Source organism: Ylistrum balloti, unplaced genomic scaffold, assembly GCF_031769215.1.
Source record: "Ylistrum balloti isolate Yb309-2 unplaced genomic scaffold, AGI_CSIRO_Ybal_v1 Utg369958, whole genome shotgun sequence".
NCBI classification, from domain to species: domain Eukaryota; kingdom Metazoa; phylum Mollusca; class Bivalvia; order Pectinida; family Pectinidae; genus Ylistrum; species Ylistrum balloti.
Genome location: NW_026782057.1, coordinates 111777 through 255955, shown reverse-complemented (window position 1 = coordinate 255955; position 144179 = coordinate 111777). Strand labels below are relative to the sequence as shown.

The 144179-nt window shown below is 34.9% G+C and overlaps 7 protein-coding genes across 7 annotated transcripts; 4 read left to right on the top strand and 3 right to left on the bottom strand.

Moving 5' to 3' along the window:
• Window positions 1-16120: 16120 nt before the first annotated feature.
• Window positions 16121-19992, top strand: LOC132547489 (adenosine kinase-like). Its single transcript, XM_060211244.1, has 2 exons — window positions 16121-16435; window positions 17924-19992. The coding sequence occupies exons 1-2, from the start codon at window positions 16223-16225 to the stop codon at window positions 18959-18961; spliced, it is 1251 nt and encodes a 416-aa protein (XP_060067227.1). The 5' UTR covers window positions 16121-16222; the 3' UTR covers window positions 18962-19992.
• A 2977-nt stretch (window positions 19993-22969) lies between these two features.
• LOC132547506 (NBAS subunit of NRZ tethering complex-like) lies at window positions 22970-73725 on the bottom strand. Its single transcript, XM_060211262.1, has 58 exons — window positions 73689-73725; window positions 71117-71180; window positions 70428-70470; window positions 68692-68772; window positions 68240-68287; window positions 67586-67763; window positions 66677-66765; window positions 66096-66387; window positions 65403-65471; window positions 64859-64987; window positions 64171-64234; window positions 63685-63734; window positions 62396-62539; window positions 61037-61206; window positions 60344-60413; window positions 59736-59861; window positions 58939-59090; window positions 58116-58253; window positions 57202-57280; window positions 55593-55697; window positions 54809-54873; window positions 53781-53852; window positions 52699-52773; window positions 52254-52328; window positions 51488-51617; window positions 50935-51069; window positions 50325-50498; window positions 49858-49931; window positions 49249-49317; window positions 47417-47479; window positions 46686-46749; window positions 45993-46051; window positions 45692-45794; window positions 44895-45240; window positions 44538-44617; window positions 43825-43920; window positions 43107-43228; window positions 42768-42855; window positions 42260-42580; window positions 41553-41676; window positions 40920-40996; window positions 40141-40441; window positions 39560-39626; window positions 38966-39076; window positions 38118-38362; window positions 37667-37785; window positions 37073-37162; window positions 35183-35296; window positions 34657-34748; window positions 34343-34505; window positions 33489-33631; window positions 33083-33172; window positions 32009-32117; window positions 31691-31777; window positions 31308-31450; window positions 26459-26585; window positions 26009-26137; window positions 22970-25670 (listed from the first exon to the last, which is right to left on the bottom strand). The coding sequence occupies exons 2-58, from the start codon at window positions 71145-71147 to the stop codon at window positions 25389-25391; spliced, it is 6882 nt and encodes a 2293-aa protein (XP_060067245.1). The 5' UTR covers window positions 71148-71180; window positions 73689-73725; the 3' UTR covers window positions 22970-25388.
• Window positions 73726-74410: 685 nt separating this feature from the next.
• Window positions 74411-78058, top strand: LOC132547522 (phosphopantothenoylcysteine decarboxylase-like). The gene is made up of 5 exons (XM_060211276.1): window positions 74411-74719; window positions 74899-74994; window positions 75915-76043; window positions 76162-76330; window positions 77391-78058. Exons 1-5 carry the CDS (start codon window positions 74537-74539, stop codon window positions 77468-77470), a joined length of 657 nt encoding a protein of 218 aa, XP_060067259.1. The 5' UTR covers window positions 74411-74536; the 3' UTR covers window positions 77471-78058.
• Window positions 78059-80249: 2191 nt separating this feature from the next.
• LOC132547521 (dynein axonemal assembly factor 4-like) lies at window positions 80250-88237 on the top strand. The gene is made up of 11 exons (XM_060211275.1): window positions 80250-80468; window positions 81328-81478; window positions 81764-81897; window positions 82242-82352; window positions 83082-83169; window positions 84365-84498; window positions 84775-84875; window positions 85608-85688; window positions 86428-86500; window positions 86888-86993; window positions 87306-88237. Exons 1-11 carry the CDS (start codon window positions 80346-80348, stop codon window positions 87410-87412), a joined length of 1209 nt encoding a protein of 402 aa, XP_060067258.1. The 5' UTR covers window positions 80250-80345; the 3' UTR covers window positions 87413-88237.
• Window positions 88238-89422: 1185 nt separating this feature from the next.
• LOC132547505 (peptidylglycine alpha-hydroxylating monooxygenase-like) lies at window positions 89423-98994 on the bottom strand. The gene is made up of 12 exons (XM_060211261.1): window positions 98827-98994; window positions 98071-98125; window positions 97326-97413; window positions 94394-94503; window positions 94027-94104; window positions 92533-92581; window positions 92256-92320; window positions 91920-92003; window positions 91160-91236; window positions 90696-90749; window positions 90162-90211; window positions 89423-89669 (listed from the first exon to the last, which is right to left on the bottom strand). Exons 1-12 carry the CDS (start codon window positions 98992-98994, stop codon window positions 89423-89425), a joined length of 1125 nt encoding a protein of 374 aa, XP_060067244.1.
• A 10203-nt stretch (window positions 98995-109197) lies between these two features.
• Window positions 109198-127679, top strand: LOC132547503 (G2/mitotic-specific cyclin-B1-like). The gene is made up of 5 exons (XM_060211260.1): window positions 109198-109600; window positions 116993-117270; window positions 119958-120143; window positions 123543-123745; window positions 127397-127679. The coding sequence occupies exons 1-5, from the start codon at window positions 109198-109200 to the stop codon at window positions 127677-127679; spliced, it is 1353 nt and encodes a 450-aa protein (XP_060067243.1).
• A 5853-nt stretch (window positions 127680-133532) lies between these two features.
• Window positions 133533-142962, bottom strand: LOC132547502 (uncharacterized). The gene is made up of 5 exons (XM_060211259.1): window positions 142642-142962; window positions 139336-139426; window positions 138796-138972; window positions 135413-135577; window positions 133533-133741 (listed from the first exon to the last, which is right to left on the bottom strand). The coding sequence occupies exons 1-5, from the start codon at window positions 142957-142959 to the stop codon at window positions 133533-133535; spliced, it is 960 nt and encodes a 319-aa protein (XP_060067242.1). The 5' UTR covers window positions 142960-142962.
• Window positions 142963-144179: the final 1217 nt, after the last annotated feature.

Sequence of the window (144179 nt, the reverse complement as noted above, 5' to 3'; positions counted from 1 at the left end):
GGAGGGAAAGACATTACCAGACGACTGGACAGAAGGAGTCATTGTAAAGATCCCAAAGAAAGGTGCGCGCAACAACTGCAACAACTGGCGTGGAATTACTTTACTATCGGTTCCAAGCAATATACTGGCCAAGATAATATCCAGCGATTAACATAGTTGACCAGAAACTGAGAAGAGAGCAGGCATTATTCCGGAAGGGAAAGGGATGTACAGACCAGATATTCGCCTTGCGTAACATCATTGAGCAGCGCACAGAATGACAGAGACGGCTATACCTCAACTTTGTAGACTTTGAGAAGGCATTTGACAGTGTGCATCGGATAAGTTTATGGCGCATCCTTCGAGCGTATGGGATACCACAGCAGATTGTTGACATCATCAAAAGCTTCTATAACAACTTCACATGCAGAGTAGGCAACAGTGAAGCCAACTTTGAAGTGAAGACTGGAGTTAGACAAGGCTGTGCATTGTCAGCAATGCTCTTCAACTTGACTACCGACTGGGTAATGAGACATAAATCTGAAGACCAGTCGAGAGGCATCAGATGGACCCTCCTCTCAACGCTGGAAGACCTAGATTTTGCTGATGATCTAGCTTTGGTCTCCCATACACATCAACACATGCAGAAGAAGACAACTCGACTCAGCACATATGTACAGCAAGTCGGCCTGAAGATCAGTCAGAAGAAGACCGAAGTAATGCTGCTGAATGTTACCAATCCTACACCAGTACAAGTGGATGGAACGGACTTGCCAACTACGGAAGAGTTCACATACCTGGGTAGTACTGTAAGGAATGACGGAGGAGCTCGTAGTGACATTAGGAACCGTCTTAACAAGGCCAGAAACACCTTCAGAATGCTCAACACTGTGTGGAAGTCCTCTCAATACAGTAACAAGACCAAACTGAGGATCTATCAGAGCTGCGTAATGTCCACTCTACTGTACGGCTCTGATTGCTGGAGGATGACAGAAACCGACATGAACAAGCTGTCGGTGTTCCACACTAAAAATCTCAGGAGCATTCTGAGAATCTTTTGGCCTAACACTATCTCAAACCAACAGCTGCTAGCCCGATGTAGTCAAGACAACATGGAAACTATCATCATGCGAAGGCGATGGAGATGGATAGGACATGTCATGAGGAAAGATCAGGACATCACCCGCACAGCCCTTCACTGGACACCAGAGGGGAAGCGCAAAAGAGGCAGACCAAGAAACAGCTGGCGCCGAACTGTAGAAACAGAGCTCAAGACTTGGGGTACCATCCAGAGGCTGACCCAGAACTGGCAGACGTGGCGACGTAGCCGCCCTACATGCCACACGGCATAACGGGCATGAGTGAGTGATACACATGTTTCGTCCTTTTAGGACTCATACGTGATGCGTCCATAGCAAATAAATAAATAAATAAATAAAAGTCAGCAAAACAAGCCAGACCAGAATCAGTCTGACACAGTGTTATAACAGTCAGCCCAGAGTCAGTCTGACACATAGTTATAAAAGTCCGGCCAGAATCAGTCTGACATAGTGTTATAACAGTCAGACTAGAATCAGTCTGACACAGTGTTATAACAGTCAGACCAGAATCAGTCTGACACAGTGTTATAAAAGTCCGGTCAGAATCAGTCTGACACAGTGTTTTAAAAGTCAGACCAATATCAGTTTGACACAGTGTTATAACAGTCAGACCAGAATCAGTCTGACATAGTGTTATAAAAGTCCGGCCAGAATCAGTCTGACATACTGTTATAAAAGTCAGACCAGAGTCAGTCTAACACAGTGTTATAACAGTCAGGCCAGAATCAGTCTGACACAGTGTTATAAAAGTCAGACCAGAATCAGTCTGAACACAGTGTTATAACAGTCAGACCAGAATCAGTCTGACACAGTGTTATAAAAGTCCTGCCAGAATCAGTCTGACACAGTATTATAACAGTCAGACCAGAATCAGTCTGACACAGTGTTATAAAAGTCAGACCAGAATCAGTCTGACACAGTGTTATAAAAGTCCTGCCAGAATCAGTCTGACACAGTATTATAAAGGTCAGACCAGAATCAGTCTGACACAGTATTATAAAAGTCAGACCAGAATCAGTCTGACACAGTGTTATAAAAGTCCTGCCAGAATCAGTCTGACACAGTGTTATAAAAGTCAGACCAGAAACAGTCTGACACATAGTTATAAAAGTCAGGTCAGAGTCAGTTTGACACAGTGTTATAAAAGTCCGATTATTATACTCGATAACGCACTATAAAAGTCATATTATTGCCCCCTGTCTCGTTATCATAAGCCGAGTAATTTATCATCTGTACAGCAAACAATTCTTGTGTTAGAAATCAATACCACGACGAAAGATAACAGCCACTCTATTTCGACCGATTAATTATTATTTTAAAGTTTTTCCAAAAGAATTCTGAATTGAATACTTTTAAAAAAACGAATGACATCTGATGGTGTTTATTGAAAAGACATGTACCGGTTCTATGTACGGGATGTAAGACAATTTTATTATTTTATAAGGTCTAGTAAATCATATCCATTTGCAGTTTCGTCATAATCTGATGTACAAACACGAACTACTTTAAACGTGATTCGCTGGAGAACTTTCATAAGGATGACGTCATCGGCATACATACTGACCCTGACGATCGATTATGTATTTGCGTAATAAGAAATACTATTTCAAATCAACTCAATTTTGTATGGTTCGTTAAGTTATTTATTAAACGAATGTTGTCCGTGTGTGTCATCAATATGCTTTCTCTTTTGTAATTAAACAAACTTGGCCCTTTTTTTTTCTCTCTCTCTCTCTGTGAATTTGATTATGTCTCAGTGGATATCGGCGGAGATAAGTTAAATACATTGTGTATGTGTTTGGATGTAAGGGTCTAAAGTTTGGTACAAACTCAATTACAATGAAGCGTTTCTGATATGGACGTTTAAATATCACGTTCGTTACCTGAAAGGCTAAGATTGCACTGTTTAATGACGAACTTCTCTGCTGGGGTGGAAAATGTCAAATATGTTTAGGGAGTGGTTCTATCGCCCCCAAAACGGCCTGGTTCTTGGATAAAACAACCTAACCCGTGTTGGAACACCCGTAAGCCCAACACCAGACATTCTGGCAAACGAAAGGACTTGTAAGTGTTGAGAGCTTCGTTGGTACCACATTGATTAGTAGTGTTAAGAATGTGTTATTTGGCCCTTGTTATTTGATACAATGCAGTTTCCGGCAAAACAGGTCGTTCTCTTTTCAGTTTTTTGAAAAAAAAGTCAGCAGGAAAAAACATCGACATGCCAACAGAATCTTACTTCAATCTCAAAATCGAATTTACGGGTTAAACCATGAACGAGAGGAAGTTGTATTTTTCCAAGTTTACTATCATCTAACACTGTTTTGCACGATGGATTTTGAAATAACGTTTACAAAATTGACGATAACGTATCGACATGTTCTAAAAATTTTATTTGAACTTAAAATTAGCGAAATGATGGGTTGAATATATACCATTCGCATATTCAATATTGTTACCAGCTTCACGAGAAGACCGGCAATTAGAGTTAAAAAGAAAACCTTCAAACAATATGTCCTTCGTCCGTGGTGGTTTTAGTGAGGCCATTTTATATTACTCATGTATGTATCACGTGTTTGCTGGTGAAAGGATAACATATATAGATGATCATTGTAAATTTAATCAGAAAGTACAAAAACAACTAGAAAATATCGTCATGTCAATAACATTCTAATTCAAACCAAAATACGATTAAATAAAATGCAAAATATGAATAATGGAAAGATTTAAACTGGGATTTTATCTAAAAACAAAATAAGAACATTTTTTCCGGAAGTATAACGTCTTCTGGATCAGCTACCACAACATGGTACTTCCTGTCGGCCGTTATTTTGTGTCCTTTACTATGTCTTTGTATTTTGTGCGAAGTGAAAACGGTGAATATTTTTCTCTGTTTATGTTGTCTGCAAATGTGAAAATAACCCGTTTGGAAGTCTTGATCAATCACAGAAATACGACATTGCTATCGTTTGTAATAGGTTTACGGATAATGACGAATAATGACGGATGGTGATCAATATGATTAAACCAAAGTAGGCGAATATTTCGCACCGAGTAAATTTGATAGATATAACGATGACCCTCTTTAAACACATATAGCACTTGTCCAGCAGATAATATTTTCACTTAAAAAAAGATGTTTTATTATCGAGGCATGCGTAAAATGATATACACACGCACCTGACGTCTTTCTAAAATTATCAGATATTTGAAAATAATTATGGGTCTAGTGCACCAACCTATCCATAATTTTTATATTTCTTACCATCATTTTGGATGTTTCTGTCCACTCCTAGGCCTTAGCATCACTAATGAAATAGATGTATATGGTGCAGTTAATTAATTGTTTGGCACTGGTATATCAAACTTGGTATTAAAAGGTGGTGTTCACATGTGCGTCTGCCATTCGAAATATGCCTTAAGGTAGAGCGGACCAGAGAACTAGGCCCAGCGTATATAGATGGTATAGTATTTGTTACTACATATTACTTAATTTATCTATATCATATCGAAAATAGTTATTAGAAAACACCAAAATCGATAACACAATATTTAGTCAATTAGTGTATGCTACCATTCAAGATCAGTTGAAATTCCTCATTCCCATTTTCAGCAGTTCTTGTCTTGTCAATTAAATTACAAAAGAAAAGATTGTTCATCCCCTTTGATATCAAGTGAAGATCTTTTAAAAGTTATTTACGACCTGGTAATAAAATGCTATAGTCACCATGACCTACTTCTCGTGTATATTGGTAGATACTTAGTATTTTGAAATCAATTTTGTTTATTTTTTATGTTCTGTGACGTTTAAAATCGATCAAGAACGGTTACAAAAAATCAGAAAGTTTTGTCAATTGTTTATCATATGGAAGCTAGGCTCCTTTTTCAGCACCCTTCACATCACTGGTATCGCGGCCATAGTTTATGCCCTGTCATGCTTATCTGCGAAAACTGTCAGGGGGTCATAATTTATATTCGTTCATTACCACGTGACTTGCAAGTAAAGAACAAGAATTGATTATGTACCATGGTGATATATGGGTGGGACATGTGTTGTATGAAGTAGTGGCAGCAAATGTTAGACAAGTATTTGTAGAGCCTATATACTTACTTGTACAAATATTTACTTTGAACCAACAAACGACGATATAAGACTTAAATTGTCTCTGTATTTAATGGTCTTGAATTATAGGACTAGTGCAAGTCCCAATTGAGATTTTGACATTTCCTTCCATCATTTTAGCTTTCCCAATGTCACCTCTAAGATTTGAAACATTAGGTCCTTAACATCATCGACGAGTCGTAGAAGGTGGAAACAGCGGTATCATGTACTTTATTTCATAATTTGGGACTATTTGTAATTCACTTGTATATGTCTGAGTATGTGTCTGTGTATGTGTCTGTGTATGAGTATGTGTCTGTGTATGTCTCTGTGTCTGTGTATGTGTACATGTCTCTGTCTGTGTAAGTGTATGTGTATGGTATGTGTATGTGTCTGTGTCTGTGTCTGTATGTCTCTGTGTCTGTGTATGTGTATTTGTCTGTGTCTGTGTATGGTATGTGTATGGTATGTGTCTGTGTATGTGATGGGTATGGTATGTGTCTGTGTATACATATGTGTCTGTGTATGTGTCTGTGTTAGGTATATGTCTGTGTATGTGTCTGTGTCTGTGTATGTGTCTGTGTATGTGTCTGTGTATGTGTATGTCTCTGTGTCTGTGTATGTGATGGGTATGGTATGTGTCTGTGTATACATATGTGTCTGTGTATGTGTCTGTGTTAGGTATATGTCTGTGTCTGTGTATGTGTCTGTGTATGTGTCTGTGTATGTGTCTGTGTCTATGGTATGTTTCTGTGTATGTGTCTGTGTATGTGTCTGTGTATGGTATGTGTCTGTGTATGGTATGTGTATGTGTCTGTGTATGTGTCTGTGTCTGTATGTGTCTGTGTATGTGTCTGTGTATGTCTCTGTGTCTTTGTATGTGTCTGTGTATGTGTCTGTGTATGTGTCTGTGTATGTCTCTGTGTCTGTGTATGTGTCTGTGTATGTGTATGTCTCTGTGTCTGTGTATGTGTCTGTGTATGTGTCTGTGTCTGTGTATGTGTCTGTGTATGTGTATGTCTCTGTGTCTGTGTATGTCTCTGTGTCTGTGTATGTGTCTGTGTCTATGGTATGTTTCTGTGTATGTCTCTGTGTCTGTATGTGTCTGTGTCTATGGTATGTTTCTGTGTATGTCTCTGTGTCTGTGTATGTGTCTGTGTCTATGGTATGTTTCTGTGTATGTCTCTGTGTCTGTGTATGTGTATGTGTATGTGTCTGTGTATGTGTCTGTGTCTATGGTATGTTTCTGTGTATGTGTCTGTGTATGGTATGTGTATGTGTCTGTGTATGTGTCTGTGTCTCTGTATGTGTCTGTGTATGGTATGTGTATGTGTCGGTGTATGTGTATGTGTCTGATATGTGTATGTGTATGTCTGATATGTGTATGTGTATGTATCTGTGTCTGATATGTGTATGTGTATGTGTCTGATATGTGAATATGTATGTGTATGTGTCTGTGTATGTATATGATATGTGTCTGTGTCTGTGTATGTGTATGTGTCTGTGTACATGTCTGTGTCTATGTATAGAATGTGTATGTGTATGTGTCTGTGTATGTGTATGTGTCTGTGTCTGATGTGTGTATGTGTATGTGTCTGATATGTGTATGTGTATGTGTCTGTGTTTGATATGTGTATGTGTCTGTGTATGTATATGATAAGTGTATGTGTCTGTGTCTGTGTCTGTGTATGTGTATGTGTCTGTGTCTGATATGTGTATATGTCTGTGTCTATGTATGGAATGTGTATGTGTATGTGTCTGTGTATGTGTCTGTGTCTGATATGTGTATGTGTATGTGTCTGATATGTGTATGTGTATGTATCTGTGTCTGATATGTGTATGTGTCTGTGTATGTATATGATATGTGTATGTGTCTGTGTATGTGTATGTGTATGTGTCTGTGTCTGTGTCTGATTTGTGTATGTATATGTGTCTGTGTCTGTGTTTGTGTATGTATATGATATGTGTATGTGTCTGTGTATGTGTATGTGTTTGTAGCTTTAGGCCATTGAACAGTGTCGGTTACCGTTAGTAACCAATGCTACATCTTTTGTATAATAAATCGCTTGATGTCGGTCAAATGTTTATCAGCATTTTATCAATGACCTAAGAATGTTACAACTCTTGACCCACTAACCCGCTTTAGTAGTATTAGATAAAAGTGTTGACATAGAAAGCTTGGCGGATTACAAGTGGAAATTTTTAGGAAGCTACAGTGTAATAAACCATTAGTACAAGCTGAGAGTCCGTCCACACGTACGGTCTCAAGCGAAACACTCTTTAAGCTGGTTGTCAAGAAACAACATTCCTGGTTCCTAAACAAACGGGATGGTTTGTCGACCATGTTTACACTTAAATCTTAAAGGAGCGTTTCAACCTTCTCCAGAAAACAACAATGTCAACAGTATCACAAAGAGAAGATAGCTTAACATAAGGCTCTAGACATCTTAATCCCGTCCCATTTCGCTAGTTAGTCCCGTCAATCGGCCAAGCTACAGTAAGAATCATTAGCATTCTGCGCCAAACGTTCGCCAGAGCAGCAATTCTACAGGGCTATGGAAGAATCCTAAATCTAGGTGAATTTTAGGATAAAAATATAATAAAATGAATTATCTACTCAAAAACCCAGGTAAAGAGTACTTTGAGAATGAGACCATGTGTTCCAGAATAGTAAGTATTTTCTGATTCATCAACGACTCCCGCCAGGTAAATGTTTGTCAAGCGTAATAAGTTATGTCACGTTCCCAAATGAACATAAAGTAAACCTTAACGAATAAACAAGCAAACTAAAGAACATCAAACACGTCCAGCTTCATATCACACAAAGAATTAGAAGATGAGATCATTATGACGGCTGTAAACCTTATTCTACAATCATTATTAACCTGCATCTTTCAAATCCCTGTGCTGTGAGTTTAATACAGACCTACAGCTTACTGTTGTACAATTCTATACATTGTTATACATATATGTATTTCACGAAGATTTCATATTGTATAGAACATCTTATTCAATAGATTGTGAATGTAAGTTTGTAGAATGCGACGCAAAAACAAGAGAAATTCGATTCACGTCTACAGTGGATTTAAGTCTGTTTTCTTCAATGTGATATTGAAATATGTCTCGACAAAATTATTCTTAACACTCAATAGCGATAAAATGGGTAGGATGTGAGCACAAGAGAAAATTGATACGGGGATAAGAAGAATATGACCAAGTGCTCCGGAAAGGAAAGCGTCTTTCGCTACTTGAAGGATGTTCGCCGTAAATGTAGGTCAGAACAATTAAAGTAATATCACACTATTATGTATAACCAAATAGCGACGGAACTGTCTGGCATAATAACGGGCATTCAAACTCTCTAAATTGCTTACGTTTACAGACAAAGCGTTCAATAAATCCATGATGTTCTACAAACGCTTTTGAGAAGAATTAATCGTGCTTGAGGAAACACCCTTCGTAGTTTCCGGTTTTCAGAAAAACAAACTAGGCAGGCTTGCTTTAGCATTACCATAATTTACATTGTCGGTTAATGATTGCCTAGTTCATGATATTGACAATGCCGGAAACTCCTTTCCATACCATGTGTCTTTTATGCTCCATGCCCTTCGTGAAGAAGTTTTTCAATAACGCTGCACGTGCGAGTATATAGGCGACCTTCGTAGAGACTTGGCCCGATTGTGTTCAGTTCAGTATTCTCCAACATTACATTACATTCCTTAATAGTATATTCACAAACTTTGATAAAGTCTATTTTTTCGATTTTGAATTATTTTTACATATATACTAATTGCATCAGTTAGATGTATAGAAAACATGAATGGGACATTGACAAAGATGTATATGATATTGTAAAATAGTATACACGTGTATTTATATCTAATAATGTGAAGGACTATTTTACATAAACCCGACTCGATTTTATCAGATCTGCACCATCACGTCAGAATAGGAAACTAGATGTACAAACCTGTATACATTCTACTTCCCCGCAACAACCATGTAACATACCAACGACCAAAGATGACAAAATTCTACCTAAGCCCATTTTTCTTGGAGATCCAGGACAACAACAAAATCCGCACACCAACACGAAGTAGGACAACTGAGACTCTGAATAAAACGTTACTGTAACATTGATATCAGCGAACTGAAGGATCGTTTGGAGACTGGTATAGTTAATGTACCCAGCATTTCATCTTAACACATTTAGAGTGACATTGTGATAACTGTTTATTTTGATGTTGTGATTGAATTTTGTAAACAGATTTAATAAGGACTACACACTATCAGTATCTAATACCAGTGGTGTTGATGAAACAAACTTCTTTACTCATATCGAAATGAAAATACATAATTACAAATGAAACAGAACTTGATCTCCAAAGTTAAAGAAAACCAATCCTAATAATTGTGACAGATAAGTTTTCTGTGAAAGCCGGATCACCACTTGAAATTTGTAACGATTACAATGCAGACAGCAACTCTCTGTGGTTTGTCTGTCGTTTCTAAGCGGTAATATCCGGTACACATGAACGTGCAACTTTTCTACTTCCTTGACGTAAAATTCAATTAATTATTGACAAAAAACTTATCACAGTAAATTTTGTTGAGTCAGTAGAGAGTTAAGTACCTAACGAACCTGTTGAAATACCAGACAGACATTCCACGGGAGATAATAACTTCAGTCAAATCGAATCTGGCTTTCGTGATTCTTCAACAAAGTTTTTTTGATAATCGTCACAAGTACTTATAAATCTTCTGTCGAATAAGATGTAGCCCGTACGAACTACCTTTTGAAGAAATGTCCAACTGATAACTGTTTTAAGAAATGTTTTTACAGATATTTATAAAAACTAAAAGTTTAAAGGATTTTACGATACAAATGCAATGAAGGAAAAGACTTCCACGTAATCTATTCTTACTAATGATAAATACACATAACACTTAATATGGGCACTGGCAATTATATACAATCATTTTTCATGGACAGAGAAGTAATAAAGAGGACTATTATCACTACCATGACACTATTATGTACGAATTACTCATGCCTCTAAAACCTTGTATACCAATAAAAACGATGTTTCGTTCGAAAATATTTTCGCATTAGAGACATTTTTCAATCAACGCCAGAACTTCCGGTATTTTATCAGCAGTTATCGTTTAGTAACCACGCACAAACGACATTTTGTTACATCCCTTTATAAAAAAGTATGACACTTTAAATGATTTATAAAATTGAGAAGTAAGTGCAGTATATGCTCCATAGAACTGTAGCTGTATCACAAATCACAAAATAATTCGAGGTTTTTCTCGTAAATACAATTCCATGTCTTACATTTGGAGAAAAGTATGGTCCGTGTCATAACATTTGTAGGACTGTACGGTAGACAACATAACATCTGTAGGACTGTACGGTAGACAACATAACATCTGTAGGACTGTACGGTAGACAACATAACATCTGTAGGACTGTACGGTAGACAACATAACATTTGTAGGACTGTACGGTAGACAACATAACATCTGTAGGACTGTACGCTAGACAACATAACATCTGTAGGACTGTACGGTAGACAACATAACATCTGTAGGACTGTACGGTAGACAACATAACATTTGTAGGACTGTACGCTAGACAACATAACATCTGTAGGACTGTACGGTAGACAACATAACATTTGTAGGACTGTACGCTAGACAACATAACATCTGTAGGACTGTACGGTAGACAACATAACATTTGTAGGACTGTACGGTAGACTGTACGGTAGACAACATAACATTTGTAGGACTGTACGGTAGACAACATAACATTTGTAGGACTGTACGCTAGACAACATAACATTTGTAGGACTGTACGCTAGACAACATAACATTTGTAGGACTGTACGCTAGACAACATAACATCTGTAGGACTGTACGGTAGACAACATAACATTTGTAGGACTGTACGCTAGACAACATAACATTTGTAGGACTGTACGCTAGACAACATAACATCTGTAGGACTGTACGGTAGACAACATAACATTTGTAGGACTGTACGGTAGACAACATAACATTTGTAGGACTGTACGCTAGACAACATAACATTTGTAGGACTGTACGCTAGACAACATAACATTTGTAGGACTGTACGCTAGACAATATAACATCTGTAGGACTGTACGGTAGACAACATCTGTAGGACTGTACGGTAGACAACATAACATTTGTAGGACTGTACGCTAGACAATATAACATCTGTAGGACTGTACGGTAGACAACATAACATTTGTAGGACTGTACGGTAGACAACATAACATTTGTAGGACTGTACGCTAGACAACATAACATTTGTAGGACTGTACGCTAGACAACATAACATCTGTAGGACTGTACGGTAGACAACATAACATTTGTAGGACTGTACGCTAGACAACATAACATCTGTAGGACTGTACGGTAGACAACATAACATTTGTAGGACTGTACGCTAGACAATATAACATCTGTAGGACTGTACGGTAGACAACATAACATTTGTAGGACTGTACGGTAGACAACATAACATTTGTAGGACTGTACGCTAGACAACATAACATATGTAGGACTGTACGCTAGACAACATAACATATGTAGGATTGTACGATAGACAACATAACATTTGTAGGACTGTACGCTAGACAACATAACATATGTAGGACTGTACGGTAGACAACATATCATTTGTAGGACTGTACGACAACATAACATTTGTAGGACTGTACGACAACATAACATTTATAGGACTGTATACTTGACAACATATCATTTGTAGGACTGTACGACAACATAACATTTGTAGGACTGTACGACAACATAACATTTATAGGACTGTATACTTGACAACATAACATTTGTAGGACTGTACGCTAGACAACATAACATTGATAGGACTGTAAGGTAGACAACATAACATTTATAGGACTGTTCGCTAGAAAACATGACATTTGTAGGACTGTACGCTAGACAACATAACATTTATAGGACTGTACGACAACATAACATATGTAGGATTGTACGCTAGACAGCATAACATTTATAGGACTGTACGCTAGACAACATAACATTTTAGGACTGTACGCTAGACAACATAACATTTTTAGGACTGTACGCTAGACAACATAACATTTACAGGACTGTACGCTAGACAACAAAACTTTTGTAAGAAATTCGAATGTCTTTTGAAGAAACGAATTAGGGTTCTATTTTACTTGTAAGGAAATGGATTGTTTTGTATGAAAATGAATATGACTCTCGTCCTATGTCGTATCAAATTGATTTAACTCGTCTTATACGATACTAACCTAAAAAACTGTATCCATGTAGTCAGCATGACATGGTCACTCAAGCCGGATCCTCCGTATATCTTCTATACACGGCATTACTATTTTTTATTTTTCGTACAGAAATATTATTTATTCATAAATGTAAACTACATTTCCGCTGAAAAGCATGAGTTATGCAAACATCTACAGATACACATACCTGATATGAACCAGTTATCTGTAAGCTACCATCTCAGTATATTAGCGACACTGATTTTTACATGTTTTATATTAAAAAAACACATCTATATCACAGACATATGCAAATCGCTGCCAGCATGTATATGATAACCGTTGATAAAATTCCATTTTATTGATTCTCTAATTAACTCGGAGTGCGGTTACCTTCCTGACAGATAACTCGTTCGGGCTATCATCACAGCTGTGACGAACAGTCGTTCCGTGGGTCTTGAAGAAGCATTCCTGTAGGGTCAAAAATTAACATTGGTGTAGGAAAAATAGTCCAAGGCCAAGCGTGTAAGGGAGTGTGTTTCGGGCAGCAGATTTCTGTATATAGTTTGTAGGCCCTATCTGACACATCGTTTATTTGGAAGCTAAAGCTATGAGTAAATTAAGGAGTCATTTGCCTCACAACCGTCCTTAAATAACCACATTGTCGACAGGACGTCAGAAGTCATAAAACTATCTTATAATAACATTAAAGTGTAGATCTTAACTTGGACTTTCTGTTTGTTCTTCAATGATTTCAATAAAAAATAAATCACGAGAAATTTAGATAATTCCATTACTAGGTACCTAATAAGGTTATATTCTAATTAAATTAACACTAAAATGTTTTAATCAAATTATATTATGTAAATTATGTTAGTATAAGATAAAAAAAATGCAATTTTGCATCTAATTCGTCTTTCAAATATCTCTGATAATATTTTGGTCGCACTTTTGCCCCCTCCACAGCAGATGCTGCATTGTCTTCGATTCCAGCAACAGTTGGCACAATTTTGTCAATAGAACGGCACAACAATTCTGGGTTTCTAACTAAGTATACAACGAATCATGATATCGCCGAAAGTCCTGTCGACATTCGTCTGATGAAACGTCACACACTTATTTTCCAACCGGTTGTACTACAAATCTATTCAGTATATAGTTTCCAACTTGAATAAAGAAGATTATTTCGTGAAATCTTCATCGTGTTATCCGTTCTCGCTAGTTCTGGGACAACCAACCCTATTTCATACAACTTGTTGATTTTTGTTCCTTGAACCATCAATACAATATCTCTGAATTGATTGTTGTGGTCTTAAATATAAATTTAAACTTCATTTGGTTTGGAAGAAAACTGCGAAAGCCTAGAAATGTCAAATTTCGCAGGAAAAAATATAAAATCGCGTTATTACGACTTTTGAAAGGCGTTATTACGCTATTATTCGCGTAATAACGCGACTTCATATTTATTACCTTCAAAATTTTACCATTCTAAGCTTTCGTAGAAACAGCATTATTCTTATTATTGTTCAATAATCCCTAGCGCTTGACTAGTAGTTTGGTATCTATCACGAGTGCGAAGTCAACTTAAAGATATTCTGATGTGAATCATGCAGGTAAAATACACTTTTCATTTGTTACTCTATATTACGTTTACCTTTGTGAAGGACTGGTCTATTGTGTGTTCTGTTTTCATTGTTTCAAGTCAGGAAAAAGTGTACTAGTTTTAATGGCGGTGAAAAAAAGTAGCATTTGCAATTTCATACTTCTCTATATTTACTGGTAAAAACGTAATTAAATTAAGTTTATCGACAGTATATGCTCTCTACACAAGACTCAACACAACTCTGAGATCACTATTTTTTGCTGATAAAGGCGGATCTCATCTAATTCTATTTCGATAATCCCAATCTTTAATTTCTTCGACTTCAAAATTTAGGCCTTTAGCATCACTGACGAGTACTTGAAGGGCGAAAAAACTGCCTCTACAGAATGTGCTATTTACTTGTGTTTCTTTTGAACAGTCTTTCGGAGGAGTGTTTGAAGTTATGACGACAACAAGGACAATGCCCTCCTTCCAGGTTTCAACTTGGAACATTTTCTGTGGGAGGGTCTTCCTTGTTTCCTTGTCTTTTTGGACTTTAACATATCAAATCATATCATTAACTTCAATACATTACAAACTTACAAACGTATGAAGGGGAGTAACTCTTTGACAACACGCTACCAAAAAGGCCTTAAAACCGATCAAGAGGCACATTAGGCCTGTATCATTCACATGACCTCCCGTCTGGTCACATGTCCTTAAGTAGTCTTTGGGAGTGATATTATCTAAAAATGAAAGAATAAATAAATAAAGAAGGAAGATATATAGACGTTAAATTAATTTAAGCTTGGGGAGGAATATTTTTTTTAGTTTTATGCTAGTACAAGTCGATCAGCAAACAGATGATCATGACAGTTCGCAATTTGGTTTTCTTTAGTCATACCCCCCATACCCCCCCCCCCCCCCCCCCCCACACACACACACACCCAAATCCACCCACACAACACACCCACTGTACTTTTTCAGAGTCTCCGTGTTAACCTCTCTTTTGTTCAAATTTTGCCATAATTTCATTGAATTTGAGAATAAGTTTCTGTTAAAATGTCGACATTATTCGGATACACGTGTACTACGGTTTTAACTGTAGTTTCACGTATAACTACTTTGATATACAAAGTCGCGTTTGGAGAAAATCTTATTGAACTACGTTTAAAATATGCATTTCAATATATTTCTTTAAAATCAACTCAGAAACAAGAACTATTTGCAAACAGCATCGCGCCCCCATTTTTGAACGATTCTAATGCGAATACTGACAAATTTCCAAAATTGCATTCTGCGACAAAATGTTACATATGACTGAAAAAAAAAGACTTAACAACTTGATTGCATGGCTGCATTAGGTTTTCAAATTTATCTGCAAAATATGATACCATTGATTCCAATAAATGTTATCAGTAAATGAATTCATGCAAGCAAATGATACCGACCATCATTGCATTGATGTCATCAGGGACTTAGAATCCGTGATGTCATTAATTCAAATTATTGATCTCAGTAATTTCGGATATCTATACGTATTTATTATTAATATCGTGTATTCGAGTCAGTAGATTTCGAGATATCATAATTAATACAAAACGATGACCCACTCAGAATTTGATTTCTCCACCAATGTTTGAGGTTCGTTATATCTGACGAGAAACGTTTACAAGCGCCGTGTCGCAGATTCGCCGATGCATAGGCTGAGACCCCTTAGGATTCTGTCAGATATACATTATTTTATTACAATTCATTAAATATCGTAACTGTACAAAATGTAGACTTATTTAATCTAGTTTTAAATTCTTAAGTTATAATCAATGACTTCGATCTTAACCAAGTCCATTGTGGCTTAGCTTACCGTGTGTGATGCTTGCAGAACGGCGGGTATATTTATAAGGGGTACTGTTTTTGTACACACCGCACACACGCATTCCTGGCATATCTGTTATTTGTCTGTAACTTGCATTTACCTATAGCGAAAACAATTGCAATTACTTTTCATACACAAATTTTATGCTTCAACTGGGAAATCGGTATGTGAACGAGTTTATAAGATAAGTCATGTTTGAAAATTTTCGGAGTTTTGCAGGCCTTCCATAGTTCGCCGGTGTGACCCCAAATTTTGGCTCAACATCCCGACATATAAGGCATGGCTGTGGCAGGTTTGACTAGTCGACTGGTGTGGACTTGTGTAAAGTTGGGATGCCGAAGGCGAACTAAACCTATCTTGATAGCATCTGTTTACTTATGTAATCAACGCCAGAGATACAGTAGTCTTCTCACGTCTCAACACGATTTAGTCGTACGTCCAATCAACCTGCAGTCTCGACAGAAACAAGGTATCCGATCAATTGTGCGAAAGGTGCGTATAACTAAATGCCGAACTGTCAAAACTTTGCTGGCAATTACGTTTTCATTTGTTACACCGGGCCCATTACATTCAATGATATCATTTTACTTATGACGTTCACCTGGTCAAAAGCATCCCGACAAGGAGGTTTTGAACCGTGGCGCTCCGTTGTCCGTCCATTCATCCGGTCAAGTCAGGAAATGTGGGCGTTAGCCAAGTGCTTACACATGTGAATTCATTCTCAGATTTCCACTAGATTTAGCCTCATGTTATCACCCATGGGGCAGCATAGAGTTGGTACATTAAATTTATAGATGAAACCTAATAAATATGAACAATGTATATAAATTGACAAAATATTGATGTATGAATATATACCATTATTGGCTCCTATTAGATAGAACATATTTGTAGTCAGCATTGTTAGCTTAGCCATTACATAGACCTGAAACGTAGGCCTAAATAGTATCCTAATTGATCAAAATTATGTAGTTGTATGTGGAATAATAGGAAAAGGCAAAAATATTGATTTAATAAAGGAATTAGATTTTACTTGTTAAATAATTAATGGTATAGTCAGCCAAAGTTTTAGTAGTTTGAAAGATAGACACCAGTGTAATGGACATCTCACCATTTGCTTTACATATATATAGCCAAAAAAGTCCAGTTTTTTGAATGGGGTAAATTCTGAACAATAGTTAATAAAAGTACCACAAGTGGGAACACAATATGCCCTTCACAACAACGTAAATGTAATGATATTGAGTGTAGTCAGTAACCTCTATATAAAGGGAAATATCCCATTGCAACTACATGTGTGCAGTTATCTTTAAGGATGCTATTTCATATTCCAATGTGAATCTCAGGAATGTTTTACTTGGCACTCAGCTTTAGTTACATGGTATAACTCTATAAATACACATTTATGTGAGGAACCCATATGATATCTTTGCTTCTGGTATCATTATGCTAAAGTGGAATGGAATATAATAAAGAATTGAACATGTTTTGCATATTTATACGATGCCTATATTTGGATATAAGAGGGGGCATTACTCTGAAAGTACAAGGTCACAAGAAAAACCCATTATAAGTGTCAAATCCCTTTGCTTCTTTTATCACCATAACAAATTTGAAAAGAATTAAACAGAGAATTTAAAAGTTCTTGCCTTTTCTACACCGAACAAACATTAAACAATAAAAGGGGCATAACTCCAGAAAATTCTGTGACACAAACACTTTCAAGCTATTTAGGTATAGAATATTTGGAACAAGTTTCATGAAATCAGTATATGGTATAAAGGTAAGAGAGTGCTATTATGGAAAGTTAACAGATGGACAGTACAGGGTGCACCATAATAAGACCAGTCATTGATGGGAATATAAAATTGAGTCGTATAAATTTGCTAACATAATAGTACTATTCACACTGTGACCAAAGATATAGATTAATCTATTTTGAGTTAGTCATATTTTTTACTGTTCTGTGTGTTCTTTCAGATGTCGTCTGATGGCTGTGCTGAGGATGTATTGTTAGGGATAGGCAACCCTCTTCTGGATATTACAGTTGAGGCCGACCAGGGTCTGCTAAACAAGTACAAATTGCTAGCCAACAATGCCATTATCGCTGAACCACAACACATGCCCCTCTTCGATGACCTAGTAAAAAATTATAAGCCAATTTATTTAGCTGGGGGTGCAACACAAAATACCATTCGTGTGGCACAGTGGTTACTGCAGGTGCCTAATGCCACAACTTTTTTTGGAGGAGTAGGTGATGATGTATTTAAGGATATTTTAGCAAAGAAAGCTGAAGAGGTTGGTGTGAGTGTTCAGTATGAAGTTCATTCGGAGAAAGCAACTGGTAAATGTGCAGCAGTGATCACCGGAGAAGACAGATCCCTCATAACCGACCTGGGAGCAGCCGAGTTATTTACTGCAGATTTTCTCAAAGAGAAAGACAATTGGAAATTAGTGGAGAAAGCACAAATGTACTACATTGGAGGATTCATAGTTCCAGTCAGTTCAGAAGCTGTTTTGGCTGTAGCTAAACATGCAGCTGAAAATGGGAAAACGGTTGTAATGAATCTTCATGCTACTTTCCTATGTAAATACTTTGCTGACCCAGAACTGAACTTGATGCAATATGTTGATGTACTGTTTGGTAATTCTGATGAAGCTGCAGAATTTGCCAAGTGTCAAGGATTTGAATCTTCCGACTTGAAAGACATTGCAAAGTTAACAGCAAATCTACCCAAAGTAAACAAAAACAAACAGCGTACAATTATATTTACTCAGGGAAAGGAGGCAACTGTAACCTACCATAATGGGGAGGTAACTGTGTTTCCGGTTGTACCTGCAGAACGTAGCCTTATTAAAGACACTAATGGTTGTGGCGATGCATTTGTGGGAGGGTTTCTATCCCAATTAGTTATGAACAAACCTCTGGAGGAATGCATGCGATGTGGTGCGTATGCTGCTAAAGTTGTAATTCAGCATTTTGGTTGTAATTATCCTGCAAAACCAGATTTCCATTAATTACTATTTTTATAAGAGATTATGCTAAGTGCAGTGTTGTGTATGTGACTACATGTATACCTCATTTACTTGAATTATCTGACTTTATAAAGTATCATTAGTGTCTCAATTTAATATTTAGTATTTCAATTTTTTTTTTCCTTAATTTTAATTAATTACTACCACATTGATTAAACTAAAATATTACTAAAACTAATCTCCCAATTTCCCTCTTATATATATATAACATATATATGCACATGTTTTTGCCTTTTATTTATATTTCCCATGTTTTATAAGATAGACTTGTAGAGTACAACATACTCAACATTGGCAGCTGTAATTATTGTAAAATTCCTCATTAAAGTTTTGGATTTTCAGTTTCTCGTGATTGGATGGAATTGAGTGAAACCAGTTTTTTTCAAATGATTTGGGACAAAGCCTTATCACTTCATTACAAAAAGGAAATTTTTGATAGTAAATTGCAAATTTTAGGAATTCGACCCAAATATGAAACAATTTCAGGTGGGAATGGGACCCATTATTGGCACCAAAACTAAGGTTTTAGAACAACAAGTAGATTGTGAAGCTTCTAAGGATTCTTTATATTGTACAGAGGTTTATAGTAAAGAGCACATAGTGAGGTGACAGTTTATCATTAGTCATGGTCTAAAGGAAGCTTGCTTTTTTTGCATCTTTGATACACTATTTTTATACCCTGCTCAGGAGTGATCACGGACAAGGACACACTCATTAATACTCATTATTTTGATATATTTTCATACTTCAGTATGGTTTGTAAAATACTAGTCACAACCTCTTGACTCCAAGGTAATTTCTGTTTAGTTCAGGATTAATGGAATCTCTAGATCAAAAGGCTAGCAACAATTCATTGAACATGTCTGATTTATAATGGGCATTTTTGTTATTTTAATACTCGGCTTAGCTGAATTTGGTAGCGGAATTCAATTATATTGTAGTTGTAGCTGTATATCATAAAGATTTCAAGCTTGTTACATTTATTTAAATAAATTAAACAATTCTGACTGAAACATTGTTTGTTACTACATATACATTCAGCTGATTTTTTAACTTCAATATTTTTTTTTTGTTCCATGCATGTTGCGGTTAAACATTGACTCATTCCTATCTTCATGCAATGAGAACAGGCATTGCGATACTCACACTACTGAACTGCTGAATACATGTCACTAACATGAAAGGAGGAATTCTTCATTTTCATGAAAACACATTGAAGCTATTCAAGAAAAAAAACATCCACTTGACCCCAGGACTCCAGTCACTGTTATCCATGGTAGGGTTTCCAGTCTATTACTTTAAATCTAATTTGATGGTACTTTTAAACGGAATCAAAGTCCTGGAGTGGGAAAGATGTTTACTGGAATAACTCGCCTAACTAACCTGTTGTCAGTGTGAAAACACCCCATAACATAGTGTATTTTGTTTTGTTTTGTAACTTCACGGTATCATAGGCATTCGGAAGTCACCAAAGAAGCAGATGAAAGTGAGAATATTGTCAGTGAACACTTTGTGTCAATCTAATAAAGTGTAATTTTCAAAAGTGATAGAAAAAATATCAAAATCATCTTATAAACAAAATCTTACATTCATTTTTTTCTTACATGGGGGTCATGAGACTTGTCACAAATTTTTAGGTCACTGGAGACAAAGTCCCATGATGACCTATTGCAATACCCTTCAGGGAACTCCAGCTTTTCTCCACAAATAACCATAGCTGTTAAAAAGACGTAAAACAACGATAAACATTAACTTTGGTTCAAACAGGAAATATAAATAAACTTGCTGACTAGATTTATATCACTATATAGGTTTAATACCAAAACAAAGAAAGATTTCACAGAAGTGAAAGTGTTGCCCATTTGACTGTTAGCTTAGATCTACAGTGTCAATTAAGACAGGTGTACGTATCAATTAAAGAAATATCCAGTGGTGGCCATATTTCACATTCCACTGAGTTAAAATCAAACTTAAACAGGAAAGTGATGCTATACTATTTCACATCCCACTAAGTTAAACAGGAAAGTGATGCTTTACTAGAGTGTTTGGAAGATCAAGGTATCTTAGTTCTATGTTGAATGTTTAAAAACACTTAAGGTAACAAAGGGTGCAGCTTTCATCATCGGACATATATTCTGTGAAAAATGAGAGAAATATCTAATTCAGTTGAAAAAGATTATGCAGAAAAGAACCAAGTTATCAGTTTTAGTTTGATGTGCTAAAGGAACATTGTTCTGTTCTCCCAGTCAACACCTGACACTTGCACTTGCTAAACAATATCACCTTCTCCCTACCACAAACAACACCTGGGACCTTGATCTTTTTTCTCTCTACCTGCTCTTGCTAGGCATCTGGAATGTCTTGACATTACCTTTAACTGTTTAAAGGAAGTCTATTCTCTATTTGAGTGTGGTGCTGTAAGTCAAGTGTATTTACCAGGGTGTACTATAGATATTTTATTTTTGTGGATTTTTTATTTTTGAGATCCATCTCTCTTGGTTCTGTTCCATAAATATTTCCATTGTAACTTTTTAAGATTTAAAACGACTGACTGATAAAACATTTTCACAACAATTCCTGTTCATTGTCCTTGATGAGAGTACTGTGTAGAGGCAGTCAGGTCTGGCTGAGGTAATGATTGTATGGTAAGAATGCAGGGAAATACCAAGGACAAATGATATAATGCCATGTGTTACAGACTAACGCTACTGATAGATGACTTCACCAGTCTAACTGAACACTACTGGAAAGAGTTATGCTTACATTGCAGTTTCTACCAATATAATGGCTGTCTGTGGTTTAAAATATCCTACAAAGTGGATATGCAACATATCTAAAGCTGTGGAGAAGCGAAATAAAAGTAAATGACTAACCTACAACAGACTTGTATTCAAGAAACATTGTACACCTTAACAATGTGTACAGATTAAGCTGACAAAACATCCCACCACAAGGGCACTAGGCCTTATAAACATTAAAACAGCACAGAACTATATACACCTTTCTATGCAAGAGGCCCAATGGTCCTGTATCACACATTTGTTATGTAGCATTTTTTAAGACTAGCCCAATATACAGAAATCATTTGAAGATAGTAACTGATGGTTATCACCACATAAATAACAATCTATGATTAACAATATGAGCAATTTCTTACAAAAAGTGAAAACGTTTTGCACTCAATGACCCTTTATGGCCTTGCTCCTGAATCCTCTTGTTGGTGGTGAGCTCTTTGTTGAGAGTAGAAACTGTTTCTTACCTCTAGCTGATGATATTTATGATATCTCATCAGCATTCCCTGAAGAAAAGTTGAAACTAATTGTTTTTATAAACAGTATTCAGTTCAAGACTAAAGCTGTCTTTCATATTTACAGGAAATTCCAGAGGAATCCGTACCTACCATACTTTGGTGGATTCATTTCCTTTTTTCCTTTTTCAATCAGTCCCACATTCAAATGTGCATGACTAGGGACTATGGGGAAACCCTCATGAAATTTGATAATCTTCTCAAGAAATACTTAAAACAAACCACTGTAAATGTACATACATTATGTATTTTGTGGTAACCTAATTTTTGTCTTTATCCCACTGAAAGTATTTTATGGTGCTAAAAGTCACTTCAGGAAAATTTTCATGTATGAAAATTACCACTGATTTGCAATTTCTTCATTGCATGAAAAGAACATAAAGTGATCAATTTTCATGTGCTAAAATTTGATTGCAATGTATTAAGTATGTTTGCAGTATACATGGCAAAATTCAAGATGGCCATGTGTAAGCCATTTTGTCAGACCGGTCCGAAAATAGACCATGCACACTACGAGACAATTTGGAATCAACAAATGAAATATGAGAATAATCCGTCCACAACTTTTCAAGAAATAGTGAAAAACAAGAATTGTGCAAGTACAGGTAAACAGACCACAGACGAAGGGTAATTTGAATATCCCACCATCTGATGACAGTGGGAAAAAAACTAACAAAACATCATCAATCTTTCACAGATAAATTTAATTGAGCAATAACCGTTTAAATTGAACTGTTTATTGGTTATAAATACAGATCTAATAAATACATAACCTCACTTTAATCTGAATTAAGGACTGTAATGAACAATTACAACTTTATCCTATGTGTGTAATACTGGGACTTGGCCAGAATACTCAACCAAAGGTTCATCACTTTATTACATATATATACACCAATGGTTGGGAATATGTGCCAAGTCCCCTGTGGTGTGTAAGGCAACACACATAAAGAAAAATAAAAAGTCTTGAGGAAATACCAGACAACAGTTCAGCATACTTTATCATAGTACACGGTACAGTTCACTAAAGCATCACAGGGCTCTCGATCTGCCAGATTTGGGGCCGATATTAAGCCCCATTCCCAATCCAAAATAGTATCTTTTTTCCCAATTTAGACCCGAAGTTTTCCCAATTCAAAGGGCCCCGGGCCCAGGCCCCAGTCCCAAAATGGGGTGTGAGAGCCCTGCATCATGTGTAGGTCAAATTTAGCATCTGCAGCTTGTAACCTATAGACCAACATAAGGGGTGCTTCAATGATATATATATAAATAAGCATATTCTGATGACGGATTGTATCGTTTCATTTGCATGAAGTCATTCAAGCATGGACTCATTTCTAAAACAACGTACATTTAGAGGTGTAATTCAGGTTATTTTTTCTCTGCAAATCTGATCTATTCAGTTTTTTAATGTATGGTGATTTGAAAATTGCATAAAACAATCCTCATCCTGTACAGTTAGACATTTGGGTCATCTCTGTTTTTATATTGGTCACCAACTTAGTTGTGTGGTCTAGAAAATAATGAAAGGGTTGCCATAGTAAGAAGCACTTCAAGAATATATAATGTAGAAAATTCTCCACTAACAGTAAGTACAGAGATTGTCCCACTATCATAATGTCTCTCCATTGCTGCATACATTGTATCTGATAACAAACTGAAGACAATAGACATTGGTAACATAGCATTTTGAGGACTGACTATAGTTTATACACTTTCTAGCACAGGCTTTATCTACATAGAGATGATGTCAGACCAGGATACAGTTAAAGTATTATTAAATACTTTCTCACTAGCAGTGTTCTTTAAATATAAATACTGTACATATACATCACTGGTCATAAAAATAAAATATTAGAGAGACACCATGCGGCAACAATACAAGATGGCGGGCAGAGGTGAAAACCACCAAGATACTGTAAGAACTCTTAAAACTATCAATTTTCATCACATTAAAATTTTGTGGTTTTCCAGAAAAACAATTTTTCTTTGACATTTGACTTCATGAATAAATAGCAATCCACTGTATTTGTATTCCTAACTGTTATTATTTCGCTGTTACATGTATGTGAATTAGTTGATAAAGATTACCCATGAAATCAATAAAAATGAAATTCCCATGGAAATTGAATATTTTACGGAACACATCGAAAAATAAGGACAACATGTGTTACTGTTTGTTTACATAAAACATATGTTAAAGCAGGAGAAAGGTTTTAGAGAGAGACCTAATATCTTGTGCTTTGCTCCTGATAAATAACATTTACTGTCTTGTGTCTGAAAAAAAAATTGTCAGTAGTATCAATAAGGGAGGTAATTTAAAGTATTGCAATATCATATTACTGTGGTTAGGTGCTGTAACAAAGGCAATAAAGAGAGATATTATCACATATAAGACATCATTCTAATTTCTTTGGAGCACCATAGATATCACCCAGTAGCTCAGAAAACTGCCTCTGATCTGTTGGTAGTGTTATATATAGTACAGTCCATCGACTCCGTGTCCTGTCTCATCATACTATGATTTCATCATAAAATATGTAACATGATTCTAATACACAAAATGGCAACAGTAACTAAGCTGAAACTGTTTTTGAGATATACTATTGCATTCATTTTAATCATAATCACATTTATATATTATTATCATCATTTACATTCTTAACGACCAATCAACACATGTTTTATATAATAAATGTGTTTGACAAAAAACCAGAAGCTAGTAAAGTTAACGAAAATTCTGGAGGTAGAATCTAATCATGAAACCATGTCCTGATCTAAGTAGTTGAAAGACATTTATCCAATACCTATCTGAAGGTGAAAAAAAAAGAAAAAAAAAAGAAAAAATAGAAAAATGTTGCAGTTGATATTATGCTAAAAAAATAATGATAAAGCTCAAAAGCACTCCGTTCATTATGAGATGAACATTTTTTCAGTTCTTGTAATTAGAGATAAAATCAGTACCTGCAGGTATTACAAGTACAGCCATTTAAAAAAAGAATGTAATAGCACAAAGGTATTACTATACTGATATTCAAGAGAATATTGGCAATAATTTATCACCTTATGTTTCCCTATATGTATTTCTAATGCTTTGTAATGTTACAACCATTTCTTAAGAGTCTGTAATGATGCACTGAAAGTTTGGAGGAGCGGGTGTGATGTCCGACTCCTCATCAGTAGAGACCCAGCCTCTGCTTCAAATCCTTCCTCCTGTAGTTTCCTACACACAACCTTGACTGAGAGATAGTCACATGATTCACTATGAGTGTCCTGATTGGCCAGAATATAGTCTGTGATTGCTGGATATACGTGGGTAAGCACAACTTTATTGACTAGATCATTGCGCACAATTAGGTCAAGGAGTTCATCGTCTGCCACAACCTGGAAAATGATTAAGAATACTTGTCGACTGAAATATGAAGAGTTAATGTACGGTGATTTTTATCTTTAACTTTTAACTTTAATAAAATATCTGGCCACAAAAAGCTTTCCTTACTTAAAATTGTGCATAGAGAATTTTTTTTATTTAAGCTTTTCCATAATTTACTTCATGCTGTTCTCTGTTAGTTAAATTTTCTTGAATTAAGAAAGATTCATGAAACTGGGGTCTGATGGAAAACCCAGTTGGTTGTGTGTTACCCATAAAAGCTGGAGTCAATTGGCCAAACATTTCTCGAAACAAAGACAAAATATAAACATGAAAAATATAAAACTAATACCTGAGGCTGTGATGCAAGGTGTTGAATGGCCGAATCCATTAGGTTCTCATATCCACCAATCAGAACACATCTTACTGCTTCCATGTGATTTGACGTAGAAACCAGACTACCGTAAATATGCTGTATAGACTGAAAGTAGGTGTACAGTGGCAGATTGTTAGTGTTTTCTGTAGGGTATGGTATTTCTATAGTGATAAAAACACTTTAACTTATGTAAACTATTTTGTAATTTTGTAAGACAACATTTTTTTTTATAAAGCCATGAAGCAAAAATGATGTATTTCCCAAGAAACTGATGATTCTTTTCTCTGTTTATTACTTACTAAGTTATACCACAGTTATTTCTACAATATCAAAATGAAATGATTTAATGAGATCTTACTGAATTGAATCAGTTTAAAGCCAATTTAAAGCAGAGAAGTTACTATGAGTGACTTTACCAATACATACCTCCTCGCTGAGTGGACATATGGACAGGACTTCCTTCAGACAGGGACATACAAGCTTACAATTAGTCTGGTCACTCTTCTGGACCATCATATCAATGACTTTTACCCAGGGGTTCTCCGAAGCCACCCTTCAAAAAACAATTATGTTTCGCTTTCACATATAAACCAAAAATCTTTCTACAATAAAACCTATAAAGATTTGTGGATGTTTAGAAAACAATTAATAAACAAGTTATCCCAGAGGAATCTTGGCACCAACCATTTTTTAATCTCTGTATGCTCTTTGAACATTTGAACACTCCTTTGCAGAAATAGCAATGATAATCATTACCTGCCAAATTCAATCCTATATCCTGTACAGTATGGTAGCCCAGTCCTATACCCTGTACAATATGGTAGCCCAGTCCTATACCCTGTACAATATGGTACCACAGTCCTATACCCTGTACAATATGGTAGCCCAGTCCTATACCCTGTACAATATGGTACCACAGTCCTATACCCTGTACAATATGGTAGCCCAGTCCTATACCCTGTACAATATGGTAGCCCAGTCCTATACCCTGTACAATATGGTACCACAGTCCTATACCCTGTACAATATGGTACCACAGTCCTATACCCTGTACAATATGGTAGCCCAGTCCTATACCCTGTACAATATGGTAGCCCAGTCCTATACCCTGTACAGTATGGTAGCCCAGTCCTATACCCTGTACAGTATGGTAGCCCAGTCCTATACCCTGTACAATATGGTAGCCCAGTCCTATACCCTGTACAATATGGTACCACAGTCCTATACCCTGTACAATATGGTAGCCCAGTCCTATACCCTGTACAATATGGTAGCCCAGTCCTATACCCTGTACAATATGGTACCACAGTCCTATACCCTGTACAATATGGTACCACAGTCCTATACCCTGTACAATATGGTAGCCCAGTCCTAATCCCTGTACAATATGGTAGCCCAGTCCTATACCCTGTACAGTATGGTAGCCCAGTCCTATACCCTGTACAGTATGGTAGCCCAGTCCTATACCCTGTACAATATGGTAGCCCAGTCCTATACCCTGTACAATATGGTAGCCCAGTCCTATACCCTGTACAATATGGTACCACAGTCCTATACCCTGCACAATATGGTACCACAGTCCTATACCCTGTACAATATGCTAGCCCAGTCCTATACCCTGTACAATATGGTACCACAGTACTATACCCTGTACAATATGGTACCACAGTCCTATACCCTGTACAATATGCTAGCCCAGTCCTATACCCTGTACAATATGGTAGCCTAGTCCTATACCCTGTACAATATGGTAGCCCAGTCCTATACCCTGTACAATATGGTACCACAGTCCTATACCCTGTACAATATGGTAGCCCAGTCCTATACCCTGTACAATATGGTAGCCCAGTCCTATACCCTGTACAATATGGTACCACAGTCCTATACCCTGTACAATATGGTACCACAGTCCTATACCCTGTACAATATGCTAGCCCAGTCCTATACCCTGTACAATATGCTAGCCCAGTCCTATACCCTGTACAGTATGGTAGCCCAGTCCTATACCCTGTACAGTATGGTAGCCCAGTCCTATACCCTGTACAATATGGTAGCCCAGTCCTATACCCTGTACAATATGGTACCACAGTCCTATACCCTGTACAATATGGTAGCCCAGTCCTATACCCTGTACAATATGGTACCACAGTCCTATACCCTGTACAATATGCTAGCCCAGTCCTATACCCTGTACAATATGGTAGCCCAGTCCTATACCCTGTACAATATGGTACCACAGTCCTATACCCTGTACAATATGGTACCACAGTCCTATACCCTGTACAATATGGTACCACAGTCCTATACCCTGTACAATATGGTAGCCCAGTCCTATACCCTGTACAATATGGTACCACAGTCCTATACCCGGTACAATATGGTACCACAGTCCTATACCCTGTACAATATGGTAGCCCAGTCCTATACCCTGTACAATATGGTAGCCCAGTCCTATACCCTGTACAATATGGTACCACAGTCCTATACCCTGTACAATATGGTACCACAGTCCTATACCCTGTACAATATGGTAGCCCAGTCCTATACCCTGTACAATATGCTAGCCCAGTCCTATACCCTGTACAATATGGTAGCCCAGTCCTATACCCTGTACAATATGGTACCACAGTCCTATACCCTGTACAATATGGTACCACAGTCCTATACCCTGTACAATATGGTACCACAGTCCTATACCCTGTACAATATGGTAGCCCAGTCCTATACCCTGTACAATATGGTAGCCCAGTCCTATACCCTGTACAGTATGGTAGCCCAGTCCTATACCCTGTACAGTATGGTAGCCCAGTCCTATACCCTGTACAATATGGTAGCCCAGTCCTATACCCTGTACAATATGGTAGCCCAGTCCTATACCCTGTACAATATGGTACCACAGTCCTATACCCTGTACAATATGGTACCACAGTCCTATACCCTGTACAATATGCTAGCCCAGTCCTATACCCTGTACAGTATGGTACCACAGTCCTATACCCTGTACAATATGGTACCACAGTCCTATACCCTGTACAATATGCTAGCCCAGTCCTATACCCTGTACAATATGCTAGCCCAGTCCTATACCCTGTACAATATGCTAGCCCAGTCCTATACCCTGTACAGTATGGTAGCCCAGTCCTATACCCTGTACAGTATGGTAGCCCAGTCCTATACCCTGTACAATATGGTAGCCCAGTCCTATACCCTGTACAATATGGTACCACAGTCCTATACCCTGTACAATATGGTAGCCCAGTCCTATACCCTGTACAATATGGTACCACAGTCCTATACCCTGTACAATATGCTAGCCCAGTCCTATACCCTGTACAATATGGTAGCCCAGTCCTATACCCTGTACAATATGGTACCACAGTCCTATACCCTGTACAATATGGTACCACAGTCCTATACCCTGTACAATATGGTACCACAGTCCTATACCCTGTACAATATGGTAGCCCAGTCCTATACCCTGTACAATATGGTACCACAGTCCTATACCCGGTACAATATGGTACCACAGTCCTATACCCTGTACAATATGGTAGCCCAGTCCTATACCCTGTACAATATGGTAGCCCAGTCCTATACCCTGTACAATATGGTACCACAGTCCTATACCCTGTACAATATGGTACCACAGTCCTATACCCTGTACAATATGGTAGCCCAGTCCTATACCCTGTACAATATGGTACCACCGTCCTATACCCTGTACAATATGGTAGCCCAGTCCTATACCCTGTACAGTATGCTAGCCCAGTCCTCTATCCTGTACAATATGGTAGGATGGTTTGATACAAAGTAAAATAAGCTTACATTAATTATGTTAAATAAATTTTCTAAGCAACATAGACCTCGATAGCAATGAACAGATGTTTCATTTTAACAACTGAAAGTCTTCCCTCCAAAAACCAGTGTTTTGACAGGAAGAATGCAAAAAACCAGAAAATAATTAGGAAAAAACTGTATATGCACTCCCTTGTGCTTGACATTGTATGAAGTTTTAAACAAGTTTGTCATCCCTAATTCAATTAAGTGATTATCTGGAAAACAAATTGAAACACTGACATGTCAGAAAGGACCTGGCTTTGTGTCTGGCCTTCAATGGTAAATTTAACCATTCTAGTTACATTGTCAGTATAAACATGAAAAAAACCAGTGACCACTGGTGTTATTTTGACAAACTTTGCTTTCTGTATCTTTGATGCAAGTCCATAAAAGTGGTGATACGGTAAATGTCTATATAGCAAGTGATCTTCACAGTCTTCACAGCTGACCTTTTGACCTCTAACTCAATCCCATCCTTTATATTTTCTAATGATAGTAGACTGCATATAATATATGATGATTAAAGTCTGCTTTTAGTAACAGTGAGATTCGTAGCTAATCTTTCGATCCTAAACCCAATTCCACTCTGTATGACCTCATAAGTTAACATTGTATAAAGTTTCAACCAAATCCATCAATCATTTCTGAAGTTATCATATGAAATCCAAACTTTGACAAAAAATATCTATTTTCAGCAACAGTGACCTTGTAGTTGACCTTTTGACCCCAAATTCAATCCCACTCTGTATTATCTCATAATCTAAAATAAGATGAAGTTTCATTTCAATCTATCCAACTCTTCTCAAGTTATTGTCTGGAAACGTAACATCCAGACAGACTGACAGATTAAGGGGTGAATAGATGAACAGACAAGAGGCAAACACTTAAGTCCCCTAAGGTTTCATCAGCCAGCGACTAATAAGATAGCATGGTCCTATATTTAGTACAATATGGTAGCACAGTCCTATACCCTGTACAATATGGTAGCACAGACCTATACCCAATAAGATAAGGTAGCAAGGCCCTATACAAAGTAAAATGTGGTACATTTTTAGAATGGTCCTATCATTTGTGTGTTACCATCATAACCTCTATTTTCTTACATGCAATCATGTAACTTTATTCCCAGGCTTTGATGTATGGACTACATGTATAGCAGAGCAGAATTTTGAACTAAAACTTTATTTTCAGTGAATATTGATTGTCACCTAGCATGATATTATCCTTGTGAGCCCAGAACACCATTTCCAAAATTTCCAAAATTTATATAAAGAATACAAAAAATATGGAGGATTCCCAAAAAATATGGAGTTGGCTGAAAATGGTGTTCCTTATATGATTCAAGTAATTTTAACGATTTCTGCTTTAGCGTTATAATGACTTTCATTCGGAGGTGGAGCGAAAAATTAAAAAAAGTGTGATCATAGACAAAACATACCTGGAGTTTGATGCCGTCAGTGGTGGCCAGAGGTGGAGAAGTTTATATAAAGCTTGTGTCTGTTCAAATGTTGTTGTCATTGACAAAAGACGTGTAAAGAGCGAAAACCTGGCCTGGTCTGTATTGATATCAGCCTCCTGAACCTGTAAACGATCGACTAATCTATTACAGCCATTACACAAGATCAGCCCAAGTGACACTGATAGTGAATAGTACAAAGACATTGAAAGAGTCCTTTGGCTTTAATACTTTAAACATGATTAAGAGAGAGTAGGAATATTAATGTTACAAAGAGTCAGTAGTGTATTTCTGTAGCTTAATCACTAAAATTTGATCCTGGCATAAATTGTTGAAAAGGAATAAATTTTACAGGGTGTTCATACCGTGATGGCTTGCCAGGCTTTGTTGATCACAGCCTCAGACCTGTACAGGACTAGTAATACCATGTCTTCAGCTGACAGGTTAAAACTCTGAAAATAAAATTATCTTTGTTAACATGATATCAATAATAGTTTGAGGATATTTCCATTTGGTACTTCTACTGCAAAGTTTCAGGTTCACCTAATGTCAGCACACTGACAGTGATTGATTTCACAGGTAGATATCGATACATATGCTACTTTTTCAAAAAGAATTAGTTTTTTATCTGTGCTGAACAAATTAATGCTGACATATTTTATCCTTTAAAATTGATTATTTACCTTTTCTAAAATGTGCAGGATGTCAAGACGGGGTTTCACTGCTACCATATCATCAGAACAAAATGGCCTCACCAAGGTCATCACATCCTCTGTTGTCACACAGTGTCCCCTACAATACAGCAAGATACACAATCTGACCATCATATCTTATACCTTCTCAAAGGTTATCATCCTACATCAGACAACATAACATATAAATGATATAAAACAAAGATGGTATCCAGAAAGTCTATTGTTATACCAGGCAACAATCATATATATAGCTCTTTTTTTCTAGGTGGAAATTTAGGGGTATTTGAGACACATAGTGACAGCCAACAATATCAAATGAACAGAGAATCTGGCAGTGGTGCCACAGAATAATTTCTATCAATGCAAGTAAGTTTCAAGAGTAATGAAATATCTTTGCAACTGATGCATCTGATCCTTTGTGTCATTTTTTGTGTTTTTATACATAAAGTTTCTTTGAACTTTAAATTAAGCTATCAAATGTCCATCAACAAGCCCAGTAGCATGCAAGCATTCTAATGTCTAGGAATTTCAATGTAAATCAATATTGTTAATCTCGAATTGCTGACGACTAAATGTCATGACCATTTATGCAATACAATAAATCTACAGACCACCATCGAAGTATACTACTCTCAGACCCTTGGATACACTGAATCAGAGGAACTTGTTTAAATGTATATAATCCCACTGACTTTTCAATTGAGTCAGGGTCATTCAATCGTAAACACAATATAACTTTCATTGCTGAATTCCAAAGGGCGACTAACCAAATAATGTCTTCAAACCTCAAGGTAGACATTTCAAGATTTTAACACATTTGACCCACATGACCTTGAAAAAAAAGGGTCAAGGTCATTCATTTAAACAAACTTTCCTTCATTCTAACCTACTACTAATAAACTACAATGACCATCATATTAGAAGATGTCACCAATGTGTAATTTAGAGTCCTGTTCATATGAGAAGACATCACTGAAGTGTAATTCAGAGCTACCTATCCTTTCTGATCATGTGATCATCCTATCAAAAGGCATTATTAATGTGTAATTCAGAGTTACCTACCCTTTTTGCTCGTGTGAGAAGACATTGTTTACTATTCTCTGAAAAGAGGTCAGACTTTCCTCCACACAATCTGGACTGGAGCTTTCATCACTATAAATACATTTAAAACTTTACCATTGCCTTTTCATATATTGAATGAAATGAATCAGCTGTTCTTCTACTACAATTACATAGAAAACACATTTTACAAGTAGAGTAGTGTTTTTACATTAATAGTAAGGCTGCATTCAATTGATCGAGCAAGACCAAAATTTTGTCAGCTTTATCATATTTTTTTCTTTTTTCCTTGTTCTCCAGTGAAGTTAAAATTGTGAATATCAAACAGATGTAAAAGTTTACATTTCTATAAAAAAAATTATATTAATTCTAAAGATAAATATGTCCTGCATTCATTAGTTGTATTTACCTGAGTTGAGAAATGATCATGTTGAGCGACTGCTGGATTGCTGTTAAAGATTTCCATGATAGTGTGGGAAATGTCAGCAACAGATTGTCAATTTCTTCTACACCTAAACCTTCACAAGTCATCTTTATAAAGATTTCTTCTATCTGTAATTATATCAAATGAAATATATATTGTTTTAATCTTTTTATTAAAATTGTAAAAATCTAATCTTGTTATCAACATGATATGGGGTACAAATTAATAACATGTTATTAATGATTAAAATTTTCTTTGAGATTTTGACAAATAAGAATTGATGAAGATTTTCTGCGTGAACTTTTCCGTTCTCAATCACATTAAGAATAATAAATTTGTGTTTCACTAATGTGTATATTTTTTGTTAAATCTTTCTGGATATTCTGAATATGACAAGCCTCTTTTAGAATCAATGCTAAATAAAATTTATTTAGAATGAAATATTTTTGTCATATTATCACATCTTGATTGTTGATATTATCAGTCTACTGATAAATACCTGCTGGAATATTTACTACAGGAAAAATGACTGACACTATTTTAGTAAATACTTCAGGACTTGCAGTTTGTTAGACATGTAATGCTCCATCATTATATTAACACAGTAAATGTGAAATATTCACATTTACATCTACAGCCTTATAGCAAAATTAAGTACATACTGCAAAATCATATATTTTTGAGATGCTCAAATTTCATAGTTTTCCAAAGATATTCATTTTATTTGGCAGTTGACTTTGTGGATAAATCTGTACCAACAAACTCAATGAAAATATATTCTCCACAAAAATTAATGATTTCACAGTAAACTAAACAAGATGGATACTAGAGTTACCTACCTTGCTAGTCTGTCCCTTGCTCATGTCTAGTTCTAAAATGTACTGATGGAGGTTGTCAGCCTCAGAGTCTGCTAGGTTCTGTACTGTTGGGTGCTGAATCACTGTCAGATGTGACTGGTAATTCTTTAATACCGACGCTGCCTCTTCCCAATTCATCTGGTCACTTAATAGGAAATAAATATCATCTTTAACCAAAATCCTAAAAAATATGTTTCTTGTTTCTATACTTTCATTTGACAACAACAGAATATCTGCACTTCAATGTCCTGATACCTAACTGTCAGAAACAATGCTATCTACTAATATCTACATACCCAAGATCTTCCTGTTTCTTCTTCTTATTTCCTTGTTGACGAGCAAGTTTAAGACAGCGATTCAATATCTGCTGTCTGCTTTCAAACCCAACCTGTATAACACCACCAATTAATCATTAAAATAACACTGTCGAACATGGACACTGGATGCTATGTTGACCTCAAGGTCGTGTTTGTGCTTATTGTTGATAAATAATTTTTCGTGATAAAATCATCATTGATAAGTTATAAACAGAAATTAATATTCTGTCCATGTCTACACCAGAATCACCATTTGTTTCCAGATTTCTAAACTATTAAACTACATGTTTTTTTACCTGAAAATGTTAAAGTACATATATACCTCTATGTGTTTCATAGACATACCAGTTACATAAACCACAGATCAAAGATTGATTATCTACTCATGAATAATGAAAAAAAACACTGTTGAATTGCCTGATACAAGATGTCTCTGTATGGTTATAAACACTAATAGACTCATTTTGTAAAAAAATTCTAGCTTTGAAGATGATCTTTTTGTTACCATTTCTCTTGACTGTGGAACAAAGACAACAGAATCCACAAATTGCACCAGATCCTGAGGTAGGAGTTTCTGAAGAGTCTCCTGACAGCTCTCATATCGATGTACCCAGCCCAACTGTTAACACAAGAATATAACCATATAAGTTCAGCATCAGCATTGATATCAGAAATGAAATTCAAACCAGTGGGATGAAGTAGTTTAGGAAATCATAGGTTTTTTTCTTTAATATTTCATTGTCAGAGGTTGAATCTCCTTATTTTCATCTGTATCTTGTTCCTAGAGATAACTTGATTTCACAGCAATTTTCCCCTTTTCAACTTCAGATCAAAAATCGAAAATGTATTCCAAAATGAATCCCATACAAGAGGCCAAATGGCTTAACAGTCACCTGAGTTACAATGCTTCTTGTAACATGTCGTAGAAATAATGTTGTTAATAAAGCCAGATAACTAGAACTACATTGTACAAGTATAACATTAACCGACGTCCCTTGCTAAGGCTTTCAACTAAGTATGAATTAAAAGAAATTACACCCAAAAATGTAATTTTCCTATATAAAGTCTTCCATTCATGAACAGTATTTAATAGATTCTGCCATATCTGTTGTATTGAAAAGATCTTTGAAATTGGAGCCAATCTGATCCCTTTCGATTTGTCCACCAGCCACTAAGGGTCAGCCAGGATCATTATGTTCATATGTTGATACTGTCATCTTATACTAATACAGTCTGTAATTCTAACCAAATGTGAACTATTTCCAAAAGAAAGTAAACAAATTACGCACAAACATGTATTTTCCTCTATAGATTCCTAGGGAGATGAACCATATAATTAACACTTCTGGTGCACACAATCAGTTCAAGAGTTTTCCAGAAGTTGAAAATGATTAAATTTAACATGGCACAGTGCCAGACAAAAGGCAATCACAATAGGTCACCACAAGACCCAAAAATATACAGAAAAAGCATTATGTAATTGTTGTTTTATCTAAATAGTGACATGTCAGTACCACTACTAAAGTCAGACAGCACCTTGCACCTGGCCTGGGAGAACAGCAATTTTTCTCTAGAGATTTTCCTAGACTTAAAGAACTTTGGTATATTCTGATCTGAGGAATCATGTAAGTAACATTGACCTTGGGGAAGAGTTATAGGTAATAATGACTTTGGGGCAGAGAAGTAACATTGACCTTGAGGAAGAGTTACAGGTAATAATGACTTTGGGGCAGAGAAGTTACATTGACCTTGGGGAAGAGATGTAAGTAACATTGACCTTGAGGAAGAGTTACAGGTAATAATGACTTTGGGGCAGAGAAGTTACATTGACCTTGGGGAAGAGATGTAAGTAACATTGACAGGTAATAATGACTTTGGGGCAGAGAAGTTACATTGACCTTGGGGAAGAGATGTAAGTAACATTGACCTTGAGGAAGAGTTACAGGTAATAATGACTTTGGGGCAGAGAAGTTACATTGACCTTGGGGAAGAGATGTAAGTAACATTGACCTTGAGGAAGAGTTACAGGTAATAATGACTTTGGGGCAGAGAAGTTACATTGACCTTGGGGAAGAGATGTAAGTAACATTGACCTTGAGGAAGAGTTACAGGTAATAATGACTTTGGGGCAGAGAAGTTACATTGACCTTGGGGAAGAGATGTAAGTAACATTGACCTCAAGTCATGTAAGTAACCAACTATGACCTATGACCTTTGGGATACATGTATGTAACATTGACCTGGGAAAGACATGCAAGTAAGGATGACCTGTGGGAAGACATATGAATGATAAAAAGCATACAAGTTGAATATTGAAAAAATTAAAAATAGTATCCATAACCTGAATCATATACATGTATAGTCATATACCAGATGAATATCCTGCCCGACTTACCCCAGAGTCTGGTGTTTTTTTGGACGTGTCCCAAAACATCTTGATGGTCCAGGCACAATACACAGCACTTGGCATCAACATACCCCCTTTCTGTAGAAGAGAAATACAAAATGCCTCAAGGACTTGTTCCCTGCACAACAAAGATGTGAGAAGTGAAACGAATGCTGTGCATGGCAGAACCTTCAGACCAGGAAAGATGACATTTTCAATGAATCACAAGTAAAATAATTAGTTAACTTTATATGATAAATCTATATCACTTTAAAAAGTTTGGATGGCAAGTCTTTCACAAAGTAAACAAAAATCTGAAAAAAAGTCCTTCTTGCATTAAAAATGTTGTCTCTAGTTTATATTCTCATTCATTTTTAAGGAATATTAAGCAGCTTCCCACACTTTTTGATATTTTTTAAGAATAAAACAAAAGACAAATTCCAGCACTTTTCAAAGGCATGTAGAAACATAAGGCACTATTACTTTATTTACAGGGAACTTTCTTCAGGCTCACCGTTATCCCCAAAATTTCAAGAGGGGGAACCCAAAACAAAAAAAAACCTCTTTGAACTCAGTTATTTTCAGAGCAAGTATCACACTCACCCCATCAGGAATCTTGCTGGCTAGTTTAGCGATCACATTTATGTTGCTGGTGGTTAGTATTGGAATGAGTACATCCACAGGACTGTGTTCCCCCTCCACCAGACTTTTATAATCCAAACCTACAGGAGAAACAGAAACACATACCAGGTAACGGGCTGTAAAATAGATATGGCAACAGTTTGATAAAAAAAATTCTTAATTAACAAGCTGCAAAAATGCAACATAGCTATTGTTTTTTTAATGTTACCTTTAAAACAATTTTCTAAAGCAGAAGTAGAAAATAACTGTCAGACAAAAATGATCCTGCTACCAAGCATACATCAATCACATAACTGTATTATTTTTTTTTCTTTATAAATCATAGTTAACTTTATTTTTAGTTAACATCTTATATCGATAACAATGCCTGACAATAGTTTTAACATTCTATAGGACTATGTCTACAATATACCTTCAGCTGTAAATTTTACTTTCTTTAGGAGTTTGACATGGGTTTCAGCTGTGAGGGTGCCAGCTAGAGGCATGTTTATCCCCGACATAAGTGTGTAGTAATATAGGAGACGGCTATGATCTGTCCCTTCAACAGATGGGTACACATAGGTTGTCATCTTCTTCACAAAGTCTTCCTCACGTTCCCTAAGGACAGGTAAAATCCCCATCTTTCCGACACGGTCCTCTATGTCCTCTGTCATCAGCCTTGTATACAGAAAAGAAATCAACTATAGATTCCATGAATAATTACTTTTTTACACCTGAAAAAATTGATGGTAAGTATTAACAAGATCGAATAATTCAGAATGATTTTCATCAAACCCCTTCATAAAAAAGATGTGATAATTCTCTTATTTTAGCACAAATTCCTTTTTCTTCTTGATAAGATATTTAAGATAAGATATAAATTCAAAATATAATCCAGTATCAGTTTCCTTACAGTTTACTATATGCCGAGGTTATTATCAATCGGTTCAATATTTTACTATTTCTCAAGCTAGAATGAAATTGTGAAAAACAATCACTCTGAAAAAAAAAATTTTAAAAAGAAAAACAAAAAACTTACTAAAGCAATTTCTTGTTTGTATATTTCAGAATTTTTTCTGAAATAAACTTTTTTGCTTTGAAATTTTTAGAGTTGACATTGACAAGTCTTAACCATCTGAAAGATGACTTTGAAATGTATTCTCAACAGCTCTTTCTGAACGATTAACAATATCTACTATAATTTCAAACTAGTCATGAAAAGTATACAAAGTACATCTAGAAACCATCATATTATATTAAAGTATGAAACACAATACTTACATACTGTCAGAGAAGAGAAACTCTAAATGAGCCATGTACACATCCCACAAACTGACCGCATACCTGGTTGCCAGTGACAACGAGATGTTGTATACATTTTCCTCCAAAGTCCTGTCCAGATTCAGCAAAGAAATAAAATGTTTATCTATAACTATCTCCAGCAGGTCAAAGAAAGAAGGGAATACCAGGATATTTAAAATCCTGATCATAAAAGATCCAAGGCCTTACTTTTGTTCAATTCTAATGCACTGAACACATGGCCATGAAAAAAGACAAATGACAAAGGTCATGCTATATATAGAAAAATCTTACAGCTGACAGATAAGGCCAGAGAGTACACCTGTTTGAGAGACACATGTCAGATTTGAATTCTATCATTCAATCTGTCCTACAATCAGTGCTATCATAGAGACCCCTTAAAAATGTAGAATCCTGTACATAGAAAAATGCACTGATTTTTGTTCGTTTTTCTGATAATTGTTTTTTTGTGTAAGTATTACAGTGAGTAAAGGTACAATGGTATGCTCTACATGCTATAAACATGTTAATCTGAAAATTCTGAACTAAATTTGATCATGTAATTTCTGTACTTACATGGCTAGTCCACAGATAGTTTCCACTCGGTATTGACTGTCCTTGGTAAACCGACCAGTATCAATACCTGTTATAATCAGAAAAGAAAAACTTTAATATCATAATTCATGAAAACAGGTCTCATTACAGAATACTACTAATACTAATGCTATCAAATGGTAGGATTTCATAGGCCTTGCTTATTCTATAAAATGGTAGAGGCATGGTCATACATGAAAAAATTAATCGTTTACAAATCAAACATCCTTTAGTAAGAAATATTCCCATCACATCAATAAGTACTTTTCTCTAGTAAAGTTGTTCTTCTTCATGTGTGGTAAGAATAATAAGTTCCTGAAATAATGGTGCGCCCTCCCTTTGGTGGTTTGTATTTCTCAGGAAGCAGAGAAATAGATAGGTCTGTACTCATGTGGTTTTGTCCTTGGGCAAGACACTTTACCCCAAGTACTCAGGAAAGCATTTGATGGGCCTCCTGTATGTTGTTCAGTGAGGTAGCAACTAACTGCTACAAGGCGATCCCCTAAAAATGACCCTGACTGTTCACAGGGTGATAACCCCAACAAACAAACAAACGTAAATACCTCTGTCCAGCTTCTTCAGCTGTTTAGCTTGAATGGAGTCCTCCAGGAATTCCTGATATTGTTTGAAGTTTTTAACCAGTTGGACAACTTCGTTCGGGAATTGGTCATCTTTAGTCCGACTGATATACATTCTGACCTTTTCTATCAGCTTGAATGGCGGATATTTGTACAATAAACTTAATTCTTGGTCAAAGGTCGGCCTTATAGCCGAGTAGATTTGCAGAGCAAAGTAATATAGAGCCATCTGCAGGGACATACTTGTGCAGGGGAAGTCAGCAAAGTGGTCATAATCTGTGATTTCCTGTCAAAAAAAAAAACAGGTACATTAAAAAATGTTATTTCTCTTTCATCAGGATTCAGCACTTAATAACTCTTTTTTCAAAAGATGGTTTTTACTTCAGTTTGTAAATTTACTCAACATAAAAAACCTAAATAATGACAATGGCTAGCAATAATAATTTTAACATAGAGCTAGCAAACTGTGCAACATTCCTAAAATCAAATGGGCACAACTTGGGACCAATGGCAATCTACTAATACTTCTGAATTTGCAGCTTGAAATTGAAATCCTGTTTTAGACTCCTTGTCTGAATACGGCACAAATACGAGATAACGTGTTTAAAATGTGAACTACTTTCTGTGCTTAAGTTCATAGGATTAGGTTAATAAGTAATAAGTGTAAACTATTCTTTAGATATGTGACAAATACTTACTGATAAACAAAAGTATAAAATATGTAAGAGTTTTATCTCATATATAGGAAATGAACAGTGACTTACTTTAGGGAGTGACAGGAGAAATGCTAGTCCCAGTGTACTGTCTGTAGTCATTTTAGTTTGGGCAATCTTTAATAATACTGAAAGTAAAACAAAGAATTTTAACCACAGCAAAACAATTACAAATATCAACTCGTAGTTATATTAATATGTGAAATATCAATATGATGAAAAATTGTATTACAAAATTAATGCACAATATTCACATAATGAATACTGGAAATCAGCTACACAATAATTACTGCCCTGGTTTTAAATATTGAAAAATAAATTTGAAATGTTTGCTTATAACAAACCCACTACTTTAACTAGGATCCTTTTTTTCATTCTTGATTCATTTAACAATGACAATTCTTTTAAACAGTGTCACCAATATCATTATTATGTCAATAGTAAATGGGCATGGCTTTCAAAATCAAGGGTGACAGGGTGTTTTAAAGGGTAATCCAGGAAAAGGACCAATAAATCATACTGTATAGTTATCACATCTGTATGTATTTAGCAAATATTGAAAAAGAACAAAATATCAACAGACATCTTATTGAGTTAAAATACCTAAAATGTTTTCTCTTATGTTTCAGAAAACCTGAATTCAACATCTTTCTGTATTAATCTTTTCTCCTAATAACAAATTACCTTGTGAAGTAGACTGTGTTTTTTCACCTTCTGTCAACATTTCTTCTAGGTAAACAGCCCTTAGCAAGCTCATCTCTGTACTAAGGTCTTCCTCTGATTGACATCTCTGGTAGTCAATGGCACTCTACAAAACACACTAAAATTTTAATTCTGATATTTTTTTCTCTTTTACCAAATTAAGTGTGACATTTTATTGTTTTCTGATTGTAAATCTGATGGAACGTCTTGATAAACAATCTAAATAAAAAAACTGAATAAATTGAACTGCTTGTATCACAAATAGACAAGAACATTCCATATTTATTTTTCCACAAATGTAATGCTGAAGGTATTTTTACAATCTTGACTTATCAAACAATTAGGAAAACTGAACAGAAATTTATTGATTTTTTTTTCAAAGAATAAACAAATCATTTTTAATAACATTTAATACATATTAATTCATGTCTTCAAAGTATAAAATGTCCATCAATTTATTTCTTTTCCTTCTCAGCTTAATTTCACAAACTTCTTCAAATGTTTGACAAATAAAAACCCAGCAGCTTATCAAATCACCTTTTGAGAAAATTAAGCAATACGAAACGTAACATTAACTTTTGTGTCCAATCTTATCTTAACTCTTAGGAAAGTTTTTTTTCTTTTTTTTTTTCTTTCTTTCTTTTTTTCTCTCGTAAATTTAACATGGAAAATTATCTGCAAACACTGACCAGATCAAGGTATGCATTTTCAATGGCATCATGATAAAATGGATGACATCCTTGTCTCTGAAAATTCTGGTTCCTGTCTTGATGGCTCTGATCTGACATTGAAGTGGATTGTTTTGATGTCTTAGTGAGAAAATTCATTGTTCCATGCCACCAGGTTTTATCAGTCATTGTAGACAACAACGCTTTAGTTGATTTTGTTGTTGATGTTAGTATGTGTTTTGTTTGAGAAAGTGCCGCTCTAGCAGACAGAGGAACTTCAGCTGTTTGACAACTTTCATCAACCTCTCCTTGGACATCAGTATTCAACGAACGATGCAGTATCTGAGATAGAGACAAAAACAAATGGTGATATAAGCATATAAGCAATTCAATGGAAATACATTTCAGTATCATTACACCTCCATTAAACTTGAAATATCTATTCCAAACATAGGACTCAAAATATTGGCAGACAATGTGTTGGCAATTTGGATTAATTTCATGCAAAAGTGAATGTTAGTGATCTTACCTGTGTCTCCAGCAAAGCCTTTGCCTGTAGGATTGGTTCTATCATATCAGAGGTACAGTAGGTCACAGAGAAGGACAATAACTTAGTCCTGGAATACATCAGATTTTTTATCATTTCATATCAAATCAGAAAGATTATGTTAGGCAATTCTTCTCTGCATTCATTCTCATTTGCTTTTAATAAAAACATTTGCATTTTTTTTTTCTCTGATTCCATTGACATATGTTATAACATGACTCATTAGCATAAACGAGGAACCCCTACTGCTGCAAATAATAGAATCATTTGATTATTTTCTATGCATATTTTACTTGCAATTGAGTTGTCCTTGATACCTACTTAGCAGCCATATCAGTGAACTTCTCTTGCCAGGCAAGGTCAACACAGGTATTCCAAGCATTCCCGTAACACTGACTCATCAGGTCTTCACACACCTCAAAGGCAAACAGGAAGTCTTCTCCCTGCAATAATGTATGTAAAAAGTACACCAATACAAAACCAAGGTTACTCTTCATCTATGAATTTATATATTCAAGAAATGATGAATATAGAACTTTACATGGATTTTAGTATTAATGGATTTTGAGAGTAAGGTTTAGTCATGAAATCAAGTACTTACAAAAATGTGTATTTTTTAAAACTACGAAACTTGAGCCCCACCAAAATATACAAATCTTTTGAAGGCAACATTTTTAAAAGTTTGATTTACCACAGAGCTCCATATTTTTATTTCAATAAAGACAAAGTCTTGAGAGAAATGTATAGCACTTACCACACCATTAAATATAACTTTTATGCAGAACATACATAGAAGAGTATCTTACTTTGAATGAACAAAATAAAATTACCAGTAATCCTGTCCACCCTTATATTCCTTGCCTACCTTAAAGTTTTTAAGACAATTTTTAAATGGATCACCATTAAAGTCAAGATCCTTATCCTATTTTAACCATGACACAAAATTATTTGTTAACATAATTTGTTCTGCCTACCTACCTACCCAATAATCTTCAAATATATTACAGGAAGAATAACTATTTTTTTCTGGCTGTCTTACCTTTACAGCAGCCTCGGCAATGAGGTGTAAAACTTCACCTTCACGTAGAGATCGATCCTCACCGCTGACTCGCAGCAAGTGTCCCAGCCTCAGTAACTGTCAACAATACAGTGGATAACTAGGTGTAAAACAGCCAGTTATATTTCTGATCTTAACTATTGTCAGTTTTAACATTGAAGAAAAATGGGGCAAAGTCATAATCAGTCAGGTTGTGGGATGATGCAATGTTATGTGGTATTTAAAAGACAGTTAAGGGTGTTTCATTTGTTGAGTATGTAGAATATTTGTTATAACAGAGAAAGTTTGGTTGTATTTTATAAATTAGTGCAGAAGAAGGGCATTTGATACAAGAAGTTGCAGCCATTTTTGATTCAGAGATTTTAAAAAAATAGACAATGGACATCTAGGGCCCCAAGGTGATTTATATGTGGAATTTCGGAAAGATTCTTGTAGTAGTTTCTGAGAAACTGTGATAACAAGAAAAGTTTCAGAAGTTCCAAAGCCCGGAAAATCCAGAAAAATGTCCAGAATGAATCCATCATAAGAGGTGCACATCTTCAACATATATATAAACATCCTACAAAGTTTCCAGCTTCTACATCAAAAACTCTAGGAGGAGTTGATTCTACAAGTCTGGTACCCCTTTCCCTGCCAAACTGGGAAAAATTACTAAGTTCCAAAGCCCGGTAAATCCAGTCGCAAACTGACTGTACCTTTTGTCGCTGTTTGAATGAGGTTGGTTTACTCCTCACAGCCTGTCTCACCAGATCCAGGCGATCGTCACTCAGGCGAACTGTTAAGGGCATAGAATTTCAAACATCTATATAGACAGAAATTTGATTTGTATTAATCTTGTTACTTTCTATACATACTTTTAAAGCAATGTCTGATATATATAAACTAAATTAAGAGATTCATTCAAACTCAAAAAGTTTTCAAACATTTTTGGAAAGATCTAGACCAAATTAAATCTAACACCATTTGAAATATGATCTAAATTACAAAAACTTGATTTAACCTTCTCTTTACAGGTAATTTCCCCTAAATAGAATGTTTAGTGAACACTTTACCTTGTAAAGGAAGAACAGACACACTGAAATCATCCAGCAGTGCCAGTGAGCCTATCAAGTCCAATTCTTCTTGAATGGAGGGAGGAAGGGGTGTTTCCCGGATAAGGTTAAGGCACGCTCGAGCTAGATCCATACATGGGTCCATAAGGTTGGAGGATGAGTTAAAGTACTCCCTAGCAGCAGAGATCACTAGTTCAACTGCCCGATCGTATGGAACTTTGTGTTTTTGATGAATTCCAGGACGAGTCAGTTGCTCACATTCTGAGCTCTCCCGCTCTAACAGGTCACCAGCCATTGTTGTTATATTTTCCCTTCGGCTCGAGCACAGGACACTCTCGGTAAAAATCTGCAGAGAAAGAACCCTGATGTAAAATACACGAATCTCAAAGACAGTAAACAAATATCCTTTGACTATCCAACACATTGACCTTTTTAAGAAGTAAAACACTAAAATTAATTTTGAATTCAGTAACTGTGATTGGTTTGATTGTAGGTCTGTTTTAGGGAAATCCCACATACTATATATAGCTACTTGTGTTCTTCATTTGTTAACAAATAAGACCTCGTAGTTAATTCTTACGTTTCTAAACCTGTGGGACTGAACATATATAGCACGATTTTTTACAATAAATTATAACCTCATGACAAAGATCAGCAGAAATACACTTGTACACCTCATATTGCAGAACTTTTTTTATATTACATTGCAATCTGCCCCATGACAAAGACAAAGAGATAGACACTAGACACCTGTACACCTCCTGTTGCAGATCTTTTATAAAAAAATTGTAACCTACCTCATGACAAAGACCAGCAGAGAGACACTTGTACACCTCCTGTTGCAGATTCAGCACATCTTCATGTAAACTATGCCATTCTTTCTGGTCAAGAGGTTTCTCTCTAAACAGTGATAATGGCATACTTATTATAAACCTATAAAGCATAACTTCATCATACATCTGATTATGTCAAAAAAATGAGATGTAGTAAGCTTTCCAAGTTTCATTGCGGTATCTGTCTTATAACATGATTTAATTTGCAGTGAAGAAGAATCCCTGAATCAGCCTTTTTCAAGTTTCCAAACACCTGCATACTTACCTCTTTCCAGCATTTCTTGTAAGTCTAACCATCAATTTCTTGGCTTCTTCAGCATCTGCCTGAAAACATTTTTTTTTTCATTTTTATTTATCTAGTAAGCAATAAACTGTAGTACTGATATTATACACAAAATCATGTATTTTCAGGCATGAGTGAATACATTATACATAAAACAAAATTACAAGGATATCAAAGTCTCCTCTGAAAAAAAGAAAACAAGAGGCCCATGGGCCTTAACGGTCATCTGCCATAAAATACAAGATTTCAAATTTTGAACTTGAAAAGAAGTCGAAAATGTGTTTTCAAGATGGCGGCCATGTTGGATTTCGGACCAACCCGAAATTAACAAACTTTGGTCAGGATCATGTCATGATCATTTCAGGTAAGTTTCAGCTCAAGACATGTAGAACTTGAGAAGAAGCTGAAAATATTTACAACGGGCCACGTACAACGGCGATCGCAACAGGTCATTACACCCTTCGATCAGGTGACCTAAAAACATGAGTTCAACATGTATCTCTCACTATTCTTTTAATTTGTCCAAATATCAAAGGTTCATAACACTCACAGGCAGCTTACTTCACAACTTAACATCTACATATATCTTAGAAAAAGACTTTCACATTTATTACATCAGTATTTTATATGAGGCAAATTTTAACTCACAAAATTATAATCAATTTGTTGTCTTACCTCTGTTTCTTTCAGATAGTGCAGTGGTTTCATCACACCATGACTTTCCAGAATCTTGGCCGCACTGAGTATAAAATATACAGAAGGGAAATGATGAAAATGACCTAATGTTTTAATATCTTATCTCAACAATGCATCACTCATTAAAACACTGAATACAAAATCTGTCATCTAAATTGCATTACCTAAAAGGAAAAGTCGTTTCTGGGTTGGAAAAAATTACTGATTGTTCCGATATGTCAATAAAACCTATTTAATTCGTACAATAGGACAAATAAGAAACATCAATAATATTAATTCTGCCAGCTTCTAATTTACTAACTGAAAGTTATCATAATTCAACGAAATATAAACAAACTGCTGCCTGTATGACAATAAAGATATGTTTAAGACAAAAGTGCCTGGCTCCCATGCCCAAGTCACTATTTGATGAATGTGCAGAATATTGTCTAATATAGCCTCTGGCAATTTAAACCTAACAGATAATCCCTTTATGTTAATACAATAAGGGGTATGAAGCTATGGGGTAAATATGGACCAAATCCCTTGAGGTTCTCAAAATTTAACATTGATTTAAAACGGGAAGCGTTGCGACAGAACAGGAGGCCATAGGCACCTGTTCCTTTATATATGGCTGAGGCAATAACAATTTACTCAATACAGTCAATTTCCTGGTAACAGAAACCTCTCAATTAATCAAAGAAGTTTCAAGTCAACGATAAAACATATACCTCAGATGCTGCCTCAGCTTCTCCACCTGATAGAATAGTTCTTGTGTCTCTTTCCCCTGTGTTCTACAAAATTAAGGTAAGACATTTTTATATGTAGAGATTCAATTCATGGATTGAAGTATCAAAAACAAGGCCTTCACTGGCTCTAAAAACCTTTGGTATCAATTCTGCAATCCGGACAACTCATTCCTGATAATAAACAAATTCCTCCACCAGACCAATTTTGATAATAATTTATTTCTGAATCAACACCTTCACTAGGAATTGAACCCTGGACCCCTGGCTTATGAATCTTACCAATCGAGCTTAAGGTAACATGTTTCCAGATGAGCGGTATATTGTGTCTAGTATTTTACCTTTTACCAAGAAAGAGTTTGTCTTCAAGGTTACAAGGGTTATGTTTTGAAAATAAGGATAAATATCACCAGTGTAGCAGAAGCCATTATTTCTTTCAATGTCTCTGCTAGAATTCAAATTTGAAACCTCTGGATTACTAGTCTTACACTCAACTGAGCCCAATGGCTAAGCAGTATATTGCTGCTAGTATGAGGGCTGATTGATAAGTTGAGACCCTTGTAGAAGTTAAGCAGGGATGTCTTTATTCAGCTCTACTATTTCCTTACCATTGAAGGCTGTGTACCAAAAAACTGGTGTCATGTGGTCAGTTTATGTGCAAGAGGTTGCACTATAAAGTAAACAAGGCAAGTGACATTTGCAAAATGGACAATATCGCAGAAAAAGAGCAGTGGTTTTAATATTTGTATAAGAAACATCTAGGACATAAGGATATCTATACTGATATGGTAGCAACACTAGGGAATGATGCCGCTTCATATGATACAGTGATAAGGTGGCCAGAGCCTTGGGGATGACACCTATCCTGGAAGACCCGTCACAGTTGCAATCCCAGAAATGATCAATAAATTCTATGATAATGTTATTGCTGACAGGCAAATTACAGAGAGAGATATAGCCAGTGCAGTTGGGATTTCACAGGAAAGAGTACATTCCATTCTTACGGAAGATCTTGCAATGAGAAAGCCCAACACTTCAGACAGATGATCAGAAGCACACCAGGCGGACTTTGTCGCACGTTAATCTGAACCTTTTAGAGGTAGATCCTACTAACTTTCAGCAGAGGTTTGTGACCATGGATGAAATATGGGGCATCATTTCACCTCAGAGGTCAAACAGTCTAAACAATGGAAGCACCCTGGTTACCCCCCTCTAAAAGAAGGCAAAGACTGTTCCATCAGCTGGAAAGGTTATGGCCTCGGTTTTTTGGTATGATTATCTGCAAAAGGGACAAACAATCAATGGGACATATTATTCATCAATTCTTAGGCAGCTGTGAAAATCTCAGTAAAGCTGTGTTGTTCCACCAGGACAAAGCCCCTGTTCACAAGATTGTCACTGCCATGGCTGCCAGTAAATGACTGTTGCCTTGAATCAATTAAGCATCCGCCTTATTTGCCTGATCTCACTCCATCAGACTTTCATCTATTTCCAAAATTCAAATGATGACATGCAGTGGAAGACTTTCTTAATGGTCATAAAAAATGGTCAAGTGGCTTTGAGGTCCTTAAACATCACTGGCAAAAGTGTTTAGATACTGAGGGGGATTATGTTGAAAAATAATGCAATATGGCTGCCAAAGATCAAACTCTTTAATATGAGGCTCCCAACTTATCAACTAGCCCTCGTATCTTACCAGGGTTACACATAATATAAACTTACAAAATTTAATGATCAGATTAGAAAGACTTTCTCAGGAAATGAACTTGGTTTTCTGCTGAGAAAAATATCTGTTGTGAATTAAAACTATTGCTTACCTTGCATTAGACTTGGTTTTGCTGGGCAGACATTGGAAAATGGCCAATAACAATTGTAGCTGGTCATCTCTAACAAAACAAAGAATCGTCTTATTCAAATTTCATATTGTTAACATAAAAGTGCAATTTTTTGGAATAATTCTGTAACATTTTTGTTTGTTTGGTTTTTTCTTGAGGTGAGGAGTGGATGGGGTTGGGGTGGGGAGTGGGTGGGGGTGGGGGGTGTTCTTTCATCATTTGAATCACAGTTGATACACTTTGTATAGTTTTCTAATTAGAGATCAAATTCTGACTCCAAATATTTAATTGCAACAAAAGCAATAAACATTAAATAATACCTAACATAATCTTGTTTATAATAATGTATCATCGTAATTATTAAACATCTCAAATCACATCATAGTACCTTAAAAAATCATTTTGTGCTTGTTTATTCTTTAAGAGGGAATATCTACCATTTTGTTTTGTTTTTTTTTTTTTTTTTAGGAATTATTGATTTTTCTCATACTTTCACTATACATGTAAATTTTTTGCTTGCCTTCTAAGCTTGATGTATAAACAGAACCAAGTAATTAAAAAGTTCAAGGGAAATATATGGCCTTTACCAACCTGTCACAGCTGTACACAGCCTCTAAAGCCATGGACATCACATCATCCTGGGACTTAATGATGGGGTTGGGCAGCTGTTCAAAAATATACACAATGAAACAATGTTAAACATGTTTATACACAAGGAATACAACTGGAACAGTTACAGTACATACAATCTTTATTTCTTGTTAGCCACATGAAATCGTTTGTGAATATTCAAAGGCTTTTTTCCAATCTACCAGCCATTCTGTGTTAAATAACAAAAATAACACATAAAGGCCCATACTTCTGATCAATAAATATTTGAGTAATCATTTAAGAATTTTTTTTAAGAAAAAAGGTTGATGAAATATTTTTATTACAGAAATGACAACAAATCGCAATAAACTGGAACAGAACAGACATGAATTATACCCGACATCTCCCTAACTCTCCATAACAAAATACAAGGCTTTATAAAAACGACAGAATTGAAGTTTACTCACATTGATCTTGGAAGACTCGAAAACTTTGAGAACAAGACTGAGGTCTGTCTTTGCCATGGTAACGATGTAGTCTCGGAGCAGCGTGTTGTAAGAACCATCATTTTGTCGTTCACACTGCATCAGGAAAGGTACTAACCAGCGATGTAGATTCTTAACATACATCTCCTCAGTTGACTACATGTGGAAGAAAAGTACCAGAAATTTTCCTCAATGATTGTTTAACTTTTCATGATCAGCAGTTTTTCTTTGTATTCCATGTTGTTTAAACATCAAACTAATGTACAAACTTTAAGCTTCACTTCAGTTTCTTAAACCATCTTTAGACAATATTCTGGATATGCTATCATAGAGTCTAAGCTTGTGAGAATTTCACTTTAGTCAAACGTTAGTGCCCAGCTCCAGTTGAAAAGATGTCAGTCCCCCACCCTAGAGACAATCTTTATAATTCTTCTTCCTAATGCACTATGTATATAAATCAGACTTACAAAGTCTTTAATAACAACCAAATACTCAAACCCATTTGTCAAACTGACAGTATGACAATATGGAATATAACAAGGTAATCCATTTAGGTGTAGTAGTCACTCCATGTATCAAAAGTATCTCCCACCTTTGACATTATCAGTTCAAGTTTCTCATAGTCTGCCATTTTTGTAACAGCCTCAAAGGTCACCGTCTCCTCTAAATGGCAGTCATAAACCAGCATTTCCATGGTAACCAGATCATCTAGAAGATCAGTTAGGCCCTGTAACACAAATCACATCATCCCATCATAGAAAAATTAGAACACACTTTGGATATCCTACTGCAAAACACAATTTATTCAATTAACCAAAAAAGTTAGGGATCTTAATATTTCATCAAATGGCAGATCACTGGATTTCTTAATTTATTGTGTCCACTTATAAAGGATAATAATTATTAAATCGTGTTTCATGAAGAATGTGATGTGTAGAATCCCAATCAAAAGCAATTTTGATCAATATACATGTGACTTACAATATCAACAAGAAATTATGTTGAGAGAATTGAAAGAAATCCAATGTCTTCCATCTCTGGGTGAACTGGAGCAAAACTTTGGATTACAACTGTAATGACTTGGAAAACAGCTAACACTACCTGATATGTTAGCACAGTGCTATACAAGAATGATCTTCTCTCACCTGTACACCACGCTCCACTGCCAATTTAACAAGGTTGATGGCATGTTCTACCTGTAAGGACATGGCCTCTATTTCAAATGCACGGTATCTGTACCACCTGGTCAGTAATTCCGCAGGTATCTCGTCACATCTACATTATACGATAGAAAAAAAATGGACATGTTAAAATTTTCCTTTTTTAGGTTTAGCTAGTCATTTTGTAATATTCACAAAATCTATTTATATTGATAATTTGTTAAACATTGAATTTTGTTGAAATTTTGATTTAAATACAGTTGTGTTTTAATCTGGAAATTGATTTTCTGTATTTGATGTAAATAAACAAATCAATCTGATTAATCTGGACTTAACAATAGCACCACACCAATTACATCAAATTGTAACTTAAGAGCTAATGATTTGGCATTGAACAATATTTTTATCTAGATTAGAATACAAGTCTTTATAAGTTTGAATTTAGAGTTTTGAGCTACTGAATAGATGGTAATTTTTTAAGTCAAAATGATCAAATTTTTCTTTTAAAATGATTGAATTACAAACGAATGTTTAAAAAAATCAATATTGCGATCTGGACGTAAAAAGACATCTAATATATGTTTTTCGTTATTTCACAAATAAAATTTTCACTGTTACACTATTGTACCCTGAACTAGCAAAAATCTCATCCCCACAAAAATAAAACACTACATGGTTGTTCAATTAAAGGAACCATGATTCAATAATAATGAATTCTTCATACAATTTAATTAATACTTGATGTACTTACCTGAATTGGGACAAGTTGGCATTGTCTTCGTACAAAAATTCACCTAAATCTACCTGTAGTGGTTCAACAACACACCTGTGAAGTTGAAAGATTAAGAAATTCCTTATCAATATGGCCATGCCATCCCTGGAATCAACTTACATATTGCATATCATACAAATGTAACAGGTTAACAACTCACTACAAATATTCAAACAAAAACATTTAAAGTTATTATCAATATGTTTCAGATACAACTTGAGGTAACTGTGTGACTGTAAAAAACATTTTTTAAAACTATTCTGTTCATATCTTAAGTTAAATATATCATCTGACATGATATTATTATGCAGTGCTTATTATACATTATTTTTGTAGCTGTAAAAGTCAATGAAATGCTTGTGTTTGTCCTATATAACTATCAAGTACCAACTTAATTATAAAATTTACTGGACAACGTTAGTACCTGCACTGTGGTGTCTCGCACCAGTCTGTTTCACGCCAGCTGTTCTCCTCTAGAGGGAGCACACCACTGTCATCTCTGCCACAAAGAAAAGTATACAGGTGATATTAACTAGGGTAGTATTGTCAAATCTTTCATCCAATGCTCTGTCAGAGATAATTTTTATCTTTAATTTTCGAGTTGTTTCCTATGTTCATACTTAGATGTACAGTCTAAATTGTCACCCATTTTATCAATGTTAATTTCCTTATAGAACCCAAACAAGTATTTACATACTTTACCAATGTCAATGAGACAAAAGTTCAGAAAATAATTTGAAAATTACATCTACTGAGGTATCAGTATTAACTAGGTCTTTCCCTTAAATTTTTCACAACAAAAAAATTTAATTTAATTTACATCATTATTATGAGTTAGATAAAGGAACCATAATTTCAACTCATCCTGATTGTTTGTGATTAAATAAGTAACTATGCGGTCTCCCTTTTATCATCATATGTATTCATCTAGTAAAGCTTGTCACACACTCACAGTGACCTTAAACAAATATGTATATATAAGTACAACTGATTTAAAAACTAAACAAGTATTTTTGGTAAGATAGTATAATTTACATAGTTACTTGTCCAGTAATAAGCCCATGTCCAGTTTTCAGCCCATCCTTATCTAGAGCTAGTCAGAGTAGTCAGCAAGTATATAATTATTCCATTGACCTGTCATACAGCAATAAGCCCATGTCTGGAAATAAGCCCACCCTTATCTATAGCTAGTCAGAGTGGTCAGCTAATATATAATTATTCTATTGACCTGTCATACAGTAATAAGCCCATGTTCAGTAATAAGCCCATCCTTATCTATAGCTGGTCAGAGTGGTCAGCAAGTATAAATCAATCCATTGACCTGTCATACAGTAGTAAGCTCATGTCCAGTAATAAGCCCACCCTTATCTATAGCTGGCCAGAGTGGTCAGCAAGTATTTAATCAATCCATTGACCTGTCATACAGTAATTAGCCCATGGTCTGAGGTACTAACTTGACCACCAGGTCTGTTGTGGGATAAATATAGTAGATATGTTTGTACTTACACAACTTCCGGTAACAAATCTCGGTACTCTGTTGGACAAGTTGTTTCGGGGAAGTTTGACAACACAGCAAGCCTGTAATCCAACATTTTATCAATAAGGATAGGATTTCTCTATTTTTTGACAAAATGTTTATAACAATACTTGTCACTTATCTAGCAACTTATTCAGTATTATGAAAGACCATCATGCATCAGTAATGTCAATTAATATTTTATTTCAACAAAATAAAATATCTGCCTGATAGATACTGTAAAATCTAGTTGAGAGTTAAAACTAGAAACATGTCAATTTTTTCTTTGTCCTTCCATGTTGTGACTAACACACTGTATGTAAAATTTAGTTATTAACATTGATATGGTGTATAAGCTAAGATAAAATAAATCTATAAAGAGAACTGTTGTATTCATTGTAGTAATATTAATACATAATACATATTTAACTCTGTACAGTTCTACAACAGATAGAGAATTAGTTTATGATGAAAGACTTTTAAATTTATTTACCAAACAACTCAACATTTTATATTAATTTAACAATCAAGTACACAATAAACTATATTACTGTGCAGGAATTATTTCAGACAAAACATTTAGAAATTTACAATAAACTAATTATGAAATAATGTCATTGATGTAATATTTAATTACTAGTTACATATAAAATAAACATCTCTAATAATAATTCTAGTCACCCACATCACTAATATTGGAGAAAGGAAAAAAGGGAAAATTTCATGTCTGTCAAATATTTGAGGATGATCCAGCGGCCCAATAGTAATGCATTTCCTAGATTGGATGTTAAAAGGTATGGGTTTCTCTTTTGTTGTTACCTCTGTTACTGCTGTTTTCTCCCACACAAGATGCCTACTTCCATCTTGCACTGTACTGATAAACCGTAAGGTTTAAAGTAAATAAACTGAACTGAACTGAATCTGGGCTGACACAAGTGATTATTACTATTTCAATTATGAGAGAACTTGTTTCATAATTAGCTGTAAGATAGACAAAATTAAGAGTTTATGAGTTTACCTGTGAGGTTTCAGGGTCTCGCCGTGATAGGTGAACAGGTGTTCCAGTGCTTTCCAGTCACCATGCTATAAGAGAACAAAAGTTAGAATGGAAATCTAAGCAGGTACACCAGGTAAACTAAAATATCTGATTTACTTATGATGTTATATAACGGTATACAGCTTTTCTTTCAACCAGACACTGTAATATCATTAATATTGGGGTGGGGGAGGTATTTAATTTAATTGAAGGAGTGGTTACTCTAAAACTTTGAATTTATATGTCCATGAAATGATACACAATAAAAGTTTACATACGTTTAGTACTAGTGGATTTAGTAAGCAAGATATAACCGTAAAATCAAGAACCAACAAAAACGTATATTTTTGGAAAACCATTAATTTTTTATCAACAAAAATGTATAACTTGACCATATGCAAGAAGTTTCAATTTTAGAAATATTTCATGAATACTGCTTTCATCATTTCTTTGAGCATTCATATACTGATATTTGCATTAAACTAGAAAATTCCAATAAGACAAGAATGTCCCCCCCCCACTGTCTTGCATATAAATACATATATATGATTTTTTTTTTTTTGACAGATGTCCATTTTAATTTGATGAGGTATAGAACTTGATGTTATGATACTGAGGGAAAAATATGAACCAAATCTTTTGTGACTTTCTCAAGATATGTCATTGACCCAGAATGAGACAGTATAGGACACATCAGGATGGGCCGACAAGGGTTTCACTATATGTTAAAACACTATGGATTTTTTAATTGTTACAAAAGCCTTACCTGTGCATAATTCACTGCTGCTTCAACAATATTTTGAGAACGAAATTTCTCAAAAAATTTATCATTGAACCTGGAGACTGCAGCTGCTTCTCCTCCAAGTATGAGCTGTTATAGACAAAAAGAAATAGCCACTGAAATTGTCTTCAGATATACAACTTTAAATACTTACTAGTTATTGACAAAATTATCTAAAGTTCACCAATATCAAATAAGGGTTAAAATTAAATGAATAGTTAATGAGTTTCCAATGATATGTGAATTTCTGAAACAAGTCATCACACTTTTTATTTTAAGGAGCATTCGGCAACCTTAAATAATAGATAATTCAAATATCTTGATGTATGAAAGTTTTTGTTCGGTCCAAAATTTTATTCCTATATATTACTACTAATGTAACCCCTTATGAAATGAAGTTTTATAAATCAAACTTTTTGATGTATCAAAGTTTTTTCTTGGATTGTAAGCTATGATAACATCGTCATTGACACCTCATGATTCAAACCAAAAAACTGACCTGTACTGTACAGGTATTTTTGTCCTGCAGCAAAATCTTACACATTTCAATGATGGGAGTTGCCTTTCAATGGGATAACGATAATCCACTATAATTATTTCTGTTTTACTGGGTTAATTAACGACTTAACACAGATTTAAATTTAATTGCTAACTTACAAGCCATGATCTTTAATAAAAGGTAATGGGACGTTGTGTGATGTTCACCGCCACCATTGTGGTGATGACATTTAGTTTGGTCTAATTTACGGAATTTTGAAAACAATCGTAGAATATCCTATCACTTGTATGATGATTTCAGAACATCGGCAAACACTCTTGTAATTTCTACAGACGAAGATGTGTGATGTTAGTGCTGCCGTTTCTGGATAGAATACATTATGATATTAATTTTACTCTCTTTCAAATTCATTTGTGCCTATAACATTTATATATCAGTCTTAAAATAATTACTGTAACACATAAAGACCACTTTAATGCTGCGCATCGTTTCATTAAAAATTTACCTGTAAAATACATATACTGTGTAACATGAAAGATCGATTTCACATTGATTTTTATCTAAAGTTATGTTTTTCTTCATGAATGAAAATGTTTTGTGTAAAGATGAAAATGCATCTTTTCATTTAATCTTGTGTTTTAGTATTTGTTGTGTTTGTTAAAGTAGAAATATTGTGTCATTAACTATATAGGGCCATGAACATGAAAACATAGATACAACCCATCACACATGATTCGAAGTCTCGATGTATCAAAGTATTTTTGGTAGTCTCTTGAACTTTGAAATATCAAAGTTTGACTGTATTATTATACATCAAATGGAAGCAAATCCTTTTTATCACATGAAAAATGGACTTTTCTACACCAAACCTTAAGTCATGTCCTCTATCTATGGTCCTCACTGTTACATCACAATGTCACCAGTGGATGTGACGTTGTTTCGTTATCTAAAGTGATGTCACAATAAACGATTTATATGTTGCACATGTGACATTATGACACATGGGTATATTCACTGAATAACAAAGCTACCATTTGATAAATGAAAGTTTACATTGACAGTCTATTTACGAGCAGATGTTGATTATTTTCTTACCTCATACGTTCTCAACCGATCTAGGTACTGAAGAAGCTTGAAACGAACTCTACACAACTCTTTCTGCTCCAAGTTTAAACTAAAAGACAAAAATATAAAATATGCTATAAAGGTTTCTTTCTGATTGACAGATCACAAATTAAATTTCATAATGAACAGGACTTGTTTTGTGATAACAGATATATATGTGTGTACTTTAGAATAAATTAAATGTATTTCATCAGACTCAAATTTTGTGGTTTTAGAAAAATTTACATAATTGTTGGTACTTGTCTTAATGATTTCATGAATAAATATTCCACACAAAATCCACTAGTACTTTTATCCATTCAATTTTTATCTGTTATCATTTCATGAACATATAAATTCGAGGATAAAGAGTAACCATGAACAAAGACAATGCTGCTATTTTCATGAAACTATCTCTACCATTTACCACGTGGTTGATGGAACTCATTATTGTAGGCCTAGGAGCTTATCCAAATTTGTTACTAGTCATGATATTTGCAATTATATATGGCATACAGGGACTTGAATCTCTAAACTGTCTGCATTTGAATATATAGGAAATAAAAGACATACAATATTAGACCCTGCATAAAATAGAAAAAATTACACAATTTTCTGTCTTAAATCAAATTCATACAACGACTGAAAACATGTAATTTGACATTATATATTACTGTATTTAACTTAATTAGCACACTGTGCACTAAATAAAACAATACACAGAGATAAGTCTCCACTTGAAATCTCTGTGGAAAAAATGTAAAAACAGGTGCACCAATCCTCTTTCCCTAAATAAAGGTGGGGTGTGCTTATAGGGGTAAATAGGTAGAATATGGTATATTGACTTCAACTAATTTGAAAGCAGTTTAAAATTGAATTGTATAACTGTAGTAAGTTCAACTAACTTTGAAAAATCAACTTGTTCCATTAATTCCATCCTCCTTTTCTCTTTCATTTCTTCCCTAATATGTTCTGTTTCAGGATCAAACTCATCCAAAGACATATCTGCATACAGTCCTTCTTCTGGGTCACACAGGATGAACCTATACAAAATGTCATGAGGCATGCTATATTTAGTATCTACATTTTGTGAACAATTTACATACAATCAGTATGTCTCAAACAAAACGGTAAAGTACAAAAAATGGGTTATAATTCTAATAGTAAAGTACAAGATTTCAATTAATCTTAATTTACAACATTTGAAATGAAAAAGATTATGGTACTATGTATTGGGATATTTTTGCACTTGTACCATAATGATTATACATGAATTCACCTCATGTTCATTTCGCTCTTGGAGGATTACATAAAATGTTACATAAAAAGAGTAATCAATTTTTCCCCATCTTAAATTTGCCATTCTTGTTATGGACAAAGAGAGAAATAATTAAACAGAGGTGAAAATTTCCCAGTATACAGTATATGCCTTGTCATACATCTTGGCACACCTTCTGTTGTGTAACCCTAAGTTGTCTCCAGTACATAATACAATCAGTTTATTTTTTTGTTTTTTGTTGCTTTACATCCTATAAAACATGCCGGGTTTCAGTGGTGGAGGAAAGCCAGAGTTCCGGAGAAAAACCAGTACCTAACGACTGCCCCACGTAGGCCTCTAACCTGGGGCCCAGTAGGAAAGTGAAAAAGACAGTCAGATGCCTTAACCACTTGTTGATTATCTCCACATCTGACAGCATATCTACTGTACTGTTCACATTCCCTACTTACCGCCCTCCATCTTCTCCCTTGCCTATTGCAATGAGAGCCTGGAGATCTGTTCCTCGTAAACCAAACTCCAGCAATTCCTTCATAGCATCAATATTTTCAGGCATTCTCTCCAGACATTCATGGAGGACCCAACCTCTCTTTTTGATCTTACTCTGAAATAGATTCATATTTAAAAGTCAAATTCAGTCCTAACAGAGATGTTGTCCCCTACAAAAAGTATACACTCACTAAGAAAAACATATATTCCCCAAATGACACAATGACACACTATAAGATATATTTCAGAGTTTTTGTACATTGTTCTAAATATCAAATCTGGTTTCTCAAAAAGATAAGCTTTATCTTATATACTGACTATGATCTATCTAGCAGTGAAACAGTGGTGGTGCGGTGGACTATCTATTATTATGCCAACAAATTTTAAAAGTCAGCAGTACTTGAATCTATTCCTGTGCACTTTTGCCAAAGAAAATTGAAACCTTGAAAATTATTGATCCTATTTTTGTCTTTGGGTTATTTTTGATGACAGATAGGCCAAGTTATCATTCCTTATGATGAAAAATCCAAGATGGCGGACACTCATACATCTCGTGAACAGGGGGATTGCCCGCAAATAAGCCCCCACCCCTTCGGAGGAGGGGGGGGGGGGCTTATTTGTGGTAAAATACGGTAATTACCAATGGTTATACTACTTTTCCTGTATCAGCTAAATTTTGATTACAAAAATATCACCAATAGATTTACATTTCCCTGGCAACAAATATGCCACAGGGAAACTATCATTAGAGAGTACTTACCAAATAGTCTTGAATGGAAGCCTTAGACACCTCTGACTTTCTCCACTGTCGCTGATAAACCTTGTCCGAGTCAAGGTTGTACGCCCTAGCAAGACCTAATGCCTCACCATACTCCTCCAGCTCAATCTGTCGATAAAACAGAATTTACAGTATCACTTAGATGTTCAAATTTGTTTCAAATAATTAGCAAAGGAAAGCCAGTAACACATTTTGTTTTTTTTCCTTTCAATTTCATGAGTGGCAGATTTGAGACAAAGATAAACACTCACCTTTCTGATATAAATTTCTTAAGGAATTTTGGCAATTTTAGACAAAAACTTACCCTTCTTGTACACAGTTCCTCAGGTGTGGGTAAATTTGAGATAAAACTCATTTTTAGTTTTTACAGTTCTTCAGAACAGAAGAAGAAAATTTGAAACAAAAATTTACCTTTTTATGTACAGTTTGTTAGGTTTGGTAAGTCTAAGAGAAAAACTCACTTTTTAAGTTACAGTTCCTCAGGAGTTGAAAACTTGTGAAACAAAGACTTAACTTTCTAACTTAAGATCAAATCTTACTTTTGGTATACAGTTACTCAGGAGTGGAAAAATTGTGAAACAAAGACTTACCTTTCTGGTATAGAGTTCTTCAGGAGTGGTAGACTTCAGACATACCAATCTGTAGGTTCTGTTCACCATCCTCAAGTACAAAACAACATCAATCAATAAGTGTTAGTTCCCTTCAGGTCTATGTAACCTCTTAATCTTTATATCTGATCTTTTAGATCAGAATATTACAAAATATCTCATTCTTCCACAAAGGACTAGTTTTCAACTGTCAGTGGTTCTAACAAAGTTTACATACTTATATCACTCCTACATTCACTAATGATTTGAAATCAAATTCAATGCAGAATGTGAAACCTGATTAATTAACTTTTCAGTTGCTGTCCTAATTAACAAAACAGGTAAAGAAGTAAATTTAATTGTTGAAAACATATCTTCCTTGTCAAAAAATTAAATATAAGACATCGATCAGATTTCATCTTTGACAAAAACAGAGGGATCAACTATGATCTTTGAGAAGGAACATAATGAGGTTGGCAGATTCTTACTGAGGTGCATGCCTTTGTACTATAATACTGAGTGAACAGTACCTGGCAGTAGTAAATAAAATTGAAAATAAACCTTTATCTTCATCATTAAAATCAACCATACATTTTAGTTCCTGTCCATCATATTTCATATATATTTTTTTTTCCAAGTTTATTTTATACAACAATCCATTCTGTACCCACAATATAAGATTTCATAGCTTCTTACTTGGGACGTTTCCTGGGAGGCTGGAACCGTTCAATATCACGAAAGTAGGACAGAACATTTTTACTTAAAAAAGCTGTAACCCATCTGGAATCCTCTTCCTCGTCACTGTCATCATTTTCTGCATCCTCCTCATTCATCAGACGACGTTTCTGTCGGAACTTGTTCTCTACCTGTATCAACATTTACAGAGTTTCATAAGAATTTTTCTAGCATATTGCTCATTGACCATGCTTTGTGTTTATAGCTTATGAAATAGCAAATTCAATAAGACCTTGTGTAATTTAATTTCCATTACACAGGGATTAATCTTGACAATTTGACTATCAGAAAAGGTTAGTATTCCACAAATGATCTGTTGTCATCTCTGAACATAAAACATGTGGAAGTTTCCCCAAAATGAAAACTTTCTCTCAAACAGAGTCAATTAATATATTTTACTTTAAACATTTTCAAATCATGCCATCATGAAAAAGAAATATCAATTTAATCTCAACATCGTCATATTTTTTATGTAATCTTTATGTATGTCATATATTTCTACTCTATTCTTCTATTGAATTCTGACTAAAAGGGCTTTCTGAAACTCCACTTTTCCTCAAAATAGACCAAAAATTCCCCTTTTTCCATAATGGGTAGCATTCCCAAAATTCTAGAATATCTCATGAAACATTTTGGTAATGTTCTAGGATACCATAAAAGGAAAATTCCTTCACATACAGTGAGATATCAAATTTTATAACATTACTAACAGTGTTTCCTTTGGTCTAGTATTTAAATTATAAAATTGAAATTTGAAAAAGAACAATCTATTATTATAGAGAGTCACGCTTGTATTAAAATAATTGAGACAGAAATGATTGCTGAATCGTGACACTTGCTTCACAGAGATTCCTAATAAAGGTAAACAGACTGCTTGCCAGCTGACTGAGAGAAGCAGTCTCTTAATTGACACAACACAATTTTGTACCTTGTTATAAATAAGGACCTGTAATTGATGGGATACAGCAGGTTTTATCAAATATCAGGTTAAATATCCTGATATCAAGATGGCAGTTTAGATAAACTTGATTATCAATAATGTATTATATGCTACAAAAATTAAACCAAATAGAAGACAGTACTGTAAAACCAGGAATGTTTGAGGAGGATTTATTTACATTTATTTTGTGAGTACTCAAATCGACAAATTCATATATCCATGAATAGTTAAAATTAGTATATGCAGAAATTTTGAGGTATATTTATCTATAACACAGTGTCCACGAATGAAGACTTTTTTGAAAAAAGAAAACTGAACCCCACATAAAATGCTTACAGTGTAGGGGGTATCATCAGCTTCATCATGGAAACTTTACTTACTTCTAATCCTAGGAATCCACCATCATGCACTGCTGATACCCTTGAGGACGGCTCAAACCACTCTGGAGATGTACCTAAAAGGTTTTTCAATGTAGAAGCTGAGGACACAGTAACAGCTCCAGTACCTCTGGACAAGGTCATAGCCTGAAACAAAGTGGTATTAAGTATATACTGACACTTCAAGAAACTGAAAAAGCTGCGATACCTCTGGGCGAGGTAACAGCCTGTACCATAGTGATATCAGGGTTATGTTGACTATTATGGACAAAGAATTATGGTGTATCTGCTACCTCTAGACAAGGTCACAGCCTGAAACAAAGTGGTATTAAGTATATACTGACACTTCAAGAAACTGAAAAAGCTGCGATACCTCTGGGCGAGGTAACAGCCTGTACCATAGTGATATCAGGGTTATGTTGACTATTATGGACAAAGAATTATGGTGTATCTGCTACCTCTAGACAAGGTCACAGCCTGAAACAAAGTGGTATTAAGTATATACTGACACTTCAAGAAACTGAAAAAGCTGCGATACCTCTGGGCGAGGTAACAGCCTGTACCATAGTGATATCAGGGTTATGTTGACTATTATGGACAAAGAATTATGGTGTATCTGCTACCTCTAGACAAGGTCACAGCCTGAAACAAAGTGGTATTAAGTATATACTGACACTTCAAGAAACTGAAAAAGCTGCGATACCTCTGGGCGAGGTAACAGCCTGTACCATAGTGATATCAGGGTTATGTTGACTATTATGGACAAAGAATTATGGTGTATCTGCTACCTCTAGACAAGGTCACAGCCTGAAACAAAGTGGTATTAAGTATATACTGACACCTGAAGAAACTGAAAAAGCTGCGATACCTCTGGACGCGGTTTACATCTTGAAACAAAGTGGTATCAAGGTTATATTGACAGTTAACAGCTAAGAGCACAGAAATATATCTGGTATATGTGACTTTTATATTATGTTTCCTTTCTTTAACTTTGTTTGTTGTAAAAATAGCTCTACAGAGCAAATGTTTAATATTTCCACGTAAACAATTTTAAATCAAATTTCTTGTATCAAGTCTCGTTTAACTTTGACAAGGTCTCAGCTGGAGACGTAGTGGTATGAATGTTATATTGACATTTGACAACATTGTAACAGCCCAGCCATCTCTGGACAAGCCTAAAAAACTGATTAAGTAATTTGTCTGATATATGTATTAATATTCACTATACTACCAACCTTGGTCTAAATTAATGAGTCAATACCAGATAGGGCAAGGTCAAACATATAGCTTACCTCATTATTCCACCAGTTAACATCAATCAAATTCTTACAGGACACCAAATCTGTTGAGTTGAAAAATTATTTTAAAATCAACATTGATTTAAGCATAAATTTTAACTTTCAAATTTGATTATTAGAGGATTTTTTTTCTTTTTTTACATATTTTTTTTTTCTTAATTACATTTTAATTTCTGATTTTTTTTTCTTTTTTAAAAAATTGAAATAAAAATGACATGAAAAGTGACTGTATTGTTTTACAGTAGGCATCCAACAGTAAAATGTTTAAAAATCTGTAATTCAAATAGATGTACATATATAATGTTTTTCGAACATATAAAATTCAACTTGGATCATCGCAAACCAGAACTTGTAGGTGATCTGCTGAACAGGTGGCAGAATATACAATTTTAAAGTTGGTAACTTATTACACATTTCTAGGTATTTACACAAGGAAATTGATTAACCAGTTATCATGTCTAGTTATTCAGATGAAATCACCTTTTAATATCTTCCTCTTCTGTGGGTTTTCTGTAAAATCTGGGCTGTATTCATCACTAAAAGGCTGAAAAAGGAAGATCACAAATTCAAAATAAGGTAAAACAGAAGACTGCAAGTAATCATTGGATTTCCTCAAAATTTTGGTATCAAGATAAACATGGGGCGAAAACTCTGTGAAGTGGAGTGCAAGACCCAATTTCCATACAAAGTTTAAAGGATAAGCAGGGCTAAAGTTCAATTATATCAAGAATATCTTTTAAATTCACTGAACACTAAACTGAAGAAGTTATTGACTACTAAAGAAGTAAGCATATGGTAGTTTCAATTTAAGCAGTGTATTTCCCGTAATGTCATACACTTTGTAATAGCAGGAAAAATGATACAAAGCAAAATTTGTCAATAACAGAAATATTATCAATTCCAATAAAAATGAAAATATCACTAAGTCTATAAGGAGTTTTTTCCTAAATTTAAGTCTCCATGGTAAATAAAAATTTATTTGCAATTTCCAGTACGTATTATGCAAGTTTCTGAAATATCATTCCATGCCTTAAGTTTCAAGTTATTCCAAATTCCATGGAGTGACAGAGATAAAATATAAAGATTTGCAGGTGCAATAATGAATTTTCAAGCTTCAAACAATTAGAAATATACTAGATGTCAGACTAGAAATTTAACTGATTCCCACCTGTTCATCATGAGTCCATTGTCTATACTGTTTAAGTGATGGAATATGCCACAAAGTTAGATTTCCTGACTGGTGAATTGTTGCAAGCGTTTTTGTGTCCGGAGAGAGACACATCTTATAAACGCCATCCTGTAAACAAAATTGAGGTAGGTAATACATGTATGTTAAGAGTAATATGTCTGGTAGTGGCAGACAATGAAGTAAGCATATCTATGAGACAAACATCATCAATCTGTGTGATATGGAGATCTCTTAACCCAAAGGTCATTCTTTAATGTAAAAAATCAGAGTGCTCAACCTTTATATAATCAAAGAGAGATTCAAGATAAGTCTGTCTACATCAAACAGAGATGACTGATCATTTTTCTCCCACGATTTCATTTTCCTTACATACATATATACTGGAGGTTGTTGTCAAGAAAGGTATAGGACTACATCAGCTAGTTTTATTGAAAGAAACAGTTATCATGAAAGCAGATTCATAATATATATTTTAGGGATGCAAGTGTTTCTTTCATAGAAATCTTTTATAACTTAATCTCACCTGGTTTTCACTGCTGCTCAGTCGTAGTTTGGATTTAAACTTCCCAAAAAATGACCTTCCTTGCTTTGACTGAAAACAACAAATGTTCTTGGTATAAAGTTGCCTTCTTGTTATCTTTTTGTTTTACATCTCTTTATATCTGATACACATTATGTCAATCTCTCGGAATCTAAATTTGTTTATGGATGACTTCAGGTCAGGAAAATCAAATGACTAACTCAAGGCTAATAAATCTAAGTGAATGACTAAAGGTCATTAAAATTGCATGACTGACTCAAGGTAATTAAAATCACATGACTGACTCAAGGCTTATAAAATCTAAGTGAATGACTCAAGGCCATTAAAATCACATGACTGACTCAAGGCCATTAAAATCACACGACTGACTCAATGTCATTAAAATCTAAGTGGATGACTAAAGGCCACTAAAATCACATGACTGACTCAAGGCCATAAAATCACACGACAGACTCAAGGCCATTAAAATCTAAGTGGATGACTTTAGGCCATTGACATATCCCTGTCATTAAAACTAAATTTTTACACAATAACTAAATTGACAAAGAGACTATGTTTTGTTAAGGTGGTAGTAGTTTTAATGAACAATGCTAGGTAACCATTAAATAGAGTTTGACACAAATTCTTTTGAACAAGGAGGTATCCTGTAATTATTTTTTTCACAGTATGAAATACCTGATGCAGATCTTCCTTGTAATCTGTCACCAGTTTGTAGTGGGGAGGACCAGAGAGGATTCTCCAGGCTGTAAGTCCCTCCTGTCGGGCTTGGGAGGGAGACTGGGTGTCATCACAACCCACTCCACCTACAAGGAGGAGCTGAGCTCCTGAGTGGTATTCCACACAGCTTATACCAAGTGGATACTGCTGATTAAACAAAAAGCTGTGCTGAGCCTCATATCCTTCATCACGCCCAACCCAATACTTGTGTAAACTTCCATGATAGTTCACTACCAGAAGTTCTGCATGCCTACAAATGATCAATTTATCATAAAAAATAAGAATGGCAAATCTGAGCAACTCATCACTTCTTCCATGAAAAAATATAATTTTGCTCTTTGATGTAATGTTGAAAATACTATTTTTAAGACTTAGAGCTGAGAGCAACAGCTTTTGTTACATTTCTTCAAAAGTGTTGGCAAAATCTTAAATCTTACATAACTACAATTGAAATTTTGTGAATTACCAATTACTAATTTTAATCTTATTTTCAAAAATCAAATCTAAAATGTCAAATTTGAAAATAGATCTAAAATTACCATGGTGGATTGGGAATGGTGTCAGTGAAAAGCATGCCTGCCACTGCACAACTCAGCTCCAATGGTTGTCCATTTTCATTGGGTGCCTGCTACAAGTAGATATAGTGTCATTAAAACATTTTCTGTTACATCTTCCCTGTATCATTTACACTGCTGCGTAAGTTTCCCCACTCTTAATCAACTGAGTGACAGAAGACAGGACAGAGTTTATATAAAACAAACCCTTGTTCATAGTATACAAGACGAAACTTTACTTGTCAAACAGAAAAGAATACAAAATAAATATAAGTGACATTTCAAGAAGAATGCTTGTATAATATGTAGTTATGTTCTCTACTTTTGAGCAAAAGAACCTTAATGCACTGCTGTTTATATCAGAAACTGATATTTCTGAGAACATCTTTTAAAACATTCAAAGGAAATCAATTTAATTACTGATTTCATTGGAACTCTTAATTGACAAGTTCATATATCCACAAAAATATCTAGTTTTATTGAGCATTGTTTATCCACAAAATCAGTGTTAATAGTAGTATTTAAAAAAAAAAAAGAAAAAAAAAACCAAGAAAACTGTGCTCCCATGAAAATATAGAGTTCTATGATTATATGATTGTAGAAGTGAAAGAAAAAATAAAAAAGAACATCAATCTTAAATTATTAAATTAGTAAAAATATTTTCCAGTCTGTTATGCTATAAATAAACAACATCAAAGACAATTTAAAAATCGATAATCTTACTTCATAGGCATACACCAAAAGGCAAACATGAGACAATCCTCCAAAACTAATATAATTTGATAATTTGAGGCAAATACTTACAGAATGAGAAAGGGAATAATACTACACAAAAAAAGTTTTATTTCTGAATTAATATCAACTGATCTTATAATCTGTATACATTAAACATACCCCTTGAATGGTAAACAACCGAGCCCCTAGCATATCAAACACATCCACAGTGCCATCACTCTGAGAACAGGCCACCATGGTGTTGTCTGCACTCCAAGCTACACAGCGCCACTGAGGGTATGGATCCCGCTGCACAACACCACGACCTACTACTGTCTCATAAGCATTATTGCTTGACCTGTGGAGCCAAGGCAAATACCAATACAGGATGATGCAGGTTATATTTTTAGCTTTTTGATGATATTCTCACTACGTCAAGAATTTTACTGAAACCATGTACAGCATCATTTATAAAGTCACCAAAATCAAATATGCTTGGGTTTTCGGTTGTGAAAAAAAACTTTTAACAGTTCCTTTTTCAGTGTCATAATTTTTAAAAAAATATTATTTTTTTTTGAAGTTTCAACAATCTATTAGCATCATTTTGGTGTCATGTAGGACAATCACTTTCATTACTCAACACATTGAAAACAAAGCATGCTTACAGAGAAAAAAATTCTTTTGAGATCTCTTCAGAAATATAGTGAGACAAGTTTATAACACTATTCTTTTTTTCCCCTATTGTAAATGATATAATCTTATTATTCTCAAATCTTTCCATGGAGGCCTGTTCTATGAAACATCTACATATCCATGCATGACATTCATCTATACCTTATTTCTACACATTGGTCCTGAAGGATAGCCACAACCTCAGCATTCCTGAAATGTAAATGAAATCATCAGCATTTTGTTTTCTGAAAGTTTTTTTCACAAGATCCTCTTCTAGAATATTTGTTTTTCATTTCTTCTTCACTTTCGATGAAATCTTCCTTTTTTGTAATTCTTCTGATGAATTTTTGTATTATATGTGTCATACAGTGAAATAAATACAGACACATATCCAAATATTGAGATTGAGTTTCTCAAAACAAAGAGGCTACAGAACAAAATAAAACATTATTATCAACAGTAATCATAACATCATCATTTCTTAAAAATAAATAACGCTGTTTTATCTTTACAACAATTAAAGTATAAATTTTATGAAAATACAATGATAACATTATTCCTGTATAAAGCACATTTAAGAATACACTCTCCACATACACATACAAAGAAAGTACCTTCCAACAGCAATGTGCCAATTTATCTCACTGTTTATGAGTTTAAGTAATCCTGCTGGTAAAGAACATGGACTGGCACTTCTACAATTAGACAAAATAGATGTTAAACAAAGCAAAACATATCATCAGATTAGTGTACTCTTATAATGGATCTTTTAACCTATTCCACCTAAATCATATTTTCTTAAATAATTGTACAAATGTACAGGACTTGAGCAATCCATATATCACCTTTCGAAGTGTTCTTTGTGCTTGACATGAGAATCAGGACCTATACGCTGTGCTACCACTAATTAATACAATGAAGCCTGATCTACCATTGGACATTGACAAAAGAACTCTGATGGAAATCTGAATTGCATTTGACATACTGCAATGTATAACTGGTAACTTTCCGTGGTAAAAATTTTAGTGACCTACTTTCAAAATGACCAAATATTGTTTTCATAAATTTAAATTTTGCAACCTGGATGTAGAGAATATTTTATACATGTGTCTCATTATTTAATATTTTATATCAAAACTTGACCATTCCCTGTTTCAGCTCACCTTCAATAAATCTGGCTATATTTCCTTATTAACATATAGGTTAACAGGGCTAGCTCTGGCTTTAAATTTTGATTCGCCAAAATCTTTATTTTTTGAAAACTGGTAATGGTTTCGTGCAACAGAAATGTCAGTTGATTCTGCATACCTTCATCCCTACCCATTTGGTACAATAAGTAATAATTGATATAGGACAGCTTAATCAACATGTGTTATTTTCATGGGGTTTTTTTTTTTTGGTTAAGTAGTTTAATCTGAAGTTGTAAAGATATGGAAATATTTGTTCAACAATCAATTTTTGTAAACAATTATTTAAGCTTCCATAAAAATAAACGGATAAATAATCCGTAAGTGAATATCGATAGATAGAAATAAAGTCCAATAATTTATTGACAGCTTTTAATATTTTCAAAGAATTATTTCAGCTTAATGAAGGGAAAAAAAATAATAATCAATAAAACAACCCAAAAAAAAAAAAAAAAAAAGAAAAAAAAAACTTTTTTCACAGCTAAAGAAATGATTTATTATTTGATGAGTTAATGTTACTTTTTTTACTGATCTATGCTGAAAATCCGCATTTTGATACCAATTTCCAATTTTTTAAAATTATGCAAAGTATGTGTATTTCCCTGTAACAACGGCGGTCCAACTGCCTATATTTTTTATTAAAACAGAGATCATACTGATGTAAGTACACCGTAAATTAATGGCAGCTATAAACAGTGCTTGTCTTTGAAGTAATGGTCCCAAATTATAATCACAGAATAATGATTATTAACTAAGAATAAGAATGTGTACAGTGATTGTCTGAGAGTGCAGACAAATACTTAGGCACCCCATGGCCCCTCACCTGTGATATGAGCCTGAGGAGAGAGCAGGAAATGAGAAAATTACACCCCTTTATGTACATAATGAAGTCAGTGTTAAGGTGTCTGGGTTGATAAGGCTTGACATGCCCAGAAATTGCTATTTTAGTCATTGGAGCATTGAAATAAGTGTATTTTGGCAATTTTGCATATACAATTTTTCAATCACCACAGTTTTCATTTTCGCCATTTACACTGATGGCGACTGACATCATGAGCCCTGGGTTAATACAGCTATCATTATTTCATGAGACATCTGAGCCATCCCATTATTGACAAACAAGACAATCAGTAGTCTCAACTGAAACTTATTAGATTACTTACTGCATGGGTACACCAACAATTCTCAATGATGTCCAAAGGCTTCCTGAAAAACAACACAATCATACATTGTTCAGCCAATTAAAATATACAGCTGTCCGACAGAAATGATAATAAAACATAATCAATTTATTTTTCATTTTTATTACATACATACATTTATTTGTCAATACATGAATTTATGATATAGGTTTAGCAAGTTTGAAAGAAATTTTTTGACAAGGGAGGAACAGGATTTCCAGGCAAAATTTAAAAGAACAAAGGGCAATAACTCTTTAAAACCTCAGTGCTATATGATTCTTTTTTATAGTAAAGTTTTAAATATTTTGGTTAAAACTGAGAGAGAAGTAAGCTCTGAACATTATAAAAATGTTAGCAAAATAAAAAAGAAAAAAAAGTCATAAAACAGTCAAATCAAAATACTGTTTAGGAATGGCAAGGTGAAAATGCCTATCAAGTTTTGAAAGAGATTGGTAGTTTAACACTTTGAATGGAGATTTCAAAACAAATAAAACTTACGCCAGATGAACAAAGTCATACAATAATAAATTCCATCCAGCGACAGTTTAAAAACTATTTTGAAGTAAACTTTTTGAGACACATACATGTAACAAACAGAGAGAGGTAGACTGATCTGACTCCTTAAAATCTGTAACCAGCAAGGTGACATTGAAAGTAGCATGACTACTTACTTTGAGTTGCAGATGAGACCCTTCCAAGCATAGACAGCTGGCTTTTGTCTTTGGGGCCTTTGGTCTGCAATTTCAAAAATTACAAAATGTAGCATCCTGTTTATCTATTTAATATTCATATAATCAGTGTGATTTCCATCAAATCATGATAAGATTACCATACATTTCTGTAGAATTGTTGTTTTATACATATTTTTGCAGAGGAGCTGAGACAAGTCAAATATTAATCACATTTACTGTTAAATCATATATTTTTGTGAGACTCAATTTTCAATATTTTTTTTTTAAACACTTGACTAAATAACTCCCCTATCCATCACAAACACACAAAAATCAATGATTTTAGTGTAAATAAAATGTATGCAATATATTTCTCTGCTTTAAATGTGACATGAATAGTGATTCAGTTTTCAATTTCTAACTTCTTCATGCAACTACATTTATCAAATTCTTAGATAAATTGACACTTACAAGAGGACATGATTACCATCTGAATGTCTCATGTCTCCAAAAGTTCATACATACTACCTGATCTGATCATATAGTACCATTCAATATTAAATATGATATGTTAACCTTTAAAAAAAATAGAAATATTTGGAATTTATATCATATAATCATGTTGTTATCATCATTTTAATTTCAAATTAGGATTGTAAACAATAACAATTACTTTTTTGAAATTTATTGCAGCTGCACATTTTGCTCTAAACTGGAGAAGGTTTATTCAACAGAAGCAGACACAAACTCTAATGAATAACCCCTACAACTAAACCCTTAAATGGAGCTATTGTGCCCAAGCTGCCAGTTGACCCGTTTTTCAGCCCAAATCTTGCAGTATTTCAAATAAAATTTAACTGACCACTTGTCAATGTTCATTTCCATAATTGTTGTATTATATTAAGGATTGTGATCACTGAATTTTCTATTTCAAATGTTAATCTGTATACTCTGAAGTTAATTTACACTTTGAATCAAGGTCATCATCACAGCCTGACAATGTAATGATCTCATATTAAAGTTTGATTTCTTCAAACAATTAAGAAATGAAACAAAATTATTTATCTCCAATGTACAGCTATCTGTTTATAATCATAAATGTTTGAAAAAAACTGGCTGTTTGATCTTTAGATGTTGAATAATCACAAACTTCCAAAAACTACTAGATTTTTAATGTAAATTAAAACCATATTGCCAAATAAATCTGATAGACCTAATAACTCTTCAAACGGCACTGAAAAAATACTCATGAAAATCCTACCTTTTTAAAAAAAATGAAATGAATATAATTTTATCATTGAATGGACAAGTAAAAAACAATATTAATAAGTTGAAAAAACATCCTTGTTTTAAATCTTAATGTATTATTTATTTTTAATGAAGAAAGCATTTCTATAATTATCTTACCATGGTCCAAAACATCCTACAGATAATGTTTACATTTGCAAACCTGAAGAGTCTCTTGTAACCTTGAAGTATATGCGTTCAAGAATACAGAATTTATGCACATAGGGGATATTTGTTGGTTTCATATCATCATGGCAGTGAAGATATAAGTTTTTATAAAATTGAAAAAAAATCCAATATCTAACTGACAAAAAGATAGTGTTTCTATCATAAGTGATTTTATTTGCTAGGTATGAGACCTACACCAGATATTTCAATAACCTTGTGTACAAAGTTCAACATGTCAGTCAGTTATACTGAGCCTGAATGTTTTTGTATATATCTATTGCGGCTGTGATATGTAATGCTTATACATTTTCTAGTGTGTTGTAATGAAGTATAATCCAAAACAGACATAATCAGAGAAGTAATAATATGTAAGTCTCTTAATCATTGCATCCTAAACCCCAGGAGAAAATCATTCTATCATGTATTTGCACAAGCAATATTTCAATATTTGCAAGGGCTGTGAATGGGCTAATGAACAAAACTCGAAAGTATTTATCCAATATAAGGACTTTAGGTCCATATAATTTATACTTCTTAAGTACATAATGCTATCCAAATAATGCATGATGGCTGAATCACATGCCAAAAAAATAGACATGTCCTTCTTGCAGTGGTCACTTGAAGGTACCACAAAACTTATTTCTATATCAGTATTGTACATTTATGATCAAATGGCTTATCAAGAACAGCATATTTTAATGCAACCTAAATACAGAAACTTGGATATGTAATATCTAATTTACTCCAATATAAATAGAAAAAATGGCTTGTTCGATTACGAGGCACTGGAGTATTTTTCATTGCTCACAGGCCTACGGGGTCGAAATGAAGAGAAAGCTACAATTGTATTTCTGAGTCCATTTTCACCATATCAATGACAGCATTATACTTGTAAATATATCGTGATTTTTCTCAAATTAGAACAATTTAACGTTTGGATATGTACGTTATTTGGAGCATTTTTATATATCCTTTATAAACATATTTACAAAATGAAAAGATAAAGTTATCGAAAAGTTGAAGGAAGTGGGCTACACCGATGTTGATGATCAATGTTACAACAGATTCTCTTTAAGTTTTGAAACATGTGATACATTTAAATGACTAAGACACTAACAAACACTTCTGGCTCCTGCTGCCATTCTGCTTGAATGGTGAAATCGTATAGAATATTGTCTTCGCTGGATCCCACGTCGTCATCATTCGACTCCATCGTCTTAACCCGACTTGGGACTCTTCGGCATTTATCATTTGCTTCAGTGCTAATTCGGAAATCCTTCTGAAATAATACCAAGTGTAGTAATAATAGGATAAATTTGCCTGGAATTAAACCAAACGTTAAATATCTCTATCATCTTGAAGCAAAATATGAAACGTTTCTTATTTTAATTTTATTACCGTTACACAGTCATCATTTATGAGAAATTAAAAATAGATTTATATTGAAGTAATTGTTTTTCATATTGATTTCCATTGTTACATTGTGAAATATAATGAAGGCAATATAATCACTTCAGTTACCTTCTTTGGCCAAAACGTTAAGATAACTTAAAGTTCTTTTATATACTGTACTTGAATATACTTGATGGTAGTGTTATTTGTAAGTAATATATCATTGAAAGTTGTTATAAATGAGAGATTAAAATAGATCCGTGCAAATATCTTGTCTTTAGCTTTCCCTCTTGTAACACCAACGGTTTACTCCAGTGTGTGCCGATAACGACGTTACTGTAAAGTCGGCTTAAACCCATCAGCCTCCGTGTTTATTACACTGGACATGACCTTTTCTCTTATATTGACGATTCCAAATATATGCATATTATACATATTTGATAATTTCAATAATGACCATTAATTAAGACAATAATTATAGTCTATATATCTGCTTTACAACAGAATTGTCTACTTTCAATTTACTTATACTATACAGGGGTCAAATTCAAACATTGGTCATATGCGTTTTACATGATGAATCAGTCAACAGTTTCTGAAATGGAAAGAGATATTTATACTGAGCATGTTCCTGAGATGGATGATTCAATATCGGGAACACGACAAACACGGAACGTTCTGATTGGATGTACTGGAAGTGTGGCATCTGTCAAAGTTCCAATACTGGTGCAAGAGTTGATGAATATAGATGACCAGGTACATGTACACGGTGTCAGAACCATTCTACCTGTATTTGAATTTTTTAAATTGCACTTCATTCGTTGTTTATCTACAAAGTGTGTGCAATAGATATTCACATACATATGTTTATATTTAGTGTTTATTTATTAATTAGTTGAAATATATATGCACAAACGAACACATTTTTTTTTCAGTTGGAAATCAAGGTAGTGACCACTGAAAATGCCCTTCATTTCTTTGACCACACTTGTCTCCAGGTTCCAGTTCTCCGGGATGCTGATGAGTGGCAGGTATTGAGAAGAGATGTCTATAACAGCTTACTCTAAATGAAATAGCAATCCAGTTCAGATAAAACAAAAAAAAAAGGGGGAAAAGAAATTTAAACAGAGTATTTAGATTTCCCACCCTTCAGTTCTTCCTTTTTTCTTTTTCTTTTTTTTCTGAAAAAGTAGAGGTGGGGAGGGAGATGGCTGCATGTGAGCAGGTATACGTATCCTGGCATGTGAGAAATTATTTTCTCTCTTTGTAAGCATGTCTTCAATACATGTGAAATGAAACAATGTTAGTCTTTTTTATTCTTTCCAGTCTGCTGAAAGGTAAAATGAAAAAAAAGTAATAGAATAAGAAAGCCTGCATTTATTATTGCTAGTTCATAAATAACTAACAGGAAATTTGTAGTGAATAAGAATATTGATTTTTCATGTATATTTTATGTTAAAATACCTACATAAAAGAATCATTTACTGACCATGGTCCCTGAGGGTTGCTGTAACCTTCATACAACATATTAATTCATTTGATTAGTGGCACAGTTCAAAATGTACACATGATGATGTACTTAAATTATCAGTTGTATGAAAATTACAAAATTTATTGACTTATTGACATCCCCATTTACATTTTTACTTTTCTTTTGATCACTTGGAATTTTCCTCAGTCACCTCCTAGGCTTCAAAATTTAGGCCCTTAGCATCACTGACAAGTCTTAGAAGGATGAAACAGCTGCATGATTTAGTTTGATTTATTGTATTGGCTCTACTTTATCTAACTTTAAAGTTTTATTAAAATATATTACTCCATTGTGTGTCTTTTGTACAATCTTTTTTTTATAGGAAATCAAGATTTTAGACTTGTAAATCTCTTGTATTTCAAGACATATGATTTGAAAATTTAAGTAAGGTGAATCTTACAGACAAATGTATTTTTGTAGGCCTGGAAGACAATGAGGGACCCTATATTACACATAGAGTTAAGACGTTGGGCTGATCTGATGGTGATAGCACCGTTAGATGCAAACACATTAGCCAAGATTGCAGGAGGAATCTGTGACAATTTATTGGTAAGTCGACCATCAGAATCAAGACAATTATAATACCATAGTTTAAGTAAGGAAATCATTTCCACTGAATTGACTTTACATTAGATATGATTACAAAATTGTAGTCTTTTTCTTTTAGACATGTACTGTTAGAGCCTGGGACTTGCAGCGCCCACTTTTGTTTGCGCCAGCCATGAATACACACATGTGGAACCACCCACTAAGTGCCAAGCATACTTCTGAGCTGAGAAACTTTGGCTATAAAGAGATACCTTGTATTAAAAAGACTCTTGCATGTGGAGACACAGGTAATACAATTATTGGCATATAGATCATGCACTATTAGCTAAAAAAAGTACCTGATATATCAGTAGGACATGTATTACTATCCTGAAAATTATTTTAGTGCCAAAGGCGACACATGGGTATTACTATGCCGGCGGCAATGTCAGCAAAAAAGGTTTTTTGCGATAACTTGAGTTCACTTCGGCCAATTTAGCTCAAACTTAATACAGTGCTTCCTTACCAAATATGTAATGTATACATATACAAAGGCCACAGAAGTCAGGTTTATTATTTTTACACTTAAACAACATTCTATTGTCATGATTTTCCAAAATGCCTTGAATCATAATATTTACCTCAAAGTTAAATGTACCTGCAGGTGAATTCCTAGTGTTTGATGAGAAATTAACTTGAACCATCTTGTAGAACACATGGGTAATTTTTGATATTATTAATAATTCTATTTTATGCTTTTTTTTTTATAATATTCAAGCAATAATTTATACTAATTGCTGAAAAGGCCCATAATCATGATACTTGTCTGGTAGGTTCCTTGGATGAAGCGGGACAAAGCTTTGAAAAGAAATGACCTTCAGTCATATAAGTGGTCATAGGAAGACAAACTTGTTAAAACATTCAAACGCTCTCTTAAACAAAAGTCATAGAATCATGATATTATGTTGGAAGGATGAAGCTGAGTTTAACAAAAGTTAAAAAAAAATAATCACTTTTATCTGGGTATTCCAGCCTCTGAGGTTGGATTAGATAAATTTGATTTGGACTTGAAAAGTCAATAACATGAGATATATAAATGTATTACTATATTTGTGAAAAACATTGAATAAGAGGTGAGTGGTGCAGAACCATTTTACCTCTTGTTATCAAAAAGTAGCGTCTATGTGCAAAATATACATTTTGTTATGTGAAGAAAATGTAGAACACCACAATCACATTGAAATCCAGGACAACTGTTAGAAGTTACATGCATAAAATGAGAATATTTATTTCACAATTTTGAAAACATAAAATGAAGATTATCATTATCATATTGTAATACATACAAATGTTTCTTTAATCTCACAGGATATGGGGCAATGGCAGAGGTGTCAACAATTGTATCACAAGTGATTGAGACATTGAATTCCAAATCGTCTGTGACATGATTTATCACATGATCAACTGACCACACACACAGTGCTAAGACAGGTTTTTTGTCTGTTGGAAATAATTCAACTCGCTCAATGTGGAATTGTAGCAACTTAATTAACATTAGGAATTTTTGCTGACCAAAATAACTATTGTTCTAATAATTTTTGTGTATTTTGTATGCAGTCAATGGAATGTGTCCACTTCATACAGTGTTTATATAACAATTACTGTGGATGCACTAAGTCATTGTTGTGCTAATTTGCCAAGAAGTGATAATTTTATTACATCATGTACATCGTAAGTTATATAGACAGTATATTTATCTACACAACTAGTGTGGAATATGTTAAAATGTCTACTTTGAATGTATGAAACTGGTCATTGTTAGTAATCTGTCTTTGCATGTAAAAGGGTATTATTTACAATATTTATTTTTGGAGTACAGGATCAGGGCCAATCAATGCCAACTGCAGTGTTGAAAAATACATTTGTAATTTTAAACATTTCCATTTAACAAACTACTTTAATATGTTTTGGCTGTTTTTGATTTTCAGGGATTTTTTTTTTATTTTTATTTTTTTTGTAATGTCATTGAACTTTATTTCACCACTTGTAATTTTCAACCAATTTCTTTTAACCATTTGTTATTATATTTTCACATTTGTGTAATTTATGACTTATAGTAGTTACGATATAATTTTTACTTTGAATAGTTGTTTTGTGAAGTTGATTTGATAAATGATAAATAAATTTGAGCTCTAAATAATCTGGATTTTTTTCAGCTTTTGTTAACTTATGCCATGGTGAAGAGTCTGCCATCCATCCACCTGTTATTATCAATTTTGTGTTAAAATATCATTGACATCTTTTCAATAAGCAAAAGGCCATTCACTAAAAGGAGTAAGTCTAGCATGACAAGGAATGGATTATGTTACTGGTTCTGTATAATTATTGAGTATATTTTGGTCTATCTGGTGATGATTCTGGTAAGACTCAAAATATTTAACAGTTCTACATGATATAATCTGTTCCAGATGTCAACATTTCTGTTACAAAATTCCTCATGTTTCAGCACATCCTATCCTTGTTCAGTTCCTAACCTCTTGTAACAGTGTTGTTCTTCTTTTGTGACATGAATTTTGACAATTCAGGATCATATTTTCCTGTCAGAATTTTATAAAATCTCCACTGTTGTGTCTGTAAGCCAATGATTTGAGCTGCAGTACCTCAACTCTCTATTGGTATGACAGGTCTTCTATGCCTGGTATTAGTTCAGTGACTCTTCTCTTCATGTTTTCAATAGTGCAATAGCCGAGAGGTTCATGACATTTCCATTATTGTGCCTGAATCATGCTGGGATGAATGACTACCAAACATATTCATATAAATGAACTTGATCCACCTTGAAGGTCACAAAAATCAAATGTGTTAAAAGCTTTAAACAACTTCGCAATAACCAAGAGGCCAAGGGTCATGATATTGAAACAGTAGCCACCGAGAAGATGTCCTACTGGATGTGTTCAAATTAATGATCTTGAGTTGCTTTGGTCACAAGGGGTCAAATTTGATGAAATCTCATAACTTCATAAAAACCAAGAGACTCAGGGTTATGATATTGGGCTAGAAGCATGTTGGATGAAGACTTTCCATGTTTGTTCACACAAATTACCTGGCTTGACTTGCTTTCAAGGTCACAGGGGTCAGACGAGTTATCAACTTTCATTGACTTTATCTCGATGACGAAGAGGCTGCCTACCATATACCGGTACATATATTAGGCTTGTAGTATGCTGAGGTGAAAGTGTGCCAAATTTGTTTAAAAGTTATTTTTTATGTACTTTCTAAGTCACAGGGGTCTTTAAGCAACTTCCAAGCTCTATGCTGAAATGAAAAACTTTATAGTTGGATCAAATAAATGACCTTAATCCACATTCTAGAAACAAAGGTCATGTCACATCTTCCAGCAACATATTTTGATAATCAAAAGACATAGGCCCGGAGTGTTGCTATTTCATATACGCACTCTGTACAGATTTAAGGAAAATGATATGATGTTTGGTATGAAGATGAAAGTTACCAAACTCAACTCTTCCAATAATGCCATCTTTTTGGCACGTCATCATCAGATGACAGGTATTCAAATTGCCCTATGTTCATAGTCTGTCCTCTGTCAGACATTTAAAAACCTTTTATGGCAAAACTTCCACATGTAATATAAAACAGTTGTGATTGATAGTTATCAGTCAGAGACCAAAGGGATGCTACGTACAAATACACTTTGTTAAAACATTACCCATTTATGTCCTTTTTACACTATTTTAAACAGCTTATTCAACGACATTTTTTAAATCCCTCTTTCATCATTTCTTATAACATTTAATTGATGTTTTACACTTATATTTTAATTTTAAGGTTAGGTCCGTGCTTTTACCAGATATTCTGATGTAGTTTATCAGGACTCTCAGTACTTTGATTTTGTAATCGTGCAATAGACGCGTACGGCAACGCAAATATGAGATATAGTCGCTTTCTTTAATCCCATACTATATTTCATTTGTTTCAATTTTCATTGCTTAACTGAACATATCTCTCAGTCATGATTAATTGCAATAGAAATCTGAAGAGTTCATGATTCCCTTAGCGGCTTCCATGTCATATGTCGCCACATGTATTTGTTGACATCGACAACGTGTTTTAGGAACGAGCAGAATCTCCTCTTGAATTTAATTGGATGAATGGCAAGCTTCATGTAATTTGATTGGTCGATTGATCCAACATGTCTGCCGTTGTTCTGGCAAGTTCCTGCGAAGTCTGCGTCTTTCGTAAATTATCAATTTTTAGTAAGTTTTTGTACATCAATTAATCTGAACCACGAGAAACACTGAGATAATGCCGCTTGCTATACGAGATTACACTTGGGACGAAACAGAAAACGCCGTGTTTGTCACCGTTCCATTGAAAGGAGTAAAGTCTCATAATGTGAACATTTTCTCCACTGAAGAATATCTGAAGGTAAATCCAATTCTTTATTCAATAAATGGGAAATGATTATGTTGTAGTCGATATCATCTAGAACGAAACATTGTGGTAGTATTTGTCTGAAGTCTGGTGTTCTTTCTCAGTTCTTTTTAATAACGATAGTAGAATTTTCTTAATGTTAGAACGTTATAATCATATGACTGTGTCAGATTCATTGGTTTTAATACAGCAATGCTGTAAAAGTACGAGACGTACCAACATTCCTGTGGAAAATTGCTGTAATAAAGTGTCACTCATTGTGATGACACGTTATAGAGCATGTGTTGATATAGTGTTCACAAGTAAACATAGCGAAAAAATGAGAAGTTATATGATTTGCCAGGTTTTAACTCTATTTTGGATTCTGGCCGTATACTAAAGAACATAAGACTGATGTGGCAAACTAGGGGTGACTGAGGTATATGATCTTTGGTTGTCAGGGTAGGTTTCCATTTAGCTTTGAACTGGAAGAATTTCCATTTAGCTTAATTGTTGGAGCATGAACTTGGCAAGGTAGCGGTGGCCGAGGTTACATTTTTCAATGATTAGACTCCTTCACCTTTGAACATAAGTCTACATGAATAATTGTCATTTATGTTAAGTACACATAGTAAATATAATTAATGGTTAAGTCCTCTTTCAATTAGTATAATCTACCTTTAAATTCTGACAAAGGATAGAGGCTAAAGATGGTTCTCCAACAACAACAAGAGACCTCTGGTTGGGGTTATATGTAGATTGTTTACATATTGGCATAACTTGAACAAGTGTATTGTACTTTGAGAGTTATAGAGAGGGAACATGCATTAATATACATGTACGACTTAGGTGCCTTAAATATATCTGATTTCAGGTGAGTTGTCCCCCTTATCTGTTTGAGTGCCTTCTGTATGCTGAAGTAGAGGACAAAAAGAGCATAGCACAAGTTGGAAATGGAGCTGTTGTTTTCAAGTTATTTAAGAAGGAGCCAGGCATTTGGTCCAATTTGTTTTCTGAGGATTTTAGTAAGTGTGCGAATAAAAGCAAATTAAATACACTGAATGTGCTTATGTTAATGTTAACTTGCGAAACAATTCCTTGTTAGAAAAATGTACCTACATGTACTTGGTCTATATGTACATAGATTAAGATTACCATTTCTGATGATGCTGGCACGACCAGTGATGCTTTGAAATAAAAATTCTTACGTTTGCATAAAAGAAAAAAGAAGTTGTTTTACTTTTATTCTTCAATATCATTCATTTTTTGCATAAAAAATTACCAAATATGTAACAATCTTGTACACACAGCTAACAAGGAAGTGATGAAGGTGAAGAGAGAGGAAGCAATAGCCAAAAGTCATGCCAGGGCAGAGCAAGAAAAGTCAGAGAAAGCAGAGACGAAGCGTTTAGATGGAAAGCTGGCTCTCAATGAAATGATGAGGGTATGTGTTTCTGGTTAATTTTCTATATAAAAAAAAATATAGAAAAATATATGTCATTCATAATTTGCTTCAAGCTGATGGTAAGCTTGACAAATGAAACTCATGCTTCACTGTTAATCCAAGGTCTAGTTGTTAGTAGAACTCAGCTATAAGTGTACAAACCTGTATACATGTATGATCTAATTATTTAGGCATGAAGAAAGAAACTAGTTTGTTTTAAAAGTTGAAATCTTGAAGTTCCTACACCATTTTAAGACAAACTGGTTTTGACCCTGAAAGACAATGCTTTGCAGGTATATGACAGATTTGACAAAATAATTTGACTTTGACATATGTTTTAACAGTTAGAAGAAGAGGAAAGATCCAGAATTGAACAAATAAAGAAAGATGAGATTAAGAAAGCTACAGATGACTTGGAGAGATGGAAAGATGAACAGAAAATGTTGGCAGAACAGGTAAAATAGGCCTTTACTGAGGTTCACCATTACATATATGATACAGTTAGTTTTAGAAAATTCTAGGACTGGATTCATGAATCTTTTACAACATTCAAAAAAGAAAACAAGCAATATGTTGAGCTACCCCAATGAAATGAAAAGATGTCTTTATCAGATTTTTATTGTACAACAAACCTTTTGTGTAATGGTACTTGCTTCATTTACCATTCTGCTTTTGTTCAAAACTTTCAAGGTTCCTTTTCACTTTTTTTTTTTTTTTTTTAATTTTTTTCCTTTCTCCAAAGAAGTACCACCAACATTGCTACAAGGGCAAAATACTACTAGATACATTTTGGAATGAAATGAGGTTTAACTGGAAATTTATTTTAATCTGTGATTAATTGACTTCCTTAAGTTTATACATCAACAATAGATATCAGATCTACGAGTATAAATACATTTACTGTTGAGATATGACATCAAATGCTTATTGGTAGAATGATAGGTTTAAAAGTATTCTTGTTGTAATCTACTTTCTTTGAAAAAATGTCATATCACAGTATATTTAATAGTTTGCTTTAACTCTGAAATACTATCTCAAAATAAAAAAAAATCAGAATGAATTTATGAATTGAAAAAGAAGAATCACTTGTCAGAATTAAATGTTATTTTGTAAGAGAAAAAAAACTGCACAAAACGTACTTCAATATCACAGTCATTGGTATCATAATACAAATTTGTTTAAAGGAAAAACAGAGAATTATGGAAGAACAGAAAGCTGTGGAAGATGCACTGCGAGAGGAACGTAAGAAACTTGAGAGGAAAAATAAAAGGAGTAAGTTTTATTTAAATAATGGAATCTTATTTTTCCCATTGCATAAGAAAAATATCAAAATCATTGGCTGCAACACATTGTATAATTATCATATCTGATTGAAAATTATTACCACTTGCCTGTCACCTTGATGACTGGGTTTCCAGTCCACAATCAGAAGTGAAAAGGATAATAGGTCCTCTACTTCAATGCTAAGTGGCAAGGATTTTTTTCTGGGTATTCTGATGTCCTCGTATATTGACCTTTGTATGCTAATATTCAGGCCAGCAAGAGGGATTTATAGAAGTTTGTATTTATTGTTCCACACAAATTGCTATAATGTAAATAAAGTGTTTTTAATCAGCTGAAATAAAAAAGAAGGAAAAGATCTGTTTATACATTACATCAGTTTGACCAATATAAATGAAGTGGTAAAATTCTTAGCCCTTTAATATATCCTCAGTAATGTTTTCAACCAGTACTGTATTGCTGAGTGTATATTGTTTGTCTTTCTTTTTTTTTTAAACCTTTTATATGTACTGCTGCTGACTTTCCATTAATTACAATATGTACACAGGTGAACAGTTTTCAGTTTTAATACTTAATCAAGTTTTGGATTGTCTCGAGTGTTTGATTAGTATATGATCAATGAATGTAGAGGGCCATTTGTATATCTCACAGTCAATAATATGGTTACTCTATTTAGTATTCATTTTACCTTTTTAACATTAGAGTTTGGTTTGTTGGGTTCATAGCCCTGTGAACTGCTAAAGTCTTTTTTTGACATCTGGTTTTCCTCTATCAGCTGGTGGCTATCTTACTGAATACCATGTGAGAGGCTCGTCACATGCTATCTACATTGTAGAGCAGGTAGGGTAAAGTGTACAGCAATGACAGCAAAGAACAATCCTGGATCTCAACTTCTTGTAATAGAGGTCATTATTCATTTCAGTGTTAGGATTTGAACCCAGGACCCCTGGTTTACTAGTCTGACACTCAACAGATCGAGCTAAAGAGAAGTTCTCTCTTGACGAGGATTATATTGGTTATTGTTTACCAAAGTTACCAAAGAAACACATATTTACAAAGAGATTGCTCTACACACCTTAGATTTTCATTTGGCAGATGCTCTACCAGCTGAGCTACCAGGGTGCAAAGACATCAGAAGGGAGATCAAAAAAGAAATATATTATAATGATGTTTTCATCTGATACAGAAAAAAATGCTAACATATTTGAGGAGAATGCCGGTGGGATACCAAAGAGAGAGGTGGGGAAGATTGAAGTATCCTTCACTGCTCGAGTGTTCCCAACACCTGTTCGGGAGTCGCAGACACCCCAGGAGGAGGAGGTATGTCAAACAGAGTCAGAATATTGTCATGAGACTATAAGACCATGATACATAAATCACAAATATGTCAATAAACAATATATTCTGAAATCCTTTTATTTGATTCCTGTTAAAATTTACTGTTTTCCACTAATCTTTCAATTTCAATTTTCTATGTATAAATTACAAATATATGAATATACCATGTATTCAGAAATCTTTATAAGACATCTAAAGTCTGATGGCTCTGTGGAACACTATGATTGTAAATTGACATTTTTTGTATATAATTACCAGTGGCTAAAGAAACAAGCAGAGACAAGAAAGATTATGGAGTTACAAGATAAAGATTTAACAGAGGAGGAGAGAAATCCAATGTTTTTGCGAGATAAGGGGAAGTAAGTTTGGTTTTTTATGTAAACATCTTTGTGGGACATCGATGTTGACATTGAAAATATTTGTTACAAATGAATTTGTATTTTATTACATTTAAACAGGAGGTTACTGTATTGTTGTTGTACTAATTGGCTGAGACACTGATGAACTAATTAAAAAAAGATGGTTATGTTATCTATCACTGTTTATCCTTAAACATTTTAAAATACACAATTGACCTGGTCAGAAACCTAGAGGCTGAATTTCTAAATAGAGTTGCAGTCTGGCATGAAGAGTTTTAATGTTTGTTCAAATTAATTATCTTTACTCACTTTCAAGGTCACAATGGTGTTAAAAATATCAGACATCTTCTCAATAACCAAAAGAGTTTACTCTTTAACCAAAGTTTATTTTTCATGAATGGCACAACAAATAAGTGATACAGGCCCATTGGAGCTCTTATTATAGATACAGTAATATGTTTAATGCATAATTTGAAGATAGAACAAAAAGCATGCCAAGATATTTCTTCTAATGTGTATATGTTGGAGCTAGGTGAAAAAAAAAATCTGTGACATCATCTGATACTGAGATCTGAGTAACTCACTCGGCATTATAATGTGACCCATTTTCCTGGCTCTACTCAGGTCATTTTCAACAACATGTATCATATTTCTTGCATGCTAGCTTGCCAGGAACACATACTTGTTAAAAGATACTTATAATTGTATTACAAATAATGGTTTTTTTTTCAGTGGGTTTTTCAAGGCAGGAGACTTCCTGAGTGCTATCAATGCCTATACACATGCACTTCGACTGAACCCAAAAATACCAGGGTATCCTTATATTGTACCTCTTTACATAATGACACAGTGGTTATATTTCAAGATTATTTTCAGTGATAATAAAGAATGATTAACTTAATTCACATTTTTGGATACAGTTTGTAGACACTCCAACAAGGTCTGTGATTAAAGTTTAAAATCTAAAACTCAGTGTCCCCATATCCCTACTTTATACTCCACCACCTTGTCACTATATCCCTCTAAACCCCCATTCCTGTTTCCAGACCCCACCTCCATCCCCTTCACTCCATCTTCTTCCTTTATACCCCCGACACACTTTTCATAAACCCATCCTCTTATCCTGATACCCCTCCTGTATACCTACCATACATCACCTTGTCCTTTAATCTATCTACCACCTACTATATCCACCCCACCTCCATCCCCTTCACTCCATCTTCTTCCTTTATACCCCACCACCTTGTCAACCCCATCCCCTGCTGTAGGATGTTTACCAATGAACATAACTGTTTTTAACCTTTTGTTTTTTCTTTTTTTCTGCTTTTTTTTCTTGTTTTTTAAAAGTTAAAAGAATGTTTTTTTCAAAAATATTACTGCAAAAAAATATACCAGTATATTTACCAGCACAGATGGAAGTGCAATTTTGATGTCTCATAAAAGAGGTAAAGAGAGGTAAATCTGGTAATTATTATTAGATATATTCTGGGTTTTGGAAACTAACATTTAAGTATTTTTATTGAGATTTGCTACATTCCTTAACTACACACAGATTATACTCCAATCGTGCAGCATGTCATCTGAAAATGAGGAACTTCTTTAAATGTATAGAGGACTGCAGTAAGGTATGTTCCATTATGTTAATACATTTTTACATTTTGATGGCATCATATTCAGAGATTGTCATCCATGCTGTTATACAATACATTGGTTAGTGTTTATTCTTGTGGTTGATGCTCAAACAATACAGATCGAATCATCATTATCCTTGTTAAGATTTCACATTACCAAGATTTATTAAACACAATTTTTGTATTTGTCTTATAAGCAACATAATAATACATACATACATGTTTGTTATGTATAAATTTCATCCATATTTACTGTGATAACTGATCATTTATATAAAGAACAACTTTTGTGCCAAACTTAGAAATTTCATGGAATGCAAATAGCTTAATCGTAGTGACAAGTATTTATTGTGTTTATGATTCCCTATTCATGTCAAACAGGCAATGGACTTACTGGAGCCACCTGTACCACAGAATGCAGCCAGTCGTGTGAAAGCTCTCATCAGGAAGGGCACAGCTTTCTGTGAGCTGGAGATGTATGTGGAAGGTAAGCCCTGTATAAAACTTTATGAAAAATTGTAAATATTAAATGTCAGTTACATTAGAAAAGATTTCTACATAATGCAACAGACATGTGTACAGTGAAGCTATTTCAATTTACAGTGTATTTACTTTAAGTATGAATGTGTGTTGATTGAATTCACTCATTGTCATTGTCAAGTTTTCCAGAAGGAAAAAAGAATCAAAAGAGTTATGCTTATGTATGACTTTGATCACTGGATTGGGTGTTTCGTTGAATACAATATGAATGCCATAAATTTGAGTAGGGTTATAGTAACAATATCTATCTGTGTTGAAGGACTACAAGACTATGAGGCTGCTCTGAGGATAGATCCTAACAATGAACAACTGAAGACAGATGCTGAGAGAATACGACAAGTTATCCAGAGTAGTTCTGGGAGTTGATGATATCTGGGACCTAATCAAGGAACTCAATACAAATTTTACAAGTGTTCATCAATTTGATAACCAGCAAATGTCAGTAATGAAACACTGGTCTTATTGAGAAAGTTACAGGTCCAGACAGTGGGACAACTGCCTTGTGTGAAATTATGAACAAAGGTAATTTATTCAAACACACAGTACCACAAAGAAGGGAAATTTAAGGAGAGATATTCGGGAGAAATATCCGACCATGTGTGGAAACTTATTTAACAGTTTATTCTTGAATGTTTACATTTGTAATATTCTGTATTGAAGTATCTTACTTTGGACCATACCCGACCTGTGTGGTACACTTCAGGATTATTAGATACAGAATTATATTAAAGAGAACAGTACAAAGACTTTTTATACAACATATAAGTAATTGAAACTTCATTGACTTTGTTATTTGGTTTTAATTTCCTTGTAATTTTATGTTTACTTATGAGAAACTGCAATAGCTGTTTAACATATTTTTTTTTTATATCTGTATATAGCATTTTATTGCAAATGAGAACATACTGCTAGGGGTGAAGCCCAGGAGTTCTACCTCACAAACCATTCTTCTGCCACTTACAACTTTGGAAATTATCTTTAAGTGCATAAATGGCACTTCTTTCATGAATATTCCTTAACTTTGGAGATACAGTAACTGCAGATTTCTGTAGTAAAGATATAGAATATGAATGTTTATTAAAGATTCCTCCCCAGTCATTTTTTCCTGCAATTTCATTTATGTTTTACCGACAGAAAACTCCCATCAAAATTTATATTTATTCTAATTTCCTTTTGTAACTTAAGCTGCAATTTACTTCAGTGTTTATATCAAAGCTAGTTTAATGTTTTTTGTTGTCTACGTACTATTAAAAGTTGAAACATGTAGACAGAATAAAGAAGATAATGCATCCCAATTCTTAAAGTTAAAGTCATTCTTTCTGTTACTTTTTAGAATAGAGCTATAAAAATGACCTACCATGTCTAATCATTACCATTTTATTTAGATACCATTATCTTTGTAAATTCACTTGTCTTCATAAAGAAAGATTATCACATGACTATGTGGAAATTCCGTCCATTTATCAGAAAGAAAATGTTTTGAATCTTAATTGAATATTCATCGTAATGATGAATTTGTTGAATTGGCAACATTCCATGGAATAAAATTTGCTAAATTTGAACGTATAATGCCTTCGTGTTGTCCTGTGGACTAATAGAGTGTTGATTTTGCCTTTCATCATGGTTGAGTGTTTATCTTGTCCTCCCTAATGGTCAAGACTTGATCTATGCCCTTGAACTTGTTCTTCTCATAGTGTAGTAGTCAGGTATTGGTCAGTTGTTTTGTATTGTTTGTAGCCTTGACGAGGTCCTTCGTAAAGGTCAAGAGCTTTAATGCAGCTGTTTGTATTTGTTTTGAGTCCTAATACATGTATTATCTTTCATAATTGTTGAGTCTTGATATTGTCCTGCGTGATTGATGATTTGACTTTGTCTTTTATAAATGTTGAAGGTCTTAATGTTGTCCTTTTGAGTGGTTGTGGGTCTTGATGTTGTCCTTTTGAGTGGTTGTGGGCCTTGATGTTGTCCTTTTGAGTGGTTGTGGGTCTTAATGTTGTCCTTTTGAGTGGTTGTGGGTCATGATGTCCTTTTGAGTGGTTGTGGGTCTTGATGTTGTCCTTTTGAGTGGTTGTGGGTCTTGATGTTGTCCTTTTGAGTGATTGTGGGTCTTGATGTTGTATTTCTAATGCTTGCCAATATAAAATCTCCGGTAAAGCTAAAGTTGAATCTCTTAAAGAATTGATGTAACAAATACGACACATGGTAGAGCAGAGAAAATGATGAACGGTTACTGATTAAAATATGAAATCCCTGAAAGGGACAACGTTTTAAAGATCAGGAAACAACGTCTCGATATTGTTGCAAAGATTTGATTTAATTTACGTAAAATATAAGATTAATCAAGCGAGCGTCATATTGCAGCAAAAGTATTTGCTACTACATAATTTCATTTTGGTGATCAAAACCTCGTTCATGGGAATGTTTCAAGACATGCGCAAAGGGATCGACCCTAGTAAAATGCGGAAGTCCCTCTATGGAGCTGGCGTCCTCTGGAATGTTGATTAAATACTTGCTCCACTGGAAATTCTGTGCGTCCCGAAAACAGTATCGAATCTGAAGGTTTTCCTTCCGGTAAGTGTAGTACAGTATGTAGAAATTACACATCTCGTCTTTGTTGGTTGGACTATCGAATGTAAGAAGGTATTATTGATTTCCACAACATAGAATATTCATCTTTTTCCAGATACTGTAAAAGTATTTCTTTCGTGGAAGGTTTATTTTCGGTGATTTCGTTGGCACTCTTGATCAACGAATTCTTATGCCCACGAACAGATATATTTAGTTTAATAATATTTGTTGTCCTATATTTATCCAGGAAATGAAATTTCCACGATATAGTGAATTTTTCTATAACCACGAAAATTGCGCCCACGAAAATATATGATTTTACAGTACAATGTAACTTGCAACCAAGAGTTATTACACACTTAGTCCATGATCCAAACAAATTGTAAAATGCACGGACATTACAGCAGACTTACGTTAATGTGAAAATATTAAACGTTTTCCCACTTCACTGCCGGAGGATACAATTTATCATCTTGTAGCATTGCTTTAACTTAACTGATAGGAAAAGAGGTATGTTTGTAAGCACATACTATTCAATGGTACTTACCCTATTACAGTAGGTCCGATTCTGTCACTGCTCATGGTGCACCGAGAAGCCTGCGTGGTGGAAGGTAACAAGGTAACGAATGTTACACAAAAAAATCAAGAAAATACTAACATGCAAACGTAATTAAAATCCAAACAATACTGGAGTTGGTAATTGTTTCCCGTAGGTAATAGGTATTTACACGTTAGAAGCAGCGGTCTGACTCCAGTGATTATTGTGGTCCAATTTCGGTATCCAAAGGTTTCGTTTTGGTAGCAAAATGCAAAACTGAACATTTTAAGAAAAAGATAAGTTTTGGAACCACGAGATTATTATGACAATTGACGGCCAATTTTTTTATTATTGCAACAGTCATTGTGATATATCAACTCCCAAATTATTCTACCTCTAGCTGTTTCAAAATTCAAGACTGTCACGATGTTTAGCGATAAAATGTAATATTTCCAATGTAGATTAGTTCTAACAAAATACATGTCTATTGGCGAAGTTGTGTAACTGAGAATAACCAAGAATGCTCCAAATGATGATACATACCAAGATATCTCCGGATTGTACGTCTATGCCAGGGTTTGTTACGTTATAAAATGTCTATCAAACAGAACGCAAACGTGTTATAATAATATAATAAAATTGCGAGATTTTGAGATAACGCCATTTATACTTTAAAACCATATAAAATGTATTTTCGTAGGGGTCGTTTTCTGTGGTTTTTCAAAAATATGATAAATAAATTGGGTAATACATGGATGCTTGAGTGCTTGGATAAATCTAACAGTCGTGCAAATGAATTCATGGCTAAGAGAACCTACGATATCATCCAAAATAAATTCTCCACGAAATTTAATTATTTGACAGTAATTAAGAACATGAAGCTTTACGTGCCTCATCAGCATTGGAACCTTTCAATTAAATTTAATGACAGTGTTTTTACATTGTTCTCTCTCAGTACAGATAAATATGAAATATATTTTCATTGCCTTATAAACCGTCAGTATTACCTGTGGTAGTTGTGGGGACATACGTCCAATCTCAGTCCACACGCCATCGCGAATACGGTACCCGGATGTAACAACACCTTAGCCGTCACCAAATGTCATTGAATGTATATGTTATATATATATATATATATCGTATATCGTCTATAAATAACTAAAGTATTGTAAAAGCAATATAGCTAAGATATTGTTATTGTTTATGATAAATATTTCATAACTCATTGCTGTAGTTATTTTACTGTTCAACTTAATTTTTTGATATTCAAATTTTGGATTTGCTAAAAGAATGTCGCAAAATTTTTTCCGGAAGTTATGAAACGAAACGGACAATGTTTTTCGCTTTTAAAAGATACTATTTAACTTTTGAAAACGTACTTTTTAGCGGATAATCACATTTTGTGTAATTAGCGCATGGATGAAATCGGGCAATTACAATAACAGTCACTTTAACAACAGACAGAAAATAAAGTTTTAGCAAACTATTTAAGATGTTTATCTTTAACACAATTCTAAAAATAGTATATTTTTTGAATATATTTAAACCAAACTAATGAATGTCATGAAAAATAGCACAATCAAATTTTAGCGCAATACTTTCAGCGCAAAAAGCGCTAAAATAACATCATCCTTTAAATACATAGTTTACAGGACTATCTTTTCGCGTGTTTATCAATTCCGTCTTCAGAAATAGAAAAGAGGGGAAAAAACTCCATCAAAATAGCACCCTTTATACTGATATAAATGAATTTATAATTTTACTCACCTAGATTGTGAGAATGTGTCCGGTAACCGATAGGGTAAATTGTATCGTTGTGCTCATAATCACATGCTGATTCCATATGGAAATCTACATTGTCAGTGAAATAAACCATTTTATAAACTATGTATGTTATCGGAACTAAGCGGTAAAACATAGTAAGTTTTAGAACAGTATATGTAACCTACATTGTGTACAAAGTTATAGATATATATAAATAGTATGTAATATATAGATAATATAATATGAACATTTGTAAAGTTATGAAAATAAAAACGAATGCACACATAACAGTGGGTTTTGTCAGAACTAGAATACTAATGAATGTAACCAACAAAGTACCTTGAATCATGGGAGGTATATGTCCCATGTTACCCATCACGTAATATCCGGCCTGCTTCGGTTGTCTGCCAACACATACATGGACAACTGAACGCTTTTTCGTGAAATATAAAATGGCTGAATTAAGAATAACTTAGCATGTTTCTATGTAAAACGCAGTTAGAACATGTCATAAACAAGCAGTATACTAGTATGTTTATATATTTATACTTATTTATACTTATTTATACTTCAGTAGTTGGTCTCTCCCATTCAGCCTCTAGTTCTCTATACTTACGGTGTGAAGGTCATGTGGAGGGTCACTCCTGAGTTGTCTCTGAAGTCTCCTGGAATATATAACACCACATGCATACTGATTATAAATTAAATGTAATTATTGACAAAAAGAGGGACTTTCCTTTTGGTAAAAGGAAACACGAAAGGAAAACTTAAAATCTCATGACACTGATGTTGTATCACAGCTATTGATACAATCATTATATACCAGTTTTATGAAACACCTACATGGTTTTATAAAATTATGTGATAATGAGGAAAACAGATTCTGATTCTAGGAATGAGGACATGCCCAATATCCCAAGGAAGTAAGGGATTTGAATCTAGGGGCTACAATAGAACGGACGGAAAATGACTATGTTGCCAGTGAGACAAAAAGGGACATGGAGAATAGTCAATATCACTATTCAATCACAACGTTGGCCAGGCTTTGTTCTGTACAACTGTGGACATCACACGTCTCCATTATGCTTTAAACCAAGCAGGACACCAAATATGTTTCGTACAAAAAGAAAGAAAAAGAAAAGGTTAAGATGTGGACAGAAGTACTATTTACACGGAGTCCCCTGAAGCAGCACAAGGAGAGCAAGACCACATGTACTGGAAGGTTAACCGCCATTCAAATCTGGGTCAATCCGAGTAAGTTGTCACACGTTCCACTTGAGAATAAGGCAGACAACAGCGGAATCACACCTAGTTGTGATGTTACATGAAACACATTAATTATTTGCTTTTGGAACTATTTCTTTTTTGTGGGCGTTGTCAGTGATGTTAAAGTGGCACCGTATACCTTTACCGGTAAAATGTGCTGTAAATTGTTTTATGAAAATCCGTGGGTATCAAGTCTTAATTCATTTACCTTGACATATCATAGACTTCTATACAGAATACGAGGCAATAATTTAAGTTCCATCCATGAACTTTTATTATGCCCTCGAATCGAAAGATCGCGGACATATCGTTTTTGTGCTGTTTGTTTGTTGTCAACTTTAACCTTGCCCATAACTCTTGTGCCGTAAGAGGCAGGACTTTCATATTTGGCAAGTGCGTTCTTTGTGACAAAACCTTTACGGTAGTACCAAAATGTTTGACCATGTGACCTGGATCGTAACCTTGGACATACATTTGAATTTTTTAAACATCGGCCAATAACTATTGCACCGTAAGAAATATGTCTTTCATACTTGCCACACGTGTTCCTAGCGACAAGACCTTTGTGGTTTTCACAATCTGACCTTGATATTGACCTTTGACCTACATTTTAAATAAAAAAAAACTATCATTGCCATAATGGAGAAATAAGTGTTTCACAATGCGTGAATGCAATAGCACATGCCTCACACAGTACAGTTTTAATGTCCCAGTTCAGAATTTTGATGCAATCAGGGACATAGTGTTTGATAAACACCTCTTGTTTTCGTCCGTAATTCAGCAATGCGTGACATGTTGACTGTTTAATGACTTTTATTTGATATTGTTTTACCGGTGATCTGACCTTTAAACTTGTCCTTGTAATGGAGTTGTATGACGATATGTTTGGTCCGGGTTGTACCGCCCACACGGAATCCGACGCCTGGAAATATCGATTTATGATCAGATTAATTTCAATCTCGCCAAGAAAATCAACATCTACTGTAAACAGTTAATTCATCGTTTATTAGTCTTATTTATTCACCCATATATGTTTGATCGGCAAATTAGATACATTTATTAAAAGTGTTCTCTTTGCATTCATGCATGAGCATTCCATACTTTCTCATTCCGAATATTTTGCTGAACTATCAACCGACGTTCACAGGATCACTGTGGAAGTCAGTATTTAGCAATAATCGAATAAAACCTTTAAATGTATTTCACATTACCGGAAGGTAGTTCCCTGGAGTCCGCATCCATCGCCCAGGCATATACGATTTCCCGGTCTCCGTCTGAACACACTGAGACGTCTGAACTGTCGTCCATTTCCCCACAAGGCCTGGAGAATTAAATGATAATAAAACATTTCCAAACAACCTAAAGGGCTGGACATGCCTCTATAACTAAGCCTTTAATGGGTTGATATTGGTACATGTCTCAAAAGGGCACAGGAAAATAAATTTTGTAAACTCTTTCCAATTTTTAAAACAAAACCATTTACCATACACTCACAAGAATAAAAAAAATAGCTTACAATCATCATAATGACCAAATAAGTCAACTTACAACATCTTAACACTATAAAGCATATTCTCGGTTTTTGCTTGATTTCATCCATTTTAATAACAGATTACAAACGACAGAATAAAGATTCAAGAATTTTTTCAAGTTTTGGAAAATAGGGTTGCCTTTGACCATAAGTATCTTGCAGCTGAGATAGGTTAGTCGGGAAACTCGTCAGCAGACAGACTAAGCGAGACTAACCGACGGCTGTGTAGCCAAGTCGTCAGGTCTTGACAATCTTATTTAAGAGCGTAGCCTAGACTGGCTGGCGGCTGTGTTGCAGGTCGATGTTTGGGATCTTGAGAGTCCAACAAGTGTCTAAGACAGAAGATGACGTGTATGAAAGGGGTTAAAACGCATGTGTCGCCCCATCCATGCGGAAGTGTGTGTGTGTTCCTTGTTTCAATGAGATGGACTGTGATAGCCTTGCCCACCCAGAGTCGAAAGATTTGGGCCTCAAGCAACAGTTGGAGCCTCTATCGTCCTTGAGTTAGAATTCTAATTCTATTAGGGTATTGTGCAATAATCCGGCACCGTGTAGCCATACAGATGACCTGGTGTTGGTGTATTGCAATTGGCCCAAAGGTGCACAGGTACATTGTTGTCACATGCAACCGAAATAAAAGAACAATGAGAATGATAAATTGTAACAAGGTAGCAGTGAGGAGATTAATAAATAGCAGACATCCCGAGGAGTTCTTAGACAACGAACTCCCCTTGTCTATGCTGAAGGTGATGCGATAATTCTCAGTCGGCAGTGAAGAACTTGTGTAGGGGTCAGACAATCTTTATCTAATTAGGGCATTTCAGGTTTAAAACATATAAACTAATAGGCTAAACCGATCACGAAAAGAGGACGATGGATATACTGCTGAGTCTGTTGAGATATCAAACCTGTGACTTATCTAGTTAAGACAATGCCCACCTATTAATGAAAGGGTCTGCATGAGTTGCATTTGTGAAAGGAAGCTAGACCTAGGTTGGAATAAGGCACCAAGGGGTTTGAAATATGTGCAACCGTTGTGTCTGGATGCTGAGTTGACTGTCAGGACGTTCTGCCATGGAAATCTAATTCAATATTTCTTATGTTAAGCTTCAATATAATAGATTGTTGTTAATTCTCTATCCACCAGTCGACAAGTAAAAACCCATTATGCACAATCTGTAGACAGGTTCTGTATCATTCTCACAGAATAGATTATCATGGAAAGTGGACGGATACTGAATATCAAACTGATCTATAGACCGTATACCGGGCCATTACTGCTATTTTTTTGTATTAATTTCAGTATTTTACTTTCCGATTCCGACAACCAATGTCAAAAAATATATAAGAATTTTAAGGTAAACAAGATAAGATAAAAATGTTGTTTTGAGGCTAAGTATGCGCTTTTACTGTCCTCACATATGCGTCAAGGTACAGTTTTAAAATAATTAATATTTTTCATAAACTACAATAACATTGCTGCAATATACACGTACTTAATATCATAAGAATTAAATCATCAGAAAACACAAAATATCTTCTAATGATTCTGGTATTAGTCCTAAAGTAGCGAATTAGCCGGACAAACCCATCATGAAAACAAGCTGATAGTTTCTTACAAAAATAAATCTGCATTTGCTTATTTTTAAAACAAATAAGCCGCATATTAGCTTTGAGTTTTTAGGGTATTGCGTTAATCAAAAGGACCTAGTACACAATAGGATTTTCTAATGCTTAAATACTTGGGAGTTCATGCAGAATGGGTATACTTTAAATTGGTTCAACAGCCTACGTATACAGAAAACATTTCACAATACTGAACTTGGAGATTACCTAAACCCCTCCTATCACTTAACGGTAAACGTACATGTTTTATGAAATTAGTATGATATGGAATTAGTACCTAATCAAATAAGAAATAAAAATTAATGACTAGAGTTGAAAATCCATCTTCAGTGGTTAATCATGAAATACAGCGAAAATACTGTAACTGGAAATGTACAAGTTTATACTTGTATCTGTTGTTGTTTAGTTTTGTGCTTGTACAGATGTTCAAAGATATGGAGAACATACGTACAGTGACATTTTATAACCGTACTTGCTAATACATATCTTTGTATGCAGATGAAGATTCCGATAACATTTTTTTTTAAATGTGGGAGAGGGGAGAGGTCTTATGGACCTTAACAGACGTAAATATGTTACTAGTTTGAACATTCTGGATTTTGGTTGATATTAAAAAGAATGAGGGAGAGATGAGATCTATAACGGATGTACATTGTTTAATGTCACTATAGATCATACAAATATGTGAGAAGAATGAAGCCAACAAGATTACCGATACCTAAACTTACTTATCAAATCTAATACATCTTAATCTTTTAGAATTGGCGACCATTTATGTGCTTGGTATCTGAAAAGTAGTGAAGTAGAAGATAAACAATTCATATTTTGGTGATAGATTTTCTCAATTCTGAATTTGCTCGTTTACTTTCAATATGTGTATGTTGTTAAGTCGTTAAGCTATCAATCAATATTATCGAAATACCTAACATACGTGAATCAGGACAAGACAATCATCCAAAAGATTTGTTACCAAGTCATTCACTCACCAGTAGGGCCTGTCGCTTCCTGGTTTGCCACACCCATATACCATCATGTGATGAGCAACCGCTTTTGTGGCATGGGGCTCGTATTTCACTGTGCAAAACAGAAAAGAAGAACAGAACTGATCTAGAGCAACAGGAAGGAAAAGTAGTTGAAGCGTTATATTAAAAAAATCATTACGAATGTCATGTGAAACATTGACCCCTTACAACGTCAATGCATTACGGTTGTTTGTAAATAAACATGACAACGCACTTTACTGTTTAATCTTAATACATTATATCTGTTGAAAAGAGTTTACAACCTTTCTTGAGCAACTGGAACTTAATCATTGACTTCAAAGATATTTTGTCGAATGTTTGTCAATATCTGGAGTCGATCAACTCAGATTTCAGATATGTGGTTGTGCAATAGAAAGTAAACTACTTCTGTCAAAGATAGAGTTAGATACACTAAATTATGAATAAAACTGCGTCATACAGCTGTTTCGTCCTCCTATGACTCGTCATTGATGCTAAGTTACAAAATTTTGAAATGTAGAAGGCCGTTGAGGAAAATCAGAATTGATCGAAAGAAATCTAATAAATACTGTGTACCGTTTGTTTATTTGCCATATGTAGCCCAGACATAGTCAGTTTAACTCATTTTGATTTTTCAACACCCACTAATCATTGACTTAACGACAAAGGGCGTTCATTAAAGGATCGGGGACACTTAAGGTTAGGTGTGCGATGTTGTAGAAATACGTACCTATATAGGCTTCACGTTCATCGAGTTCGACAGAATGGCACAGAAGGGCATCTGCCTACATAATATACAGAAAGAGAGAAAACTTCGTGAAATGCTGATACAGCACCAGAAACTGTCCCTTCCTTCCCATAAATAAAGAATAGCTTGGGAAACGCTGAGAGACAGTATAAACGAAGAATTCGGTTATTTTTTCTCGAGGATTCCATTCACGGGGACGCTTTGCATTTTTACCTGGTTAATTGTATGTGTTTTTGTTTGGGGTTTTTGGGTTTTTTTTCAGAACACTTTGATTGATAAAGTATTTTCGCGATAAGTAAAGAGTCTTGTCATCAGGTGATTCTACACTAAATCAGATAGTAGCTCGCCAACATGCCTTCTCCTGTTGTGGCATCTAATTGAAATAAGGGGAAATGTCATCCAATGACAGGGCCGTTATGTACTAATGAAGGATTAAACAAAGTACTTATAATTCATCATGGTTGGTTTTATACTGAAATCTCAATCAATACCAATCTGTCATTTGGTATTTTTATTTGATTGCAATTAATTCAATTTACTTTTATGAAAACAAACACTTAAAGCAATAAGATGAGTTATGTTAAGGAAAGATAACTCGTTTTCAAATGAGTAATCGTTTTTCCAAATCACACGTTAATTCTACACTACATTCTGATTAATTCGATTTTCTCCGAGTTTTCGTAATAAATGCATCGGGTTACCGATAAGATTTTAACATCGGATTCCAGTTTGGTTTACCTTAGTGGATAAAGCATTAGGCATTCTGATCGTTCTGGTGAAATAGTTGGGATCATTCTTCCATAAGTGGTCATCATCGTGTTGACTTGAGGACACTGAAGAACCGGTACATACAGTAAGCCATACGGACACGACAACAATCGTTGTATAAACATGCATTCCCACCATAGTGTATAGTGTGACCATTATTGATAAGTGTACCGTTACGTCACACAAAGATAACAGCACTAAGCCAGGGCAACTAGAACAATGTGTAGATAAAGTAATCTCACTCTTTCATACTCGCATAAGTCATAAGGAACCAAGAGTTATCATAATAAAGTGAAAAATATTGGATGAAAAAATTGGAAAAGATAAAATCAGAAATATGTATAGGGACGCAATCCAAGTAAAACAAATTACGAATGATTTGGTGTCATAATGTTCATGTTTGAAAAGAAAAAGCTGACAAAGATTTCATTTTCATTTGAAAATACATCAAAGGCATGTCCCCAGTATCGCTAGTTTTGTACGAATCGTGATAATGGGAACAGGTCCTTCAATATCAAATCAACTGCGACATGTTAACATCATAGGTTAGGGATGCAGGGGAAATATGGAAAATTCACAAAGGGAAAATGTCGGTTTCGTTGTAGGAAAAAATTGAGATGAGCAGCTAATATAGAAGAGTCTGTCGTGTCTTTTATTTCAAAACATGATGGGTTCATACGATGGACGTGGTCAATAAATTTCTTGTTATTTAAAGACAAGACGTCAACAATATATCTGAAAGGAAAATTAAACGACTTTGCAAAGTCTTTGTGACCTGTTTTGATAAGTTCTTCAATAAATTAAGCCTCATATGAAAACAAATTCAAGTCAGCCAACAGAGGGGCTCAGTTAGTTCCTATAGGTATGCCAATAGTTAGTTGGAAGACCTTACTACCGAACCTGACGAAGACGTTGTCAACTAGAAACACGATCTGTTTTATGATTTCGTCCTTCGTATATTTCTTCTTTAATTTGGATGTATAGTTTATACGAAATACGCTTCAATATATTTCACAACCATATATTTATACCGCCGTTCACCTTTCTTACAAAAGCAAGCTCTCATAACAAGAAAACGAAGGCGTTCTTTCAGTTCAGAATAGGGCAAGGTGATGTACAGGTTGGAAAATAATTTTCTTATACAAATATTTGAAGAGATCGTTGAAGATTGATCAAAAGCTCTAAACTCCACATACTATAAACTCCACTTATTGAGTAAACATTTTCACAATAAGACTGTAACCCAGATTTGAATGTACTTATAATGGTGGTTTGTGGTTTTGAACAACTAGACGAGCCAACAATAAAATGCTGCTTCTATGGATTTTTGTGCAGTTCAGGAATCTAACATCGGTATATTTAGGCAATTTGAATAGTTGTAATACTGAAGCATAATTAGCCAGTATTTCGCCGTTTGAAAGATTGCAAAATGTCGTTATCAAGCATGCCCAGTCCTTTGTATACAGGAAGTGTAAAGATGTTTGAAGACAAGTTACTGGGCGCCTTATCTGCAGGCGCAATTACAAACCTGTCATGTAAATTTGTAGAATTGACGTCAGAATTGAGGAGAGCTGACATGTGTTTAGTTTTCATGTTAGATTTCAAGATGCAAATTCCGAATATACTTAACCCATTCATAAACTGAATTCTACGCAGACTGTTCTCGTTTCATCCATTCTATTGCATATTTTTTTTAACAGAATCTATATGTATCTTGAAATCCATAATCCAATTAACGAACGGGGTTTCACGATATTTAGGACCCTTCATGAAAAAGCTCTCGAGGCTTTACATAATGAATCATGTTTAAATCACCAATTACTATGTGCTCAGTTTGACCATACTTTAAAGCAGAGCTGACGGAGGACTAATTTTAAGGTCATATACACTCAGTTGCTGCAGCTTTTGTTTTGTAGTTGAAACGTTTGGATGCAATGGGCTTGGAGTAAATTTAGGAAATTACACGGTTGTTTCTGCTTTAAAGGTATGTTATCTTGAACAGACTTCTGGTGTAAAATATTGCTGATGATTATAGCATTTACTCCCTTATTTACAAAGTCAACTTTCATAAGCCTGATTTGTGCCACATCATCAATAGTTTTATGAGGTCTCTAAGGTATTTCCATAGGTCTCCAGAAACAGTATTAGCTGAATTCATTTGACGTTTTCGTAGCATGGAGACAGGAAGCAAATATATCGTATTTCTAACATGACGGACGCCTGATGGTTTCTGTAAAATATCCATCAGATTCTCAAACGTGACGGTATATCCGCTAGATTTACCTTAGTGCTTCTGTCCATGGCTGCGATTACGTCTAGTTTGATGAGTATATAAATCCATAACGTTAGTGTTACTGCATCCAGGACTGGACAAACTTCCTACCGAGTCCACGTGGTCATGGCAGCCATATGGCGCAGCAATGCCAAACAGTCTAAGATAGTGTTCCTTACTTTGTCTATAGCAATGTGCGTTCAGTAATGGGTCATTTGTAAGGTGGTAATGTTTTCCAAAATACGGACACTAATCGACGGTATAGAATGATCCGGAGGTTGAAATGGTGATACAAACATTGATTCTCCATGGTTCACTGCTGAACAATAGCACTTCATACGTTGTCGAAACTGCCCGTTTGTTTCACCAACATATATCCTAAACCACACAGTACACATTCAATACCATAAACAACGTTGGTAGTTTTACAATTTAGGGGCTCAGAGCTTATGGTAGTATAATGTTGATTAGTAAGAGAATTATTGTATTTCCCCGTTGCAATTATGATATTGCAAGTTTTGAGTTTTTTTTTTTTTTTTTTTTGTTCCGCGTTTTGAAATGTTTGAAATGTTATTCACTACCAAGATCTCTACCACAACACATTGTGTTATGCCACTCTCAGACCATTGTCTAATTAGGTACATGATGCAAGACTTAAAAGTTAATTTTGCACATTTGTGCTCAGTGGCTACCACATACACCGATCTTAAATTCACCTGCGAGTAGTTACTTGATTCACCACGTTTCAAACATCATTCCCAGATGGTTTGTCTTTCCATATAAAGATGCTGAGGGAACCTGCCGAATGCATAATCGGGGACATTTTACGGTTTGTAGCTTTGTTTTGGTTTTTTGTTCAGAGTATGTGATGTAACTTATGCAATATTTTGTGTTTTGATAAAGTGGAATATTGTCTCGAATATTTGACAACACTGTCATTATCATTGTATGTGATAAAGAACCTGCATATTTGCTTTGCTTATATCTCAACTTGTCGACACCCGGCATGCACTTGATATAGTATTATAAGATTGGACAAGAGTCTCTCGACTTATTCAACGGTTTTTTTTCCTATTCAAGGCAACTACATCCTTCACTTTTTGACAGATACTTCGAGGATTCTACGTATAGACCTAGAATCCTGGAATGGGACTCGTGGGGTCATCCAGTACTCAGAGTTTCAGGTGCCCAGCGAAAGATAGAAAATTTCGAACTTTTTGAATGGTTTCTCTGGGAACTTTTCCGGTAAATTGACATGATTCTTGTTATTTCTCTTTCTGTATATCATTTGAGTCACTATGCTACATAAACAATTTCTGTCTACCTATCCTGCCTCTTCAGCATGACCTCATGGGACATTCAAAGGTTATACATCTTTCAGGACGAAAACTGACAGTAAAATAAATAGTTTAATAAAGTTATTTGATTTGTCATATGTTAACTAACATAAATTGTCGTGTTCATCTGCTGATAACTATTTATAACCATTTATAACTTAGTTTGGATAATTACTTTATTCCATAATCATATGGAATTTATGTACTACACATATCTTTATCGCAACACTTGTATTATTTCACTCTCAGATCATTGTCTAAACGTATCTTTATTTATTTATTCAACTGGTTATTTAAGCGGTGGTACGTGTATATAACCTTCCGCTTTTTGATTGGTTGAGAGCTTAAACCGAAAGTGTACTTCACCCGTGAACAGTATCACGCGCAATAAGTAGTTCACGAATGTTATTGGAATGATTTCATTTTGATATGGATTTCTATAAATCAAATTCTTACTTAATTTTAAACCTTTCACATTTTTTTCTGAATCTGTCAGCATCGCATATTAATTAGCAACATTTCACTACAGATCATATCATAACGCCCCAAAAGATGCCGTAAGACAATGCATCCTCGTAATAGTTTTTTTTATGGTGGTAGAAACAGGTAACACAAACCCGTGGCTGTTGTATGGTATTTCGTTCACTCGTGTTAGTTATTTTCCATTTTTTCAAAAAGTAAGCCATTCATTTTATAACATTTGAAAAATAACATACGCAATATACAATATATTTATCTCGTCTGATATAAATTGAATATCGACATGGTTCTTATAATTATTATTTTGACTTATACATGGCGTGAAGCAAGGAAATTATTTCAAAGATTATATTTAATCATCTTTTTATCCGTCATGGAACCATGACACAAACAATCGGAATGTGTTCATTTGCGATTTATCATGTTTACAATCTCATTATTGTATATGTTACGACTCCACAAGTACAAGTCGAGTAATTCTTAATTGTTTACATCTTGATAGGACACAATATACTGTTGGTTCAATATTTTATATCCCCACTGAAAATAACAGCAGTTTGCGGCACTTTATTTCCCATGCACCCTTTCTCTGGAGAAATCGTTATCGAGAGATTGTACCAAAGACACACAGATGGATAGGACATATCAAATATATTCTGTCACGCTTAAACTGCATTATATAGCTGTGTTGTCCGTCTAGTGTGAAAACCTGCTCAATTACATAAGAAGCACACAATATTACAATTTCATGATAAATAAGGATACGTTATCACTTTTAACATATAAATATTTAACGTTTAAGTAACATAACTTTATTTGTCCGTTAAAGCTGACGCCAAGAATGACACTCGCTACTTCTCTTGTCCACATACAACATACACAATGACAAAGAACTAAATCTCCATGTGCCTGGTATCGCCATAGTGGTTGGTGGCATCGAAGACAAAGAAGAAAGCAGCGAACTGGGTTTACTTCCCTGACAATGAGGGATTTTGCTGTTAAAGGTGATCGTGATGATGATTTTGGATTATTTTCCTCGGAACAGGAAGTGTAGTTATTTGGTTTCATTTGGCTCTCTGCATTTATACAAGCATATACAAAATTATGACGCCCACTTCATCTGTGACGATTATCTTGATACAAGTTTTAACTGCATATCTGAATTTAAGTAAGAGGAACAGGATTGGTAAATACTATCCTTTATGATTATGGGAGATCGTTGCAGTGAACAATGTACAGGGAATTCAACGTCTGTGTTCAATAAACATGCGACGTGTATATCAGAAGTTCTGATATTCAAGCTGTAGGTTGCTAGCACTTGTCAGAAACCTCACCCAACACAGAACATGACCTTGCCATAAGCGTTGTCAGTATGAGTTGTCCCAGGGCTTTATATTTTAGACATATGAGTTTACCGACTAAAATATATACATTCCATTGCCCGCGTTCTAGTAAATCGACGTTAGCAAACAATAAACGGCGTGAAAGGGGTCCATTAAGCAGGATGGGTAAGTTGTGGTGATGATCTGGGAAATGTTTAAATACTCAGCGTGTCATAAACCGTGTATAGGTCCCTTTACAAAGTTAATTTCTCATCAAATGTGTGTTTGCGGTTTCTATCCCAGTTATTACATGAATAATGGTGATTCCCATGGTTCATTTTTCAAAAAGCTATCTTAATCCATACACATACAAATTAATTTTCGTGGAGAATTTATTTTCCTTGATTTCCGATTTCAGTGACACTCTCAATCCATGAATGTCCAAGCACTGATCAAACACTCGATTTTTTCAAACCACAAATTAAGAGAACTTTGTAATGTTGAAAACTGAAAACCTTTTTTTTAAATTGAATTGTGTAACACATTCTCGTGAACAGCGTGTTAGCCTTTCGGCTAATCAGCATGAACATAAACACCACATTATAATGCAATATTGAGTAAGCGGTTTAATAATACAGAAACATGGAGGATGGGTAATAGCGTTAAGAAGCGGCAATGAGAATTTTAGACAATTTTAGTTTATTTCTATAATTTTTAACTGTTAGTAACTTTACTACCTAGAACATAGATGGTCGTATTCATTTGTGTGTCTTTTGTACAATATTCGAGAATACAGGTAGTAAACACTGCTGATTGACGGACTCTTGGCCCCTGAGGTTTGCCGTAACCTGCACGATATGTTTTAATCGATACGAATATTGACACAGTTTAGAATGTACACATATTCTTGACGTTCTTTTAAAATTATCAAATATATGAAATTTGTGACATTTACGGAATGATAAGGCTAGTGCCCCATCTAGAATTGAACTTTCAATCACATTTGATTTTTCTTCATACGTTTAAAATTTAGGACCCCCAGAATAACTGGCGAGTCCTAGATTGACGAAATAATTATATGATACTGTACCTAACTCTAAATTTGTATTAAAACGTTTATTCACGTGTGTGTTTTTGTGCAGTCTTTGAAAGGTGTTTTTCATTTATAGTGATAAACAGTGGTTATTTGTTGGGTTTTAATGTTAAGATTATTTGCAGTGGTTTCTTTTTATTTCAAAATCTACGGGTATTACGTCTTCTTAAGTTACAATCATGATTCATATCCTGAAGTTTAATACTATGAATTTTATTCGAAAACAGCTGTATGACGTAGTATAATTTATTGTTTGGCTCTACTGTATCTTCCCCAAAAATGTATTAAATAGTGCTATCACCTAAGTTGTCTTTGGAAAAATCTCCGATGAGATATACCAACTAAAATTGTCAGGAGTTTTTTTTTTTTTTTTTTTTTTATGTGTAATGGGCAAACAAGAAGGAAATACATCTCGATTATGTTTCGTAAACTTCGGCTCAGATAAAAAAAATTTCGAAGATAGAATGAAAACTTTTATCCCCAGGTAGATACCTATATTTCTAAAACGAAATTGTAAGAATTTTTAAATATATATTCAAATTCTAGTGCATCATTGAATTTTCTTTAATGCGGGAGTATATTCCGGCAACGTTAGTTTTTATTTAACTCAAAATATCGAAAATGCATGTCGAAATTTCATGATAGTGAGACAAGTTGAAATTTCGAGATAGCAGTCCGAAATTTTAAGATGTTAATTTGAAATTTTAAGACAATAACTCAAAATTTCGACAATGTTAGTCGAAATTTCGAGTTAGTAAATGGTATGGGAGAACAATGTTAAACACTATACATTTCAATTTCATCAAATATGAGCTATATGATTATTGTTTTATTACAAACATTTTCAACGTAAATGTTTATTATATTTTCATCCATTCATCTATCATGTTTTGGTGATAATTCCCTCAGTCAACATTAACATGACAAAGAAACATGCCTCTTCATGTGCAAACGTTTTCCTCATACCGAATCGACAAATGTGCTGCCTCGTTTTAAATCGTTACGATATTTGTATATACCGTATTTTAAGGGTGTTTCCCGCACAGTTTAAAGAGGTCAAACTGGATATTTGAGTTGAATATGAATATTTAGATAGCATCAATACAAAACTGGGGGTCCATATTATTTAAATATCTACATGTGTTTAAATCTTGTATCATAATGAAGTTTTAAATCATAATCTTCGATAGCCAAGGTATTTTTAATATTCCTCGTTCTAAAACTAATGTTTGTTGTAATTTTTCCTCAAATAAAATGAAAGTATGGATTCTATGGATCCAACAACAAACTCGTTTACGTCACTCCACATTAAAAGTCCAACCTATTCAGATAAAGAACAACACGCAATATATTGAAAATTCACCTAAAATTATTGAATTTCCAGAAAATTGAGTATAATCCTTTGCTGGTCAAAAAACAATGCTAGTGACTTGAAATCAAGGCCATATATTTTACATCTCTTGTATACTCCTGTCTCACCCTGCACCTGTGGTCATCCTCACATCTTCAATTACCTCGAATTTTTCCAATATCCAGGTATCTGTTCCAGATCTACATTCGATCTGGTCATATAAATTTTACTCTCTTGAATTCTGGAAACCTCAACATAATCCTGAAATAAATTAATATATATTATCCAATGAAGATAGCTTCATTGCTGTGTCGAAAAGATTTATGAGACAATAAATGACATCCAGCGCGTGACCATTATAACGTCAATATTGTGGGTTTAGAACCGACGACGGTTCGCCGTCTAAATACCCGTTCTATTTGACATATTTAACTGTCCATAATGAATCGTTCGTTTTAGTTTAAATCAAAATATGATCGGAAAATGAGTAAAAAATGGTAGAAAATGTATATAACATTGAACTTTCTCATTGTGGCATTTATGGTCGTATTAAATGATACAATTTTGCAGGTAAATAGCGCAAAATAGTGTTTTCACTTGCAATAGTTTGTCATTTATAACGAATATAAATGCCACATTAAGAAAGTTCAATGTTTGAATATTGAAACTAACAACCTGAATAAATATTTTGTAATACAATGAATGAAAAATCTTTTATGTGCCAGTACAAACCGATGTTGTATCAAATTGATGTTCTTTGCTGCAATTCGATATTGTAATGCGGTATTGCTGAAGGTACCGCGGTTCTATGGAGTCTATAGGGAATGATGTTGTAAATGTGAGTCATACGAACGAACGGGAATGAAACAGTTTGTATAAATGAATGTTTGTCAGAGTGGTATATTTATAAACACATAATGACATAATTATAGGGGTACTGGTGACGTATACATTATACCACCGATGGAGAAGATCTATAAATAGACTAATTTTGTACCATTACTTTTTTTTATTAAGAATGAGATATCCACGTGTCTCAGAAAACGATTCTTTTTAAGGGAACATCAGAAAAACTAACAAACATACAGAATGAATACCGATAAGGTATATATGTATATTACTTTTTGCTTGTTTGACAAGTAAAGTTTCAATAATTCTTTATACATTCAGAGATAAGGCAATCTCTTTTTTTCGAAAGCACAAACGAAGTTGAAGAGCACCAAATACACCCTTAAGTAATCCTGATCTAACGTACATGGAGTTTTGATTTGATTTCAACATAGTTTATATACACAGATGACATTAATTATATTCCCAGCTGTTTATTACACTGAAATGTTCTCGTTCTTAAGTTCATCAACGTTGCCTTCTTCATGTACATCCATATTCTACAATCTAGCGTTTTCATTTTACATGTGTCGTCTGTATCAGGGAAACCAATTACAAGACTCTTAAATATCAACAATTAGTATCGACAGGAACGTAAAATGTGAAAAGTAGGGGTTGGGGCCGAGCGTGGGATGGAGGGACGTGATGGAAGTATCAAAATATTTGTGAATCTAAAAAATATAGCGAAGTGTTTGAATATCATTTAATTTTCTTGTTGGTCTAATTCCAAACAGCGAAAACAAAATGGCACGTATCTTCATTAACATGCGATAAATCATAATGATTATAATGACCAGGAACGGTTTTTGGGGGCGTGTTTCTAAAACTTCCATCGTAATTCAGAAAAAAAAGCAGCGACAATCAAAGTCATTTACAATTTCTAATTTTCAATAGTTAAATTTCCATGTTTCATAATTTTTCAATATCACAAGTAATAAACATGCATGTGTAATATAGTGGAATATTAAAAAGAAATATTTAAAAAAAAAAAAAAAAAACTTACTTTCTTTTTATCACAAATTGCTATAGTTTGAGTCTAGTGTATATGATACTAAACCGTGTACCAGAAATCTGTCATTTAATCTTTACACCACTGAAAATAAATCGCCTTACCGGTGCACACGAAAGTTCTTTTTAACCTCAACATATTTTATGAACTGAAATGTATTTATAACGTGAACAACTGGACAAGGGGGAACACGCGTCGCCAACGCATGAAATAGCCCAAGCAAGGTCGTAGTCGAACTTTAGATCAAACCGTTTCTTCCTTTTCTCAGAGGATTAACGGTGAGCTTACAAAGAGAAGCAAAATAAAATCATGACAAACGTTTGATCTGGTAAATAAAATGGATGTAACTGTGTAATCTCGGAGTCACTTTTCATATCCATTAGGAAAGAAATATATGTAATTTTTTTACGACACCTGACACCCCTATGTACTGGTGTCGTTATATAATGAACTCGCCCACCTGTTTGGATGTAAACAGAGAAGCCCTGTACATGTGTGAATACGTGTCCACTTGGCTTTTGTAATCTGCGGCACCAATGTGCGTAAGGACATCGGAATTCTGAATTTGTCAGGACATTTACCAATCCACATGTCGGTCGACAGTCCTCCTGCGCTCTTTCCCTGTATTCCACAGTCTTCGTATGCAACTAGAACGCATGCTGATGTTTTCCATCCAAACGAACACCTGGATTCAGCTTCCGAAACTTCATCGTTCATCCTTACCAAGTGTCAACTCCCCCCAACATCACAGTGCGACGAGTCCACCCACGGGACATACGCCAGCAGTTATTCAGCTATCAGGTTCGATCCCCCACCCCCGGAAGATATGACATCAAAGAATGAGATCTCATCGTCAGCGCCCATGCTACATCGAGCAGAGATGCCCGGGGGTCTCTCGATTCGTACTACAATAATTAACTGCATTTGTTCAGAATACCAAGATGTCGATGTCGGACTCTTTGTTGACGACCCCAAGGATACGGTAACAAAATATCTAATCTTAGAAGTTTGGTTTGGGAAGGGGGGAGAGTAGGCTGGAGGGGGCGTTTTGAACCATCCAGTGTCAACCTTTTTCTGTGATTTTCTTCTTTTTGTAAGTAAAATGAAATAGCATAAAAATAAAATTGGATTATTCAAACTATATTTCACAACATTTAAAGAAAAAATGATCTTTAGAAAAAATTCGAAGAAACGGTTTGAATTTTAAAATTAACCAGGTGGCATGTTGGGGTTGAAATGGTCGGATGTCTTTTTTATTTGTAGAGCGATGGGGGCGTAAGAAATACTGCTTCAGGAGACCATTATTATCAGTGTCACCACATCTTATTAAAATAAACTTAACATTTTAACTAAATACTCATTCATCATATACTTCAGATAACATAAATTGTTAAAATCGTCAGCCATTTTTCTTTTAATCTGTGAGACTGTTTGATGAACATTCAGAGAGAAAAAAAACCCAGATAATCGTGATGTGAGGGATATAACTTATACTTACTAGTTACATTTCACCCCTCTTTTGGACATCCTAGAGTGAGAGTGCACAAAAACCTCTGAATTCTTTTAAATAGAAGCAGTAACAACATTGGTATGAACAACACCTGCATAAATGTTGTCAGTTTTATTTATCAAGACATCGGTAAAAAGTTTGTCGATTAAAATAATACAGCGGAAGGAATGTGATAGACCGCATATTGGGTTTACTTTGGCGGTATTATATCACGTACACGCCGGGGATTACCTATACAGGTACCCTTAGCTAACTCGTCTGTCCAGTTTTAATAGAACTGAAGAAGGGTGGTCACTTTTGGCACGCTTTACGCTAAGAAAACGAAACACATGATTTGTTTTCGCGTTAATTTATAACCTTTTTTTTATTGTATTGATGAAATTCTAATATGTTTCGGTCGTTGTTCAAAAATGATAAAAAAAAAAAGACAAAAACAAAAACCATGTGAACTGTCAGTTATAATTTGTCAACTTCTCTCTTTCAATCGATAAGTATATTATTATCAAGGTAAAATCGTCTTTATTTAGACGACTTTGTAATTTTACATGGAAAGTTCCGATTCTGTGGTTCAGATTTGGGGAGTTTTTTGCAGATTTTTTTAACCGTTCCATGCTTCAAGCACACCAACTTAATACATAACATATTGACATACTCGGATCAAGTATGATATTTAATCAGAATATAATACATATCATTACGATAATCAATTTTGGTACTTGTAATGAATTTACACCCTTTAAAAATATTTTTCCACATTTAGTATACTGTGAAATCATTCATTTTCGTGGGAGTTTTATTTTCGTTGATAAAGTGGGTACTCTTAATCCGCGAATTAATATATCCACGAACTAATGAAATCAGTATAAGTAATTATTTGGACTTATAAGTAACTTTATTGCACTGTATCACAAAATTAAATGCCAAAAAAAAATAAATGGTTTTACAGTATTGGTGACTGTTTATTTCTCAGTTATTATTTTACTTTCTCGTTCAATGTCTAACAGCAATACTGAACATCTATTGTGACTTTAATTTCACACGTCAATAACGGTTATTGAGGAAGGATCTAAGCTGTTTTCCTTCAGTACCTTTTGATACTCATTTAAACGTAGCTATTTAGGTTTAAAGATTTATAAGCATTTCAGAATTTATAAATTTTCGTTCGTGTTAAATCAATAAACACAATACATTTAAGAATCACATACTGATCGTAACACTCTCATCAGATATATTATATATGTCCATAATGAAGTATAATGCGTGCTTATTCAACCGACTAAATCGCCACGGACTTGAGAGAAGATCATACTGTTTGTTCTGTCTTGATATTTCGGTTCAAATATAGAAATAATTCCTACATATGGTTGTATATGTACATGTTTGATATGCCAAGGAATTCATCTAGAAATCCCAGAATCTCTATTTGGGATTTCCGTTTTTACCGTACTAAGATTCCCGATTTCAGCCAGGTTGCAATATCCAGATGGCCTGAAGAAGACGGATTAATGCTTAAAATGGAATTCATAGCATGTATTTTTAATCGTTGGTGTTGCTCAATTTTTTTTCTAGTTTAATGCAAACTTTGTGGTGTTTCAAATTGATATCCATGAGTTTTACATATCCATGTGTTTTATAAACTAACGGAAAAAAGAAACGCAAGTTTTTGTCCGGTGGTAAATATTTCAAATGTTTTATGGATGATCATATCATTGTTAAGATGTTTATATTAATTCCTCATTACTGATTAAAATTTGATAAGTTCTGTTGTCTTAACACAGACGGCGTTGGCATGACGTGGATACCCTACGCCATTTCCTGATCAAAATCAATAGCTGGTGTGCCCACCTCGAGCTGCAGTCGCTGCTCTAACTCTCATACCACTGACCCCATCAAATTGTTTATGGTCCTTTTTGGGATGTTATTCCACTCCTTAAGAAGGGCCTGCGTGAGCTGAGCGACGTTGTTTGGTACGCTGACGCGCTTCCTGAGCCTCCTGTCCAGCTCGTCCCACAAATGCTCGATCAGGGATAGATCTGGACTGTAGGGTGGCCAGTCGAGTACTGGGACATTGTTTTGGTTGAGGAAGTTACGACATACCCTAGCAACGTGCGGCCTCGCATTATCCTGCTGCAACGTAAGGTTTCGCGCTTGGATTAATGGAAGGACATGAGGAATGAGGACCTGATCCCGATATCGGACGGCTGTAAGATTGCCAATGATGATCACGAGAGGCGTTTTCACGCCATGAGAAATCCCCGCCCAAACCATAACAGACCCTCCCTCGAATCTGTCGTTTTCTTTAACGCATGCGTCAAAATATCGCTCACCGCGACGTCGATAGCAACGGTTACGTCCATCTGACCTGTACAACGTGAACCGAGACTCGTCCGTGAATAACACGCGTCTCCAGCGGGCCAAGCGAAACCGATTTGGTGCATGTGCACGCAGCCATTGCATTCGACGTTGATGCAGCCATTGCATTCGACGTTGATGTCGCCTGGGTGTAAATTGCGGACCAACGTAGGGACGTCGTGGCCTTAAATTGAACTCCCGCAACCGATTCCTAACTGTTCTTGGACACACACGGCGACCATGAGTGCCTACAATATGACTTGGCGTCTCCGTCGCTGCCTGAAATCGGTTACGTAGGTGTGAGAGACGTATGACCTGATCTTGACGTGGCGTCGTAACGCGTGGACGTCCGCTCCTGGGACGGTCAGCTAATCTTCCCGTGGCCCTGAGACGCCCAACTAATCAAGCTATCGTTGACTCATGGACTCCAAATTGCTCGGCGACGAGACGTTGCGATTGGCTCTGTAGAATTCGGGCAATAGCCCTACCCCTATCAACTTCGGACATTCGCGGCATGCTGCTTTTTAATCGCCTTGGAATGAAATTTTGTGCACTGGATGTGTGCTGTTAAAAAAAACTTGGTTTCTTTTTTCCGCTAGTATATATCCACGAGTTTTACATATTCATGAGTTTTACACATCCATTAGTTTTAAATATCCATGAGTTTTACACATCCATTAGTTTTACACATCCATGAGTTTTACACATCCATGAGTTTTATATATCCATGAGTTTTACATATCCATGAGTTTTACATATCAATGAGTTTTACATATCAATGAGTTTTACATATCCATGAGTTTTATATATCCATGAGTTTTATATATCCATGAGTTTTATATATCCATGAGTTTTACATATCCATGAGTTTTATATATCCATGAGTTTTACACATCCATGAGTTTTACATATCCATGAGTTTTACATATCCATGAGTTTTATTTATATACATCCATGAGTTTTACACATCCATGAGTTTTACATATCCATGAGTTTTACATATCCATGAGTTTTACACATCCATGAGTTTTACACATCCATGAGTTTTACATATCCATGAGTTTTACACATCCATGAGTTTTATATATCCATGAGTTTTATATATCCATGAGTTTTATATATCCATGAGTTTTACACATCCATGAGTTTTATATATCCATGAGTTTTACATATCCATGAGTTTTACACATCCATGAGTTTTACATATCCATGAGTTTTATATATCCATGAGTTTTACACATCCATGAGTTTTACACATGAGTTTTACCATCCATGAGTTTTACACATCCATGAGTTTTACACATCCATGAGTTTTATATATCCATGAGTTTTATATATCCATGAGTTTTACATATCCATGAGTTTTACACATCCATGAGTTTTACACATCCATGAGTTTTACATATCAATGAGTTTTACACATCCATGAGTTTTACATATCCATGAGTTTTATATATCCATGAGTTTTACATATCAATGAGTTTTACATATCCATGAGTTTTACATATCCATGAGTTTTACACATCCATGAGTTTTATATATCAATGAGTTTTATATATCCATGAGTTTTACATATCCATGAGTTTTACATATCAATGAGTTTTACATACCCGTGAGTTTTACATATCCATGAGTTTTACACATCCATGAGTTTTATATATCCATGAGTTTTACATATCAATGAGTTTTACATATCAATGAGTTTTACACATCCATGAGTTTTACATATCAATGAGTTTTATATATCATATATCCATGAGTTTTATCCATATTTTACATATCCATGAGTTTTATATACCATGAGTTTTATATATCCATGAGTTTTACACATCCATGAGTTTTATATATCCATGAGTTTTACATATCCATGAGTTTTATATATCCATGAGTTTTACACATCAAGGAGTTTTACACATCAAGGAGTTTTACATATCCATGAGTTTTACATATCCATGAGTTTTATATATCCATGAGTTTTACACATCCATGAGTTTTACATATCCATGAGTTTTATATATCCATGAGTTTTACATATCCATGAGTTTTATATATCCATGAGTTTTACATATCCATGAGTTTAACATACCCGTGAGTTTTACATATCCATGAGTTTTACATATCCATGAGTTTAACATACCCGTGAGTTTTACACATCCATGAGTTTTACACATCAAGGAGTTTTACACATCCATGAGTTTTACATATCCATGAGTTTTATATATCCATGAGTTTTATATATCCATGAGTTTTACACATCCATGAGTTTTACACATCCATGAGTTTTATATATCCATGAGTTTTATATATCCATGAGTTTTATATATCCATGAGTTTTATATATCCATGAGTTTTATATATCCATGAGTTTTACACATATCCATGAGTTTTACATATTTTATATATCCATGAGTTTTATATATCCATGAGTTTTATATATCCATGAGTTTTATATATCCATGAGTTTTATATATCCATGAGTTTTACACATCCATGAGTTTTATATATCCATGAGTTTTACACATCCATGAGTTTTATATATCCATGAGTTTTACATATCCATGAGTTTTACACATCCATGAGTTTTATATATCCATGAGTTTTATATATCCATGAGTTTTACACATCCATCATATGAGTTTTATATATCCATGAGTTTTATATATCCATGAGTTTTACATATCCATGAGTTTTATATATCCATGAGTTTTACATATCCATGAGTTTTATATATCCATGAGTTTTACACATCCATGAGTTTTATATATCCATGAGTTTTACATATCCATGAGTTTTACATATCAATGAGTTTTATATATCCATGAGTTTTACATATCCATGAGTTTTATATATCCATGAGTTTTATATATCCATGAGTTTTATATATCCATGAGTTTTATATATCCATGAGTTTTACACATCCATGAGTTTTATATATCCATGAGTTTTACACATCCATGAGTTTTATATATCCATGAGTTTTATATATCCATGAGTTTTATATATCCATGAGTTTTATATATCCATGAGTTTTATATATCCATGAGTTTTATATATCCATGAGTTTTAGACATCCATGAGTTTTATATATCCATGAGTTTTACATATATCATGAGTTTTATATATCCATGAGTTTTATATATCCATGAGTTTTATATATCCATGAGTTTTATATATCCATGAGTTTTATATATCCATGAGTTTTATATATCCATGAGTTTTATATATCCATGAGTTTTACACATCCATGAGTTTTATATATCCATGAGTTTTATATATCCATGAGTTTTACATATCCATGAGTTTTATATATCCATGAGTTTTATATATCCATGAGTTTTACACATCCATGAGTTTTACATATCCATGAGTTTTACATATCCATGAGTTTTATATATCCATGAGTTTTACACATCCATGAGTTTTATATATCCATGAGTTTTATATATCCATGAGTTTTACATATCCATGTGTTTTATATTTCCATGAGTTTTATATATCCATATATATCCATGAGTTTTACATATCCATGAGTTTTACACATCCATGAGTTTTATATATCCATGAGTTTTATATATCCATGAGTTTTATATATCCATGAGTTTTATATATCCATGAGTTTTATATATCCATGAGTTTTATATATCCATGAGTTTTACATATCCATGAGTTTTATATATCCATGAGTTTTATATATCCATGAGTTTTATATATCCATGAGTTTTACATATCCATGAGTTTTATATATCCATGAGTTTTACATATCAATGAGTTTTATATATCCATGAGTTTTATATATCATATATCATGAGTTTTATATATCCATGAGTTTTACACATCCATGAGTTTTATATATCCATGAGTTTTATATATCCATGAGTTTTATATATCCATGAGTTTTATCCACCATGAGTTTTACACATCCATGAGTTTTACACATCCATGAGTTTTATATATCCATGAGTTTTATATATCCATGAGTTTTATATATCCATGAGTTTTACACATCCATGAGTTTTATATATCCATGAGTTTTATATATCCATGAGTTTTATATATCCATGAGTTTTAAAAATCCATGAGTTTTATATATCCATGAGTTTTATCCATGAGTTTTACATATCCATGAGTTTTACACATCCATGAGTTTTATATATCCATGAGTTTTATATATCCATGAGTTTTACACATCCATGAGTTTTACACATCCATGAGTTTTACACATCCATGAGTTTTACATACCCGTGAGTTTTACACATCCATGAGTTTTATATATCCATGAGTTTTATATATCCATGAGTTTTACACATCCATGAGTTTTACGTATTCAGGAGAATAAAAGTATATCACATGAATATGAGACCAGGAAACACGCCAGGATAGTGTAAATAATTCGTACTCCGTGGTGAGTTTATAGTGCATATCTGTAATGTATATTTGCATACATATGCATTCATATATATATATTTATAAATAAATAAATTGGCAAACGAAATCACTTTCGTGTTTTTTATCTAAAAGGTCCCACCGGATGTAAGCACGCCCCCGGATACCGCCTCAGAGAACCCAAGTCTTGCGGATTCCGGTTATGACGACTCCCTCAACACTCAGTGTCTGGAGACGGTACTTGACTGGGAGGACGTGTCCCAGAGTCCGGATCCCGTCCCCTTGTACCTGTCATCAACACTTTTACATAGCCCCGATCATCGTGGATTTCAAGATCATCTAAATGACATATATCATCACCGACTGAGTATTGAGTACAAGTACCAAGTGAACAACTGTCTTGAGGGACAACGAGAGGTGAGTGTCCGAGGGACAACAAGAGGTGAGTGTCCGAGAGACAACGGGAGGTGAGTGTCCGAGAGACAACGGGAGGTGAGTGTCCGAGAGACAACGAGAGGTGAGTGTCCGAGAGACAACGGGAGGTGAGTGTCCGAGAGACAACGGGAGGTGAGTGTCCGAGGGACAACGGGAGGTGAGTGTCCGAGAGACAACGGGAGGTGAGTGTCCGAGAGACAACGAGAGGTGAGTGTCCGAGAGACAACGGGAGGTGAGTGTCCGAGAGACAACGAGAGGTGAGTGTCCGAGAGACAACGGGAGGTGAGTGTCCGAGAGACAACGAGAGGTGAGTGTTCGAGGGACAAGGGGAGGTGAGTGTCCGAGAGACAACGAGAGGTGAGTGTCCGAGGGACAAGGGGAGGTGAGTGTCCGAGAGACAACAAGAGGTGAGTGTCCGAGGGACAAGGGGAGGTGAGTGTCCGAGAGACAACGAGAGGTGAGTGTCCGAGGGACAAGGGGAGGTGAGTGTCCTTTCCTTGTAAAATCAATAACGGAAGGATCGTGTACTGATTATAGAATAGAGATAAGTTTATTTGGTAGTTACATTTCTCTTCAGTAAAACAAAAAAATGGACATTGCTTCTGTGGAATCTTCGAAAATTTCACCACTAGAGTGGCCAAACTTCCATACTTACTAGCCTATTATATGCCAGCAAGCCTTGCCAGGTATACATTTATGATGGCCGTGCTAATTTCCGGGAGGGAAAACTCTACTGAAATATTAGTTCTATCCTGGCTATGTTTTATAATTTTTACAGTTACCAAATCGACGCTATAACTTTTGTAATTCTCGTGATCCTAATACACTGATAATGATAGGTTCTTGTCCAGTAGAAATGTAGATGGTTCACATACAAAACATTTTCATCGTTTTAAACCCAGGTTCCCAACGTGAATGAAAAAAGAATTGAGCAAAAATGAAATAAAAATATAGGTCTGAAAATATTAAACAATATAGATGTGTATGTCAATCGTGGCAATCGTACCAGTAACACTATTATGTCGTCACTGGTTGTGTCTAGCAATCGTAGCAGTAACACTCTTATGTCGTCACTGGTTGTGACTAGCAATCGTAGCAGTAACACTATTATGTCGTAACTGGTTGTGACTAGCAATCGTGACAGTAACACTATTATATCGTCACTGGTTGTGACTAGCAATCGTAGTAGTAACACTATTATATCGTCACTGGTTGTGACTAGCAATCGTAGCAGTAACACTATTATGTCGTAACTGGTTGTGACTAGCAATCGTGGCAGTAACACTCTCATGTCGTCACTGGTTGTGTCTAGCAATCGTGGCAGTAACACTATAATGTCACTGGTTGTGACTAGCAATCGTAGTAGTAACACTATTATGTCGTCACTGGTTGTGACTAGCAATCGTGGCAGTAACACTCTCATGTCGTCACTGGTTGTGACTAGCAATCGTAGCAGTAACACTATTATGTCGTAACTGGTTGTGACTAGCAATCGTGGCAGTAACACTATAATGTCACTGGTTGTGACTAGCAATCGTAGTAGTAACACTATTATGTCGTCACTGGTTGTGACTAGCAATCGTGGCAGTAACACTCTCATGTCGTCACTGGTTGTGACTAGCAATCGTGGCAGTAACACTCTCATGTCGTCACTGGTTGTGTCTAGCAATCGTAGTAGTAACACTATTATGTCGTCACTGGTTGTGACTAGCAATCGTAGTAGTAACACTATTATGTCGTCACTGGTTGTGACTAGCAATCGTGGCAGTAACACTCTCATGTCGTCACTGGTTGTGACTAGCAATCGTGGCAGTAACACTCTCATGTCGTCACTGGTTGTGTCTAGCAATCGTGGCAGTAACACTATAATGTCACTGGTTGTGACTAGCAATCGTAGTAGTAACACTATTATATCGTCACTGGTTGTGACTAGCAATCGTGGCAGTAACACTCTCATGTCGTCACTGGTTGTGACTAGCAATCGTAGCAGTAACACTATTATGTCGTCACTGGTTGTGTCTAGCAATCGTGGCAGTAACACTATAATGTCACTGGTTGTGACTAGCAATCGTAGTAGTAACACTATTATGTCGTAACTGGTTGTGACTAGCAATCGTGGCAGTAACACTCTCATGTCGTCACTGGTTGTGACTAGCAATCGTAGCAGTAACACTATTATGTCGTAACTGGTTGTGACGAGCAATCGTGACAGTAACACTATTATATCGTCACTGGTTGTGACTAGAAATTGTGGCAGTAACACAATTATGTCGTCACTGGTTGTGACTAGAAATCGTGGCACTGAAAGTCGTGTCAGAATCACTCTAAAGTTGTCGGTGATAATAGTATCTTCAACTTCTGCAAGTTCCAAGGGTTCTGCTTCAGACCTGTACTTACATTGTATCATCTCTTCACCTATACATTGTGTCTGGAGGAATCAGCTGATTGATGATAGAGTTAAGATTAGCCCCAATTAATAGTGTTACATATAGATTAATAAGGCGCTACATCGGAGGTAAATTACATATAAATTTTATCTTTATACTGCCCCGTCATTGTTTTCACTTCTTAGAGTATTCAAATTCCTTGATTTTCTTTTGTTTAAAAAATGTACGTGTTTTTAATATTATTTTAAAATACTTTTTACACTAAGAACATTTGAACTTCAGGTTACCCCTGGTATGAGGGGCCTGCTGATTAGCTGGATGACTGGGGTTCACCATCAGCTAATCATGTGTCAGGACAGCTTGTTTGTCGCAGTCAATATCGTGGACCGAATACTGGACATCATGCATGCCTCGAGAGACTACCTCCAGCTTCTGGGCATTGCATCACTATTGATAGCCGCCAAATGTGTAAGTTTACAAGCAAGTAGATGTATTGGCTTGTTTGTTTTGGGTTTCACACATTGCCAGACTGTGTTCACCGATAATGGAGGGCAGCCATACTTGGAGGTATTTATAGTGTTATCACACTGAAATGCAATAAGCTGGACACAGGAGTAAAACAAAACTACATCCCTTCACAATATATTGACTAACCGGAAACCCAGTCCTTACCGATTTTGCTAAACGTGAAAGCTAACACGAGAAACAACTGTTTTCTCCAGTTGGTTGTGTTATATATGTCGACTGTTTTCTTTCCCTGCCCCGACATAGACAGGCCTATATAGGTTTGCATCTGGTCGTCATTTTTGCCATACTGTGGTTTCCGCTCCTGCGATGAAATATAGGTGTTGTTTTTCGGTTTCGCTCCATTTTCTATTGATCAGTTTCCCTTCATTTTTTCAGAACTGGATGATAATATTGGACTGTACCTGTACTTATTTATCATAATCTTTGCACCATGTCAGCTACAGATATCTTACTCGGATCTACAGTATTTCACTATCCTCACAATGGTACATAGTATGTTATTTCCGTCAGTGCTAATTCTACCAGAGAAGAAAAAGTACACATAATAATTCCTTCAAGTTTTTAAATTCCATTCCAACAAAGGTGAACTGCTCCTTGCCTGTGATGCCTGTATACAGAAAGGCCTTTGATGACTGTATACAGAAAGGCCTGTGATGACTGTATACAGAAAGGCCTGTGATGCCTGTGTACAGAAAGGCCTGTGATGCCAGAAATGTCTGTGATGACTGTATACAGAAAGCCCTTTGATGCCTGTATAAAGAAAGGCCTGTGATGCCAGAAATGTCTATGATGACTATATACAGAAAGGCCTTTGATGACTCTATACAGAAAGGTCTTTGATGCCTGTATACAGAAAGGCCTGTGATGCCAGAAATGTCTGTGATGCCTGTATACAGAAATGTCTGTGATGCCTGTATACAGAAAGGCCTGTGATGCCTGTATACAGAAAGTCCTTTGATGCCTGTATACAGAAAGGCCTGTGATGCCTGTATACAGAAAGGCCTTTGATGCCTATATACAGAAAGGTCTCTGATGCCTGTATACAGAAAGGCCTTTGATGCCTGTATACAGAAAGGTCTGTGATGCCTGTATACAGAAAGGCCTGTGATGCCAGAAATGCCTGTGATGCCAGAAATGTCTGTGATGCCTGTATACAGAAATGTCTGTGATGCCTGTATACAGAAAGGCCTGTGATGCCTGTATACAGAAAGGCCTGTGATGCCTGTATACAGAAAGGTCTGTCATGCCTGTATACAGAAATGTCTGTGATGCCTGTATACAGAAAGGCCTGTGATTCCTGTATACAGAAAGGCCTTTGATGCCTGTATACAGAAAGGTCTGTGATGCCTGTATACAGAAAGGCATGTGATTCCTGTATACAGAAAGGCCTTTGATGCCTGTATACAGAAAGGTCTGTGATGCCTGTATACAGAAAGGCATGTGATGCCTGTATACAGAAAGGCCTGTATACAGAAAGGTCTGTGATGCCTGTATACAGAAAGGCCTGTGATTCCTGTATACAGAAAGGCCTTTGATGCCTGTATACAGAAAGGTCTGTGATGCCTGTATATGGAAAGGCCTGTGATGCCTGTATACAGAAAGGCCTTTGATGCCTGTATACAGAAAGGTCTGTGATGCCTGTATACAGAAAGGCCTTTGATGCCTGTATACAGAAAGGTCTGTGATGCCTGTATACAGAAAGGCCTTGGATGCCTGTATACAGAAAGGTCTGTGATGCCTGTATATAGAAAGGCCTTTGATAACTATATACAGAAAGGTCTGTGATGCCTGTATACAGAAAGGCCTTTGATGCCTGTAAACAGAAAGATCTGTGATGCCTGTATACAGAAAGGTCTGTGATGCCTGTAAACAGAAAGATCTGTGATGCCTGTAAACAGAAATGTCTCTGATGCCTGTATATAGAAAGGTCTGTGATGTCTGTAAACAGAAAGATCTGTGATGCCTGTAAACAGAAAGATCTGTGATGCCTGTATACAGAAAGATCTGTGATGCATGTATACAGAAAGGCCTGTGATGCCTGTTTACAGAAAGGCCTGTGATGCCTGTTTACAGAAAGATCTGTGATGCCTGTATACAGATAGGCCTGTGATGCCTGTATACAGAAAGATCTGTGATGACTGTATACAGAAAGGCCTGTGATGCCTGTATACAGAAAGGCCTGTGATGCCTGTATACAGAAAGATCTGTGATGACTGTATACAGAAAGGCCTGTGATGCCTGTATACAGAAAGGCCTGTGATGCCTGTATACAGAAAGATCTGTGATGACTGTATACAGAAAGGCCTGTGATGCCTGTATACAGAAAGGCCTGTGATGCCTGTATACAGAAAGATCTGTGATGCCTGTAAACAGAAAGATCTGTGATGCCTGTATACAGAAATGCCTTTGATTCCTGTATACAGAAAGATCTGTGATGCCTGTATACAGAAAGGCCTTTGATTCCTGTATACAGAAAGGCCTGTGATGCCTGTATACAGAAAGGCCTTTGATTCCTGTATACAGAAAGGCATGTGATGCCTGTATACAGAAAGGCCTGTGATGCCTGTATACAGAAAGGCCTTTGATGCCTGTATACAGAAAGGCCTGTGATGCCTGTATACAGAAAGGCCTTTGATGTATACAGAAAGGCCTTTGATGCCTGTATACAGAAAGGCCTGTGATGCCTGTATACAGAAAGGCCTGTGATGCCTGTATACAGAAAGGTCTGTGATGCCTGTATACAGAAAGGCCTGTGATGCCTGTAAACAGAAAGACCTGTGATGCCTGTATACAGAAAGGCCTGTGATGCCTGTATACAGAAATGTTTCTACACATATAGAAGTCTATATACAAAGTTGATTAGACTTTATTGTTACAATCTAAACAGAAACAACCCTTACATATTTAATGAGTGTTTTTTTGTTTTTTTTTTGTAATTAACTTTGTTATTGACATTTGTTGGTAATGAGGCGGTTTGATAATTGAAATATGCCAGTAAAATGGAGTTTAATTGGGTTTATCTTTTCTGAAATCTATACAAATTGCTTTTAATTTTGGTACAATTTCTTATTTGCGCTTTGTATAAATTGACTTTGGTCGACATTTTTGAAGTCCAGCATGCCTCTTTATAAATTTGAATAGTGTTACTGTTGCCTGTATTCATTGAAATATCTCTACAGATTCACAGAGAAATATTGTCATAAAGGAAATCGCTAATCGGTTAGAAATAAGTACTTGTTTCCCTGCAGACTGAAAAAACATTTTTGGATTTATATTTAGTTTAAAATAGGAAAATTATAAGAAAATTATTGTTAATATATTTTCTCCCTTACCCACCAGGAGGAAGTTAGTCCGCCGGAAATTACCGAGCTTCTGAGTTGCTGTACTGACACTTACTCACGTGACCAGGTCAAACATCTAGAGAGGGTTATTCTAAATGCTATTAAGTTCGATCTGCTGGTCCCAACGCCCCAGTTTTTCTTGGAATACTTCTCTTCTTGTTGTATCTGCCTGTTCGGTGGCTTCCAGAGTGACCGGCTCAGGTAGGTACCGTCTAAAAGCTGGCGATAGAGTTCCCTACTTTTAGGTTATCTGACCCGAATGGTCAAGATGACCTATTGCTATCGTGCATTGTTCGTCGTTGTGCGCTGTCAGCTGTGCGTCGCGCGTAAACTTTTTCTTTTAAAACCCTGCTCCTCTTCCATGCCATAGCGGATTTCAACCAAATGCGGTCGAATGCATCATTGAGTGAGGATAATTATTTCTTCATTCATAATTCATAATTTTGATTCGACCCCAAGGGGGCAAGGGACGGAGACCCAAACGAGGGGTGGGGTGTTGATATTAGCTTTAAAACCCTAGTCCTCCTTTCTGCCTTGGTGGATTTCAACAAGTTTTGGTCTGATTCATCAGTTCCGTGGGTCAATTATTTCTTAAATCCAAAAAGTGGATTCGACACCTAGGGACGTAGGGACAGGGCTCCAATAGAAGATCGACAATATTTTGCCTCAAAACGCTACTCCTTCTTAATACCTTTGTAGATTTTTAACATTGTTGCATGTGGATTATCATTTTTTTAAATTCATAAAGTTGAATAAACCCCTTGGGATCTGGGGGCGGGGCCCCAAATCGGAAGCTTAGTCCACAATCTTTCTTCAAACGCTGCTTTTTCTTAATGCTTGAATGGATTTAAACCCAATGTTTCCCGAAATATCATTGTAGGAAGGGAATCATTTCTTAAATTCAGAAAATTCACTCTTCCTCTAGGAACTTAGGGACAGGCCCCGAAATGGGGAAGTTAGTCAATATTTTGGTTCAAAACGCTACTGTTCCTTAATAATTAATTGGATTAATTCAAATTTTGTCTGAAACATCAGTAGCTATGGACAATTAATTCTTAAAATCAGAAAGTTGAGTTGAGCCCTGGGGACTCGGGGACGGTGAAGGTAGACAATACTTTCCTTCAAAACGCTACTTTCTCTTAATACTTCTTAATGATTTCAACCATAAATGGCTCGAAACATTATCAGGGAGTGACAATGAACTCAAAAGTGCATAACGTGATCCTGATATTGTACTGACCAAATCTTATTTTTTTCGCTTTGGTCCAAAATCCAACATATTTTATATTGAACAAATAGTTTGAACTATTTTTCAAGCTTCATTCACACCATTGATGAAAACTGGATTTTTAAGGGGAAAAAAGAGATGATATGTTGTTATTTTTTCAGCCTGATGAAAACTTTAACAACAGTAGCCAATTTGTAACTTGATTGCACAGCTGTATTTCATGTACAGAACTTACCATTTGTGAGTTTCTGATACTTTTAAGGAATGTTCAAAATTTGAATTCATCAGATTTATCAGACCACCATCAGCAAATTTTGTGATTTGTCATCCATCTATCGATTGTCAGATGACCGTTAAGGGTCATGACCCTCTTATTTCTGCCTTTGAATATTTAAAAAAAATTCAATCATTTTTTATTTTCAAATTAACCTAATATGGACATGAATGTAATATTCTATTTACCATTCATATTTTAAAGGAACTCTCAGGTTTCAAATAAAAGAGGTCATGTATTTGCTGCTTAAACAATCATGTGAAGTGATAGCTTATAGAAATATGTCATTTGTGCACGCATCTACAGAAAGAAAACATGTTTTTGTATGTTGTTCAATGCTGTCTGTTTTGTATGTTACACGTGTAATTCTCAGTGTTCTGTCTGTTTTGTATGTTGCACGTGTACAGTTTTGTACAGTTGTGGTAACGCAAAACACCCCCACAAACTTCATGCACAGATCGTGCGCACGATACAGTATCGTATAGGATAGGGGCATTTTTTGCGGTTTGGTAAAAAATGGTTGGCTAATATTACGGATTGAAAATTAAACGGAAAATTCGTGATATTAGCATTAAATAGAGAGTACGTGAACAAAAGCTTATCTGTATACGGGTATATATGTGACAGATCCGGATCCGCTGGGTCGCCCGTGTAACAAAAACAACACTTAAGATTTACCTGAGCATATAATTTTTGTTTAGAAAATGAATGAAAAATGAGAGTGATACAGAAGTAATGAAAATAAAATTTCCTTTCTGACGGTATCAATTTTAAATGATTTATTGCTGTGATAGGAAGAGACGTCCATTTAATGTTTACATATATAATGTATATATAATGTGTGTCTGTACACTAAGGCTGGTCACGTGTGGCTCTTTGTAAACATAACACTTAAAATTACGAGTGTATCTAACTATTCAGTGTGTATGTGATATATCTACTACTGTCCCACCTATATATCAACGGCTTAATTAGGAATTATACTTAGTTGTAGTCATGTATATTTAGAAAATGATAATAAACCCTATCCCACACTTATTTATAAGTAATTTCTAAATTTGTATTAACAACGATAGAATCGCATATTTTCCTATCGTGCGCACATCAAACATACATCGTACAGACATCATGCGCCTGTCGCACATCGTGTAATGCAGTGTGATCCCGCAACTATATCTTACACGTATAGTTCTATATTGTCTGTCGGTATAATTGTTCTATACTGTCTGTCGGTATAATTGTTCTATACTGTCTGTCAGTATGTTACACGTGTTGTTCTATACTGTCGGTATGTCACACGTGTTGTTCTATACTGTCTGTCAGTATGTTACACGTGTTGTTCTATACTGTCTGTCAGTATGTTACACGTGTTGTTCTCTATTGTCTGTCAGTATGTTACACGTGTTGTTCTCTATTGTCTGTCAGTATGTTACACGTGTTGTTCTATACTGTCTGTCGGTATGTTACACGTGTTGTTCTGTACTGTCTGTCAGTATGTTACACGTGTTGTTCTATACTGTCTGTCGGTATGTTACACGTGTTGGTCTGTACTGTCTGTCGGTATGTCACACGTGTTGTTCTATACTGTCTGCCAGTATGTTACACGTGTTGTTTTCTACTGTCTGCCAGTATGTTACACGTGTTGTTTTCTACTGTCTGTCAGTATGTTACACGTGTTGTTCTGTACTGTCTGCCAGTATGTTACACGTGTTGTTTTCTACTGTCTGTCGGTATGTTACACGTGTTGTTTTCTACTGTCTGTCAGTATGTTACACGTGTTGTTCTGTACTGTCTGTCGGTATGTTACACGTGTTGTTCTATACTGTCTGCCAGTATGTTACACGTGTTGTTTTCTACTGTCTGCCAGTATGTTACACGTGTTGTTTTCTACTGTCTGTCAGTATGTTACACGTGTTGTTCTGTACTGTCTGCCAGTATGTTACACGTGTTGTTTTCTACTGTCTGTCGGTATGTTACACGTGTTGTTTTCTACTGTCTGTCAGTATGTTACACGTGTTGTTCTGTACTGTCTGTCAGTATGTTACACGTGTTGTTCTGTACTGTCTGTCAGTATGTTACACGTGTTGTTCTATACTGTCTGTCGGTATGTCACACATGTTGTTCTATACTGTCAGTATGTTACACGTGTTGGTCTGTACTGTCTGTCGGTATGTCACACGTGTTGTTCTGTACTGTCTGTCAGTATGTTACACGTGTTGTTCTCTACTGTCTGTCAGTATGTTACACGTGTTGTTCTGTACTGTCTGTCAGTATGTTACACGTGTTGTTCTGTACTGTCTGTCAGTATGTCACACGTGTTGTTATATACTGTCTTATTCTTGTATCGTAGGCAGGCCCGCGCGAATGCCCGTTGCGTACTGGAGTTGTCACTGCAGGATTACGAACTTAGCCAGGTTCGCCCATCCCTGTTGGCTCTATGTGTGTGGAAGGTAGCTGTAGATTTAACGCAATGTGACGATGGAGAGTTTGTTCCACCGGGACTTGACTTCCAGCAAGAAGAATTTCAAAATATCTACACCCAGGTCAGAAGGTTTTCCGAAAATTTAAAGAAAAGTTTTCCCGAAGTCAGCAGCATTTGCGAATATTACTTCAACCTCTACGGAGCCGAGTAAGCGAAGTTGTTGTATGTAAGGAAACATCAGTGTACAGTTTATCAAACTATTGTAACAATATCTTCCTCGCAAATCACGTGAAATTTACATCCTTTACCATCATTGTACCGTCCCGATCACTATAAGCTCGAATACGTAATTTCTGGTTTGACTTCATTATTACTGTATTAAAAACAAAACATTATTTTTGCTTGAAAAGCGATTTGTTGCTTTCGAGCAGTGTCCGTCTTTGTTTAGATACAATCTAACCCCTAAATATCTCCTCGTAGGTTTATCTTCATCAATACGGAAAGTAACTGTCTTTGGATCATTAAAGAATTATGGCACTTCATTTCCATGCTTTTCCCAAAGGAAGCTTCTTGATTTCGATGAACATATGTTCAGTTCGCAGTACATTGTTTGCAAACAAATTTCTTTACTATATGTATATATTGGTCTTTGACTTAAATAACATATATATATATTTGTATACCGTTCTTAACTTAGTTGAATATAAATGATTACAGCGGGTTTTTTTTTTTCTTTTAGGAATATGATAGTTATTCCTGCTTCCGTTTTTTAGTTTCGTAGTTGAATAACTTTAAAAAATCGGATTTCATTGAAGAATCTTCTTCAGTTGTTAGAAAGTCGTGTGCATATTGAAAACGGTATAGTTTTGTTGTAGACTTGTACACATTTCCAGTTTTGAATAGCTGTAACTTTTCATTGCTTGATAAGTCTTCCATGTTGGATAATTGTAAACACTTTTAGGGTAAAATACTGTACATACATCAAGGATAAAATTATTGTACTCACTTCCGGTTTTTAATAGTTGTGCACACATCCGGAGTTAACAAGCTTTTAATCCGGAGTTTTGTTTCAGGGGATGTATTTTGTTCCTCAGAGGTTGTAGAACTGTGCACGCTTGCTGTGTTAAATTGAATATGCATACCTTTGGACTTTACTCACTTCCAGGCTTCATAATAATGTACTTCCGGTAATCACAAATGATATTTGTTTCATTTCCTGTATTTGATCAATCCTTTCATGGTAAATAATACCTCAATTCTAAGGGGTTGATAAGCGGCCTTTCTTCGTGTACATTACAAAATGTATAGTACTCAGTTAAGATCGTTAAAAAACACTTACGGTGTTTCTGTATCAATAACTTTACTTATTTACAATTGGAAAATCTATATTAGTCATGATAACAATGCATTTCGTGTCGTCCCTGGTCTGTTGTGACACCTCCGGGCATACCTATCAATTTATTTGCATGCTGTGTACATTTAAATATCTACAGGGATTTCAGTTACCTTGATACATATTCAAGCTGTATACCATTCACTCAATAACTTGCTAATTCTAGTAGATAATGGGTGACATAATTATTATTTATTATGCTTGTATTTACATGTTGTTTATTTACATCCTGTTGACAGTTTGATAACGATCTACACTGTGTTTATTTATATATACTATATTTGATATTCTCAGCTTCTATGCATTTTAGTTATTTAGTCTCATAAGTACTACGTACATGTATGTATATTACAATGTATCTATTGTTTTTTCTGATGGCGACGAAAGAGCTGAAATGTACCCTGAGTTTTTTGCTTTATTTGGATATAAAATACTTAACATACAATCAAAGGTCACGAAAGTGCGAATATTGTAGTCAGTCATGATTTATCTAAAATGCACATATTTAACTCTACGGAGATTTTTCGCTACTTATGTGATATATTCCATTGGTACCTACTTCTGTAGGTTATATTTTAAGTGCTTCATAATTTAGAAATGTCTTTTTACAATTTCAATTAAGAAATGGTTTCCATTCAAGTCAATACGTGTCTCATAAAGATAAGTAATATGTCAGTGGACCATCTGACCAGACTCACACATTTCATTTATAGATATAATTCTTCAAATTTGTCCTTACACATATCCTCGTTATCATGACTGGGGACATTGATGTAAAATTGAAAATCGGAAGACGCATAACCGACAACAATCTAAACTTAACTTCAATGTCAGGTTAACCCTTACCCATATACTGACATCACTTTAATCTTATACCTTGTCACAGGTGTAAAGGTGTTTATTTGGCCTCTTGCCGAGACAGCACGTGACACAAGTGTGCTTAGAACAGGACAAAGGAATATTCCTAGCACACTTCATAATTACACTGTTATGTGATAATGATTGAGGACGAGTAATCGTTTCATTCTAACATGTCCTTTGTATTATGATACAAGGTTTGTATATGTCAAACCTTGCTATCGATCTAATCCTTCTGTATTTAAATTAGTTATTTTAAATCGATGTCTGGCAAATTCTGGCAACCGTCATGCACAATCTGATATTACATAACAAAGCTGTTCTCGATCTCACCATTTCCTTCCATGGCGACGGCTACCAGTCGTTGAAGTTGTGACGTCACAGCCGCGAGTCGGCCTTGGGCTGATTAGTAGTAAGAAAAGTGAATATCTCGGTATTGGACCGGCCGATTTTGATGCGGTTTTCAACATTTTTAATTTTGGATAATAGTTCTTTATTCATTTCTATTTTCATTCAGGGGTCACTTTACAGTAACACCAATCAGTCAGGACCCACATCAGCCTTAATAAAGCTATGCACAATATGTCTGTTGCTATGTATAATAATTTTTTGTTGTGTAACTATGCAAAACACTTGAGTGCTACAATGTACAATGTGTAACTATATACAATCTTTTTTTTTTTTTTTACTTTATTTGTGTGTTACTACAAATGTATGTACAATATTTGTGTGTTACTACAAATGTATGTACGATATTTGTGTGTTACTACAAATGTATGTAAACTATTTGTGTGTTACTACAAATGTATGTACAATATTTGTATGTTATTGTGCCCAATGCTTGTGAGTTAGTAAGTACAAAACTCGTGTGTCACTATGTCCAAATTTGTTTAACTATGTGCAATACATGTGTTACTATGAACAATACAATTACGTTACCAGGTGTAATAATTGTGTGTTACTGTGTAAAATAATTGTGTGTTACTGTGTAAACCACTTGTATTTCACTATGTACAATACTTGAGTGTTACTAAACACAACACTTGTGCTATAACCCTAGTGTTATGTTATATTACTAACACTAGTATGTTACTATTTTCAACACCTTTGTTACTATGTACAGTACAACACTTGTGTTACTATGTACAACACTTGTGTTTCAATGTATAATACTGGTGTGCTATGTAAAACGGTTTTGTGTTACTAGGAACAATACTCTGTATAACCCTTGATTGTCACTGTCTAATGCTTCTGTAGTTATATGTATTGCACTCGTTTTGTGCATATGTTTAAAACATTTTCATATATTTACCATTGTATGGGATTTTTGTCAATGGTGAATTACCAGGCCATGAACTGCCAGCGGTGTAGGAATACTGCGGGTAATTATAAAGAAACAATAAGATAATCTCTTCTCATAATAGTATGGATATGGAAAATGAAAAATATAAGCATCGCGCTGGATTTTATTGGCATTTATAGACAATATGAAAGACAATTGAAAGCAGCGCGATGCCAACTAACATATCTGCTTAACATGGCCCGTTGCCGTCGTTCTGTCAGAATTTGTTTAGTTTTGACACAATGATCTTTAATAGATGCAGAAATTGATCTGACACTTGATACGTTTCTGTATAAAGTGAAAACTCAGCTCAGGTCGTATATTTGGTTTCGGTCGGATTAAAAAAAAATCACTTATGGTTTTGGTCATTTTTCAGCTCACCTGACCCAGCGTTTTCTTGTAAAACGAAAGTCATAGAATTATTATATTTGACATGTAAGTTTATGCCATGAAGCACAAAAAAGTTTGCGAAAGGAAATAAGCTTGACCCATATTAATGGTCAAATTTGTTTAACCCTTCAAGCAAACTCTTCTCTATAATCAAAAGGCCTACGATCACATTTTGCAAGAAAATTTCTTGAATGAAGCCAATCAGTAGTTGCAAAAAAATGGACTTGACACATAACCAAAGTCTTCTTATGATTTTTTTTAAAAATTCAAACAACTTCTGATGATTTAACTAAATGCCTGAATTCATGATATTTGGTAGTTCTAGAAGCCCAGTGGAAAACACATTGAATTGTATATAAGGTTACAAGTGTCGGTGTTTGTTTCAAACTTCAAAGGACTTCTTATTGACCTAGGCTTTAAATATCAATTATGTGAAAAAATGGTGTTTATGAAAAGCATTGAGTACTAGATGAGCGACACAGGTCCTTTGGTCAAACTGCTTCAAAAGCATTGTGTTCTACGGTATGGCCTTTAGAGTTTATATCTCAGTTTACGTTTTTCTCGGTACTGAAATAGGAAGTTTTAGAACTTTGATTGGCATTGTTTTATGGGACCTAAGCGACCTAATAAACGAATGCCTTATGTATATGTATTATAAAATGGACACACCCCTTAAAAACAATAGCACTTTAAAGACCCCATGTTCTCACTGGTGCCAGCGAGGGTGTTCATGTCATACCGACAAATTTAGTTTCTGTTTCCTTTTTTTTAATGATTAAAAAGGTTGAGCGCTACCCGACACAATGAGATTAAATGTATGACGGAAACAATGAATTTTCACCTGAGACAGTGTTTTTCAGTCAAATACATTCTTTGTAAAAACATACGCATTTAGTTTGAAGGATTAAACATTTCATCCATACAGTTTTGCTTTTGTTTGTTTTGTTTTTTGTTTTGTTTGCAATGAAAGAATTTGTCAGAAAATTGGGTTTGTATTAAAGATGTTCTGCGATATGTACGGCGATGGTATTAACTTTTCTGATAGAAAGTTCAGTGTGCCCTTGACCCCAATCAGCATACTGCAAGTTGTTCTGAACGTGTCTTGTTCCACAGCAATGGACACCAAAAGGACAACTTTCCTTTCCCGTCTACAACTTCGAAACGATTTCACTCAGTGCCACAAAACTTTCTGTATGTAGGTTAGTGTCGTAGTTGTGTCTTTGTTTATTGAGGACATTTTATTATTTATCTTTCTTCTGTTACCATAATATTTTTCTATTTTTCTTGTAACTTCTTGTATTACTCCAGATCTTATAGAGTGTTGCATAAATTTGTTCATGGACAATACCAAACTCTATTCAAATATAAACAAATACTGGATCAACATCAAGATATAAACTCTTGCTGTAAGGCTTATATTTAAGACATATTAGTATATATATAATGTTGAAGTTGAAGAGATGCAAGGAAATTTAATCGATAATTTTCTTGATCTTGGCCGGCATGAGTCTGCGTCAATGAAACTGACGTCCAAGAATTATTCAAACACACATAAAATCACGTGTAATGTGTATACATATTTCCGTATTACATTATGTAGTACAATCTATTAACGGACATCTTGATTTCAAACGAGAAACACCAATTGCCATGGTTTGTAATGACCATTGGCTAGTTTTTCTATACTTACACGTAAACATTCTTTATAAATTATATCTTTGTTCCCGTGTACATCAGACTCGGTAACGTACTGAATTTTAAAAGAAAAGAGACAAGACTGAGATGTGGGATTTTCTTAATCACACGACATATCTACAAATTGTGATTCCTTTTATTTACAACAATTCACTCAAATACTTTTATGAAGGTATTGATCACAGTGTCAGAAATAGATATATAATAAAAATAATTGTCAAAGGCAAAGGCGTTGTGATGAAAAGAAATTCTTGTCTTCCCTGACCTTTTTTGGGGACATTCCGGCGATCACCCGGTACATACCGTGTACAGGTGAAATAAAAAATTCCATTGTAAAAAGTCATCGTTTTCTGACCTCATACGAACTTCATAAGAGATCGTTGGCTCTATGCAATTTCACATATGAATAATTTGGCGCCGGTACAGACAAAATCTCTCAGTTTCTTATAGCTGTGGTCGTAGGTTAGACAATCTTCATTGTCGGTGTCGATAGTTTCTGCGCGGCTGTGTACCCACGTCATTGGCTCCCCGTCTGGCAGTTTCCACGTACCTTCAACATCCGCGTCCGATCCCGCCAAAAAATATCTTCCTGTGTCTGCAATATATGGAAATTATTATTTCTTGTCGACAACAGTGATTCCAGTTTTATTTGTGTTTATTTATGTCAAGACTAAACAAAAAAAACTTTTACCAAAGCACATTTTACAACATTGACACACGCTCCTTCCAACCGGGTAGTCCAGAATCATTACATCTTGTAACATACCTTGTTTCATAATAGTCGCAAAATAGATGAAGTTTACAGTTTTAATGTCGTAAACAACACATGGCAAGTGTAGTACATTTCAGCGCTGATGAAATAAAATTGAAGGCATGTTATAAAGATTTCATTACAATAATACCTTTTGTCGAGGAGTGGTCTCACATCATTTTGCAGAACTGCCGACGTAGAATCTGTTTTACACTGTATTAGTTCTAACGTGTTTTATACCGTACTAGATCTAACCTGTTTTATACCTTACTAGGTCTAGCGTGTTTTATACCGTACTAGATCTAACCTGTTTTATAACGTACTAGGTCTAACATGTTTTATACCGTACGAGGTCTAACCTGTTTAATACCGTACTAGGTCTAACATGTTTTATACCGTACTAGGTCTAACCTGTTTAATACCGTACTAGGTCTAACGTGTTTTATATCGTACTAGGTCTAACCTGTTTTATACCGTACTAGGTCTAACATGTTTTATACCATACTATGTCTAACCTGTTTTATACCGTACTAGGTCTAACCTATTTTATACCGTACTAGATCTAACATGTTTTATACCGTACTAGGTCTAACTTGTTTTATACCGTACTAGGTCTAACGCGTTTTATATCGTACTAGGTCTAACCTGTTTTATACCATACTAGGTCTAACCTGTTTTATACCGTACTAGGTCTAACCTATTTTATACCGTACTAGATCTAACATGTTTTATACCGTACTAGGTCTAACGTGTTTTATATCGTACTAGGTCTAACCTGTTTGATACCGTACTAGGTCTAACCTATTTTATACCGTACTAGATCTAACATGTTTTATACCGTACTAGGTCTAACGTGTTTTATATCGTACTAGGTCTAACCTGTTTTATACCGTACTAGGTATAACCTGTTTTATACCGTACTAGGTCTAACCTGTTTTATACCTTACTAGGTCTAACCTGTTTTATACCGTACTAGGTCTAACGTGTTTTATACCGTACTAGGTCTAACCTGTTTTATACTGTACTGGGTCTAACGTGTTTTATACCGTACTAGGTCTAACCTATTTTATACCGTACTAGGTCTAACCTATTTTATACCGTACTAGGTCTAACGTGTTTTATACCGTACTAGGTCTAACCTATTTTATACCGTACTAGGTCTAACGTGTTTTATACCGTACTAGGTCTAACGTGTTTTATACCGTACTGTGTTCCCTATTCGAATGTGTCTCTTGTCATCAAATAGAGGTCCCCGCCCACACCAAGATCTAGAGACGATCACAAGCCGACAGTTGTGGGAAACAGAGACGTATGAAACTATGTGCACACAGCATATTTTAGATTTAATTTCTTCCTCAGATTATTTTCCTTTCGTTCAGATTTGATTTATTGTCTCTGTTCCGTGGTTCCGGAACGGTCTCCGTGCTGAATACTCGATAAGTAGTAATAATGATAAATCAATGACATATACTAATGAATCAATATTGATATAGCAATAAAAAATAAGCTACACACCAATAACGGCCACGACTGCGTCAAATTTATCAACACTGGTCATCCAAATGAGTCGGCCTCCTTTTGTCTGACAGTACTCATCACCTTTGGCAGGGGCCAGTCTTTGGTCCGTAACAATCAGGACACAATAGGTTCCGGCAACAACTTGGAAGTCTGACGGACACACTGGGAAATATATAAATGAAATAATGATATATTTTTTGTCTAAGTGTCACACGTCTTTAAAAACATAACACATAAACACATGATCAGAATATAAAAAAAAAAAACAATCACAAAACATTTATTTATATAAATTAGTGATAATTACGATAATTTGGTTAATACCAATCACAACAATTACAGCCATATTAGTTTCAGGTTAAATTACCGGTGTTACAGACATACATATTACGATATCCTTTGATCTACCATATGCGTGATATCCCTAAAAATATACAAACAGGTTTGATATGTAACTGTTTATTAAAAAAACTGTATTACTTTTAGGATTAATGTTATTTTTTTTGTCTTACATTGATCTTAACTTAAAGAACGAAAAACCGATTCGCACGATAGGTTTGCAAGTCGACTTTTCTTTCATTCCAGCCAGAAAGTAAGAAATATTCTTATCAAAGCCTATGGTTACTTTGATACGTTTAAAAACCAAAACTCACACACATCGTTAGTCGGTAAGAGTGGCGTTAGATTGTAAGTAGTAAATATTTGTGATAGGGGTGAGTGATAGAATAGCAACTTGGCTAGTACTCCACGCTGATCGTAATACTATTTTACAATTATTCATTGTTTAATCTTTGTGTACATTGTAAGATATTGAAATAGTTTATGATGTTTTAGTCCGGTTTTGTTCACATTATTGAATAATAGCGAAAAAAGACTAATCTGAAACGTGATATTGCGTAAAAACAACGAAAAGATTATTATATTTGAATAACATTTTTTTATCAATATTTGGATTCTGGGTCAATGGACAAAAATATTAAATGCGGACTACACTGTACTTTATCCTTTGATAAAAACAATTTAATACCTATGTTTCAAGTTTTAATGTTTTGTTTAGTCAGAAGTTAGAGTACTCAAGAAATCAAATTAAAGATTTTATGTTTGGTTTTGGTAGCATTTTAAAACAGCCGCTATTTGATGTCAAGTCTTCTAGACAATGCAAAAATAGTTATGAAGTAATATGTAAACAAAAGAGTTCCGAAATACGAAATTGTTATATAAATGTTATTTTTTCTTAACAAACACTTAGGATATAATCGGAATCTCTTTTTTAATATCTATTTCCATTAAAATTGTGAATTGTGTTTATAAAACAATATTTAGTACAAACATTTTCACGTCAGAATTTTCCCCCAAACATTAGGCGGAAGGATATTGCCAGTAGTAGTGAAACGGTGTAGAATTCGAATCGCACCAGAGTAGACATGAGTGACGATGGTGCCTGTGCGACTCTATCTTACCCTAAAGGGAATTATTTTTTTTCTCTTTTCTCTTACCCTTTTTTGGTGGTCCGAGTGCAATACAAAGTGTATTGGGTGTAAACAAAAACATATGCATGGTGTCACACGCTTAATGCATTGTGATTTAATCTTACACAAAATATAGTTCTAATGCACATGCCAATACAACTTCAAATAAAATTATAATTTTGTTATTTAATCTATATATTTGAAAAGATTAAATTGAGTTTCAATCTTGATGAGGATTTTCAGTTTTGAGGATAACGCATGATGTCAGTAGTAGACAAACTAATGTATGTGTGTGACCTCATAAAAGTAGTTCCTCTTTCGATGTTTTGACCGGAAGTAAACCATAACTCAATATGAAATGAATTCCAACATAATATCTTGGGCTTTGGTAGTCTTATACACTTTGTTATCTAAAGCTGTGTTTATAAACTTAAAAAGGCGATTTTTTATGACGTTATGAAGAAATTTCGCTTGTTGACTACTTTTTTTTGACGGCGTACTTGCCGGCGTGATTCGGTTAACAGCGTAAAACATTTCAACGTTTTCTGGTTTCTTAAGAACTTCTCTTGAGTATTACTCTGGAAGTCTAAAGTAGATCGTTAAAGCTCGTTAAAGCAAATGAAAACTAAGCATTTTTCAATGTATTTTTCTTTATGTCGAAATTTTCATTTGCTTATACCATTATTTTACCGTGATCTTAAAAATAAAAGACAAAAATTTATTTAAAGACGGCTGCCGCGAAAATAACAGGTAATGTCTGTTATTCAGAAAACATAAAAACTTTATGTGAAAATGAATTATTTCCTGTTATGCATATTCTGGCGGCTGTACTGGAAAAAGTAGTGCAGCAACATATTGATTTTTTGCTTTCAATCTTCTTTCTAAGATCTAGCTTCATCAAAAAAAAATTGGAAGAAAAGTTTAATACTGGGCTTCTTTTTTTTCTTCTCAAAAGAGTACATCCTTAAATCGTTTTCAGAACTTGCAAAGAACACGTATAGCTTTCTGTAGCCTAGGATGAGACAAGGAAATCCCATACCGGGAAAAAGCATGGATTTCTCATGGCTACCTGGTTCCTATATCAGCACGGTAGGAAATTTATATTTTTTTATCGCGTTTCCCACATGACGTCACTCATGTTTTGTATCAGGAAGGCTGTATACCTTGAGATGCGAAAGGACGGAGACACATGCGCTTGTAAACATGGTTATGGAAGAATATGTGTAAATGCCATTTCCCCTACGGATATATTGCCAAACTGTGTAGATTTCAGGGGAAACTGGCATATATATACCGCCGCCATTTGTAATACAAACCTGTCATCTAAATGTTTCATTTGCTGCGTAAATATTATTATTAACACAAATTTCTCATCTTTACTGAAAACTTTGTGTACCGAGAAATCCTACAATGACCTTCTCGTGTATGTTTTTGTTTTCGAATCTATTCGTAGAGCTGTGTTTTCTCGTGGCATTATGTGTAGGCTGTATTATTGCGTTTTGCTCTAAATCGCGCGTGCTTTATTGATTTTATTGGAAAATATATTCAGTTGCTGCCTGTAGGAATCAGTAGGGCTTGCATGTATAATCAGTACACCACAAACTAAATGTATAGAAATATGGATGGAAGAGACCACATTATAGTTTTAAGTTACAAATTAAACACATATATCATTTTTATTTCAAACTCTCACGCACGATTCGAAAAAAAGATAGAAGAAAGGATTTACAGACGAGGAGCCCAAACAACTAGTTAGTCAACTATGATTGATTCATTGCATGCATAAATTCATTTAATTAGATAACACTTACACTCACTAATAATTCATTAGCCAACACCGATGTACAACATTTGTCGCAAGTTAGCATTGTTAAATTCGATTTGTAGCATTGTAATAAAAACTGTACTAACGTTTGACAGTGTAGTCCGAATATGTCCACGTGTTATCAGTCTTGCACGTGATATTTGGATTTCCGGATACGATGGCTGGATTTGATGCGTCTGCAACGTATTCGTAACTAATTGTAATACCGACTGTTCTTAAACTTGACGTGGTTGATGACGTCATTTCCGGCGGATCTGGACATTCTGTAAACACAAAACTTAAATGTGACCAGAGACGTATAATACATATTATCTGTATTATAACGTCCCTGATGTGACATTAAATAAGAAATTCAATTTCGTCTTAGATTGAAAGTGGAATCCCCTCTTTTTACCCCAAGGATAAACATATTCAGGTCTGGTGAAACACAAATCCAGTCAAAGAATCCTCGTCTCTACCAAGGGCCGGGACGGAGAGATTACGATAAAAAAAATCACCAGGTTGAACTAGTTCAATAACCTCAATATGCCATAGAACTCGTATACTATATACTCTTATTATGTTGTCGAATGTTTAAGTTGTACTATTCATAGTTTACCCACATTAACATTATGTATCGTAAATACCTGTATTAACGCATACGACTTTGCCAGAGGACAATTCAGTACATCGCTGTCCGATAGCACAAGGCATTTCTGAACAATTTCCCACGATGCTCTAAAACACAAACAAGAAAAAAATGTTGTGATAAAAGAAAAAAAATCTAAGGGTAACTTTTTTCCTTTATTTTATTGTCGGAAATAATTTCTCCATCTTAAGTAAGAAGCCATCAAATAAAGCGCTATATAACTTGTATGAAAATAATTTACAAAATAGAAAAGAAAAAAAATCGTTTCCAATAAAATGCTAATATCAAATAAAGTGACATATACACATGTTTTCCCCTTAAAGCACGTTTATTTTTTTTTCTTGGCTGTTATTCTGCCTACAGATTAGTTCAGGTTTACACTTTGTATAAACTTTATTACTAAGGAAGACAAACATTTAACGTGTATGGTTGACTGGAGTTCGTTACGCACTTCAGTTCATAACAAATAGAAAAATAAATGAGTAATTAATTTCAGAATCTGTACTTAATACACCAGTACCACAAACTTTACCTACAAATATATGCTTTGTTTGTCATTTTAAAGGACACACACACTGTTTTTATATACGATATATTCGTTAATGCGATATACACGTACTTTAAATGTAACAAAGGCTCAGCAACGATCCATGCCACTGAACAAATTCTCAAATTACATTTATTCGCCATGCTTCATTGATTCATATAGACAGAAAATGGACAAAGAAATCAATGTTCTGTGAAAATTTATCAGCTGCCAATCCGCTTCATTCCTGTAGGGAGAGTCATTAAACTTGACACACATATCATGCATCAAATAATAAAAAAAAGTTCGAGTTTCAGGGTTGTGGGGTCAAGGTCACTGTTACTTTTTTAAATTATTTATAAATCAGTACGATGCTTCTGGGCCGCTATGGGACATGTATTGCGTCAATAGAACAAAACTTATCAGTATGTTTTTCATGGGCTTAATGTAACTCCACATCTGGGGTTTGATACTTAACTTGGCCAATTTTAATCAATTTCAATCCGTCGCTTTTATAATTGGCCGATCGACAGCTTTTGATTGACAGCGCGGTTTAGCCAATCAGATCGCGGGTAGTATTCGCCTCTTTGTTTACGTTTCGCTACTCCGACATTCTCCGACAATGGTGAAACGTTGCTGCCGGGGAACTTGCAACACCGATTTCGTTACGCAGAGCGATTAGAGAGAGGTGTTGTGTTCATACCTTTTCCCAAATCTCAGACGAAGCATGAGAAGTGCAAATCTTGGCTCCGATTGTGCGGACGGCCTAAGTATCAACTTAACGAGGAGATCCTGAGGTGTCCTTCTAAAGGAAAGCATTTTTTTATTCACAGACTCACGTGTACAATATTTCAATGAACATCAGTGTTTTTTCACTCAGAATTTTGCTAGCATAAGTTTTATAATCCTCTCTCATGTGCTAATAAGCCGCATGTTAAAGTGTGTATTTATAAACAAGCTTGATTTCGGACAGACCATTTTCGGATATTTATTGACTGAAGGGAAATGAAATTATCTGGACATGTTTCTGCTCTTTTACAAAGTTTTACTTTATAAAAATGCTTTAATCGTGTCTGTAGTTTGATATAAATGTTTCTTTTATTCTATTGTTTTATTGGTTCCACATATATGTTGTTTTTTCTTCCTGTTGACAAATCAATTTCTGTTGTGGACGTTTCTTTCCTGTCACTGGCTCATCAGCTATTTTCCTGCCATCTCTTTGTTTTCTTAACTTTTCATGTCCGATTGTTGTCTTTCTGTTTTCTCTCTTGATTTTCGTCTCACTCGTTCTCTTTCCTTTGTTTGTGAGTCTCGTCATTCTATGTTGATGTTTGATTTAATTTTCTTTTCGTGTCTCTTAAATTCATGTTGTCATTTCCTTCTATTTTCGTGTCACTCAGTTTATGTTGTCATTTCCTATTCTTGTGTTGCTTCTTCACTAAACACTGTCATTCCATATCCTTTCTTTGTATCCTAACTAGATCCTGTCATTCCCTATCCTTTCTTTGTATCCTAACTAGATCCTGTCATTCCATATCCTTTCTTTGTATCCTAACTAGATCCTGTCATACCCTATCCTTTCGTTGTATCCTCACTAAATCCTGTCCTTCCCTATCCTTTCGTTGTATCCTCACTAAATCCTGTCCTTCCCTATCCTTTCGTTGTATCCTCACTAAATCCTGTCATTCCCTATCCTTTCGTTGTATCCTCACTAAATCCTGTCCTTCCCTATCCTTTCGTTGTATCCTCACTAAATCCTGTCCTTCCCTATCCTTTCGTTGTATCCTCACTAAATCCTGTCCTTCCCTATCCTTTCGTTGTATCCACACTAAATACTGTCATTCCCTATCCTTTCGTTGTATCCACAGTTCCGTATGTTGCGTTGTTGCCATTCATTTATATGCAGGTGTCTCCACAATTTCATAGCACGATAAAGCTAGGAATACCCATTATGACGAACCGGTAATTGTAATTACAATTTTTACAACGAATAAACATGGTTGACAGCACAATGTCAGTAAATTATTCACAATGACACTAAAAAACTTAAATGGTCCGTAGCTAGCTTTACACCGGGACTGGTAACGTTCGTTTATGTGTTGGACTTATTGTGATTGGTTTATTCTAGGTGTGACGTGAACGAAGCTTTTTGCTCTATTAAATAAGTAGTTATCAACGTTGGAAAACGGTAGCTGGGAATCGTTTGTATCATGTAGGATCGATAAAGTTCATACTGACTTCATTGTGCTATCAACATCATCAAGACTCCATGGTAATCTAAAGTCAAGTTACATTTACTGTGAATAATTGGTATTAATGCGAAAAAAAAATTCGTACCGTCATTGGGGTAAAATATATTTCACACGGAGATGTACAACTATAAGATATACATTGCATTTTTGTATGTACTGCAAAAAAATGTGAAATAATTTCATAAACAAACATTAACGTCAAATAAAATGAGGTATAAGCCTTTTTCAAACATTAAGTCCTACAGTAATAAAAAATGTTTTCAAACAAACCTCACAACTCTTTCTACTGGAAAAAAATACTTTGGCAATCTCTTCACAACGTATATCATCAGACTTAATGTACTCAGCATTTCACAATACCAGCCATTCCATCAGATAACGGGATAAACTTCTCAAAGACTGTAGAAAAGACCATTTTGATACAAGTTCAGAATTCGATATAGCAAAAGAATGAATTAAACGGCATCATACAGTTGATACAGCGACTCGGGGAAAATCACAATGTTAAACATTACGTAATATTTACCTTTGGTGGATTCCAGTCTGTCGGATGACTAGAGATAATTTTATTATCACCGACATTTTCTATGTCTGATGTCTGGCTCCCGAGGTGGCAGTAAAAATTGACAAGATGATACGAGATCGCCACGCACTGTCGACGCCGCAGACATTCTCTCACACATGATGTATAGGACGTGTTTTCATAAACACGGAATACTCCAGTCCGCAGACGAAATCCCTGTACGTATTTTACAGTATTCAGATTTATGATGTCATCTTTCGTTATATTTACACTTAGAACAAGGTTAAGTACAATCAAGAAGATAATTACCCGTATGTACATAATCACGAGATGACGTAATAAAGTTGAGTTATTCTCATCCATTTCGAATACACTAATGTGTTTTTTTTTTAATCTTTACATGTTCATCGTGTTGTTTATACAGGAAGTACTCACTATAAGCCTCGATACATGTAAACAGATTTTATAAGCAGTAGATTTAGATAGCGAATATAGTTCATCCACAAGAACAACAAGCACATTCCAAAGGTGTAATTTCCACCAAAACACACGTCCTGGCCTGGAATCCCAAGATGTGACTGTTTGATGTTACTCCTAAAATACAAAATAACCCCACTTTAAAAACACAATTTTTTTTATATACAGTGTAACATCAAGAAAGGCATGAATATATTAATACATAACTACAAACAGGCGATTAGAATTAATATCAGTTTAAAATGTCAGTTCTAATTTCCATGAAGCAACGAAAACATTGAGAGAATTTACAAAATTTGGAGGATTTACAAACATTATCTCGACCAAAGAAGCCGTATCTTTTAAAATACGCAATAATAACAAAAGGCTCAAAGGACCTGCATCATTCATCTGGTATTCAATGATTTTCCCACCTACCTGCCCAATGATTTTAATTATTGCTTTTTTGAATTTGAAGATATCGAGAAGGATTTGTTTGGAAGTTTTAAAACAAAACGATTTTTTTGACTGTCAATAGGTTAAGGTAAATTGTTTCCGTAAGTTTTGTTAAGGTTTCATCTGAGCAACCTATTAACCAAAGTTCATGATTCTACAACTTGATGGTTGTAAAAAGGAATTTGGAAGTTTTTCAAATTGTGACCTTTGTGACCGTGAATAGGTGTCAAGGTCAAATCTTTTAGTGAAATTGGCGAGGTTCATCCAAGGAACATACGAGCGAGATATCGAGATCCAATGACTTTTAGTTGATAAAAAGAAGTCGAATAAAGGTTTAAACAAATCTGACCACTGTGACCTTGAATAAAAGTCAATGTCATGTTGGACTTCATCCTGAAACCTATCAGCAAAATATCATGATTGTATGAACTTTTGGTTGACCAGAAGTAGTCGTTTAAATGTTTAAACAAATTTGATCCCTGTGACTTCAGTTAGGGTCAAGGTCATTTACTCCAAACTTTGCTGGCTTTCGTTCTTGGAATTTTCCCTCCAGATATCATGAGTCTAGGTATTTTATTTATCGGAAACAAATCGTTGAAATGGACTAAATGGTTAAATTTTAATTACAT

Excerpts from the sequence above, each read along its gene's own strand:
- LOC132547489 (XM_060211244.1), top strand. The coding sequence starts at position 16,223 with ATGGCTGTGGCAGGTTTGACTAGTCGACTGGTGTGGACTTGTGTAAAG. Across the intron at positions 16,436-17,923 it reads TCCGATCAATTGTGCGAAAG|ATGTCGTCTGATGGCTGTGC; the intron begins GTGCGTATAACT and ends GTGTTCTTTCAG.
- LOC132547506 (XM_060211262.1), bottom strand. The coding sequence starts at position 71,147 with ATGCTTGGAAGGGTCTCATCTGCAACTCAAA. Across the intron at positions 54,874-55,592 it reads CAGCAGTGAATTATGCACAG|CATGGTGACTGGAAAGCACT; the intron begins GTAAGGCTTTTG and ends GTTCTCTTATAG. Across the intron at positions 34,749-35,182 it reads TTCCACAGTCAAGAGAAATG|GTTGGGTTTGAAAGCAGACA; the intron begins GTAACAAAAAGA and ends GGTGTTATACAG.
- LOC132547522 (XM_060211276.1), top strand. The coding sequence starts at position 74,537 with ATGATGAATCAGTCAACAGTTTCTGAAATGGAAAGAGATATTTATACT. Across the intron at positions 74,995-75,914 it reads GGGATGCTGATGAGTGGCAG|GCCTGGAAGACAATGAGGGA; the intron begins GTATTGAGAAGA and ends GTATTTTTGTAG. Across the intron at positions 76,044-76,161 it reads GAATCTGTGACAATTTATTG|ACATGTACTGTTAGAGCCTG; the intron begins GTAAGTCGACCA and ends TTTTTCTTTTAG.
- LOC132547521 (XM_060211275.1), top strand. The coding sequence starts at position 80,346 with ATGCCGCTTGCTATACGAGATTACACTTGGGACGAAACAGAAAACGCC. Across the intron at positions 81,479-81,763 it reads TTTGTTTTCTGAGGATTTTA|CTAACAAGGAAGTGATGAAG; the intron begins GTAAGTGTGCGA and ends TTGTACACACAG. Across the intron at positions 81,898-82,241 it reads CTCTCAATGAAATGATGAGG|TTAGAAGAAGAGGAAAGATC; the intron begins GTATGTGTTTCT and ends ATGTTTTAACAG.
- LOC132547505 (XM_060211261.1), bottom strand. The coding sequence starts at position 98,994 with ATGGTGGGAATGCATGTTTATACAACGATTGTTGTCGTGTCCGTATGG. Across the intron at positions 94,504-97,325 it reads GGAAGCGACAGGCCCTACTG|GCCTTGTGGGGAAATGGACG; the intron begins GTGAGTGAATGA and ends TTAATTCTCCAG. Across the intron at positions 90,750-91,159 it reads TGTCCCCACAACTACCACAG|ACATTTTATAACGTAACAAA; the intron begins GTAATACTGACG and ends TCTGTTTGATAG.
- LOC132547503 (XM_060211260.1), top strand. The coding sequence starts at position 109,198 with ATGTCGGTCGACAGTCCTCCTGCGCTCTTTCCCTGTATTCCACAGTCT. Across the intron at positions 109,601-116,992 it reads CAAGGATACGGTAACAAAAT|CACCGGATGTAAGCACGCCC; the intron begins ATCTAATCTTAG and ends TCTAAAAGGTCC. Across the intron at positions 117,271-119,957 it reads GTCTTGAGGGACAACGAGAG|GTTACCCCTGGTATGAGGGG; the intron begins GTGAGTGTCCGA and ends TTTGAACTTCAG.
- LOC132547502 (XM_060211259.1), bottom strand. The coding sequence starts at position 142,959 with ATGTACATACGGGTAATTATCTTCTTGATTGTACTTAACCTTGTTCTA. Across the intron at positions 139,427-142,641 it reads CAGACTGGAATCCACCAAAG|AGCATCGTGGGAAATTGTTC; the intron begins GTAAATATTACG and ends TTTGTGTTTTAG. Across the intron at positions 138,973-139,335 it reads AGTCGTATGCGTTAATACAG|AATGTCCAGATCCGCCGGAA; the intron begins GTATTTACGATA and ends TTGTGTTTACAG.